Here is a 120,691-nt window from a genome sequence, read left to right on the forward strand (position 1 = left end):
ATGGTGTGCCAAAGCTGTGGTTGCCATTGAGCATGCTTTGTTTTGAAATAAAAATGGTGACAAACGTGCTAATGATCTTATTCTAGACAAATTAAATACTTAAATACAAACATTAGTGAGTTGAAAAGCACTCAGTGATGGTACCTAAAATGTGAAGTAAGGTCTATTTTAAATTTGAAAAATTTCTGCCTGAGCTTGCTTATTCAAGAGAGAAAACAAAATTACACTGACAATAAGTCTACTATTTTACTGAGGATTATAAGGAATCAATTGATATATTCTATAAGAACTTTGCTTTAGGTTTCTTTTTGTTGTGTATGTACTTATTTTAATAACAATTGAGATAGATGAAAAAAGGAAGTCATGTCAGACAGTCTGCAAAGCACGTAAGTATTATTTTATCTTTTAAGATACTTGACAAATTTCTAAATCATGTTCTTTTATTCTTACATCAATTGGCTTGGGTCAGTGTATCAGAAACAGTAAATATTTGCTTTTCTTTGAAGCAATTAATATTTAGTAAAAGGCCTCAAGGTTAAATCTGAAAGAAAAACCTTTGAATTCTTTGAATCTTTTGACCCCAATTCTTGTATCGTTTATGTTAAAGTAAGTTCCTAAGGTTCTTAAAATCTATGGAGTTGCTTCAAGATGTATATAGTAGCTTGCAATTAGGATCCAGATTAACAAGTACCCCATATTCTTTATAGCACGAAAAATGCAGATATAATGGTTAAAAATTGCTTTGTCAGTAAGACCATCTACATTAATCTCATTAAAAATTCAATTCAAAGTCACTTACGTGGAAACAATAGGTTTGTTCACTACTTTTGTTATTTTGCTTTAAGAGATGAAATTTGGGGTTTAAGATCCTCATATTTTTGTGTTTATATTTTTGTGTCAAATTGTCAGGCTTTTTTATCCTACAACTTTCTGTAATGGGTACTATTATGAAACCTGACAGTCAACTAAATAAACCCAATTGATTAAGATAAGTGATTTACCATGATATTAAGTTGTTCATTTTCCTATGTAGTTCTCATTCAAATGCTTGAGAAAGCATTTGTGAGAAAATATGCCCATTCCTAAACTTAACAGTCCTTTGAGGAGCAGAAGAAAAAATAATGAGAAGATGAGAATTATCAATGAGGAAAAAATGGGCAAAATATTTTCAAGAAGTGAAATATGCATATTTATTTTTTTCCTATCTTTTCAGATTTCATAGAAATCTGCATTGTTCCATTATCAAAAGACTTTGCATATTGGTATGTGTTTCCAAGGAAATACCAGTAAAGCAGTAGAATTAAATTTATACTATACTTTGGGCTACCTTTTTTTTTTTTCTGCATAATTCTTTATTCTACTTTTCCTTAATCAGTCTATAAGAAAGAAAGAAAGAAAGAAAGAAAAGCCATACTATTTGAAAGCTGTAAATTTTATGTGACAAGTATTAAGATTTTCCTTCCATCTCTTAATGGAAGAAAATCTTAAGATTTTTCTTCCATATGGAGATTGAGTGCTGCAGTCTATCTAAAAATCTAAATAATTTATCTTAAAAATATTACTTTTTTTTAGTGGAGGTATAGTCTGTTTGTGATACTTTGTATCATGTCCACATTAGGGTTTCCAGCTACCCTTACTTTTCGGGCTGTATTAATACAGTTTTTAGAGATTCTCAAGTAGAATGTGCTAAGTATTACTATTTTTATTCAGAAAGTGAGTAAATACAAAGGTTAACATAAAATCTCCACAGGTAACTACATGAACAATGACAGCTTCAGGCTTCTTGCTTTTCATCCACTGCTTACTAGGTGAGATCAGCAATGAACTTGCAAACTTTCCCCAGGAGAGCCTAGAGCGACTTTTTTTTATCTGTATGAGAGTGCTGCCAAATATTTCAGTGCCCGCTGAATCTTTGTTTAAAAAAAAAAATCTTGCCCAACAGAAGCCCAGAGGGCTTAGATAAACATATATATATTTAAGAACATAGGGAATATCAGCAGCCTGGGAGGTAGAACTGGCAGGCATCCAATTAAAGAAAAGTCCAGACATGAGAAAAAAAAAATCTGTAAAGATACATTTAACAAGTTAAAAGAAAAAGATTGTATGCCTGCACGTTCTTCCTAAAACCAATAATACTATGGCATTAGAAGTAAATGAAAGAATATTACTGGTCTTTCAGATTTTGGTCTGGAAGAGTATAAATCATAACTTTCCTGTTTGGACTTTCTAAGCACTTTTATATATATGTGAGACCTGAGCATCCATATTCTTCTGCAGTTGGTATTGGTGCTGAGTCATCAGGAAAGTTGGCCATCTGGTTTTAGGTTTTTAAATATGGAGGTGAACTTTCAAAGCCCCAGTCTGGGAATGGTGAACACTCATGCAAAATTTTGGTGACCTGAATGATTTCATTCTTAACAGTGCCCCTATCATAACCTTACTTGTGCCTGAAAGTCATCACTTCTCTGACAAACTACTATTATTTAGGTATAACAAAAATGAATAAAGTAAAAACTATAGGATAGTGGCAGGTTTCAATCTCCTACCAAGCATCAAAACCTTGAGGGAGGGATCAGAAGAGTATCTAAGCCAAGGAAGAAGACTTAGATTTAGAAGATTTATTTTCTGAAAAGCTTATAACCCCATAAGGGTTGAATTCTAGCCATATGATTGGGTTACAGCTGTTGTCTTCAGGGGTTGAAAAACCTGAGTTTGTGGCAGGCTGCCTGGAGATTATCAGCTCTCTGAATAAATAATATCAGAGAAAGCTTCTATTAACTTTATATTTGCGGTTGATAAATTATAACAAAATCCAGTACAGTGACTTGTTTCTTGCTTTTTGTTGTTGTTTTTTTTTTAATATATATCTGTAACTTTGTTAAAGTTGGACTTTATTTTCCACTGAAAATGCCATGGCAGGAAATCAGAATTACAAAAAATAAACTTCAGCTTTTTTTGGTATTGAGTGTAGATAAGCTTTTATAAGCCAGTGTTCTTCAGTAGGAGTTTTTTCATAAAAAATGAAATTTCACATTGGTGATTCAGTGCTTTATTATTACAACATTCTGTGCCTCCTCTATGAATCCTAGATCAAGGAATGTTTTCTCAGTACTTCCCCACGTGAAAAGGGGAAACACAGCAAAGAGAGAGATGCTGTTTGGCTGTTAGTTACAGCAGGATGACTAAACATGGTCACTGCAGCGAGTGGGAAGTCACCTCCGTGCCGAGGCAGGCTGCTCCGCCATGTGCGTGGTCTGGCATTCAGGGAAGGCTGTCCAGCAACTGAATAGCAACAAGGATAAAGTTCGCTTTGAAGGAAGGCAGTCTTTTTATAAAAGCGTTCTATCAAGTTTTAATTCTGAAGATGCCTGTTGTGTTTCAAGAGCTAGTTTTTGCAAGGAAAATAGCTGGAGAGAGTTGTTTCAGTGGGGTGCAGGAAGCGTGGCGGTGTGGTAAGCTTTGAAGGACAAGCCATCGCATCACGTGTGTGGTGTTTTTGTACCATGGTCGTTCGCCTGCAGCAGATTGGTTCACCAAAAAAGAAGTCATTTCTCTTATGAGATGTGAGCTTCAAAATGAGACTGTGCCCTCATTTTCCATGAGAACTCACAACATGCAAAGTTTGTGGTTTTAAAAGTTAGTCAGCTATGTGTGAGTTACAAAACCACGACGAGTTAGAAACTTATGTTAAAATTTGAAATGCGTATTTTTTATTTGCTTCAAACTCAAAACCTATCTCATCAGCTTCCTTCCATCTATTGTAAGACTTAAGTAAGAGAGTTTTACCATAAAAGGGGGTTTCTTGTCAATATCACAGCAGGGTGCTAACCAGACCTTTTGATTAGGCCCAGGTTTGCACCTGTCTTAAAATAGAACTAGTCTGCCCGTAGCTATAGACTTCTAGCCTGTTCACTTCTGTGAACACCTGCTAAACTCTCAGAGCATCTTGACAGCCTGGAGACTGAGTCAAGACCCCTGGGCTCTAAAATACAAATGCCCAATCCTTGACCTACAAGTGAAGTTCTGCAGTAGTAGTCATGATTTCTTCCAGTAGGAGAAAACACAGAAATACTATGTTATCCAGCTCTCTATAGTGGGACTTTCTAACATGTCCTTTGGAAAGGACCGAGTCCTACTTTCAATTATGCGTGATATGATCAAGGTATTTATTTGGGACTTCGTTACCACTCTTAATCTTCCCCTATGTTTCAGATGCTGACTTTGCACAAGATCAAAAACAGAGTATGCCTGTTTTTTCCTTTAAATTGAACTTCATACTGTTATTTGTCTGTTTTACAACCACTACTTTTAAAACACTACTTATTTCATGTGTGCTACCATTAATATATTATGGATAAGACCTTTAAAAACACAGAATGCAGTTGAGATGCGATGTAGATATGGAATCTAGCTTAGTGATTACCTAAAATTTAGCCATGACTCAGGCCTAAAATCTGACACTGCATGATCAGTTGCTATGTTTCATCCTTGTATAAAAAGAAACATGGAAAATGCAAAATACTTTCCATATCCATTTAACTGCTAATGTTTCTTTTCTGCAATGAACAGAATGCAATGAAACACCTGTCTTGTGTTTAACATACCTGCAGTCAGGCAGCAGTAAGAATACCCAGTAATTTCATTTGATTTTTGTGGAATTTTCTGCCATTTTATTTTGGTAGTTTTTTTCGGTCGGAAAGCTCCAAGGTCTCAGTCATCTCTGTTAATTTTGAAGATCTTGCTTTGTGAGCTTTGGTGAAAGTAGATTTACATAGCAAGTGCAAACCGTCTATGAGTATGAAATATACTTGTAATTCCTCTAGTGAATGTGCCAATGCCAAAAAAGAGCATTTCACAAAATTGCAAAAAAAAAAAAAAAAAAAAAAAAAAAGGCAAAGAGGACAACAACTTCCTAATCCATGGCTGCTATTATGGCTCATTTAAATTATGCACAAATGTAGTCCTTTCTATAGAACATCTCTAATCTGACATGTTTTAAATAAAATAGCTCTTTCGCATGATTCCTAATAACTTAGCTCAAGATATAACAAATATTACTCAAGAGTGGATGAACCCAATACAATTCTGCCACCAACTTCTCCTAAGGCAAGACTTTGTCATAAAGAAACTTTATACTCGGGTCTGCAGCTATTGTGTCCACCTGCTCGGGTAGATCTACTGGCACTTCGACCAGTTTAATACAGTGTGTTGTTGGGCCACATTTTCTACAAGTTCTTGATATTTGTGATTTTGTGATTTTATTCTTTCAGATAGCAAAATGTGGAATATTTTGGCTACACGAAAAGGAAGGAGACAATCCTACAGTTTGAGTATGCTCAAGCTGCAGCACCACTTTTTAAAATTAAGTTTTCAGTTCTTCTCTAAGGTGCTTTAGTAGAAGATTAATGTTGGTGTTCAGCAATCACAGGACAGAAGCAGCCCAGAGCTTGTATCTGCTCCTTGTAGAAAAGGTGCGTAATAGAAGCAGCAGGATGACTTAATACAAAGAATTCTGAAAAAAAAAAAAAAAAAGAAAGAAAAAAAAAGAAAAAGGAAGCTAAGCTGTTCTATGTTCTCATTTATTAGACAGAGAAAGGGAACTGAAGAGTAACCTTTAAGGAACTCAAATCTCACCTGAATAATTTGCATTTAGAAAGGATGTGTTCCATTCCCATTCAATTGGTTTATTGAGTCTATGTTAGATTCCTGTAAATGCTGTACAGCTTTTGCATCCCCAGTACTTTGCCTAAATGGAAGACTAACCTTTGGAATCGGCTTGTCAATATTACATTTATGTTTAGTGTAATAGGAGTGGTGAAAGTCTTTGAACTACATGACACAAATTCCCTGGTCCTTTAAGAGCAGTTTTAACAACAATTCCATTTGGATATGGGGAGTGCCTGGAGTTAACATTGTTCCTATACACAGCTTGAAACAGCTGTCACAAATAACATGTTTCATTAATCTATAAGAGCAGAGCATGATGCCAAAGGAGGAAAAACTCACATTGCTTTTAATTCCCTTGAGAAATTGAAAAGGGGACAAGTGCATGGGGTAGCTAGCAAGCCTCCCCTCATCTTGATTCTACTGCCTTGTCATAAACAAGCTTGAAACAAAGCTCATGTTACTGAACAAACATGTTTTGAAAATGAGAGCACTGAGGCGCCAGCGTGGTTGGTGTGAATGTGGTCTGTGCTCATTTTTTTCCCTCTGGCCTACAGTATATGTTGACAGTAAATTCTTCATGTAGATAGTGGTCATAAGGAGTTTTGCCCTGCAAGTCACACCGAAAACTATGTATCTATCCAAAGTGTAAGAGAAATCTAGCTGCCTGTGATGTGGGACCAACATATACTATGCCCATTTCAGGCCATAGCATTTCTATGTAGATCTCTCAAGTATCTTATACAAAGTCTTTATGGACAAGATAATATCTCACAAGGCCCTCAAGACCTGTAATGTTTTGGGACTTATTTGTGATTTTTGTCCAAAAGCAAGATCCTGCTGAAATGAGATATGAATCCTGCTTGTGATTATATTTGGGAAATACTTTGGGGGAAAATACCATAATCATTCACAGCATTTAGGGTTTTAATATTCTACTAAATATATCCAGCACTACAGACATCAGATTGTAAGTAGCATTTCTGAGCAATAACTACTTGCTTGTATTAAGGGAACATGACGGTTAAGCTCTGATTCTGAAAAGCAGTAAAAAGCTTATGTTTATGTGAACTCTGCAGTCATTTTATGGGAACTTTGCAATACCAGTGCAATTGGTCTTTTGAGCCAGAGTCCAGCATCTCCTGAGTTATTCTGAACATATGCTACCTCAGTCATGGGCTTCCTGGTCTTCAGATAGACTATTTCTTTCATGACCCTGCAGATAAAGGTCAACAGAAAAGGGCTAGAGTTCAGAATGACAGTACTGAAAGGTGACGGCTACTATAAAAGCCCTCAAGCCCTTGTAGACTTAGCTTTCAAATGGCTGAATCCCACCCCAAGAAGCTATCTAGCAAACAGTATGTCATTCCTGAACATCAGGGCCAACAGTCATGGATAACTACCATCATGAAGGACCACTAAAGCCCTGCATAAATAGAGGATTCTCAAACACTCTGGGCATTATGTACCTGTCACATCAGCAAAAAGGGCACGTCTGTAATCCTGGAGCTCAGTACAGCCACTTAACTGTAATTGGACATGAGTTTGACTAAGAAATTGCCCCATCCTGGTGAATAATAATCTCATCTCAGTCACATTTTTGTCAGCTTGTGCCTGGGTTACGACAATATGATAACTTGCATAGCAATAAATCTGGTACTTAAGCCTTGCAGCTAATGTAGACCAATGCTGCATTTTCTCAGAGGTAGAAGATACTGTCATTTGTCTTGTGTTCTTTGCTGTGGCCTTTGAAAAATTAATAATCACCATCAGCGTCTCAGTCTTATTTTCTAAGTGTCCCATGACTGAAAGTTGGGGTATTTAAGAGATATAACAAAGCTCAGAAATAAAACACGTATCATCTACAGCAATGGATCCTTCCACAGTAAAAGCAAAACCTGATTGTATGAGAGCAGAGTTTCCTTTAGGAATGGTTGGACTCTGTCTTAGAAGCTACAGAAAACAGGCATTTCTTTAATGTTGTCTTGCCACTATTTGTTTTCTTATAGATAAATGAATATGTGAGTATGTTTGCGACCATACATTATCCTTTATCACTAAGGATCTAAAAACTTGATTTGGAAGAAAGTGTGCAGAGGATTTTAAAACTTCTTTGGGATTTTTTCTACTTTATAATTACTTGGTATATGAATTATTAGGCTACTGAGGCACTATCAACAAAAGAAGATCAAAATAGTGACTAGAATAAGGGAAGAACTGGCACAAGTCTGGATGGTACAAATAAGTTTTATTTATTATCCAGAGTGCAATTCCCATTGAAAATTTATGTTATGGAAGTGGGTATCATGCAAATCATGATGGTACATGTCATCTCATGAGAGACCATTATTATAGGAAGCAGGTAGTCTCCTTTAAAAAGGTGGGCACATTACAGTAGTTTTTAGAAAGCTGACAGCCAAAGGAACCCAGTCTGCTGTTAGGCGCTTATCCTTACTACTAGAAGCAGAACTGTTTTGTTGTAAAATTGGGTGGGATTTTTAATGAAAACATTGAAATTATATGCAGAGTTGTCTATGTGGGCTTTATGACTGATTTTAGTAGTTTAAGGTAAAGTTTTGATTGCAGTGAAAAAAATGATCTGGTTGCTCCTGGGGTCTGTGAGCTTCATTAAATACATGAATAACAAATACCTCCACACACTCGGTTTATCTGATAACATGCTATATTCTCCTGGCTTCGCTAGGCTGCTTAAACCTGACTGAATCCTATCAGTTGATAGGCATTTCTTTGACTCTTCTTTCTGTGACAGTTGAATGTGAACAGTGAACCTGTCTTTGGAAGGCAAAAAAATGAGAGGCATTGTCTTTTAGTGGTCAGGACTGATAGATATGCTCTTTTATTTGTCTGCACTGAGTATTATATAAGATTTTGCAAAAGTGAGAATAAGTTTTCCCTAGGGAGACAGAGGAAGAAGAAAGGATTAGTACATCTCTCCATACAATAACTCCTAATGTGAAATTCTAGCCCTATTTATAACAATGAGAGCTTTGCCACTGACTTCAGTAAGATCAGAATTTTACCCCTAAGGTGCAGCTCTGTGCTTTCCTGGGAAAGCTAATGCATAATATACAGCCTCTGCCAGCACATCATCAATGCACTGCACAGAAAGAGGATCACGTTGAATGACATCCATAGCCAATAATAGCTACTTCAAGCATCCTGTAGAGCAGTGTATTAATTTAGTCACCAGCTATTTTCTTCATACCTGGATGAGATAGACTCAGGATGAGTTGGAGTTCTTTGCAGAACACTTTTTTAACCTTTATAAAACTTTGAAAAGAATGTCTGATAGGGTAGACTCTATTTGATTTTTATTAATAAATCATATCATTTACAGCTGAATAATTTTTTAAGGCCCTTCAATCTGATTTTTCAGCTCTCATCGTGCGGCTGTGTCTGGCTCTATCCCCAGGCCTTTTGTAAAGCAGATACTGTTGTGTACACACATCTGTGAGGTAGCTTCCCCCTCAGGAAATAGAGAGCCACGCCTGGGATCCCGCTGCTCAGTAGGTAGTGTGCTCTGGACACACACCATGTTACAGAGTGTCTTTGGGCAGTGTGTTGCCTGCAGGTCATGAATTGAAAACTGTTGCTCAATCTCTTCCAAATAAAACGAGCATACTCTCTTTTTTGATAGGGCTGTTTAGATATCAGCTAAGAAAGCAACTTGACGTGCTTGCATGAGACGGTATCCTGTAGATAAAATTGTAGAGCATAGTAATTTCCTGCAGCTCCCCAGATACTTGTGCAGGGCAGTCCAAAATGTAATTCAGCCTCTCCCTATGAAATTGGATCTCTACTTTATACTTCTGATTGCTTGTCTCAGCTGGATTCAACTGGATTGATGACATGGAAGCACTTGTTCTCTTTCTGAATAGTATCTAGGTCCCTCCTGCCAAAGCAATAGAGATCACCTTCTGCTGAACTTGAACATGCACTTGGCAATAACAGCTGTAGTGGCAGCTTCAGTGCACTGTGTAATCTTTTCTTTTAAGGGCGAGTCTGACACGTCAGTCTTAGTTTTTCCTGCTTTGATTGCATGTTTAAACCAAATGGTACCTAGTTTGTGACTGTTGTCCGTTTTAGCAAATTCTTCCTCACTGTAAATAGTAAAATAAGACTCATACTGAAACTGACCTTGGAATTTCTTTGTTATGATCCACCTTGAGAAACTTAAGCATCCTTGAGTGCAAATAGGAAAACTCTTGAAGGCATGTCTGCACATGGTAGAAAGTACTTAAGAAAGGAAGAGGTGAATGTTGAATAACTTTCCAAAATAATAATAATAAAAAAAAGTATATCAAAACATAAGAAGCAAGACAACTATGTGAGGTGACAAAGTTCTTTAGGAGCCTGAGAGCAAAGGAGAAGTATGATTCAAGAGCAGGCAAAGATCTTCCTTGAGATATTAGAGGTCACCATCCATAGATTTTTAGCTGGGTACATTGACCACTTCATTGCCTCATTTCATGCTAGTGCTTTCCTAACGAGTGTGCCAGTATTTCGCCAATGTCTCCAGTATGTGGCTTATTTTAAGATGTGTAAAAGGTTAAATTTTCCTATCCTTACAGGCATTTTCTTTAACAATATGCTATGCTTTATGGATTCAATCTTCCTTAATCAATCTTGCTGAAGATGCGGTTTCAGTCTTTTTCTCTAATATATAAACTATGATACCAAATACATTCTGGCATACATCTGTCTGATCAGACTGAAAACATTCAGTTATAGACACTTCCTTACCAGAACGGAGACAACAGATTGGAGACAATCTAAAAAAAAGGGGGGGTTGAAATATAACATAGATGGGAGAGTATCTTAAAATAAGGTCATAATGAAGGACTTAAAATGCACATCTACACAAACAGCAACAGGGCATACTCAAGATATGCCACAGTATCTACAAGCTGAGAGTGACTTTTACAAATATGCAAGAAATGTGAATTGTTTGTGAAAAGAACAGCCTTGAGTTAAGACGTAACATAATATTTTTGGTTACATTAATGGAGTAAATCTGCAGGACTTGAAATTATGGAATAAAATTTAAAACTATAAACTAGTTTTAAGGGTGGGCCAAGTCAGCACCTGCTTACCTTATGGAGGTTAGTAGGGACAAGAAAACAACTCTGCAAATACGAATATTTATTATTACTGGACAGTATTTGGAAAAACAGAAGGTTGAAGAGAAAGTTCAGGGAAAAAAAAGACAAAAACTAACACTGCCAAAGCATAAAGAAGAATGCTGTAGGGTACTGAGAACTACTGAGCTGCAGATTCACCTACTAAAACCCACTAATATTTGATACTGAATTTGATACTAATATATATTTGTAAAATATATAACAAAAAATCTTCATGGACTGAAGGATGCACATAATCTTTTTCCATCTCTATTTTTTATGATTGTTAATACTTCTGTGAAACACTGCTGGACAGCCGCTGAGCAGATTACAAGCAAGAGATGAATGGGTCTGGTTTGGTCTTTGTGCCTCTTTCATAAAGTGCTGGTAAAAGTCAATGTCATTTCTGCATACTGTAGCATGTTTTAATATCTGCTGTTATTATCTGGGTGCTTTGCAGTTTGAGTCTTTAACTTATGACCTGATTTTGATTTAGCCTTTGATTATACCGCAGAAGAATGGATTCACTTGAACTACAAAGTTCCTGCTTGTTGCAGTACTCTCAAGCCTTATGCTCACTGAAGGCTGCCATAGAAAAGACAGGAGGAGGCCTAACAGGCTTGACACCGTCTTTTGTTGGTGCTGGAGCACAGGAGAGGGAAAGATGTCAGGGAATTGCCTTACTCTCTTATGCAGATACATGAGCATTGTTATTTGTTTATCTAATCTTTAGGTTCTATATACCCTCTTGGATGCTTTCTAAATGCCTGTCTTGACTCTTTGTTCTTGGGGTAAGCAAGGAAAAGCTATATGACAAGCATTCAATTTTTTTTTCTTTCTCAAGAGCAGCAAGTGTTCTTGTGCTGAGAAGAAAATGGAACCCTGTGGAAAGCTAGATTTCAATTAACACATCAAAGGGCAGTTTGGGGGGCTTTGCCTATAACTAAGGTTTAGCTGGGTTGCCAGCCGGTGGGAATTTGGCATTTTCCTATATGCTCGTGTATTGCATTCTTACCTCTCTTACTTCTCTGCTTCTCCAAAGAGGCAGAGTGAAGCAGTATAATCTTATTGGATATATTCTATGGCTCTTGCTGATCAATTAGATGAACAGCTGCTGGGAACAGTCTGGGAATACAATTTGGTGAAAAAAAAAAAAAAAGAGATGAGATAAAAACAAATTCCATTATGATGCCATTCATTCTATATGCAACATTAGCACAGAGGGGTGGAAAGATGGGAAGACCTAAAATTTGATTTCAATTTGAGCTGGTTTTAAAAGAAGCATTTCTGCATACACCATAGCACAAAAGCATATTCCCATTCCGTCAGTACAGTCTGAAAAGTTTCTTGTGTATGTTTGATTTTTGCATGAGTAAGGACTTGTTTTTACAGGCACGACCATTGTGCTTTCTTCTCAATATTTCCCAAACATTTACACTCATTCTTACATTAGATAGTTTGTAATTTCCATGGACTTTAAAGAGGGTTGGGATAAGAAGGAAAAAAAAAAAAAAAAGGCATACCTTTGGCATGCAGAAAATTGTCGTTGAAGTTGATACTTGTCAGTGTCTCTGAAAAGCCCACATTTCTGCATTGTAAAAATCCTGCCTCCAAATGTGGATGAAGACTGTAAATTACAGCTAATTAATTTCTTGGTTGCCTTACAAATGTCCTCCATCCCCAGCTGAAGCAGTGAGCATGTTGCTTTCTTGTTTTGCTACTTTATTAGGTTACTTCTTAAGTTGTCCTCACCTGGCAGCATCCAGAATTAAATATACTCAGAATTAAACATGCCTATCTACAGAAATGGGAGACCCAAACATAAGAACTGCATTGAACTTGGATAAATTGCAGTTAGTTTGGTTCTAATGATTCACAATATTTTCAAGTACTTGATCCGATTTGTTGCTGGACAATATGGGACATGTTATGTATAGCCCACGGTCACACATCTCATATTTTGAATTAGATGTGCATGTTTAACTAATTTATTTCCTTTTATCCATCTTTGGTCAAGTATATGGAACAGGATTATTTTCTTTGTTTCATTGGTTGCAACACATCAAAAACTATTATGCTGTGGTATATTTTGTAAACTACAAGTTTGGTCTCAAACCACAACCATTACAGAGTTCTAGGAAAGTAATTTTAAATAAATATTTGAAAATGTTACTGAATCAGAATCTTTCTTTTATGGTTGGGTAGTTAGAAGAGGCCCTCTTGGCGTTTCTAAAAAATGGAAAAAGAAACAAGATTTTTTAAAATTAACTCTTAGAAAGCATCTAGAAGTTCAACAGTAGGCATGAAAACTTGAAAGTTATTTTTTCTTTAAAAGAGTTTTCATTAGCTCTCAGGATGAGAGTGTCATCAGCTCAACTGTAACTCAACACTAAAGCTCAACACTTTGTACTTCTGTGCATGTGCATAGCTTGATATTATCTAAGTACTGGTAACAGCGATACCTGAGGCTACCATGGATAAACATTGAAGGTTTCTGATGACAACATTTTAAGCACAGGAGTAAAGCTCTCATGTGGTTTATGGTATCATCACAATCCGAGGGTGCTGACAGAGCTTCATTCACAGTTTCCCTATGAGTTGTTTTTCTGTATTTCATATATCATTTCTATTTGTTATGAAGAAACAGAAACAATTTTTCTGTTTAAAATTCAAATGATTCAAATTAAGAATTAAAAAAATACCTGTTACTACCTTGGTTATTTTAAAGGAATTCAAAATCTCATTTGACATTTTAATGGTTATTAAATGAATGTTTTTGGTCAATAGGTCTGTATTTTAAAAAACAAGTAATTAATAACAGAGTTCATTTAGTTAAATTCAAGACAGCACTGTGATTTTTTGCTGTGCCATTGTTTGTTCTGATTAACATGACAGTTAACTCTGTCACCACTATTAAGAGAGTACAGTGAGTATGGGATGAAGGATTTGCAAAGGTAGCTAAGTGCAAGATGGCTAAAAAAGTATTAATAGTGCTTGTCGTTAAAAGATCTAGTTTATTTCTCTGTTTCTATTTTTTCATGTTTGTGTTTGAAAGTTGCTAAACTCAAGTGTTGTTTTTTTTCATAATTATTTGTTATTTTAAATGCAGATAGTTTTTTTTTTTTTTTTTATGAAGGCCTTGGCTGCACACAACAGTTGTACTGCTTTATCTATAGCAACCAACTTAGAGAAAACAGGTTCTGTAGTCCTGAAATTGTTACAGGGGAAAAAAAAAATAGAGGGGCAGGAAAAGATCTTAAATGATCATCTAGTCTGTCACTGTTTTCAGGCGGGAAATGGGTAACTAGGTCATCCCTGGTTTATGTTTGTATAGGCTACTGTTGAAAACCACAAATGAAGGGGATTCCACAACTTCCATAAAGCCATTCCATCTAATCTAGACTTGAAGTTGAAAGAGTTTTTTGTTTTTTCTTTTTATTCATCCACTCTACTCTTCTGCAAATTAAGCCAACTAGGTATTAAAATTCAGGTGGGTACAAAGAACTATTGATCATTGCCTATTGTGTGATGGCTTTGAAAATATATATTATCCTCTCGGTCTTTTTTCTGTTTCTGAACTAATCAAGCCCCATTCCTTTGCATTTTCAAAACAACTTATCATTCTTGTTGATTTTATTTCAACTCCATCCAATTTTTAAAATTTTTTTCCTGGAATGAGTTGCCCAAAATTTTCCGAATGCTTCAGTTGAGGCTCAGCAGCAGCAGTGAAGATTGCAAAATAATTAGGTCCTGCATCTCATATGCAGGTCCTCTCCTTTACTGCACACTTCTTAATATATTCTGGAATGAGAAATGGCTTTTTGCAACATCATCATGTTGTTGACTCATATTTAGTTTTATATCCACGGTAGCCTTCATATCCTTTTCTGTAATGCTGTAGTCCTGTTAAACTGTCAACGCTATTATGTTGATACATTCTGCTTTATTACTTGTCATGGGTAGTACTTAGTATCTGTAATTTGAGCATGTTAAAGTTAGACTGTTTTTTTAAGTTATCTAGATCTTTTGAATTCTGATCTGTTTTCTAATGTGTCTGCAAACCTTTCCAGATTTTCTGCAAATTTTAACAAGTTTAGTCCCTGTTCTATTAACCAGCTGTTAAATGAAAGATCGAATAGAATAGGACCCAAGAGGAAGCCCTGAAGGATGATAACTGCAGTGCCATCCTGATTTGTCAGGAAACCATGATAAATGTCTCATGGGATAAATATTTAACCACTTGTGTGTCAACTGTTACTTTATTTTACTATAGGCAAAATTAGAGAGACCCAAACCAAAAGCTTTGCTAAGGCATAGATTTTGTATTTACTGCTTCCTTCTTATTCAATAGCTTGTTACTCTCAGAAGGAAATTAGGCTGGTTTGTTGCAATAATGATTACATCCTAATGTCTTATTGCTTAATTTTTTTTTATCATATTATCGCATCATGCTAACTGCCTAATACACTAACTGCCTAATACCCTATGATTGTATCTTTCAGAGATGGATGAATTATATATGAAATGTAGGTCAATCAAATCCTTAACTCCAAAAACATGCAGTATTTTCATCCTTTCCAGTCCTCTAGGATCTTCCTTGTGTACTGTGAATTTGCAAAAAGCATGAATCATTGTGCAGAGTTTTTTCTTTCTTTCTTTCTTTTAAAGCACTCCAGGGTAATTTTTAGCCTGTTTTCTGACAGAAAGACCATTTATGTGATCACAGTGTGTACTTGCCTGCCAGGCTGCACCATAACTTCTGAATTGCTTAGTCGCTTCCCAGCCACATTGGACTGTAGAGATAGTAGAGACTCAAAGGTATTGCATTGCTACAGGTTTTCTGAAAAAAAGAATGTACAGAGAGTCCTCCATGGCAGGAAAGAATTCAGTATGAATGATACCATGATATTTAGCACAGGAAAATTCACACAGATGGACCTTCTTATGGATATCCCATATAAGTCTCAGTGAGAGCTTTCACTATGAGCTAAGCTGAGCAGGAGACGTAAGGCTACAGGGAAGCGGGTTTATCCATGCTTACACTTTATCTCAACTACACTTTCCAGTCAGCAAGATCTGAAGCTGTCTGTCATTTCTTAATATCATTTAACCCATTCCCCTCTTTCCTGGTGTGTGCTTCTTGATCTTTGTTAAAAGTAATAGCTTTGCATATCTGATAATAATTGTTTTTGTAGACACATTAAGCAGAAAAGAGCACTGAATATTCTAGTCTTCTCTGCGACATCTGTTACTTGCAATCTTTTGTACTAGGCAATCGATATGAACCTTCCACTGTCTCTCTCTTATGTGTACTCTGTGTGTGTATGTCTGTATGTATATAACCTTTTATTGACTTTCATGTCTTTTCCAAGTTTAACTCATTTTGTCTCCTGGCCTTCCTGACTTGATCCCCTTGTGACTATTCCTTTAAACTTGCCCTTAGTCATCTGTTCTTGTTTCCACTTTTTCGTATGATTCATTCTTGTTTTTCAGGTAGTTAGAGAGCTCCTGATGAAGCCTATTGCTATCTCTTGGTGCTTCCTTTCCATCAGGATAATCTGCTGTTGGGCCTTTTAATATGCCTCTTTTAGTAACTGTCAGTTCTCCTATGCTTCCTTTTCCTTCTGAATTTCTTCCAGAAGATCTGCCCACCCACTCACTTCCTAAGCCAACTAAAATCTACTTTTTGAAGTCCCATCTTTCTACTATTCCATGTCTTCCTCGGCATCATTAATTTTACTCTTGTGATCAGTTAGACATATAACCTTCCATTTTATCACTTAATACATTCCTGATTAAGCTAGATAATGTCTATTATATCTATATTATTAGATATAATAGAATTTTCCCGTGGTATTGCCAGGACAACTTGTCTCCTGCCCTGTTATTTTCCAGAATCTTGTTGGAAGGGAGGGTAGGGGAAGAAAAGTTGTCCTGAATTTGCCAACTCTGGGGTTGTTATCTTTCTCTTGGAGGGATATGACATCTCTGGACAGAATGAGGGACAGGACACTGGACTAGGTGGCTGTCAGATAAAGCAGTTCCCCTGCTGCCGGCACAGGGGCATCCTGAAAAAAAAGTGGCAGACCAACTGAGCTAGATCTGTAAGGAAACAGAGGCTGAATCTGTAAATGCTGTCATTTTAATATATAAAGTTTTGTTATCTGACAGACCTATCGTTGATTTTATTTGGCCAAAATTTGAAGTCCTTACTCAACACTTTTTTTTGGGGGGGGGAACTAAGTCAATATGACTTTTGTCTGAATAAAGCATCAAAACCTAGCCCATTACCATTAGAAATAACATGGCTCTCAACATTTCATTGTCCGTCTCTAATGGCTTGAAACCAAAGGCAACAAAATAAGCTCCAGGCAAGACAGATATTTCAGGAAAGAAGATACAGGGTGGAAAGAGTGAGGCACAAGTATGAAAGATGTATGGAAAAGTATGAGCCTAAAAAAAACAAGGGAGAGGAAGCCCGACAGATAAGAGGGGACTGTTTACCTGAGAGCAGCATTATAAAACGCATAGTCTGAGTGCAGGAAAAAAAAATGGAGGGAGTAGCAGACAAGTAGCTTGCAAGGGACACAGGAAGAAAAGCAATTGGAGAAAATGAAAACAGACAGATGAGAGAATAAAAAAAAAATGTATGTAGCATCCATCAGGATTAGGTTTCTCATTTCTTCACTAGAGAACATTTAAAGCCAAATTATTTTTTATTAAATGACATACAAGAAAGGATTGTAAAAGAGGCATTCTTTTTCTTGTGGATAAGAGTCGTTAGAGCAGGGAGACTGAAGTTAAGAGGAATATTTCTATGGAGGAAGACGAGGAGTTTAATGTTTGTGTGTGGTTTGAAGGGAAGCTATCGGCAGCCTTCTTAGAGATTTGGTGTAGGAGTAATCCTAGCAGAGCTGGATCAGTAGATCTGACTGCTACTGCTGATATGAAAGGTAGATGATAAATACAGTTTATGACAATTACACAGATAAAAATAGGTCTTTGCTTACATGCTATTTGTGTCTATATCCTCAAAGTAGGCCTAATGTGATACCATTTTTTCATTTTGGCTTCTCTTTGTCTTCATATACTGGTATATTTAAAGAAAATAGTTCTGATGGTATATTATTTATGTATATTTTTGCTACCTTTTAATTCAGAGTTGTCTATCAAGTGCTATATTAAAAAATGCAGGAAGCATGTAGTTCACTATGTGGTTCAGGGAGACAGCTCTGATTCACTGAGCCTCAAAATTAATTTAATCAAGATCTGAATAACATCTCCTCCTTATAAAAATATCATTGTTCTGAATCTGTCTTAGAAAAGTTCAACTAAACCTAAAAATTAAGGTTAGCACTGTATTCTTATTTGCTCCTAAGCAGAAATCCAGTGTGAGAATCGAGTACAAAAGGCATTAACAATCTGGGTGAGTGTTCTATCACAGTAATGTATTTGCTGTCACAAGTCACTTGGCACTCTACTTTGTACTCCTGCCAAATCTGCATTTTTACTTTCCTGAACGCCAGGACACAGCCTGGAAGATTCGAGCTGTGATTTGGCCTTGGCTGGGCAGGAGCACGTCCGTGCGATGAGGGGATGGTCCTTAGGGTGCTTGGCTGCATCAGGAATGGGAAGGACACAGTGTCTGAGATACAAACTTCCAGCATTCCTCAGGACAGGCAACAGTATTTTCTTCTCCCAAACAATGCTTTTCCACAATACTACATTCAATCTAACCTAGAACTGTCAAAAACACATCCTTTTAATGATGATGTGATTTAGGCATTTTCTGTTCAAGTTGTTGTACTGGTATATCTGTTTTAGAAAAATATTTTTTTCTACCATGAAATTAAAGCAGTTTGGCTGCTGGTGTGGGAATAGGAATGGCATGTTTGTATGTCCTTCCATGTATGTGGTATATAGGAGTATATGTATATATGTGTACACAGACATACATTTATACATACATATATGTATAAAATTGGTCTGCATGGCATATATACAGGTGTATCAGCGTAACAACTGAGGAAACCAAATTCTACTTGGTGCTTGAGAGCAGCGAGGGTGAAGGTCTAAGAACAGGGAAAATTATTCCTCTGCAGTTGGTCCCAAGAACATAGACTATTCTTCCCTGAGAACACTGGGAACTCGTAAGTAATGTTTGAAAATATGTGTCTGTTCTGTAAAGAATGTATGTAAAAGTTTTTAAAATTATATTTGGCTTGACTGCACTGTTTCCTCTATAGAATGTTCCTGTTATCTGCCTGGCTACTTTAGTGCAAAATGAGGGCAGGACATTGCCAATGACTCTGAAAAGCATTTTTCACATTTATAATGCCCTGCAATAAGGTAAGTCTTTTAGAATAACATTTCTAAAAGGTGTTAATGAAGCTTTTATTCTCACCTGCCATGATATCATTAAACTGGAGTAATATGATTCTACAAATGAAGAGATTCTGTAACGCAGTGTCAGCTCCAAAACCTTTAAAAAGTAGGTTTCCTATGAAATATGAATATTTCCTATTTGTAAAAGCTATATAGACTGTCTCATCTGGAGTCAGGATATAATTCACACTCTGCTTTCAACATGCATCAACACTTCACACAAGCACGAGATGCGGTTCCGCTGCCATATTATGAAGACTCTCCAGAGCCCCCGAGATCTCGTGCAGATTTTGCAGAGCTGCCCGTTTGTGTCAGCCGGCCGGGGCGGCGCTTTCGGAGCCCTCTAGTGGGGAGCCCTGCAGCGCAGACACGCTCGCTTCCTGGTCCCCCAGTCACCCCTTGTTGTCCTCAAGAGGCGATTATTTTCCCTAGTGCTAGTTGATGGCACTGTGCAGAAACTGCAGAATTCCTGGGATACTTAAACTGTACATTAAATATATATAAGCACAAGTGTGACAAACAAAGCTTGTCTACGTACATTCTGGTGGGGGAGCAGGGGCTTGTCTGAAGCGAATGCAAACGAGCATTCCAGAGGCACTGAATTTAACGTGTTGCTCCTCGCTTGGCGTATTTCAGGAGCAGTGTTGCCGCAGGAGGAGCGACTCATCAGGGAACAAGGAACATGTTCACTCGCACCATCGTATGGATTGTGGGACTGTGAGTTTGTTTTATTTTTAACCTCGCTAGAAGTTTCTGTGCCAGCTGCTAAATATGAATATTGCACATCAATATTCACAGAGTGAACTAGTGCTGTTTCACTTCATGTCTGAATACTAGTAATTTCTGGGTGTTATTTGCATAGGTAAAGCCTGAAAAGTCTTCTCCTTGATAAAGCCCTTAAAAAGCCAAACATGTCTTGGTCAAAATATCAGAATAATTCTCTCTGCTTAAAAAAAAAAAAAAAAAAAAAAAAGTTGATCTGTAACTAAATATATATTCTGTAACAAATCTAGTTAGCAAGTAAACACGCTGCTTTTTATTCAGAAAAAAATGCAGCTATGATGTATACTTGTGGGAGGTGAAGATCTTGGATAATTTGACAGATGTCCCTTAAAAAAGAAGAGAAAGAACTGGTGGTTCCCATGCAGGTCTCCAGCCCAGCCTCAGTAATCTGTTCCTGCTACTGGGAAATTCTGAAATAAATAGGTTAGTGGATGGCCAGGATTTATCCACGCGGCAACTGTAAAATGACTTCCATGGCTGCTGAGGAGGGCACTTGGGTACGCACAATACCACAGACCTGCAAGCCACGATATTTTTAAGTAATCAAAGGTATCACCATCCTTAAGGTGCGTTTCTGAATTAAAAGGCTTTGTTCTGGAACGGGCATTCCCACGTACCCCGGGTTCCCGGGCGAGCCTGCGGCGGCTATGGGGCACACACGAGTGAAAGGGGGTTCAGCTGCGGCTCCGCCTGCGCGCGGCTCCAGCGCCTCGCGCTCACGATGCCGCCCTAGGGCTGGGGGGCTCCGCGGGGCCGCAACCCCGGCCCCTTGAGGCAGCAACGTGCGCAGGGGGGGCCCGGGCCCCCGCTGCGCGCAGGGACCGAGCGCGGGGCCCCGCGGAGGGGCGACCCCGCCCCGCGGCCTGCGCGCGGCCCCGCACGTGGCGTCCGTGCCCCGCGGCCGCGCCGCGAGGGAGCCGCCGCGCGCTCCGCGGCGCGGAAGGTGCGCGCGCCCGCGAGGGGGGCCGGGGCCGGTGCGGGCGGCGCGCGGGGCCGGGCGCGGCGGCGCCCGCGCTGCTCTCGCTCCGCTCGCGATGGTGTCTGCGCATGACCCCTCCCCGCCTGCGCCCTCCCCTCGCCTCCCTCCTCCCCTCCCGGCGGCGGCGGGGGAGCTCTGGCCTCGCCTCGCGCACAGGCGGTGCTCGGCGGCGGCGGCGACGCAGTGCAGAGGTGCGGGCAGGTTGCGCGGCCCCGCGCCCCGTCCCCGCCGCGCGCCGCCCGCCTCCGGAGCCCGCCCGCCGCCCGCGGCCTCCCTCCCGCCGCTGCCGGGCCGGCCGCCGGCCATGAGCGCGGCGCTGGGTGTCCCCCCGCCGCGCCGCCTCCCCCGCCGCCCCCGGCGGCTGCCGGGCTCCAGGAAAGTAGCTTGATGAGTGTCCAAAGTAGCAGTGGAAGTTTGGAGGGGCCGCCATCTTGGTCCCGGCTCTCCACGTCCCCACCGAGCCTGCAGGGCGGCTCGGCGGCGGCGGCGGCCTCCCCGCTCGCGGGCGCGCCGCCCGGCAAGCCGCCCAAGGAAGGTAACGGCCGCGCCGCGGGGCCGCGCGGGGGACCCGGCCCTCGGGGAGGGGCCGGTGCCGGGATGGCGGCGCGGGGGCTGCCCGCGGGCCCGGCCGTGCCGCGGGGGAGGCGGACGGCCGTGGGTGGGTGGATGGGGGGCGCCGCCTCGCCCGGCCCGGCCCGGCCGCTACGGGGGGCGCCCGGTTCTCCTCGCCGCGGAGCCGGGGTGGGGGGCGGCCCGCGTGTTTCCCGCCCCCCGCGGCGGCCGGGCCCAGGCTGCCCGGCGGCCGGGGCTGCCCGGGGAGGCGGCGGGGCGGGGCGGGAGCCGGGGCGGCGGGCGCGCAGCGCGGTAGCGCCGGTGACAGGCGCCGCGCAGCGACCGCAACTTTCCCCTGCCTCCATCGCGGCGGAGGCGATAACGTCCTGCCCTCCCGCGCGCTCCTCCCTCGCGTTGCACCGACCGCGAGAGCGGGGCGTTGTGGGTGCTCGCGGGAAGAGCCCGCTGAAGGTTACCGGCGAGCTGGTGCATTTTGTTTCTTTTTGAATTTATTTTATTTTATTTCCGTCCCAGTTATTGTCCGTTGCTCCCCCGCAGTGCGAGGCGCCGCCGCGCGGTGCAGCCGTTACGGGGCGCGGGGAAGTTTGTGCGCGGAGCGGCGGCGGCTGCGCGGCCCGGCGCGCGGCTCGCCCCGCCCGGGCACCCCGCGGCCTCCCGCAGGCAGGTCCCCAGCTGCCGGCCCTCAGAAAACTTTACAACTTAAAAGGAAAATAACAGCGGAAATAGAGGGTCTGTGTATTTACAGCCTTCTGGCGGCTTCCTTCTTATTTTTATTTTTTCACTTGGTTAGCAATTTAAGGACTTGACCAGGATTCAGTGCCTTCAGAACGTGTAATGAAGTAGCAGCGCCCCTCGTTCTCCGCGCTGGTAGTTGTCACATTCATGTCACTCGTTGTCACTTGTGCACACGCTTCTGTGCGCAGGTTGGCGTGAAATGCTCTAGAAAATACCTGGGAAGGAGTCGCACTGAGCGCTGGAGATGCGGAGCGGCAGGCATTTTGTGCTCAGGCTCCCTTAGAGGCTGAAGCGCAGCAGCATCAAGAAAGCTCAGCTGAATGTGCAGTTTATTTTAAGTTTATTGGGCGTAGGTTTTTTCTCTGCAACGCTTGCTATGAATATGTGTGATATAATGTCCATAGAGAGGGAATGCAAGGTATTTTTGGATGTGTTTTGGATGCCTGGCAGACAAGCCTGAGATGATGACTGCTGCAGCACAACTTCCATAATTTGTTTGTTTTAAAGAGAAACATGCTGCCTGAATGTGCTTGCTTAGGCATGGAAAAGCATTTTTGTAAAATTATTTTTTGATGATACAATTTTTTACATTTTTTTTCCTTACTGTGACTCAAGCTCTTAGATATTCCTGCGTACAGGAATTCACATTGTCTAATGTAGATTCAGAGTTTACAGAGCAGACAAAAAACCCTGATATGTGCTCGGTATTACAATTCACTGTATTTGCATAGTGTTTCTGTGTTGTGATGATTACATGATTTCACAAGGCCGTTCTGTTTGAAAATCAGTGTAAGCTACTGGCACATCTTGTATGCGTATTCTGCATTTATATGTGCAGGGCGGTGGTAGCGCACCTTTGTGTACGTGTGTTCTGTGATGAAGTGTCTTGCGTGAAAGCAGCAGAGCATAAAATACGGCTGATCTGTCCATAGACATTGGCTTCTATATGCAAAAGAATTGAGTTGGGTCGCTGCTAAACTGATTGGTTTGAAATACTTGAAATGCAGTGCCTTTATAGGAGTTTGTGCTCCCGTTGATTTGAAACTTGAAAGACCTTGTCCTGCTTATGGAGGTTAGTGGCGTGTTTGAAGCGGTGCGGGAGGAGAGAGGCCTACATGGGACCAGAGAGGTCCTTGCGTTTTCTGTGTTTGCCTTAATGCCAATACCCTTTTTTTGAGTGATAGCACTGCCAGATACGATGCTTTCGACACAGAGTCGAGTCTGTGGCCTAGATTGGCCTTCTGGTTTGTTGATTCACGTGCCATGCGTTGACCCGCGTGGCGGTCGTGGTGCCTGCATTGCCTCCCCAGGTCCTGCCTCACCCTGCCCTGCGCATGACTTGGTTTGCAGGCTTGGCATATGCCTGCATCTCTCTCTCGAGCTTTTGAAGATTATGGCTTGTTAACATGCCAGCACCCTAACATGCCAGCACCCTGGCTGCGCAGGTCCTGAACATATTCTCTGAATATGGAGAAAACTTAAAGAAAAGCTTTGGTTTATATAATGGCTTATTATTGTTTATTAACAAATAATTGATGATGATGATTATTAATGTGCCAGTATTGAACACTTAGCAGACATGGGGTAAAACAGGGTGGAGAAAATAATTAATCTTTTTTTCAATGCGCTACCACGGGTTGCACTAATATTCTGCATTGCGTTCCTATAGTTTTACTTTTGAGGTGTTGTGGCATACTCTGTGGTTTTGAAATTTTGCTTTAGGGTTTTAAAATAAGGAGTTTGCTGTGGACCTTAGCACAGTTGTGTGTGAACGCTTCTGTTATACCTGAACTATCTTTTGTTTGCATTTCAATATAGCTTCTAAGTTACTCCATCCTGGTTTTGAATAATATGTACTCTGTTGCAATTCTTCTAGCTCCTCAGATATTCTTGCATAATATACTGTGGTCTAGTCAGTTGCTTTATATGAAAGTAGTTTATATGGGGGGTACTTGGTCATTTATTCAAGAGTCCTGCAAAATACGTTATCTAGAGTATGGGGAGAGCTGTTGTTATGTAGCAGGAGATGCTGTATGGGATTGTGCCGCTAAACCTTGTGCTGCAGATCGGATCAGGCGATCATGCAACTTCATGTTCAAGATTTTTTGTCTTTTGACAGATTTATGTGTGTAGCTAATACAACCAAAGGGCATAGTGCTGTTTCGTAAATGTTCAGGTTACTGTAGACGAGGCAAAGAGAAGAGACTTTGGGACACGTACGTATAATATATGTTTTGGATTGTCTTGGAATTGCTTATCTTTTGAGTAGCAAAATTTTTTGGGTAGCAGTGCCACAATGTCTGGTAGCCAAGCATGATGCTTAGCAGGTTATTATTTGTGTGTTCTGCTGGTTTAAAACATTTTATTGAAAGCAACAGTCTGCCACATACAGCTGTGAACTACCCCGAGAGGAATGTGAATTTCAGGTTTGATGATATTCACGTGTCATGCATGCTGCGTGCAGGATGTTAGTGCACAAGCATGAAAGCTGCCTCATTTTATTAGAACCTTCTTTTATTTTCCCCTTTGTTGTTCACTTTTAGTGGAAAAAAATAGGCAGGGAGTGGTTTTTACTTTCTTAACCAATAAGTTCTCAGAAAGTTGCTTCTTATCATTAAACCGTGGTAGAGCTCTGAGGACTGTCTTTTTTTTTTTTTTTCTTTTTTCTTTTTTCTCTTTTCTTTTTTCTTTTCTTTTTTTTTTTTTTTTAACTTGGTCAATTATGTGGGAGCAATATGGGAACACTTCATAGTTGAAGATGACATTGTATTTTTGCTTATAATAAACAGAGCAATCATAAAACTTATTCAGGCCAACTCTAGTATAAGCAGGTGTTGCGTAAAGCTCTAATGGTCCTCTGATGTGCACAGATTCTAGCTTGTGATATTGCTGGTTTTGTGCAGGCGGGTTTCTTAGAGTGAGCTGTTGCTTATGACAAATTCTTATGAGACGTTATAATATGACCAAATGAAAAATTACTTTTTTTTTTCTTTTTTTAAATGTAGGCCCGTCCTTGCTTGAATCCGGTTTTCCAGAAGACACGTGCTGTAGAGAATAGAGCAAATTAGGCTTCGAATTTCCCATTAACCTATTCCATTTTAAATGGAGAGAGAATCAATGTGTTTTAGGACAGGCTGCATTTATTTATTATCATCTCTGTACAAGTAATGTGTATTCTTTCTCTTTTTTTTCCTTTTTGTTCCCTTTTTTTTTCTTTTTTCCCTTTTATTCCTTTTTTTTTTCTCCACATCAAGGGGAAATAAGTTCATTTCATTGTAATAACAGTAGTGCAGTTATTGGCAACATTACTTGGAACTTTCTTAGAGCTTGGTAATACTAACTGCTTGTAAAATACTGCATATTGTAGATCTGCGAGTTGTGATCAGAGGTCTGTAGAATTTTACTACCTGAAGAAATGATTGAATATTATGAAAAATAACTCAGATTTAAATAATCCTTTATACTTTTTATCTTCTTGATGCAATTTAGCGATTTGAAGTAGTGTTCGTTCCCAATCTAGATTACCCCCACGCTATACTTCTTACCCCAGCACCAAAGTTTTCACAAAAGTAAGTGCTGGAATGAAATTTAGTAAGACAATTATGTTTATAAAGTGGAATATTTCTTGACATCTTACTTTCTTAAGACACAGTAGCATATAAGGGGGCAAGAGAAAGTTTTGGCCTTTCTTCGTGAGCTTCCTTTTTTTTTTTGATTTGGTGGGTTTTAGCTGTGAAGGAGGAAAAAGGAGATTGTTTGCTGGATGGCACTAAATGGAAATTAACACGCGCGCACACACAAAAGAAGTTGAGCAGAAGAAGTCATTAACTGCTGCTTAGAACATTAGTGCTGAGGATGGATCCGGGGAGTATAGTGTCAGAGATGCTTAACAGTTAAACAAAACCTAGAAAAGCTCCTTGCAGAAGTCGATCTCCAAAATATGATCTAGTTCCTAGAGTGGGCTCGGGAGTCAGAAAAGTGTCATGTGACATCAAGATTGCAAGGGACGAGTTCCCTGTGTTCAGTATTGAAGAGCAGAGTTGGGTGACAGTGGCGGGATTGAAGGGCAGGAGCAGGGTTTCTGCATGCTGTATCCAGCATCCAGAGCCAAGCCCTTACTCAGGTGCCCTGCTTAGGAGGGAAACTCAGGGTCTGCCTTCTTCTTGGACACCATCTGTCCTGGGGGCTTACTCCAGCCTTAAGCTCCTGAGCAGAGCTTGGGATATGCCAGAGGAAAATCCTGGCATGGCCCCTCCCTGGGGAGGACGCAGTGGGTGGTGGGACCTGCAGTTTTAGCAGGGCCAAGTCGAGCATCATCCCAAGGCAGGAGCTTCAAGGGATGATGGGCAAGCTGGAGATCCTGGAGCAGGGAAAGCTCCTGTAAGGAGTCTTTGGGAGTGGGTCCATGCTGGAAAAATTGACTGAAATCAGAGTGATTATATTACTAATTTTAATCACGACTTAAATCAGCGTGCAGGAAATCCTGATTAAATAATTGTTTTTAAATTTATTTTGCATTTGTGCTTAATTATTTTTCCTAAAGAAAACTTGATTCTAATTGATCTAATTTGATCATACTTTTTGCAAGGCAGGAAGGTACACATCTCTGCATTTAAGTAGTTATGTAGCTTAGATTCGTAATGTTTAAGAAACATAAATTCCTGTCTTAGAGCTTTTAGCTGACTTTATTAGCTAAATAAAATGAACCTTAATTGTGGTAGGTATGTAAGAAGAAATAAATATATCTTTTTTTTTTATTTAGAACAGATTATATACAAATAGACTTGTCTGTAGTTTGGGAACTGAGTCAGTTGTTTCTGGTCACTGTGCCTTTCAAGACTTACCATTAATAGATAAATCCAGTCACCTGTCCTTCTTGTTCATCATTTGGAAAAGAAAATCAGACTTTCCTGCTTTCTAAGTTGTCAGTTCTTTAATAATTGAGTGAACTAATTTTTGAATTGAACTAGTGGTTTGTTTTTTCTTTTGTGAGTAATAGAGAATTAGTTATTGGTCATGGCTGGAAAATATATGCATTACTTAATACATACGTTGTTCAGAAGTTTTCCTTTAACTTGCCCTCCAGGCATATAGGTCAACCTGGTGGAAAGCTATGTTAAGTGTACAAGCGAGTATTTTGGTTGTTCACAGTCCATGGATGTCTGAAAGAACTTCATTTGGATCTTGGTCATGGAATTCACCTTGTTGAATTTTCAGTGCCTTTTAAATCGCCTGGTGGTAACAGCAGAAATCCTTCCTGTTTACTTTCACCTCCGAGCTCTCCTCGAGAAGCACTTGGTCGTGGGGAGGCAGATGCAGAGGATGCTCCAAGTAGGGTTTCCATCGCTTCCTGGTTTCGCTCCTGTGCCTTAGGCTATCAGGCCTGCACACTGTTCAACTGCATTTGATAAATACTGCTTTCTTTTTTCTGCTTCATACTGGTTTGAATGGTTCCACAGTTTTGGCCTAACTCTTGCAGCTATACTTCAACCAGTTCTCTGTGGTTTCTTGTGCCCTAATACCCTCCTTCTAGCTGCTTGGGTCCTCAGGGAGATTACTCTCTTCTTCATTTGTTCATCTCCTAATGAAAGTGCTGAGAGAGAGGATGTCCAATAATAAACTAGTATTTAAAATTAAAATATAGAGCAAATGAAAATAAAACCCCCACACTATTAATAGTACTGTCTTCAATACTGGTAGCTTTACTTTTTTACCTTAATATATAGAAAATTATATCTGAAGGAATGTTTGTTTATTTCGACTGGAGAATGAATATTTCGGTCCACACTGGTAACTTAGAGTCTAAAGTTTTATTAAGTGATATCATTGTGAAGGCACATTTATTTGCACATAAAATATTTTAATGAAACCAGTTCTCTTAATAAATCTGCTGTATGCTTGTCATGAGTGAAAGTTATAGTAACTTAGAAAAAACTTCAAATTTCTATCTTTTGCAATTTTTCTTTTTTGAATAGGAAAACATTTAGTGGATATGACGCTCAAATCTAGGAAGAATCTTTTAGTCTTGATGGGCAATCATCTGTTTTTTGATAGTTCTGTTGAAAGTTTTAATAAAAGGTAAAACTTACCCACTAAAGTTTTTTAACAGTTAATGTACTGGAAATTTTGAGCTTTTTTAAAGTAAAATGTCCTTAATATTATTTTTCTTCACGTTCCCCTCTCTGTCTTTTTGCTTTCCCTGTAAAATAATTGTTCAGACCTGAAAAGGCAAAATATTTGATGAGAAGAAAGCTTTCATTTACTGTCTTTGAAGTTAGAATTTATAGCCCATAGAAAATGATCATACTGTAGTTTAGTTCAAATATGATGTTTAGAAGATACTACATTAAATATTATTTATACACTGCTAAGAAGGAATACATCTTTCAAGCTTCCCTCCTTTACTTTTAGCATTGTGCATGTGCAGTCAGGATATGATGTCCATTCTTCAGGCTACCTATTTATTGGAGTAATTGTATCAAACTATCACATATATTAATGCCCTTCCTTACTTTAACAGTTTGTTTTCTGTATTGATGTGTCTGGTTGTGATCATATCTCGAGATTACTGCATTTTGACTTGGGTCTTCTGTTCATCTGATACCTTCTGTGCATTGGTTACTGAGAAGAAGTAAGAAAACATACCAAATTTCAGTTTATTTATAGTACTTGCATGGACTGGGAAATATAACTTTTAAAGAGAAGGTAAATTTGTTGGAAATGAGTTGGTGTAAAATGTGCTGAAATCAGTTGGAAATATGTTAATGAATTTGAGACATAGCATGATGTCATTACTAGAGCATTCTTTAGACCACCTTTGTAGCCAATATACACTGACCTTCTAGTCATATACAAGTCTTTTTTGTCAGGTTGCTTTTAGAAAAAGAAAACAATTCTGCTGTTTTAAATCTTGCTCTCTTTCTTGCATGTTGATTTTTATTTTTGTATTTTATTGTGGAAACAAACTCCAAACCTTACTCTTTCATAAAAGGTAAATATCAAGTCAGAGTGTTAGAGCTTTTTTTAACGTTGCAAAGTGGCAGTTCAGCTTTCGTTATATGTGTAATTTAAAAAAAAAAGGGGGGGGGGGACGCATTTTTAGAACATCAGAAGAATGCTTCTCAAACTAAGGTTGCCCATTCCGGAATTCTCCTGAACCAAGGAGAACAGTTTAAGTGTGTGTGTGTGTGTGTTTAGTTTAATTCAGCACAAGAATAGTCTGCTCAGTATTTTCAGGGGAGAGAAGTTCTTAGTAATGACAGGTCTGGCAAATACTGAAAAGTTACAATGTATGCTAGAGAAAAAGTAAATGCCATCAAATGTGTCTTTGTCATCATCAAGATTTTATTTAATTATTCTTTCAGGGCAGAATCCCTTCTTCGTGCTTTATTATTTTTTAAGGTAAAATGCTCCATTTCCCTTTCTAAGCCATTTCCCTGCCAGGCTGTTAGGTGAGGCCAGAGCTTATGGTCCTGTAAGAGGGAAGTGTTTCTCTAGCAGTGAAGACCCCTCTTTGTTGAGTAGGGTGTTTGTTTTGTTTTGTTTTGTTTTCCATTTTAGTTTTGTGTGTGATGTTTGTAGGTTAATTTATGAAGAATAAGTATATCTGTATGGAATACTAGGCTTTGTTTTTCCTTCTTTCTTTTTTAAGACAGTTACTGATTGAGCTGGATGTTGTTTGGAGTGTTGATTGTGTTATGTATTTTTAAAACCTTTTGGTTGTTAGTGTTTTATTTTAGTTTCAGTAGATATAGTCACAATACACTGAGTCATATGAAAAAACTCTCTTGCAAGTTTGCTACAAGATTTAACTTGGAATAGAGTAATTCTTACAGTTCCAATTGTGTTTGGTGCTACAAAGGGCTGCTATGAGTAGTGGGATTTTCCTGTTTTGAAGTTAGTATAGGGTACAAGTAAAAACAGTTCTTGGTGCTGCTGCTTTAGGTTTTTTAAATGGACTACAGAGAAGCACTTTTTTTTCCCTCTGGATGTTGTTTCCTCAAAATGTGATTGCGTTTTGTAAAGTTTGTTGTCTATTTAACTTACCTCTACTTACCTAATCAGATTAGTATATCTATCATAGTATATCAATGCTCTTAATGAAGCAAGCTTTTCCTAATCAAATTGCATTATTGAAAAATTTTGATATTAATAATGCCTAAGAGAGGTAACAGCAGTAGTCAAACTATCAAAAAGCAAATATCATCATCTTTGCTAGCTTGTTAGATGGTATTGCTGATTATTCTGAATTTAAGCTTTTTTCAGTCTCTCTTGATTTGTGCAATCATACCCAATGCATCTAAAAGGTTAATTTATATGGTGTGCTTGCATGTGTGCATGTGCTTGCATTATAATATGCATATATTTGTATGTATAATATAAACATACACTTTCTTTATCTATAGTATCTCTTTGTATAAAAAAAAAATTTGTGTGTGAAGCTACTCCCCGAGGGCTATAGTGCCTGCTAGGCAAGCTAAGCTTACTCAGAAACTCCAGTCACTTTTGACTGAAAGCATTTTGGCCACACGCTGTAGCTTGCTGCATCCTTCTTAAAAACACACAATTTCATTTTTTTCAGATATGTCATTTTTGTCATAAACCTGCTGGTGAGTGTTACAGATGATACAAAATCTGGCTGCTCGATTCCTATTGCCATTTTGGGGGTGCATTAGTCGTATCTGGAGCTTTAGCTTTTTCTGTTAGTGTTTGCTTTTAAAGAGAGGACTAGAGACATCTCTAGGTCACAAATCGACATAATCTGGTTTTGTATTACATTAGAATTATATTTCTTGGCTTTTTGTCCACATTCATTATGCTTGCAGCATATATCTTAATTTGGAGATAAAACATTGATGTTAAGGCGACAACAGAGTTTACATCCAGTAAAATGACCTTACTGATGACTTTTTCCTTGTGCCGTGTGTGACTGAGGGTTGACCTGGTTTGTTCTCCTGGCTGGTCGCAGTGTGTGGTTCAAACTTGGCCCTCCACTTGTTTTCTCTGTCCTGGGGAAGTGCAGCAACAACCATGAGACCGACAGGGCCTGACGCCACCATCCTGCTGCTTTCTTTAAATCTTTCTTTCTCTTCAAATTACCTTTTAATGTGAAAAAAGAGAGAACACTATTAAGTTTTACTGTTGTTGCTGCACTTTTGGCACCCTCTTCTGAAACAAACGGGAGGCGACACCACCAATGACTCTTGCTGGAGAATGCAAAATTTAGCTGATCACCACCAGCACTTTTGAGTTTGAGCTTTCTGGGCAGGATGTGTCTGGGCAGGACCCTTTCCTAAACCAAGCCCCTTAGTCTCTGTCTTCCCACCACCAGTTTCCTTTTCTCACCAGAGTTTGGCCACAAGTGTGACCTCAGGCACCAACAAGCTCCTCTGCTTCCTCTGTGCTTCTACAGACATTCATTTTCTGCCTCCAGTTGAGGTGCCTGACCTTGGCTTTCACTCTTGCCCCGCGACTGTGGTGGCCGAGGTGCAGTCTGTGCCGCTGCGGTTGCTGGCAGGGCGGCTACCTCCGCTGCTGGGATGCGGAGCTCCACAGCAGGGCTTCTCCGGGGGTGTCCAGGACTTCCTCCCTTACTCCTGTAGCTTGTTACCAGTGGGAAGCGCGCTCACCCTGTAGTAGTAGCAACAGCGAGTAATTTGTGTAATTAGTAGCTTGCAACCACAGATGTTTGTGACTAGAGACACTGAAGAATGTTATTTTGTCTTGTGTGTCAAAAAAATCTGCCTTATCACCAGTTACGGCTTGAGCAAAGAGAAAATCCAGTTTTAAGATTGTAGTGAATAAAGGTCCAAAATAAGTGCCTGTGGAAATAACAGATTTTTGTGTGTTATTCAGTCTTTTTATTAAGGGGAATTCCTTACTTTTGCTTCAACTTTAAGTTAAGACAGACCATTGCAATTGCTTTTTGCTGCATCCATTGAGTTGTTGAATGCATTGGTTTTATTGTCTAAATGATCCAAAGATACTGAATGGAAGAGATTAATTTTGATAAAATAAAACATTCCTAGTGTGAGTTCTCTAGTTAGATAAATAATCGTGCTACTCTGTACTTCTTTTAGAAAATAGTTTGTTATTTAAAAGCAGTAAATGAAAAAAGTGAATTCACAATTCAAGTAACTAGCAAAATATATACAGCGAATCACCTATTAAGGATTTAAATTTGTTTCATTATAGATTAAGCCAGTTTTTAAAAGGAATTATACCAAAAACTTTGTAGCGTACTTCAGTGTATGTGTCACTTCATGCTTTAAAAATTATCTGTGTGTTGATTTTGTTACGTATGCATGTTAATTTTGGTGAAGTGACATCTGCAACAGCCCTGTTTCTAAGGGACACGTGGCATGTGCCTAAGCTTTGCTGTGGCAATGTCTGTACCATGACAAAAATGTAGTAGTAACCTAGCGGTTCATTAAGCGGGAAACTTAACAAGATTTTTCAGTTATTCTTGTTAATAAAATTTCACGTGCGAAGGATGCAGGTAGATAGATATTGAAGCCTCTGTCTTTTTCCTCTTTCAGTTGGCTACGTGATTCTGCCTGTCTTGGATACAGTACTATGCAAGATAGTGAGGGGCTTGGAAAGCAAGGGGAACCAGGGTGGTTAAGGACAGAGCAGTGAGAGGTACCTTTGACTGCCTTCCTCTTTCCCCAGGAACTCATGTGATGCAGCTTTCTCTTTCCTGCTCTTCCATTTAGTTTTTACTAACTCTTGAATTGCGGTTATATTAAGCTTTTTTTTTTTGTGTGTGTGTGTCTAAAATAGTCTTTGAAACCAGTGGATCTAAATGTGCTAGTCTGCGGGAGCATGTGGCAGGCCCCGGGATCTAGAAACAGTCAGACGGTGTCTTAGGGCTTCACCTGTGCCTGGTTGTATGAGGACTGGCTTATTTTGGACTCTTCCACCTCCATAAATCCAGAAGAGGCAGATCTGAGTCAGTTCTGGATCCTCCTCCTACACCTGTAGCCTTGCATGTCCCACCTTGCCTCCTGCATGAGCCATATAAAAGGAGAATTGGTAGTCCGTCCCTTTTCCATTGGTGAAAAGAGCTCGGATCAAGCTTATTTTGACTGAAATTAAGGCTGTGATGGCCCTCAGTGGTCCCCAAAGCCAATATAATGCCCTTTTGCTAAAAATAAATGGGGTGAGCTTTATAATGCAACAGATGCTATGGACCTGAGTGTTCAGGGTCTGCTGTTGCTGTGCAGGGGTGATGTTAGTTGGACCTTGCTTATTTTTCTGGGAGTATTAAGATATATTTTGAATATATACTTGAAAATATATTGTAAAATATTTTTCATTTGCAATATCAAATACTTACAAATCTGCCCTCCACAAATTTCTGGTTGCTCTCAGGCCCATGACTGGGTGTGTGTTTTGGGACTTCAACCATGTGTTCACAGGCTTTGACCCATGAGGTCTGTCCCTCATGAGGCGCGCAGGGGGTCAGGCCTCAGTAGAGCACTGTGTTGGCTGCTGAAACAGGATCCCTTCTTCCTTAGCTGTGAAATTCAGATGAATGAAAGTGAGATGACAGTGCAGCAGAAAAGCAAGTGGGCTTAAAATTAGAATATGAGAACTGGATAGGAGAAACAGCTGTAATGCATATTCCTTTAATGCGGATGCTGAGCAGCAGTAAAACCAAAATTTTGACAGATGGTTGTGTATGGTATTTCTTTGTGCATGAGCTGGGTGTGCACTGCATTTTTAGAGATGTTGAGCGCTCAAAGTGGCAACCGAATTTAATGTACGCTGTTGTTACCAACAGGTAGCTAGCTGTGGTATAACCTAGAAGAATGAGAGCAAAGTTTAAAACAAATTTTCCCTCAGCTCTGCACTTTTTTTTTTTTTTCAACAATTCATATGTGAATTCAGACCTTTTATTTTTTTTAACCCTGTGTGTAGAATGGGAACAATGCTGCAAGGTCCTGGGGAAATGTAGGTGTAGTCATTAATATTTCACCTGTGTATGTGTAGTTTTTCTGTTTAGAGCTGCATTCTGAGACGCTGCTTGCAGGGGGCTGCAAGAAAATGAGCTTCTTGCCATGCTCGGTGAAGGCTGGATACTGTTAGTTCAGACAAATAGGAAAGTTAAAAAAATTAAATGAAATGAAAAGACAGAAACCAAAACCACCCCACAGTACTTGGTATCTGGGAATTGAACTGAGCGTTGACTATGATGTTGTAGGATAAATAGATTAATATATTTGGTAAGATTTTTGATTTTTTGTTCAGTTGCCCGTTTGTGGCATGTTTCTCCACATGTGATAGAACAATGGAGGTTCGAAGTGCGGGGGGTCACCCGGAGTTACTCGTGTGCCGCGTCGTGCTGGGGAGCAGGGTGGTTACTTTGGCCGCAGGGGTAAGTGGGTTGTCTGCGTGGCACAGAGATCTGGAAGATCAGAAATGGCACTAGGAACTACACAAGTAAGGAGATTAGGAAGTCTGGGGAATTAATAATGGAATCACAGATCTATCACCACAAATTTAGCCTTTAAATGCAAAATGACTAGTATAATTACACAGAAAAATAAGATGCCTCTTTTTTTTTTTGACCATTATTCTACCTTGTAAATAACTTTTGTACTTTTTTTGCGGGGCAGAAGATGTAGAATTTGCATTTCTTCCTTCATGGTTCACTTTTTCTGAGGAACAAATGAGAGAAACAGAAGAATGAAGTGTGTTGGGGGCAAGGCTTTAGGCTTTTCCTGCCTGGTAAGTGACCTCTGCTTTTAACTTCCTTTTCACTCCTTCCTTAGATAGTCGAAACTGCTGTTTATTTTTGATATTACAGAGGGCCTGTGCCATTTTAAATTCTTGCAGAACAGCCATTTCATGCACTTGAGCAGTACATAGTTTGTCTGGTTTGTCTCCTCGTGTACGGATGCAGCAAATGGAATTTGCTACACTTTTAGTAGTCCTTAGGTAGGTGTTTCTTGTGCTGCCAGGATTGCTCCAGGCTTTTAATGGTTTGCAGCGTAGAAGCATGGATAGAGTGGCGGAAAGCCGTGAGTTTCATTGAGGATGTGATGCTGCACTCTTTCAGTATACCACAAAACCAGTGTTATCCCATGGCCTGCTAGTATTGTCAACAAGTGGCCCATAAACTTGCAGTGTGTCCACCGCCTTTCTGCATATTCCCCAAAGGGGATGGGCAGTATCTGTTTTTGCAGCAGATGAGGCTGAGATAGGCAAGTTCTGCTTCCCTCTTTCTGTTCGGACACCTTTTGTAGAGGTGTCTGGAAGCACCAGTAGCTGCGGCAGATTCTGCTACGTGTGGATGAAAAGGAAGCGCGTAGAGATAGGAGGCGGCGCGTCATGTGAGTGGCCCCAGCTGTACTGTTTTTTTTTTTTTTTTTTTTATCTCTTGACATAACGTTGTGATCAAGGCGGATGTGAGCTGCTTGGGAAGACGGCGTCTTTGTTGTGTTCCTGCCACAGACATCTTGTGTAACCCTGGCCACGGCCTTAGCTGCTTTCTATAAAATGCAGATATACTGTTCCTACCTTGAAGGGAGGCTGTAAACATAAACTCCTCGTCTATTTGTTGTATATTCATTCATTTATGTATTTATGTAGCACAGTGCAATATAGAAATTCTGCTTCACTATCCTATGAGACACAGGGATATTTTTACTTTCTGAATTGCTGAGGTTTCCCAGTGGGCTAAAAAAAAAAACCCTCAGGTGTGCTGTCACCTATCGCTAATCCATCCTCTAACCTGATAAACCAATATCAGAAACAATTCATTTGTTACACTTTTGCTAACCAGAATGTTGTTCCTAACTCCAAAGAAAGGAAAGTTAATTGCTTTTGACCTTAAAATTGTGTAATGACTCTTCTGTCCGCAGGAGAAGGCAGCATGAAGCCCAGATCTCATTGCTTAAGGCTTTACAGGAGAGCTCAGCACGCAGTATCACAGTGACGCAGGCACAGATTGCGCTGCCCAGGGATGGCCAGAGACATCAGGAGGACGTATTAGTTGGCTACTGAATTGCTGCCAGAACTCACAGTTGTTTCAAACAAACTTTGATTACAAGCACTTTAAATAAGTGCCTCAAACCTCTGAATATTTTTTCATTGTAGCAGGTGTTGAAATAGGTCATTAAAGGGGAGGAATCTTACAGAAAATGTACCTGTTTTGCAGCAACTGTATACACTTACTTTGAATGCACAGAATTTAGTGCATTAGTTTATCAATCAGTTAACTTGTTTGCAGATATCACTGTCTTTAGCTGTGGAAATGGTCAATGCAGACTGTGTTAATAGTATCTAACACTATATAAACAAAGACTGCTCGTTCAGTTAATACACTTTGGCACTGCTAGTTCATTATTAAAGTAAACAGTAGTAAACCATGGTGGACTAAACCCACCAAAATCCTTTTGGAAATCAGAACCTGCTGTTTGATCACCTGGTCCTGCTCTTTCTTGGCATTTAAAAATAATGCAAGGAACTGTTGTGAGTAGTTTAGATTAAAAGAAATAGCAGGAGAATGACACCTGCGATTAATTAATGACAAGTTTCAAAAGAAAAACAGGTAGATTGTAATGAACGTGCCCAGCGTGCTATCCATCTAGTGTGCAAATGTTCACTGTTAACTTCTTTGTCAGGGTTTCCTAGGAGAGCCAGTTTTTAGCCAAAAATTCAGGAAAAATATTTTTAGCAAATGTTTTATTACTTAAGTTCTTAGCTGTGTGAGTTCAGTATAAGATTTCGAAAAGGAGAATACTCACTGATGTTACTTCATTGTGGAATGTCTTATAGAGGCTTTTCTGTTTGGTGTAGGAGGGCTCTCATGATGTGGAAAGATCTTACAGTTGGGGACTTCAGTACAGGAAGTACACTTAGATCTTACTTAACTCAATATAAAAAGAGTTTTTAAAAAGAGACGGAAGCGTTTATTGGATGTGAAGTGATATCTGGGACATGGGGAATTACTCTTCCCTGTAGACTCTTCTGCTGATTTGGGCACTGTCATACATTTCTTTTGCTGTGTTGGTGAATTGATCGGCTGAGTTTTAATCTAGCTAAGAAGCATGGAGAGCTAAAACAAAGATACCAGTCGTCAAAGTGTAACCTCCTTCATGCTGCTGTGGGGTGACAATTCCAAGACAAAAGCTGACCAGACATTAGCAGTATGTTGTTCTGTTCTTTCCATTGTCTTTTCCCGTGTCGTTCATCAAGCTAAACTTACCCAACAGACTCAGGAAGGACCTTGTCGTGGTTCTGTTGCTCATAACATTATTTGCTATGCTAACTCTTCCTATACACAGTGCAAACGGAGTTACATGCTTGGGAAACAGACAGGTAGCTCCAGTGTTGAATGTTCTGCTCTGTGTCTTATCTTCCCCTTATGGAGTTGACATGGTGATTTCTGAGGCGAAATAAGAAAAAATGGTTCAGTGGAGAGTTGCTGCAGCTAAAAGTTAGTATAAAGAAAAGCCTGGCTAAAAACTGACCTATTATAAGGACATGTGCCAAATAAAACTAAGTGTTGACTCATGTTTTCTGAGTAATGAAAACATCGGAGTGAGACACAACATGTCTTTACTGCAGCGAATGTTGCAGGATGAGTTAGGGAGCTTTCAGGGCCATCAGCACCATTAATTGCTAGTCAGTCCTGAGTTGAGGCTGTCCCAGGCATGCACATGGTCGCTCTGAAATGTGATTTTAAAGGTGCTCAATCAGTTTTTCTTACTCATTTTCAAGTGTCTCTAGTGTTCACATTAGCGCTTATCTTTCATAGGCACCTCGAGCAGCTTGTGCTTAAACTCATGCACTAGCTTTGTTGCCTGTGGCGGTCAAGGCAAGCATGATTGCTGTTACACAGCATGTCAGGAAGATGGTGTCACTCGGACCCAGGAGCTACTGGTTGCTGCGGGAGGGCAGCACGTGTGGCAGCCGTGCCAGCTGCCCTGCAAAGGAGGGGGTCAGCAGAGGGGCCCTGCTGCCGCCTTGCTGGGACCACGTGGCCCCATCGGTGCCTGCACAGCAGCCCAGCCCCTGAGGAGCCGTTGCCCTGGGTGTTGCAGGAATCGTCCCTGAGCCGCCGGCGAGCCCAGCTGGGATGCGCGGACACCTGTGTCCCTGGCTTGTGGCCAAAGGAGGGTGTCCGGAGGTGGCTTGGGTGCTCCTCTCTGCCAGATTATTGAAATCCAAAAACTGGACACAGGAGTGGCATCTAGGCTTTAGTAAGATTTTTTTTAGCATTAAAGATTCAATTTCTGTTCTAGAATAATTTGTAAAAAAGACTTATCTATCCAGCACCTAAAGTTTTCTTTGGTTTAGGTTAAACTGGAGTCATTAAGCTGTAGAGAAAATGAAATAAATCTCCAAACAGCATTTAAAAAAATAATCTTTAGTCACTTGAACAACCTTTAGAAAAAGACTTCCTAAAAGAAACCAGAATGCCCCTCAGAGGAGCATTGCAGGATTTTCCTCCTCTTTCAGCAGCAGAAGTGTTTTTTTTTTTTTTCTCTACTCTTCATAAAAGCATTTCCTTTACTCCTGAATGCAAGCCTGTTAAAATACATCATCATACAGCTGTATTCAGCAGACAAATTTTATCAAAGCGATTTGGAAGTGGATTTTCAAATCACATTTGTCAAAGAAAACTGCTCTCCTCATGTTTCTAGAGAAGATTCTTTGTCGTGATTTATTAATTTTATGCTAGGTATGCTTTTTGAGACCAAAAGTGGGCAATTATATTTTTCCTTTCCTACATTTTTTTCCTGTATATACTTGCTCTATCTGTCTGTTAATTATGCATTTTTTCCCCGAATATATAATATTTAGAGATGTGAAGGACAATAGGGATAATTCAAGAGAGGAAGTTGAGCCTTTTTGGGGGAGAATGTGTCAACTAAAACAGTTTTACTTGGAAGGATCTTGAAATTGCGATATGAGTGGTTGTCTCTTGTGGATGCTCATGCTGGAGTTGCACAGTGCATGGAAGTCTGAGGTAAAAAAAAATTAGATCTCTTTTTTCAAGGCAAGAATCCTTTCTGGTTAGTAAGAGAGTAATTCTTGACACTATTCTTTTGCTTTCATGGGCTTTTAGTGGTGCTTTCGAAGAGCACCTAAGCATCTAGCTTTCAGAGAGAAGTTGTGCTTTTTCCCAGATACAAGAAGGAGGAGTGGTATAAAGCTTGGCCATCTTACTGGTCTAATCTGTAAATTAAAGAGGTTCTGGCAAAATCCCATCTATGCCCCATTCTGTTATTGCAGGGAATACTTTTTGAGGCAGTTGTTTTAACTGGTATTGGACTTTACCTGCAGTGCTCAACCCCTTGCTTTGCTGTAGTCTCGTTTGTGAGAAGCTCAGTTCTTTGTTACATTTGAATTGCTTATAGTGGGTAGGTTATTGATTGTAGTGATTGGTCATTGGTCTGTGAATATTATTTTTATTTTTTGTCTAAATAGTCTGGTTGGTGGTTAAATTGGGGGCATTTATGTCTGATTGGAGTTGTGCTCCCACTCTCCTCTTTTGAGTTCAGGTTTCTTCCTGATGTTCTCGGAATTGCAAATTGGTCCTTGCCCTTTCCTCCCTCTACTAGCCACCTTGCACTTGCTTATGCACCCCTACCCCTTCTTCGGGACACTTTCCCAGCTCTAAAAATACCAATGTAGCTTTAAAATGGTCTGTCTAGGTGAAGAACTAGGCAATAAAGGAAAAGCTGTGAAATTTGTTTTGAAGTTTACTGTAAATACAGAATGGAAACAGAGAAAAACATTGCTTAATTTAAATTTCAGTTGCATATCCAAGCAGTGCTTCTAGGAATACTGTGAAAACAATATGTAAATATTTTTCAGGCAAAATTGTGACTTCATGCTGTTGGATCTAAACAAGAATGCAGTATGATCAAAGTTTATCTAATAAATTAGGTAGCAGTCAGTAGTGTATTAAATGTTATAGAAAGAATATTAAGCAATTTTCATGTCTTAAAGTTATTTCCTTACAGGTTCAGTCCTAAATGACTTTATTATAAAGCATCTGCTCTTCCTAAGTTTCATAAACTTAAAGATGCTTCTTTTTGTTTACCCAGACTTGATGCACAGAATAACACTGCTCATGCAGCAGTTTGCAAAACAGTTTGGTTCTTGATGGGTTCATCCCCTTTAAGGCAGAACCTGTCAGCTTTCTATAACAAAAGCTTGCACACTTCAGTCTGCAGTTGTTGCTAAAGCAGCTACTTCTGTGTATATGGAGTCTTGTCGTAGTGCTGGTGGGAGGAGGAGATGGGCAGAAGGTGCCTGTGGTTCTGTCTAGGCAGGTTTTACTGTTGTGGTAGCACTAGAGATGCGTTGGCAAATGCTACATTTCTTGTTCTGGCATGGCCTGGCTCAGCCTGGTACTTTGTGCCCCTAGGCAACTTGCCTCTGCTTGCGAGCTTAGTGAGGCTGGGGCTGTCGGAAAGCCAGGCAAGATGGTTCTGGAGAAGTGGAAGGCTCATTTGCTTTTGCTTTCTTCAAAGCAAGATGATCTTCTCTTTCAGGCTGTTATTCTTGGATTTCTTCCATGGGGCTTCCAGAGACAATGATGTAAAACAGCTTCAGGTGCGAGACAAGTAGCAATCCTCTTAGGTCATGCCTTACGTAGGGCTCTGGTTGCTCTTCTAAAAGCAGCCTCTCTCTTTTCCTCTTTTTAAGAGGATCGCTTTTTGGAATAAAAGTTCTCCCTAGGATACTAGGGAAGCAATGTAAGCTCACCGGAGCAACCTAGCTGTAGTAGCAAGTGCTGATTAGTAAACAGATGTGCCTAAATCAAGTAACGAACCTGAGTAAGAAGCACTGTTTTTACATAGCTATATATATATTTTTCCCCTCCTGTTGTTTGCTTTAATGTAACAAGCTCAGGGACACTACAGGATGTTTTCACTGTGCAATTAAAATTACTCTTGATTAATGGAATGTATTTTGAATTTTCTTAGATATCTATCTTATTAGGAATTAGGAATCTGGTCAAAGAGCTAGTTTCTCTGGGACATCAGGATAGATTTTTTTGTCCCTTTGTAACTGCATCAATGTGTTTGATTTCAACCACTGTGAAGGCTTTAAGCTGAACTGTAACGCCAATCTGTACTTGTTCCTGTCACCTGCTGCTTGTGTAGCGGCTGTGCAACCCTGCACAGAACAAGATTTTCCCCCTTTTCTTTGGAAAATCAGCAATGATAAGCATTTTGAAGTTTCCAGGCTAAACAAGCCATGGCTAATCAGTAGCCGCTTGTTCTGGCTCTGTCAGGTGTGTGGAAGAGTTGCAACCCTGGGGCTTTGGCTGCCTGGCTATTGGTAGGAGGTGTGTGGAGTTGGAGACTGGGGCGTTGATTCCTGTTGTCTTTGTTTTAAATCTAGATACCTAGATCTAGGTATCTTGCTGCCTCCCCTCTTCACTGCTAATTCAGGTCAAGTGGGATCTTTTTGACACCTGAGGCCGTGGTACTGAATAACTGTGGTCTTGGCTGTGGTGCTGCTCAGCACCTCGGCTAAGGAAGGGCTGTGTCTCTGTGCTCTTATCTTGGAACTGAATTCTTCCTTCTCGGATTTCTGCCACTTGGCCTGGTGCCACCCAGTGAACATCTCCTCTTGTTTGCTCAGCACATGAGGAATTTTCAAGGCTCTTTCCATTTCTCCTTTCTGTGGTTCTCCAAAACATGCTGTAGAAGAAAGGTTCTTCAAGGCTTGATTTAGGAGCATAGGTCAACTTTGGTGTATTAATTCAGTTCTTAATCCTCCTGCCTAAATGTTCTATTTTAAATCAAACAAGTATCATTTTTATCAGTTTAGAAGTTAGGAAAAATAGACGTTCACTCCAGATAGTTTGATGTTTTACAGTATTTTGTTTTGTTAGTTTTCTTGGAGGCAGAAATGACTTACTACCTTGTATTCTGGGAGAGTGAAAAAGTCCTCCCGTGGATGGGTCAGCCATAAGAGAGGTCCATAGTTTTGGAAGGATGAGAGAGAAGGAGGCTGTGTGCATCGTTTTCTTCTTTTTTGAATGAAAGTGAAGCTCACTTTCAAAAGGCAATACATGAAGATGCAGAGATGAGGTGCATCTTCATGTTGGTGAGTTTTCCAAGCAAAGTAGTTTTGTGGGGTTTTGAGGTGATTTAGGAAACTGCTTGAGATTTTAAAGTCTGTATTTTTATTATTTTTCTGTAATCTGATTTGCTTTTAATATTTAAAAAATCTCATTTTATCATCTGCTATGTGTACATTCTAGAATGAGAAGAGCTGCCATACTCAATTTTTATGAACTTAAATTACTGGAGCATCAACGTACATAAGTGTATTTTTAGGATATTAGAGATTGAAATAAACAGTTATGTAAAGGCTTTAAGGGTTGTGTTGCAATGCTCTTAATCAGTGGTTCCTGTACCTAGGATGGTTAGACTCGCCCTTAAGGCTAGTGTTCATTAATTTTAGAGATGGTTTGGTACCTTTAAAGGAGTTTTGGTTGCAAAGGTTTTTGTTGTTGTTGTTTGTTTGTTTGTTTGTTTGTTTTTAAAAAGGGCTGCTTTCCAGACTGCCTTTCTTGCCATTCAAGATGTGTCCTTTTTTTTTTTTTAATCTGCATATTAATTAGATTTATTGACCTAAAGGATGGTACTGTCAGTGAAGAGAGTATCTGGTGGTAACATAATCAATGTTTACATCAGTGTTCCAATAAAATATGTTGCACATAATTCTTACACTGTGTGAATCACCATAATATCAGAGAGCCTCCCAGGAGCATATTAGAAAATCTGATTTACATTTGAGCTACTGTTGAGCTGTTGTGTTCCCTTCAGTAGGTAAGTGTGTGTGGTGAGGTGCTTTGTTTCGGCATTAGAAGTTCATGGCAGATAGGTTTGCTATAGACACCAGACCAAACTAGTGCACCTTTCGCTTAACTGAGCAGTGGTTTGCGCTGACCTTGAGCGCAGCGCGGGAAAGCCCAGTCTCGCCTTGAGGTTTGTTCTGAGAAAAAGACTTGCTTTCCCATAGGGAACTTCACCTGCTTCATAGGAAGGTGACAGTGCCAACCTGTTGAGCTGTCTTCATCTAAAAGCTGTTGCGGATTGCTAGATAGTAAGAGTTTGTTCAGAGCACTGAGAGACATCTAGATAAAAATTGAGGCTTGGGACCTGTTTCTGTACTTAGTGGGGAGAAAAAAGGTCAGTTTGTTCTAACCTTTGTGTTTGGTTCAGCAGCCCTTTCCAGTTTTTCATTGTTTAAGATGGAAATTGCAGCATGTGCATCTCCCAAAACATCTGTTTTTAGGAGATGAAGACACATATTTGCAACTTTCTGCTAGACTTTTTCTCTTAAAATGTCAATTTTAATGAGTTATGAGCATTGGTTAAATAATTGAATCCTTTGCAAGGGTTCTTGTGCTTGGCGAAGCTGGGGCTGGTGGAGCTGTGCCATTGCACTTTATTACTTTCCTGTTACCAGTCCTGAAAAATTCAAACTACTGGGGAGAATGCCTAGATTTTTAGATCTGCCTCCTGACTGGTTTTCCTTTGGTGCAGTTTGTTTCTCCCCTCAGAGGTGATCTCAATGTAGGAATTGGCAGCAGAGGATCTCCAGTGCTCTGTCCCTTGGAAACCGGGGAAATGCTGAGGAAGAGGTTAAAGCAACTTGAATTGGCAAAATGCTGGAGCTACTGCTTTCCCTGACTGGAAAGCCAATGGTGACTCTGTGCTATGATGTGCTCGAGTGGGCCTTGAGTGGCCAGAACATGCGTATGGAAATGTCTGATAGTTCCTGGGTGCTGAAGATTTGTGTGATATCTGAGAGTAATGTAATAAAGTCCCTTTGTGCCACATTAATGGGGACAAAAGCCATGCTAAGGCCCTGGCTGTTGGGATAGTTATCTGCTAGGCAGAACCGTGTTATTAGGAACCCTGAAACTTTGCAAATTCCTATTTCTGTGAAAAGGTAATTCCAAACTTTTTTTTAATAATGCCACCTAAATATAGAAGATATTTCTGTCAGTTCTTTCTCAAGTAGTCTTCTTCTCTTGGATTGAATAAGGTTATATTTTAGTGTAAGAATTGTAGCCGTATCACTTGATGTAGTATTTGAGCGTTTGTCATTAAAAATGCTGTATAAAGTTCTTGGCCATTAAATAGTGTATTTAAAATGACTGAATTGTTTCCAGTTTGAAGATAAACTGAACATTCAAGTAGTCAGAAAATGCAAAATAAGAAACAGGGCTTGTGTAAATACAGAAGACTATTTGTCTAGATCATTCAGACTGATTAAACACTCGTAAGTGATTTAAATACAAATTAGAAAGCTGCACATCATGTTGTAGCCTGCTTATGTAGGCTGAGGTTATTTGAGCTTGTCAGAAACTGCTGTTGTGGCTCCCTTTCCCTCTCAGCTCACTACCCTTCTGTGCTGATGCTGGGGACATTGCTCTTTCCCTAGCAGCCGGGGTCTCTAGGAGGCCCTGTCCCTGCCCAGCATCGCGGTTGCTCTTTGCCCCTCTTGTGCAGGTGGAGCCAGTTCTTGCTCCTCTGCCCTGCAAAAGCCTGCCAGCAACTCGGTATCCCCTTCGTGCAGGTTGGGGACTATGGGGTAGGCCCTGGTTTCCCCTTTTTGCTACAGTTCTATTTGTTTGTCTTAGGTCAATATGTTGATGGGTTAAACCGTGTAAATAATATTGAGAGCAAGGAGATTGCTGAAATAGGAGGTTTCATGCTGAAGAAGTATTTTGCTTCTGTCAGCCCATTTTTTGATCTGTAAAGTATCTCACTGCTATCACACACTACAGGTTCCGGGTCTCTTAAACCCCTTTAGCAGCCTGTAGTTTTCACCAAAATTAAGAAGGCTCTTCTGAGACTCATGACATTTCCAGAAATTTCTGGACTTGAATCCACTCATTATTGGCTGTGATGAAATGTAATTGAGTCGAGTGTAAATTCTTGTTTTGCTTAGGCCGGTGACTGGTTTGATTGTTCCTAAAATACTCCACGGCAAAGAAGCTTTGTGGGGAATTTAATGCCTTTTTTTTTCTTTTCTTTTCTTTTCTTTTCTTTTAGGAGCAATGGATGAACTTCATAGCCTGGATCCAAGAAGACAAGAATTGTTAGAGGCAAGATTTACTGGAGTAGTCAGTGGCAGCACTGGGAGTACTGGAAGTTGCAGTGTTGGAGCTAAAGTAAGTTCTAAGAGTGGTCATTCACACCTTTGAAATGTTAATATATCATATTACATCTCACGTGTATATTACCCATATTACTTAATTATAAAGGTATTGGGCTAGAAGGGATTGTCAGGAAAAATCTTCAGTCCGTTATTTTGCTTATAATAGGATTGGTTATGCTGAACTGATCAATGTCACGTGAGCATTGACTTGTTCTTTAACAGGGAAAAAAAGAAAACATGAAAAATGAAGAATGAGCTTATACATTTTTTTTGTGGTTTTCTTTTATCGGAGATGGAATCTTTTTCCCTATATTTGAGTGAAGTTGTCACTTCTGCAAATAGTCAACTCCTTATTGTTCCACTTGAAATAGACCCAGGCAGTCTAGATGACCCCTGTTTTTATGATTAATTTGTTGGAAGAGTAATACATCTAGATTAACAAAACACAGTTTTTTCAACTTTTCCAGACATGGATATCAATTTTACCTACTCTCATTGTAGACTCTGGAACATGTTCATTAATGTCGAAACCAGGATGCAACACTTCAGGAAGACCTTAAGAACACAGAATAGCATGCCTTAATTACCTCCATATGCTGTATATTGCCATTCGGTTAATACATCTACAAAATATATTTTTTTTTATTGCAAATCCCATTCAAATTATTTGATTCAATTTCGAACACTTTTCTGTGGTATTGTTGTGTAGCTGGAGGTATTCCATTTTGTGTGTGTGCATTTCTATTTCATATTATGTGTTTTTAACATTGCATTATTAATTGGGAACATTTTGGAACATTTTTCGTGATTACCAGAGTTACTTTGAAATCTGCTTTTAAATTGCTTGCAGCAGCCTCATATTTTTTATGATTTAATGCAAGCTTTGTTTGTAATTTCCTCTTTTTATTCAACATTTTCATTAAGAGTCTAGATGGCAGAACAAAATATTGCTTCAGATCAGATCTTGATGAAATTTCTGTAAACCTGTGATGTATTGATCACTGAGTAATTTCCTGTTAATGGACTGTAGTAGAGTGAAATTGGTGGACTAGTGATCTTGCATCATAGCTTCTTCTTATTTTTGTGTGTGTAACACAAAGGTCTCTGGCAAAAGATTTTTAAAAGGTGACATTTTTAAAAGCTGTCAAGAGAAAAGAATTCTTCTTTTCTCTTTTCATTTAATTGTCTTCAATGTATGACTTCAAAGAATGTATACTTTGCCAGTATCTTGTGATGAAAGTTAGATTGAGACATAGCTTCTAGCCCATATTTTTTTTTCTGAGTTCCCTAGTGCCGCTTCCTCTAATTTATTTGCTCATGGTAGGACTGGCTTAGGTAGTTGTTTAAATGACTATTTGTCCTTCTTTAGCAACTAGATTTGTACCTTCTTTTGACTTTATTTAACAACTTGTATTTCTATAAGCTTTTCTGTTGTTTCTGAAGCAGCTGTATTGGTCTCTGGCTGTTTTGCCAGTCTTTTCTCCTCAGGATTATCTTTCTTCTGTGTGCTTACTACATTTTTATTTCCAAAGTAGATGCAAGTAAAAGAGCATGGGGCTCTTTTATTTTAAACTTTGATTTCCTGTGAGTCTATGTTTAACCATTTCATTAACCTGTTCAAGCCTTTTTTCATCTCTGTTCTTTCCCAATTCACCTGATTTTACTTTTATCTAAATTAGGTTCCATTTTCACGTTCTCAGTTTGTCTGTCCAAATAAATCAGGGAGAAAAAGAATTATTAAGAACTCAGTACCACTATGCAAAACATAAAATTATTGGAATGTCCCTGACACATTCCAAGATCTGTTTGAACAGATAATTGTGTCTCATCCAGTTGGTTTCTAAATGGATAGCTGTGTAAAGGTTTCTAATAACTGCCAAATGCTTTGATGATTGCTTGCAAAAGATTCCGCTGCCATCTTATGGACCCTCATGTATTGCACTGTTTTTTTCTTTTCCTTATTTTTAAGCAGAAATATTCCACAAATGATCCTCAGGATACAGTGGAATAGTTTTTTGGGGGTTGTTTTTGTTTTGTTTTTTCTTTTCCTGCTTAACTTTTTTGGGAGGTGGGAGTGAATGAAGAATTCCGATATCTAGATATTGGAATAAATGGGGTAGCTAATCCGTGCCACATTTAGAATGGTCTTTTTTGTTACTATTTTCTCTAGTTTTGGTGAGAGATATCGCGACAGAATTACGTGTGTTTTTGTTTGTTTTATATAAAAGCAATAAACCTTTTTTGGTCTGATATTCAGAGATGTTTGGGAAAAGGGGATGTATAAATATAATCTCCATTGGTCTGGTTTTGCTTGAAGACCAAAATCCACACATGCCAAATTCTTATTTTCTGAACCCAGCAAAACAATACAGAAGTTGTTCGACATATGAATTGGTTATTTTTTGAAACATTCTTTGATATGGTCTCTTAATTATTGGGATTATTACTTCTGAAAGGCTACCTCATCTGCTTTTTGCTCAAGAGCTCCGGAACTACTGAAAAAAAAAAGCCCAGCATCTTATTTATTATTTTTTTTTCAGTAAGCAAAGGTCAAAATGTCAATATAGGTTACTAAATGGTTGTCTTAGCTGACTCTTGTGATCAGATTCTGGTCAAAATCATTATACTGGTCAAAATATCGATATAACCATTATAAAATAGCTAGGTATGAGCATATTTGTAACTCATTACTAGGGAGTAAAAAAGCTAGAAATTCATGTGCATAGTTACATTTCTATAGAAATTCTATATCAGAGATGCTCTGGCTATACAGAAGCTATCACAGGTCAGTATCGCCTTGATAACTGATGTAACATGGGATTTAATGCTGGGCGTTTGCCTTGGAAATAGTTACTGATTTACTTCAAAATATGTTTCTGCTTTCCTATATGGAAGAAGATGGTTATTTAGCAGTGGAAGATTTTTTTTTCTTCTTTTTAATAAAAGAAAAATAATAAATAAAAGCCAAATTGGTTGAAGAGTTTTACTACCTAAGTGTACATCTGAGAGACTTTCAATAAAATGCTCATGTTGCCATTCTGTCAAAGAGATCTCTCCATAAATCAGCCTTAGAAATTTTGTAAATAAGTATTGTAACTTGAGACTGTTTCATAGGCTTTTCTAATTCTTTTTCTAACTAGACTAATCTTTGGGGGAAGTGGTTTTTGTTCTAAGAATGTAGAATAATATTGTCAATATGTGATTTTCTGCAGTTGAATGGAGAAAATGGAGTGGAGTACTGTGTCCAGTTCTGGGCTCCACAGTACAAGAGGGATGTGGAGCTGCTGGAGAGAGTCCAGCGCAGGGCTACAAGGATGATCAGGGGCCTGGAACATCTGCCCTGTGAGGAGAGGCTGAGGGAGCTGGGCCTGTTCAGCCTGGAGAAGAGAAGGCTGAGAGGGGATCTAATCAGTGTATATAAATACCTCAAGGGAGGGAGTGCAGAGGACGGTCATGGTCTCTTTTCAGTGGTGGCCACTGATAGGACTAGAGGAAATGGCCGGAAACTGAAACATCAAAAATTCCATAGGAACTTAAGGAAAAATTTCTTAACAGTGAGGGTGACAGAGCACTGGAACAGGCTGCCCAGAGAGGTTGTGGAGTCTCCTTCTCTGGAGATCTTCAAAACCCGCTTGGATGCAGTCCTGCGCCACGTGCTTTAGGTGTCCCTGCGTATGCAGGGGGGTTGGACTAGATGATCTCTAGAGGTCCCTTCCAACCCTAAGCATTCTATGATTCTATGATTCTATGAAAAAAAAGTCTCTGCAATAGCCAAATGTTTGTCTCAGGGAAAGTTAAGAACTCATTTCTTTTAAAAATGAAATTTGCTAGTAATGTCCAAGTCCTTCAGCAATCTTGTCTGTGTAAGCCCATTCTTTAATGGATTCGTTGCTGGATATTTTGCTACTTCCAAGTAAGAATGAAACTTTTTCGATGTTGTTGGGTTTTACGGTTGCTTTTACAATGTTTCATCAAAATGAAAACTTAATATTTTCCAAAATGTGTTCCTTATTTCTTAATCAGTTATGCAACTTCTTGAGCACTGTATATGCTTTTTTTTATCCCCTCCCCCTTTTCCTAGGGTGTCTCATTCACATCCTATATGTGATTCATTATCAAGTCCTAGAACATGTGTGTAGCATAAAAGTAGTTAAAACAAAATTTCCTGTGCCGTATCCATGTATATACCCATTAAACTCCATACCCCTTCACAAACTGGCAAATCTCTATGGTTGGTCGATTTTTCATAAAGCATGAAATTTGATTCTTGTTACTTGCTGCTACTGTGATTAACAATGACTGAGCAGTTTATAAATCTGTATATAATATTTAGTATTTTATTTGTCTAGGCCTCAACAAATAATGAAAGTTCAAATCACAGTTTTGGAAGCTTGGGATCTTTAAGTGATAAAGAATCAGAGGTATGTATACTGGGCAAAGTCATTTTACCTCATACAAATACTTCATAATTTTAGTAGTCTACTTTGTTTTATTTCATATAGAATAAAATAGAATATGAAATTTCCTTTCTATAGAACAAGACTGGAAAACACATGCGATACTGAAAGATACCATTTCTGGAAGGTGGAGATGTGACTTCATAAATGTTTCTTGGGGTTCTTGGTCTTGAGATGAGTTTTTATTTACCAGGCTGTTCTACTGTTCTAAATCCTTATTGTATATACAGTTTTGCTGTGACAATATAGCTTTTGAAGTTAAAAATGCATGAATAGTTTGTTAAGCTTTTTTTTTTTTTTTTTTTTAAAGCTCTCATAAGGACAGATAGACTAGTATTTACCTTCATTTGTAAAAATACTCTAAAAACTGTTTTCCATATTTTAAAGTATGGATTTATTCCTAGGTCAGGCAATAACTACCATATACATTTCTAAAAATTGCAATTCTTGTCTAATACCACTTTATAATCAGAAAAGGCTCCCTACCCTTAGTGGGTCTCTGTGTGAGTGCAGGCGTCTCTAGACTAGAAGAGTTTCGTATTACCTGCAACGTTGACGTAGTTGCATTAATGTGACTTTTGGGTAAGAGCTAATGCATTTGAAGAAGGCTAAAACTCCAGCAGTTTTGCCTATGTACATCCAAAGTTGTATCAACTTGGTTATAATCATCCAAGCAAAAATACATTTCTAGTGCAAGCTAGACCTGTGTTTGAAATGTTTTATGCTGGAAGGATAGTCTGCTGGAATGTGATTTTAACATTATTTTCACATGGTAAAATTTTTTGACTTAGTACATGGCTGTGAACATACAATTATCTGGTGTTGTTATAGTGTGTTGGCCAGCAAGTGGAATTACTTGCTTCCCATGTCTGTTATCTTAAAAGTAAAGTTCTGTGTGTTTGATTTCATGTTTTCATATTTAAAAAAGACTGGGGTGTCTGTGCGTGTGTGGTTTTCTTTCTTTTTCTTTTGTGTTTTTTCTTTCTTTTTTTTTTCTCTTTCCTTTTTTTTTTCTCTTTGCCTTTTCTGAGTGGGTTTTCCTTTCAATTAAATGTAGAATCTCTGGATTTTGAGTGTCTTGCCTTGCATGTGACTGTCATCAGTTTTTTTAATGGCTTCTTATGACACTGGTACCATTTTCCTTCTCGGTGTACAAAGGAAATCAATTTAAATTTTTCAATTGCCTAAAATGTGTTCTGGGGATGAAGTTAAATAGAATTAGTGTGTCACTGTGGGCTCTCCTGTATCTTTCTTTATAGACTTAAGATGAGCAAAAACTTGTTCTGCTCATTTGGTAATCCAATCCAGAGACGGTCTGAAAAGTGTTTTTTGTTGTTTTTTTTGTTGTTGTTTGTTTTTTGTTTGTTTGTTTTGTTTTTAATAATAGTATGGGGGGACAGGGGGGGATAAACCAGGATAAATCCCAAGCATCTGTCCCTTGAGATAACATTTGTTCAGCCTGCAAATAGAGATTTTTCTTTTCCTTCATAGTAGCGTGTTCAGGTGAAGATGTGACCGGCCACCTGCCTCTCTGGCGCGTGTGCTGCGGCTGCAGAGTCTTTGCGAGGTGTCTGTAATCGAGTAGCGCTGCCTTGATTTAAGGTCCAGCTGTAATGCGGAATTGGAACTTAATTAAAAGCTCTGTTGATTTACTTTCAAGTTAAGGAATTCAGTCTATCTTCCTGTAGCTGTAATGAATAAGAAGTAATAACAAAGTGAGGGGAACAATGATGGAGTGATGCACAAGAAGTGTATTGGCTCATTGGAAAGCTGTTTTAAATAGCTTCCCTGACTTTAGGTGGGCTTTGAAGGTCATTTATCATGAAGTACAAGGATATGATCTATATGGTTACGCTCCCATTTTTCAAATAGCAGTCATCCTTGCATTTTCAATAATTTAATTATTGTATAAAAATTCCCTAAACAAAACTTACTAAATAATATTGCTCAAGGAAGTGCTAGTCGTTAAAGAAATCAGTAGATGATCCTAAAAACACATTTTTTTCCTGGACAGAGCAATTCACTGCTCAGAGTTCCTTCTGTGTTTCCTCAGTCTTGACAACATTGAATAAGGAAATTTGCTTTTCTCACCTATTCTCAGAAGTTGTCAGCTGTATTCACTTAAATGAACTCATAATTATATTGCCACATATTTTTAGTTTTTTAGACTTTTGTTCTTAAAATAACACCCAGTTTCTTATATTCTATAATCCTATAAAGAGGACACTTTAATTTCAAATATTACAAACAGAGTTTTCTAATGATGTGACAATGAAAGTCTGATAACAATAGAGAATTCCTTGTGTGGAATTTAGGGTAGGAATACAAAGACTTATTCATATAAGAAGTAGTGTTATCATTTGGTTTTGAGGAATAGCTGCTGTTTTACAATAGGTTTTGGGAGAAGAAAGTAGTAGAAATGCAAATCTCAGTCATATTGAAGTGAATTTATGTAGCAAGAATGTCAGTTTCTCATCAAATTGTGATGGTGCTTTCATGTCATTTTGTGCTTTAATCATTAAGGAAACATTTTTTTAAAAAAAGACTTTGACACTTCCTTTTCAAAACAAGAGAGGTTTCTCCTGTGTACACCCCTTTTTGTTTCCCTGGCATATAATTTTTCATCTCTGATTTTCTGCACATAGGATTAGAGTTACAATTAGAATTGTAGCATTTTCTCGTGCCTAGTGACTCGTCAAGAAGGCCATCCTATTCAAATCGCAATTTTAACTAGAGGCTTTACAAGGTGAACTTTGATCGACAAAATAGCTTGAAACCAGGATTTACCATGGACTCGGTTCAGCATCATGAGTGATAAAGATTTTTTTTTTTTTTTTGATCTTGACATCCAGGCCTTTATTTCTTTTTTTTTTTTTTTTTTTTTTGGTTACGAACATATTATTTTCATTATAGCTATATTCTGTTCTCCATAGCTGAAGTATTATTCAGCGTAGGAAAGCCTAGAGTGTGGCTCAAATAGTCTAGTTTGATTAGTTAGTTGAATGTTGTGCTCTGCTTGTTTGCAGCCATTTCGTCACTGTAGTTGCCAGGAATACAGACCCCTCTGTATAAACAGAATCTCAAAAGTAACTGAAAGTTTAATCTAATTGGAGTTTAGCAAGTGTTGCCAAGGAAAACGGCGCTTATGCCTTTGAGTTTGCACTAGCTGTTATGCTTTGCTAGGGGAAGAGCAGGAGCTAGAAGAAAATACTTACGTAAGACTATCAATGCATTCAGTAGGCATATGAAAAATATTAACTATTGGAAAAAAATCATAACCACTAAGCATTCTGGAGATTCAAATGTTGAGAGAGGAAAGGAATAAAAACTGTGATTTTGATCACACACAAGCTTTTTCCTGCAAAAATCACTTGCCAAATTATGCTCTTACACTACCAATAGTAACACAAATAAATATTTAACTATATGTTATATACATATATATGTGTGTGTGTGTATATATAAATGCTAATGTAAATATTTTTGAAAAAGAGGTGAAATAGCTGAGAGTTGGCACTTGCAAATGTTTGTTTTATAAAAGGGAATGTTATTAGCCAATGTTAAAAACTGTAAATATGAAAAGGAAGGCCTAGGGGAACCACATTAACTATATGAGGCTAATCCAGAATCCTGACCATGACGTATAAGGCTCTGCTAACTTGCTGAGATGTGGGTAACTCTAGAAGAGCTTTGAAAAGTTTGGATAACTTCAAAAACATTTTGTTTTCTTTGTATAGTAGAATTTTAAGTGTTGGCTATATGTAGATCTTCTGAATTGAGTCTCTGGCAGCAGCTTGGATCTGCCTTTAGGAGGGGGAAAGGATGTGTTCAGGGGGCTCCATTCATTGGGAAGGATTTTGGAGACCATTTAATAGCGATGAACGTGCACTGTGCGTTGCCATGTGAATGCTGTGCTTAGAAAAAGAGCCAGTGACCTTGTTAGATACGCGTAGAAACCTCATTAGTGTGCTAATGCTTCTTGTTTTGGAAGGTTAAATTAGACAGTAAAAGAAGTGAGAAGAGCTTAAGGAAATAGGTGTTCGTTTACAAACTATTTGAGTTCCAGTTTTAAAAATACAACCCTCTTTAAAAGTCTGCTTTTAAAATAGAAAACTCTGTGTTGGAAAATATTTTTTCTTGGGAAATCTTAAATGTTTAGACCTTAATTTGTAAATAAAACTTTTTACTGCCTTAGTCTATATTGAAATGATAACTACAGCATTAGAAGCTGAAAAATAATAAGATGAAAATGGTTGGTTAAATATTTTCAATTTAGTTTTGTGGAAAGATAGTTTAATGTTAGGTATTTAGCCTTACACAGTAATTGCAGATGATTAAAATAATATTTGTAGGCTATGCTTTCTGTTTTTAGAATTATAGAGTTTCATTTTCAGAATGGTGCTGTGTTCGGTTGGCTGATGTGTAATAGCATTGTAAAAGATACAGATTTTTTGTTTGTTTGGAAGCATCTATAATCAAATTTAAAATTAAATACGTATATGCAATATATACTTCATTTGCAGTCTAATAAAACATTTAAAATTGTAAAACCTAAAGGTGCTTTTATATAACTGTTGACAGAGTTAAATCGTATTTAAATATGGTATAAAATAGGAAGTAAGAACTATCTTGTCCTTTTCTTATTTTGTGTAACGTGTTCTTGATTATAGTTTCTAGGCAACTCTATGCTTTGTAAAATAGGTGGTTAACTGACAACTTTTAACTACAGTTAAGTACTAACTTCTAATTGCAGCTGACCACCTTAAGAGAAATTTAACAAGTTGCCTGTATCTTTTTGAGATACAAATTTAACGGGGGAGTGGTTGGGGGGGTCCATCCAGATGGTTAGGTATCAAATTTTAAGCAGGTTTGCTGTTGTTTTTTAAGCAGGTCGTAAAAAATCAATAGTCTACAGGTAACATTAGTTCAGAGATGACTTCTGCAGCTATAAAAATCAGTAACACTGTTGGCTTCCTATTGAAACACCAGAATTCAGTGTTTATATACTGTGGCAATGTATAGAAAACACTATCAGGAATCACTTGTTTATTTCACTAAATGTAATATAATGCACAAGATCTTGGTAAAATGTTGCAGGAATTTAAATAAAATTGGGTTAATAAAATCTGGAATGGATGAAAAGGTATAATGGCTTTGAAATTAATATGCAAAATCACCCTTGGGGAGATTATTTAAGAGCTATCTTTCACTTTCATTAGGATATTATTTAGTTTATGTGTATCTGATTGACCAAGGTTCATATTATCTAATTCAGCTAAGATCTGAAATGACATCTCTGCTAAACTGTGAAATCATGTTTTGTGAATGAGGAGTTCAGCTTATTTCACAATAATAAAACAATGATATAAATAGACTTGTTGTTGGATCTTTTTTTTTTCTTTTGTAGACTCCAGAGAAGAAACAGTCAGAACCTTCCAGAGGACGAAAAAGAAAAGCAGATACCCAAAGTGAAAGCAGCCAAGGTAAACTACAATATACCTAAATTAAATAGTTACTGCATGCATTTAATCAAGTAATACATACACAAAATTTAGACTGTTACTCTTAAGAGATCTGTTTCTGTTTAATAAGACAAGTTGTGTTTTTTGGTTGATAAGCCAAATATCTTTTTCCCTCTTAGCCTTAACAATCACTGGAAGGGACCATCAGCAAAAGCTGAATTTGACTGGTAATTGCCTATAAGAATTGTGTGCTGCTGCATGTATAGCTTGCAGATGTGATAACATTCTGTGTACCTCTTAAGAATTACAGCAGCTTTTCTCATCCAAAGTACCTCTGTGCTCTGTTTCTTTTCAGGAGGCAAGAGGAAAAGAGGATTACTGATTGTCATGTGTAATTGCTTGTTCTTCATGTACATTTAAAAATAACTGAATTTTCTTCTTCCTTCTTTATGGACTGTTTTACAGGGTAGAGAACTAGAAGGACAGGGGGAATCAGGATGAGATAGTTAATTCCAATTCAGTGTTTACAAAATGCAATTTTTGTCATTCCTCTCTTTAATCTTCTTTGGGAGAAATGGTGGAATTAAATCTCTAGATAGATACTCATCAAAAGGGGAAAATGATTTTGATAACATCTGTATTAGCGTTTTTGTTTCTTAACTGAGCTAGGAAATATAACTTAAGTTATGTATCTGTAGGCTGTATATCCAGAAAGCTTGATAATGCAACATGCTATTAGTTGAAGAATTACTTATTCTGACTAAAATTAATTTCTTGGAAACAGTGGTTTCACAGCGACCCGGTTATTTCAAAGAAATTGGGGGAAAAAAAAATCTTCCGTTGTTCTAGTGCCTCATTCTTCCTGCTGTCAGTGGGAATTGAAATCGGAAATGTTAGAAAAATTTTGAATTTATTGACATATATAGCATGATTCTGATATCTTCTGCTTACTGTTTTGCTGTCAGCAGCAGTGTGACCAAATATTTTGCAGTGCAGTAAACTTACAGAACTGGTATAGGACACTGCAACATATTGGAGTGGTGCGGTGTGGTGTAAACACAGCAAGTGCAGCTGTTGCAGCTGCAAGAGATTGAACTCGTGTATGCTGCATACCTAGGATTTTGATTTCCATAATATGGAAAGTAATCAATTAATTTTGAAAATACTGTTTTGAAAATAGGTTTGGTTGTAAAGGAGGATAAAATCAGTGTAAATGTATTCACGATTGACTGTGCTCAGTTAACACAATGTATTCCCTTATTACAGAATTATGTAGCAGCACACAAAATAGATGCTGTAGTCCAAAAAGAAGTAGATTCTACCTGATTTTTCCAGATGAAAGAAAAGCATTTGATAAATGATGTATATATGTATGAGAGTTAAGCATGAGGAAGATGGAAATCATCAGTGCAACAGGAAGTGTGGGAAAAAAAGGGGAGGGGTCTGGGGGAGCAGTAGCTGTGGTATGTACACAAAATGGAATTATTTTATCCAAAAAACTTCTATATAATGTTGTAACAGTGCTTGAGAAGGGAGAGAGACCTAGTTTGATTCCTCAACGAGTGGTGTAAGCAAACCTCTTTGCTGTGGTATGATCCCCTAATTATCTATGTATCCCATATTGGCAAATCAGCAAAAATCAATAAATAAGTAACAATTACTGTAAGGGTAAAAGTCTATAAACAATTTGTTTCATCAGTTTTAATGTATCAACATACTTGTTGCAGGAAAGAATATTGGGGGACGTGGTCACAAGATTAGTGACTATTTTGAGGTAATTATTTTTGTTATTTAAATACTACCATTAAATTTTGAAAGCAATTGTAGAATGTACTTGTGAACTTAGGGATACCAAATTACAGTGGTGGTACAGACTTTGTTCAAGGTACATATGAAAATAGTGTCTGTACTATGGGCTAGCAATTTTGGAGGGGGCAGGGAATGTTACAAAATTCTACTTATAATGACCAAGTTCTGAGAGGGTGCTATGTGGGTTTTGTTTGTTTATTTGTTTTTTTAATAAACATTTACCACTGTTAAATCCTAAAGTAAAAATGTGGTCATCTCTTGGTATATAGCCTGTGCTAAAATACAAAGAACATGTTCTTTCCCCTTCACTTTAGGTAGCCAACATATATAATTGAATACAATACAATGTAAATTATAAAGTTATGTGTAGGTGGGCTGTATCATTCATCAAATGTATAATGTGTTTTGATAAGAAGGTTGACTAATTTGAGGACCATGTCTGCCTTTCAGTACCAAGGTGGGAACGGCTCGAGCCCGGTGCGGGGCGTCCCTCCTGCAATCCGATCTCCTCAGAATTCACATTCCGCCCCTTCTTCTGTAAGTTGCTGAACTTCCGAATGGCTGCGGATGTCTGCACACTCTTAAGTGGCATCAATTGAAAACCAGCTCTTTACAGGGAAAGATTTTCAAAGGAAGGAATTCTAGGAAGGTTGTTTTTTTTTCTTTAAACAGCAAAACAGGATCAATTTAGATAAACTTTGATAAAACTAAAATTTTCTAGATGCGTTTTTATGTGTTTTTTTTTCTAAGACTTTTTTTCCTAAAGCATAATTTTTAAATACAAAGGAAAGCTGAAAATTAGTGCGAATGTAAAGTTTTCTGTAACTGTTAAAAGGGTGTAATGATGCCTATTCACAAATCTTGCACAAAAAGTGTCATTTTGCTCCTATTCTTGTTGCTTATGAGGAAAGTGAACCTGTAGCTCAGGACGTAAAAAGCTATGACCTTATAAACTAGAAATTTTTAGTAATTCAGGCCTAATTTGTCCTTGTTTTCTTTTAAAATTTTCTTCATTAGCCTTAATTTATATTTTCCTCCCTACAATCACAATTTCAGCGTTAGGCCTTCTCATACATGATTTTAAATGACAGGACAGTGTTTGTCAATCATTTTGAAAGAATTTGTTTCCTCTGCCAGTAAACTTCAACTTCATTACATGTGTTTCGTGATTGTCTTTTAGTCTGCATTAACGTCACCTTTCTGGTTCTCATATCAGGAAGCTCTTCAAAAATAATTCAACTTAGTTTATTTTTGAGTTATGAAAGCTTAGGCTTAGAAAAATAAGCCTGTGTAAGGCTGGAATTGCCTTATGTCAGTCTTGTCTAGTCTTAAATCGTTCAGTCTCTTTCTTAATAATGATAGGCCTAGTTTCTCAGATTATATTGCATCATTTCTGGAATACAACTGATATTTAGCAGCATAGTGATAGTTCTTGATGCAGTACTCAAAATGGAGCCTTCTGTTATCTTCTATAATAAAGACATGATCTTTCTCCATGCTCTATTATTTTTCAGCCAGGACTTGTAAACAAAGTTATACTCACAGATGAGTATTAACAGTTTTATCTAAAATCCTTTGGTTTTGTGCTTTCTAGGTTCGACAGAATAGTCCTTCTCCTACTTCGTTAGCTTTCGGGGACCACCCTATCGCACAACCAAAGCAGTTATCTTTTAAAATTACTCAGGTAAGCACTTTTATGTAGAGTTATGCGATATAATTTCAGACAGCAAGAAAAAAATGGTAGATGTTTATGTATGTTTGTCTTTCAGCTATATCGGAACTCTTAAAGGCTTCTGAAAGCTTTGTTTTTTACAGTTTGCCAAAACATTTTGAAGTTCAGCAGCTTATAATTCAAATCCTTCTGATTAGTTTTGTATTCTGCACTTGCTGTGCTTCCAGTGCTGTGTATCACGAGCAGTTAGTTCCTGATGGATGCAGTATGCTGCTGCTCAAGGTTTTAGCTGTCGTGTGATCTTAGGAGAGAAGGCTTCTCTTTCAGGCAGTACTTGAGGTGACAGCCGGCGTTGTCAGCTTACAGTTCAAATATAACCTTGAAGAAGAAAAATTAGATGGTAATTAAAATACTATATAGTTAGATCTGTCATGGCTTTTGAAAGCCAAAAGTTGTATCCTCTCTGCCCTTTTTTGTGATCTATTTTTCTGTATTTCACAATGAATGAGAGCAAGGTTACTTTACCTGTTAAACAGTTACAGAGGACATAAGTAATTAGCTGACGTTTACATTCTTGCCCTGCTATGTATACTTATTTGCAAAGAATTAATTCTGAATTGGTGATGAAATCTTTTAAACTGTTAGCTGTTCATTCCAACTGTAGCCAGTCTCTCGGAAGAGAGAAAACTGTCTTGAGTAAGAACTTCCCTGTCGCTTTTAAAATTCATAAAAATGAGATGTGCTGGTCTTTTTAAATGTTTTAAATAGTTCATTTCTCTCTGTAAAAAAAAAAAAAAAAAAAAAAAAAAAAAAGCTATAATTGTTAAAGAACAAGACTCATTATTTTAAAATATTCTTTTTAGACTGATCTCACAATGCTGAAACTAGCTGCACTAGAAAGTAATAAAAATCAAGACTTGGAAAAGAAAGAAGGTCGTATAGATGACTTACTCAGGGTAAGTGTTAAACATGGGATAAGTATGTTATTTCAGGACACCAGGCGGTGAATCTGCTGCAGATTTTTTTTTTTTAAATGAATGATCCTTGTTTTAGAAAATTATCCTAAAATTACTGCATGAAAAGGTGGAAAATTTTGTAATTACTTTTTTTACTGAGAAGTCTGCAAAATTAAATATAAAAGGCTTATTTTTCTGTTTCTGTACTGTGACTTATTAATGATTAAATATGTTTATAGACTTCCTGAGGGTACAAAGAAAGTTGATATTGTTTTGCAGGCAGTAGATTAATTCCCACAGTTCTTACTATAATTTCACATAATAGATTTTTTGTTTTAATTGTAAATAGCAGTCATCAGTGCAGCAACTGTTGGCAGTTTCAGAATGGAAGTGATTGTGACAGAAATTGTCTTGAGCAGTAAACAGTTACTTTTAATCAGAAACCTATGTTATATGTTATACAAACATAAAGGAGTCTTCAGATAAAGGAGTTCTGTGCTTAATGCTTGTCGTGCCTGTGCTCCTGAAAGTATGATTAGAAATGTGCTACATAGAAATACAAAAAATATAAGCCACACACTACTGAAACAAAAACACTATCCCGAATCACAAAGGTTTTTAATTTAGTCTTTATATATGGACACGTATGTGAGCAGTATGGAATACACTAAGCTATTTTTTTAGTTTGATTTATTTTTACCAAGACAATGCAACTGTTCTTCTAACATAGTAAGACAAATCTAAATAAAACATAGAGGTTTTGTTATTCTTTACTCAGGTAGTGTAAATGTTTATCTTAGTGAATTTTTATTTTAAAAAGATCAAATTGTACATGCCTTAAGCAATCAGAAGTGTAGGATCTGGAGATAAATTCAGTTTAACGCTGAAAGACTCAAAGAGTTACTAATCCAGTGCTTTTGTGTTTTAGGCTTAGTCCCTTGTGATATGAAATACAGCTTAGTGTAAAGGAAATACTGGTCTCAAATGCAGTTTCATTCAAGTTCATTCATTTAATTTTAAAAAAGGAATAAAGGCATCCTTTTACAGGCTGAGTTAGATGTCTGAGATGAGGGGGTTTTTTTGCCTGTCATCAATAGCTGTGCTTATGTTTGTGTATGGATATATAGGCAATCAAGTACACATATATCTATATAATTGCTATATAAACATGTTACTACTTTTAGTCACATAAAAGAAGATGCATGTTGAAATTAGATACCTTTTTTTCTATGGTTGCTGGTAAAAATAGTGAATCACTGATTTGTTAAGTAAGCATTTCTTTTTTGTATTAATAAGGCTAACTGTGATCTTAGAAGACAAATAGATGAACAACAAAAGTTACTTGAAAAATATAAAGAAAGATTAAACAAATGTATTTCAATGAGCAAGAAGCTTCTAATTGAAAAGGTAAGTTTGCTGTTTTTAAAGTGTTTGTGGCTAAAAGAAAATTTTCAAATTCATCTTTGAGACTGAAACTTCTGTTTGATCTCTGTCTGGAAGGAATGTGGGATGTTTTTGTTTCTTTTTGGTTTATGTTGTTTTTCTAAGCTTGAGTAAGCAAAGCAAAATTTTTAATTCAGAATGTGGAAAATGTACCTTCTTTAAATGCAAGGCTTTTGTCTTTTTCCACCCCGATGATGGCTAATTGGATATAGCGGAGCGTAAAAGATAGGAGTTTAGCGTGTGACTAGTATTCTCCACAAACTTTAAAAAATAGTTTATAATTAGATGAAAAAAAAATCCACATAATCCCTTGTGGCACAAAAAAAAAATCTCTTGGTGAGACACCTGAGTGATTAGGGATAATTTTGGATATAAAATTTAAAAAAATGCTATGTTAACACAGAGTTAAAGGAGGTGACAATTTCAAATTTAGTGTCAGTTATATTTAAACAAGCAGCACTTTTTCTTAAAAGGCAAGGATGTCTTGTTTCTCCCCTCCTCCTCTTTCAAATTTTATTTTTTTAAAAGTCAATAGGAAAACATTTTATTATAAATTACACTACAAATAAGTGAACAACCAAATAGTTTTCCTAGTACTAGCTGCTATATGCTGCTGTCACATACAGGGTCTTGAAGTGATTTGTAAGAGGATTAGGGAGAATTTCCTCACTAGCCTGTCATAAATAAGTTAACTGTATTCCTTTTAAGTTCCAGTGTGATGGGAATACTGAGAAAACATGCACCTGGTTTGTTCAACATGAAGCTGGTTAGGCGGCCTTTGGCTGGGTAATATCCACAGGCATTTCTTCCTTCAAAGGCCCTGTAGGTCTCTTGTTCAGTACAGATTTCTGTACTGAAGATCTCCAATTCCATCAGCTTCTCCCTCGTGTCTGCAGTTACAGTCCTAAGCAGTTCCTAAGAAGAAGGCATTTTACGAGGCCTGTGTCCATCAGCAGTGCTGAAGAGTGCTGGCGGGCTCCGCCGTTCCTCGCGTCCCAGGGATGCGGGTGCTCTCAGTGAGACAAGCAGGCGCTTGCCTTGCTGCAAGTGAGTACGTGGTGCCCGCCCTTGTGGAGGTTCCTGAACCCAGTCAGCTTGGCAGGAACAGTAATTTAGTTTGGGACAAGTGAGTTCCCAGGCCAAGTAGACTAGATAAGTTCCTTTTAGTAGCTAGGCAGGCTCATTTAGAACTATATGCCTCTTATCTAATTGACATAATGTTAGTCATATTTTTGTATGATGTTGATGCCCTGTCAGATTTGTTGTGTTTACAAATAAGATGTTTTTATTAACTGTGATGTCTAGTTAGTGTTATATATGGGATCTGAGTTGATCTCAGATATTCTAGTGAATGAACCATCATAATCATCAATATAAATTCTGACAACTGCAGATGTTTGAGTTATGCAGGAATTAGATTAAAAGTAATAAAAAGGTATTTTCATCAACTCTCCTTTTATCATTCATTCCTTTGCAAAGCTGTTGTAGGAAGAAGCCTGAGTATTTTATTGGCTTTCTGAACGCTTTAGTATTACTAATGTGAATATTTTTGGTTTTCTTAGAGCACACAAGAAAAGCTGGCAAGCAGAGAGAAGAGCATGCAAGACAGATTACGCCTGGGGCATTTTACAACAGTTCGTCATGGTGCTTCATTTACTGAACAGTGGACAGATGGCTTTGCATTTCAAAATCTTGTGAAGTTAGTCAATGTTATGTTCTTAAAATTCTCAGTAATTGTTAGTTCCCTCTAGTGGATTTTTTTATTATTATTACAAAGAGATTTTAGGATTGGAGATGCTTTTCATATGTTGTGTTTTGCTTTGCTTTTTGAAGACTTGAGAATACAGTACACAACTCCCTTAATCAGCTGACAGAATAGTAAGGCAGGGTGTCTTTGCTAGATGATTAGGCTTCACTTGATTTTAGCTATCCTTAAAGTGTGTACCAAATGAACAACAGTTATTCAGCTCAGCTGGTAGAAAGAGCAATAAAACTAAATAAGTGATTTTTTTTTTTCCCCAAATGACTATCCATCCATTGGGACATTTGAGGTCTGTGAAGTTCTTGTTGGTTACATAGGTGCTCCCTGAGCATCCTTTGCTGTAGCAGCTTCTCCAGACACACAGCCATTCCTCGCAGTGAAAGAGGAGTGCAGAAGAGGGACAAACCATTGGCTAGGGTCTAGTGCAAGTGGATGGGGTAAAGCAGCCAGCAGCAAAAGAGCTGCTTCAACAAGTGCAAGTGGATGGGGTAAAGCAGCCAGCAGCAAAAGAGCTGCTTCAACAGGTATCTTAGCAGAGATGGGGCCTGTGAGACAGTCAGTGATGGAAGTAAAAGTGTTTGTGCAGTGATTTGAGAGATGTTCTTTTTGGTTTGTTTTTTGTTTGTGTTATAATCTGATTCAGTGTTTGTATATACATACACATTCACCAGCATTTTAGTTTTCTGGAGGAAAATACATGTTCTTAGCATTATGCGCTTGCCTGTGCCGTTAGTTTTTGAAGATATCTTAAAAAAAATAAGTCCACATTACAGGTTTGAGAATTGCTTGCATAGTGAATACCTTGCGATTCTGTTTTTTATAATGATTCCCGTGTATGTGGTTTGCAAAGAAGCTGTAACTGTTTGCCATTTAACCAACCTGATGGTTCATTTAGGAGCTCAAATGCAGTACTTGCATTATAAACGATCAAGTATTCCCTGCTGGCTCTGCTTTTCATTTGATTATGTAGACCAAGGTATCTACCAGGTCGCACACATGTTTTTTTCCACTGTAAAAATACTGTGAAAACTTTTCAAAAAAGCACACACGAAAAGTAAGTTGTGTCAAAATTTTGAAAATTTTTAAACCTCATGAAGAATATTGCTCTTTTTCCAAGGAAACATTTTCACATAAACAGGAAGTTTAAAAGAAAAAATAATTCAATGTGTTATCAGTTCAAAAAATAGTCCTTTTAAAAATACAAAATGGTTGAAATTTTAATAAAGCTTTTTTGGATTTACAGGCAGCAAGAATGGGTGAATCAACAAAGGGAAGACATTGAAAGGCAAAGAAAGCTCCTGGCCAAGCGAAAGCCTCCAACTACAAATAATTCTCAGGCACCATCTGCCAATTCTGAACCCAAGCAGAGGAAAAATAAAGCTGTGAATGGGGCAGAAAATGATCCCTTTGTTAGACCCAATTTACCACAGCTGTAAGTTTAACATTTCAATCAGTCTTTTACATAAATTCTCAGATATTGTTTGTGTGAGTTCTATTCAAATAACAGCATAAAAAGACACTCAGTATATTCAACAACTATCTTCTCGCTGAGGACTTGCTGATGTTAGGGAAATTTTCACCACTGCCTATGAAGATGCTGTACAATTGCCCAATTTATTTTGGGTAAAGTCACCAGCGAAAGGCTGGTTCTGTGTTTGTTCCTTCTGTTCTCCTTATCTAGGAAAGTTTTTATTTTAGTTTCTTACTCTTGTAATATTACAGTAATGTCATGATCTGTTCAACTATTCTTAATGTATTTTGGTTTAGAATCCTCTACTTTAGAACAGCCTTTAGCTGATATGAAAATATATCTTTTTTCGACCTTTAGGATTTGAAGACATTGTCTAAAGACACAGGGAAGTTTTTGTTTGTTTGTTTTTTGTTTTTTGTTTTTTTTTTCTTTTCTCTGAATGCAGATCCTGACAGCAACTGTCAGGAGTTGCTGATCCCATTTTGCATATTGAGAATGTCAAAATGTTCTGTCATATAAACATAATAACTGAGAGCCATCAAAGAGTTTTCTATTTTCCATGTGGCGTTTTTTCTTGCAGACAGAAACGGTACCATTCAGGGCACAAACAGATGTTTCTTGATAGTTGAATTTGAGTATGATAAGAAATTGCTACTCCCATTCACTGCCCTTGATGCTAAGAGGCTGCAGCTGATGGTGTATCTGTGCTTAGTCAGTTTAAATAAAAGCTAAGCAGGTAGGTTTAAAAAGTCAATTTGTTCTCTTTGCAGAAGTAGGCTGAGTATGTCCCGCATGGTCAACTATCGCTTTCCCCTTCTGTATGTAGTAATTTATACCTGGGTACGTGTGGGAATCACTTCATAAATGACTGGTTTGATCTACAAAATGTGTCTTATTTGTACCATCATTTTGAAGACAGTTGCATACGTTTTGCACAAAACATTATTCTTCAGGTTCCCATTGTGAATTTGTTTGGCTGGGACAAAAATGGGGGGGTGGAGGGGAAGGAGTAAGGTTGGTATTGTAGGCAAGTCTTGAATAGTGTTACAGGTAGGCTTTGGTAGAGAGCAGTGGAGTCATCACTCTGATTCTTCAGTGATACTTAGTGTCAATGTTTCTTCATCTTAAAACATAATTAGTATTTCTGAATAGCACAGTAAAAGACACTTCCATATTAAAAATACCTTTTTCTTGCAAGGTTATTAAAACCTCGTGCTATTAAAAATAACACTTAAGTAATGGAAAGATTTGGAAAAGTGTATTTGCTTAAGCACTCTGTGCTTTTCACCTGAGTCTGTCTATTCCATAGTAACAAAGAGGTTTTTTTCCTTTTTTTGTTGTTGTTACTAAGATTCTAAATTATTAGCATGAGATCTAATCAATATTTGCATAATGCTTGAGTTAATATCACTGTAGCCAATTCTTAGTTTGAAAATAATCAGAAAAAAATCTTCACCGTGAGCATTTACCTTATCCATGATATAATGGTATTTTTATGGTTACTGCTGTGGTTATGGTTGAGCTGCTGTTATTGTTCCTTATTATTTGTGGGGCTTTTTTTTTTTTTCTGGTTTAGAGCCTACCATAAGCTTCCGTATTAATAGGGAGAAGTAATGTAGTGTTGCTTTTAAGTCACTGAGTTTATTTTTAAAATCTCTTTGAAATATGCAAACCAGAATGGTTCTTTTTGAGACTGTGTTCCCTAGGTGATGGCTGGTGATATTTTTCTTCCATGATTTGAGAATTCATAACTTCCTATTCACTGTGAAATAGGAATACAAATAAATATTGAAGTGATGGTAGGAAGTTTAAAATTCTCATTTCTTTTATTTGTCCAGAGGAACTCTTACTGTTTTTACTACTGATCATCAGCATGCAAACTGTTTTTCAAAAGATAGAATTTTGAAAACCCAACAATTATTGCTACTTAATATTATTTATTGGTGTACCTGCCTGGTGCATTTGGCCATGTGTCTATTTATCTTAAATTTCCATAATTTTATTGCTATTTTGGGAGAGGATAAAGTATACACTTCGAAAACAATATAGAAGATACGGTCTAATTAGTATGTAGGACAAGGTGACTTCCCGAGATAGTTTTTTTTTATTTCTGGTGTTAGGCAATTTCATATAATTTTCAAACATCTAAAAAAAATCAAATTCACATTTTTTTTAAAAAAAAATAAATTTACTTAACCAGTTACATGTTAAATGGCATGTGAAAATACATACTGGTTGCATAATCGCCAGAGAACAATAATAATTGCACTTTTATATTTAATGCTGGCACACATGTAAACTTCTACTGAATCTAAACTGGTCTGCCTTAAAGTATCCAAACTTGATTCTAATATAACTTGGGTGCTCAATTGCTTGCATATACTGTAAGGTTATAAATACATTTCAGACCTCTGAAGAGGTCTGTGTTGTGTCCTGGGATCACAAAGTCTTTAAGCTCCATTATGCCCTTGTGCTTTTAATTGAAAAAGTTATTTTACAATACTGTATTTATGATTTGCTGCAGTTCTGTTCATGTGGTGTATTTATTATGTGTTCTCTTCTTCCTAGTACAAAATTAAGTAAGCTTTGTATGTACCTTATTAAAGCAACTATTAATTGTGTTTTTCCTTTTAAGAGTTCATTGGTCATCTGCTGTATGCAATTTTCTGCTAATAACATTGGCTTATCGCTGTTACTCTGTTACTTTGAGAGTAGCAGTCTTAATTAGTAAAGCAAAATAGAAAAGGTTTTATTTGAATGTGGCTAGAGAGGGATCAGAGCTGCTGAGATTAACAAGCTAAACCACGGGTCAGTCAATGCTACGGGCCTGGCTGTTCTTAAACCAAAAAACTTGCTAACAGGTGTTATCAAGGAGTGTCTTCACCACTGCATTGTTTAGTTCTAGAAAATGGCTTCAACTGCATGTATTGATGAAACAAAATAATCTGTAGCTTTGTAACAAGCAGGGTTATGGCCAGTTCTGAAAAATAGTGTTTAATTGTTTTGAAACCAAGTGAAAATTTTGCCAGAGGCATCTGTAATGAGTGTGGTTTTAGTTTAGTGTAGTTGAGTATACTACATCCACTTTTATGAGTTCAAAAGTGATTTTTTTAGCTAAAGTTAACAGCACAAAAATGACCATCAGTCAATATTCTGTGAGTAAACAGTGATGCTGGTGTTTAAACAATAGCTATTAGATGAGTCTCAAGACACTCCTGGCATGGACAATTGCAAAAGCTTGCTTTTCTACTAAACAAAGTCTTACTTGAAATGTATTTTAAGAAAAAAATATGTACTTAGAATAGATGTAGACTTCTTAGCCCTGTAAAAATATTTCAAAAATCTCTTCCATATTCTTTGGTGACTTATTGTGTGTGCAATGCTAGGCCCCACTTTTTCAAAGTAGCTCTTATTTCATTAGGCAACAATAATTTCTAGAAACAGTATTTTATTCAGTTTAGGTAGTGTAGCCCTTCCTCTCCAGCTTCAACTATTTTGGTTGTATTAAATTCCCAAACATTTCTTCCTCTGCTTCCCCAGGCACTCCAGGAGACGCTGCATGCACCCTTGTGCCTGAATATAATTTGAAATAGGAGGGTAGAGAGAGCTGGCAGAGTTTGCTAATGTAGCAGAACAAATGCATCATTTAGAGGGAGCATTCCGTTCTGTATGGAACAAATAAAAATATTTTGAGAAACTTTTTTTCAGGCCTAAGTGCCAACAATGTGTCGGGGCTTTACAGGACAAGTAAAGACAGCTCCTTTCCCCAGGCCTTCTCTTTCTAAGGCAAACTTGGAAACAATGGCTGGGAGACAAGGGGAAGGAGCTCATGGAAAACCTGAATCAGACCATTCAAGGCTGGTCAGTGTTTGTCCCTCTCTGCAGAAATTCTTGGAACTTGCAGACAGATTTGTTAATTTCCATAACATAAGGCCCCATAAGGTATCGCACATGCATATTGCTGTCCTTGGGTGTCCCCACGCAGTGCAGAAGGACGGTGGTCTGTCACCAGAGACAAACCGTTATATGTTTGCATACAGCTGCTTTAACAAGCGTAAACTGCAGTATATTTATAAGGGAAAAGTAATAACCCCCTGCTTTTTAAGGAAGTAAATGCTTCCAAATAGGGAATATTTTTTTTTTGTAAGTAAATTAAGAAAAATGAAGTATGTTTTTGTACAGTTCAGTGCCTTGTGTGCCTGTCCCCACATGCAGTGGTCAGTAATGATAGCGTCAGGCTGCTGTGGAGCTTGGTCGTCTCTAAGAATGTTAGATCTTTAAGGAAAGAGAATAAAGGAAAACAGCCTTTTACTGTATATATCATGGAAAGAAGGACTTTGAACCTTAACGTTTTCAAAGTGACATTTAACTGGTCTCATGCTCTGTGCCCATCAGGGCTGTGTAAGAGCTTTTTGAAAGACAGTGCTGCTTAGGGTCTCCTAGGCATTTTGTCATAATTCTGTGCATAGGTAGCTGAGATTATTTTAAAAGAAAAAAAAAGGGGGGGAAAAAGGGCTTCTTGTATTATGTTAATTTTCCAGGAGCTTTATGGATTTAGGGCTGTCAGTGTTCAGTGGAAATCCTGGAAGGTCTCATGTTGTAAGCTTTGTATTTTCTTTTTCCGCTTTTTACATGTGGTTCGGCTTTGCTAAGTCCTCTAGAGATTCTTATTCCTGGCAGGCCGAGAAAGGCCAAGTTTATTATCTGTGTTTCTGCAAATAGATGCACAAACCTATGATTTATACTGCAAACAATAATCTGGGAAAAATATTAAACCATACCCACATTGGCATGGATTCCTTACCTTTCTAATTGAGAATTTAATCCATGTTAGAGTATTTTGCTCCTTGAGTAGAATTATTGGATATTCTTTTTTTTTTTTTTTTTTTTTTTTTTCTTCAAGGAAACAGCATAAATCAATTATACTCAGAATAGGTTCGGTCCCAGATCTGGTATTTAGGACCTTTTGGCTTCTTTTGAAGTTTTTTATGTCTCTTGCCTTTAGAACACTTGTGGATTTTGTGATTGGAGTACAGGGTTGCTTTTCATTCCAGTATGGAAAAAAGTGCAAAGTAATTTTACATAATTTTCCTTAAAAAGGATTGCTTCCTTCTCAAATTTCAACAAGGAATTTTCCCTATGTGATAGACGAGAAAGTTATGAAATAACAACCGTTTTATGAAGCTGTAACAGATTTTTGGAAATTTAGATGCTGGGGTCAACAAACAATCCAGCGATGGCATTAATATTCATGGTAGGTATCTAGTTGACTCAATCTTCAGACCAAGTCAGAGAAAAGGCAGTGAAATTCACGATTTCTGCAATCAGGAATAGGAAGGGGGCTTGGGAAAGCTTCAGAACCATTAAGTTTTATCCTGAAAGGTGCACTCTTACTAGTAACTTTTGGGAGGCAATACACAGATGCAGGGGATGCAGGAATTCTGAAAACTAAGATGATGTTAAACTAAATTTAAAAGAGAGATTAGAAGTCTTGCAGATGATTCAGTTCCTGCAAGCTTTATGGAAGTTGGAATCTGGTGCAAGAGACATCTGTCCCTCTTCTTTGGGGAAACGACTGATGATTTTCAGGACTCAAGCTCCTTAGATTTGCAATCAAAAGGGCATGAAGTACCTTTGAAGCACCCTGTATAGCTTACCTTCCCAGGATAGTTGAAACCAGTAAAATATGGACTTTGTAAAAATACACCCTGCTATTAGTTTTAGCTTTGCATCATTCAAGAAATAATGGTTCTAGGCAAAACCCTAAAACGTGTGTGCCATTTTAATATGTTTTTTTAGGGATGTGTGTGAGTGCTTTCAAGACCATAACTCTTTTTTCTTTCCCACCCACTAGCCCTTCACACCCACCCACTCTCCCATCTCTGGAACATGAAGTCTTCTTGGTATCTCTTATATTTTCTTTGGTGTAAGAGATTCATTTCTGTGTTTTCGGCTTGTGTGTCAAATTCCTATTGTCCCCAGTCAGTTCGTGCATTTTTTAGTTCCTAGTCCATATAAACAGTATGGATCCTTGGGATGATAAATGACTTTCTGTCCTGGGAGGTTTCCAGACAGTAGAGGACTATGGAATTAATTATAACTGGGAGTCTTATTTCAAAGGAAGATTTAAAAAAGACAAAAGAAAGAAAAAGAAAAACAGTTGTGTGTCCATTCAAAACTGCATTTTATGGTCTGATGCAAAACACAGTGTGTTAGTGAACTCAAAATGTGTGGGTTTGCGCTATTCGTGCAGATCAAGAATTTGTAGTTATTGATTTTGTTCAAGTAATCTCTCAGTTTTCATACATAAATGCACCGAGTGTTACTGACAAGAAAAAAAAAGTGTGGCGTACCATCAGCTAAAATCCTGGAATGATGAGGTGATTTAGGAAACAACCAGATAATCCAACAGGCTATTGCAAAGGACAGAAGCAGTCCAGTGGCAGAGGCACTTACTACTCCAGAATATCAGACTGAGGTTTTCTGTCAATACATTTTGACCCTGAAATTAAAATGCAGAATGTTCAAATGGTTTTTGTGGTTGTAAATCATAAATAGAAGATGCAGCATTTACTGTAATTTTTAAATATGAACATTTTGTTTACCATCATATATAAGCAATAATTATAGGGTTTTTTTTGTTTGTTTGTTTTGTAGCTTGACTCTAGCAGAATATCATGAACAAGAAGAAATATTCAAACTTCGATTAGGACATCTCAAAAAGGTACGTAGATGATCCTTTATTGTAAGGTGCCCCTTTTTTGTGCAAAAATAGGTAAGTCTTCATTGTTAATGCTTTAGAAATAGCAGCAGCTTCATATGAAATTCTTTAATGAAAGTTTGTGGCTTATTCTATGCTTTAACTTGTTTGAGGTCTAATGGAAATTTCAAGGGACATGTGAATAAAGCTGTTCAAAAAGCTCTTTAATACTCAAGTTTGTTTTTCATCTTGAACGTCAGTGCTGTGGTACTCTGTGGTACTCTGAAGGAACTCACTTGACTAAATGCTAGAGGGGAAGTCAAGTGTTATTTCTTAAGAAATCATGTCTGAATAGATGGAGAAGTAGTAATAAAAATATATGCTTGTGTTTTAATTCTTATATGTGGTACAGATTTTGTCCTTCACTAGAAAAGCAATTTTGCTACCTTCTTTTTACATTTCTGTGTTTCTCCACTAATGCTTCTCTGCTGGCTATATTTATTTCTCTTTCCTTCTGCGTATGCTGTTTTGCTATCTACTTTTCCTTTTCACTGTCCAAATGCTTTCCTGGTGCTCTGTTATTTTTGTGCCCTGTACATGCTGCCACCACCAGTTCTCTTTTCCTTCTACTCCCCAGGAAATTCTTTTCCAGCTAGCAGCTTTGGTCCTGGAGAGAGGCTCTTGTTTTCTCACTTCCTTTTATATAGCAGTGACCTGAGGCAGCAAAGCTGGTTCATTCTTGCTTAAAGGTATTCACTGCCTAAGTGTCCTAAATAACAGCTGGAAACAATGCAACCAGCCAGTTCTCTTTGGTCTAACATTGGCCTATGAACCACATTTTGAGAACCACTGAATTGCATAATATATGAACAAAAAAGCCCCAAAGAAGCATAACTGATTTTTTTTTTCTTTCCCCTCTCTCATCAGCCTTTGGGAAGAACAGAGATGATTGTGTGTGTATAAGTGTGTGGCCTTTTTTGCATGGGGGAAAAGGCTAGGAATTGTTACAGAGAATTAATGGGTTACAAGGAATTGCATATCATTTCAGAGTATTTAACTGTGAGCTGCAAGGATGAATCTATATAGGAAAAATAACATTGTGTAAATAGAACCAAAAAAATGACATGTATTAGGAAGCAAAAATGATCCACACTTGCTAGATTTGCTAGCAATTTAGTGTTTAGTAGTCCAGTTTACAGATTATTAGATATTTTTTGTGTGTTTTCTGAATGAAGGTTCATCTAATTCCTTGAGTTGTGTGTGAGGTTTGTTTGTTTGTTTGTTTGTTTTTGTTTTTTTTTTTTCCTTTTTTTCCCTATTTTTTCATAGATTGTCATAGGAAGGGATTCAGGTCAGGATATTCACAGAAATCCTCGTGTTTGAGTTCTTAAACTTGTTGGAAATGTACTGTTAGATGCGTGATATAAATGATGTAAATATATTTTGTTTCAGGATGTGGTTTTATGATATACAATACTCAGAAATATCCGCTTAAGGCTTTTTTTCTGTCCATCTTCTGACTTCTGCCTCCATCCCCTTATTCCATGACTTATTGCCCTCCATTTTACCAGTTGTACCGGACTGTACAGTCATAATATAAATTGGATCAGAGAACTAGGTTTGAACTGATTTCAGTGTTCATTAATATGTAGCATAAAGATGAGATAATTTTAAGTGCTTAAATTAGTTAAGGAGTTCATACCTGACCTGCTGCTTCTGAAATTGTACTTGAAATCTCAAGTAGAACACCTTCTGCATTTGTAATTCTGATAAGATATAAATAGAAAAAATCTTTTGAAGTTAGCTTGTTTTGGACATTTTATATCAACATCTGAAGAACATTTCTGTTACAATGATTATTCTTTTTTTTTTTCCACTTCAGTTTCAAAATATTTTAAGCATTTTTCCTTAATTTGTTGGTTTATACAAAATCTATAACTGCACATATCTCAGTCTCTTCTTCATTGTACATCAATTTCAGAGACTGTTTCCCAGATAATCTCTCTCCTTGGATGAGGTACAAAACCCAGCTGCTTCTCATTTCAAATAGCATCCCTATGGTGCAGAACAAAACTGTGAGCATCCCATTACCTGTGGCTTCATGGGCGGAAAGGTTCCTTGAAACAGGCTTTTGCCTTATCTCTTGAGTTTTTCAGGCTTTTAGAAAAAAGCACCGCTTTTCTCTAGTTCGGCAGGGTTTTGTAATGTAATGTTCCTCCATTCCCACTAGTATTGATGCAAGGATAAAAATACCCTTTTCAAACAGGGAGTAAATGAGCTTTTTATAGTTCATTCTTTTCATTTGCAGGAGGAAGCTGAAATACAAGCAGAACTTGAACGTTTGGAAAGAGTTAGGAATCTTCACATAAGAGAACTAAAAAGAATAAATAATGAAGACAATTCACAGTAAGAGACTTACTGTCTTAATTTTGCATGTCTGTGTTTAAAACAGTGCTTTAAAATTACATTTTATCTACAAGAGATAGACTAGTTAGTAAATTTTTCTTTGGGTTTTCTTTGGTATAATATATATATATATATATATATATATATTAAACTTGTCCTTTTTTAAGTGCAGACTTTTTTTAAAAAAAGAGAATTAACTTAGTAAACTAAATATTTGTATTGAGTATGCCAGAAAGAAGCTAGATATGTAGATACATGCACAGATGCACACAGAGAGAACTGATAATGCAGGAGAGCTGAAACTTGTTAGGTCATGTTACTAGGTTAAAAATATTTGTAAGGGAGCCTAATTCAAGCACTTACCTGACAATAATACAAGAAAACCATGGGGAAGTTTGCAGAAGGAGAAATTTTATGGTGCTGTAAAATTAGTTTTGGCTTTATTGCACTGTAATTTACATATACCATAGGTACCTAACAGGAAAAATGCAAATGCTAAGTATTTTGTGTTATGTTAAATCTTACACTCTACCTGAACTTGCATGATAATATATCATAAAGTTATAGTTAAAAGTAAAGTTAAAATTAGCTATCGGTGTATAGACTTCCAAAGTAAAAATTAAATAACTAGTAAAACTGATCTGTTATCTATGATGGGGAACATAGGCTTTAATTTCACCGTTTCACCAGCACCTTAAGCTGGTTCTGTTGCTTAAGAGAGACCAGCTCGGTCTGTGCCTGGCTGCTTGATTCTGCCTGTGCCCTGTTCGCCTGCATGTGCCAGCCACGACTTTTCTCTAGTAAACAGATGCTGGAAATCGATCCAAGTTCAATTTCACCAGTTCATCTCCTTTTGTTGTTGTTTGTCTCCTGGGTTAATTTTATCCCCAGGTTAGTTTCTTGGTTTCCTTTGCCTCAACTGCAAAAACACACTGCCTTTAGGGAAGAAGCAGCCTGGGGCTGGGCATGGGGAGAGTGGTGCTGTTTTTCAGCACTAATAAATGTTTATGAAACTTGTCATCTTAGCATCTTAGGATTTAATTTTATTTTTTACTCTTTGGACACAATAGAATCATATATGCATATATATTATAAACGTTAAAGCCACAAGAAATGAAATTTTATATAACTGTTTTAATGGTTGCCATGTTCTAGAGGAGGATGGAAAATTAGTTGCCTTTGGCTAATAGTGCTAAATTGATATGGTGTCATTGTTTTGGATATGGAAAATGCTGGATGCTGATGCTTACAGTTTAGTGGCAGGATATTTTCTTTTAATCAGACAAATGAGCATACAGCAAATAAGCATTTTTTTTCCACGTTAAGTGATAACTTTTTAATCTTAATTGTTTGCATTAAGAAAAAATGAATGGGATTTTTCAACAAGAAGTAATGCCACACTAAAAAATGACAGGCTTTGATGGGATGGGAATGCTGTGTATATGGGGAAGGAATGTCCAACTTACAGTCCTTGTTGAAAACAGGCACACATTATAGGGATAATCACAGTTCTGCAGCTTCACTTTTTTTTTTTTTTTTTTTCCCCTCCTCCAGGAGGTGCGCATATATTTTATGGTAGAAAATCGAGAGCTTTGTCTTGCATGTTCATATTCTTGTGTTGGTTTAGACTTTGGTATTTCCCAAGTGGTGAAGCTGCAGTTTACAAAGCTGATACAAAAGAGACAAGCAATTGAACATTGTTTTAGGTCTGTGGCCCCCACAGTGTTTGCTAAAATATGTTGGTGACTCCGTTGTTTGATAAGGGAGAAGTCTCATTCTGAAGCAGCACAACCGCTGGTTCCAGTGAATCCTGCTGGGTGTTCAGCTGCTGAGCCTGGAGCAGAGCTGAGCCCTCTTCTTTAGGCAACCTTCCTCACTGCATCTTTCTGCCTGTGCACTCCCCTCACCTGCTCCCCATATGTGTAAAGCAGTGGTGAAGCTTTAAAGCAGACTGCAAACTGGCATGTTTGGTGTTCCATGCCTAGCAGTGAGAAGTAGGAAAGTGTTAGAGCGGGATAAACTTGCACGTCTGCATTTGTTCTTTGTAACTGCAGTTATTCCAGTAAAAAGAGTCACATTTAAGAAATAATGTTAAGAATTCTAAATATTAAGCTTTACTTGCGTGTTTTGAACAGAATTAGCTGAAATTGTCTTTTCTTTTGAGGTTTAAAGATCACCCCACGTTGAATGAACGGTATTTGTTGCTCCATTTACTTGGCCGAGGGGGCTTCAGTGAAGTGTACAAGGTAGTGTGTGTTGGGTCTGTTAAATTTAATGTTTCAGAGCCATGTATGTTCGTGTATAAGTTGGGGGTTTGAGGGGTGCTAAATAGACACATGACTTTTAAGTTAGTATACTCCTTAAACACTGGTTGAGCAGACTCCTTGATAAAGTGCTCATGGATGGATTTAGCATTGCAAGGGTTTAGAGCTGTATAACTAGAAGTCATGTTATTGAGAGGGAGGAAGCCACGCTGTGGCTTCATGATCACTTGTATGAATTTCAGGAAGATTGAAAACCAGTAGGGTAGATGTTGCAGCAGTAGGAAACTATCTTAAAAAAAATTCGTTCTTCTGAGACATGAATCTGCAGCTGTAGAAAAGAGCACTTGCTTTTAGGACCTCAGGTAACTTGACCTCAAGCACCTTGCCCTATTAACAAATTTATGACTTCAGAATTTTATGTTTGGGGGCTCTTCCAAATTAGGGAAAATATTCCGGATAGGAAAAGCGTAGAGGGAGTTGAAAAAAACATCTGATAATAACTTATCAAATGAAACACTCTGGTTCGTTAAACTGGAAGTGGCTTTTTAAAGTAAAACTGAAAGATATTTGTAAAACAGAAAATAATGTATTTCTAATCAACCTGCTGTTCATGTCTGCAAGGCGTTGTTTTACAGAAAATGAGTGTTTGAATTCCTCTATAGATTTTTTTTTTTTCCCCCCACAAAAATATTAATAGTCGATAGGCTGTGAATTTTGTGCTTTTTTTTCTCCCTTCTGTTAGGTGTTATTTTTATCATGTTTGATTATAACTTTCCATTTGTGGGGACTTTTGTTTTTAGGCTTTTGATCTCTATGAGCAAAGATATGCTGCTGTGAAGATTCATCAGCTTAACAAAAGCTGGAGAGATGAAAAGAAAGAAAACTACCACAAGTAAATATTAATGACTTTACACTTCATATGTTAGATTGAATGCTATTTTATTGATTATAGAAAGTTAACATATTCATCTTCTTTTAGACATGCCTGTAGAGAGTATAGAATACACAAAGAACTGGATCACCCTAGGATAGTTAAACTATATGACTACTTCTCCCTGGATACAGATACGTAAGTACATAAAATGATGAACTCACTAATGATTTTAGTGTTGTAAATTAAATTAAAAAAATAATAAAAAAAGCTTAAAGAATACTTGCATATAAAAAAGATGCTCTTATCTTCAGCTAAAAGGTTGAGTGTTTCCTTAAGGAAACTATAAGAGAAACTGTAGTTGCAGAATAATATTGCAGGCATTACATAAAGTGATTGAGAACACTTACTTACAACAGCTGACTAGCGAGTCCTGTGAGATATCCTGAGGGCAAAACAGGCAAGTGTCGCTGTAATGTTTTTGGGCAGAGCAAGGCCTGCTGTACAGCAGCTTGAGAAGGCTGCTGTGGCATAAACGCATTTCCAAGGCTAAATTTTGTCAGCTGCACCTCTAGCCTAATTGTATCCCATGGCTGCTGGGCTGCACCTTTTTGTTTGAAATGGTGACACATCTCTAGGGGATAGCAAGTGTATTTTCTCATCAAGAAACTTAAAATGTTTTTTTTGTTGTTGCTTTTACTCAATATCTCTGCAGCATGTATGTGGTTTCCTTTTTGGTAAATACATGTGCTCTGACTGATGTCAGATTTTCTATAAGTTAATTGCTATGCCATGTGTTTTATTAACAAACTTATTTCACGTAGTTCAATCTTCAGGCAGCTGGTGTTAAACTTGTCCGTAGCAAACTAGGTTTTATCTGCCTTTGTGCGGTTTGATACATTATTTGATGTTGTGTTTCTGAATTCGGCCCTAGGTTTTGCACGGTGTTAGAATACTGTGAAGGCAATGACTTGGATTTCTATCTCAAGCAACATAAATTAATGTCGGAGAAAGAAGCTAGGTCCATTGTAATGCAAATAGTAAATGCACTACGGTATCTCAATGAGATCAAGCCCCCTATTATACACTATGATCTTAAACCAGGTAAACAAGAAATATTACAATTTAAAATGTCAGCATAATGTTTTCTCCTTTATTTTATTTGTAATTCATGCCTGAAAATACCAGAATTATCTTCTGTATGTCAGGTTTATTTGAAACATCTAAAAAAAAAATGCATACTTCTCTTTCTAGTTTTATTGCCAAAACATTTTGTCTGTCTTTTGAAATGTCTCGTGTAACTTTTCAACTTTGAATTATTTTGATTTAAGTATATAAGAGAAATTTCTGAGGCACATAGATAAATATGTTAATACTTAACAATGTAAACAGATAAGATCATTAATAATTGTCTCATTCCTGCCTAAATATGGTGTACTTCTGATTTGTAAATATTTTCCCTTTTCTATTGTTACTGATAAAAGATCGAAATAGGTCTCTCACTCTCTGCATCCCAGTTTAACAACTTCAAATCAAACCTTTCAGAACTTTTCTATACAGTAAATCTTTTTCCTAGCTAATGCATCTTTTTGTGATGATTATCTTTTTGTGCTGCTCTTTATCTGGAACAGTTCTGCTTTTCTCAGGAAACTAAGTACTGTCCTTATTCAGTTCTCCTTAAATCTTGATCAAGGTTTTGAGTAATAAAAATAATAAGCATTGTCATAAGTTATTTATGCTGTTTTAAATTTGTACCCTTCCTTAACATCTTGTATATATGATATTTGTATTTATGTACTTTAATACTTCGAAGTATGTGCAGGGAAGTTTTGGTGCCTCTCTAAGTACTTAGCTGCTTTCTTGTTCCTGTGCAGTATTTGTTTGTACAGATTTTTATCATGTTTCAGAATTGTACAGAATGTATTCTTATGGTCTTATTATACCTTTTTAAAGGAGCTCAATCAAATGTTTTTGTATCAAGAAATTATTTTTTAACTTTAATACATGGGGTTAGATTCCTTATCATCAGCCAATTCTTGACACACTTTTGTGGCACATGCAAGCACTGGAGCCTGTAGTGTAAGACTCATTCTAGGCAGAAAGGTAGGAAATTTCACTGAGATTATATATAGCTGTAATTTGGTGTTTCCTCACTGTCCAGCAGCTCCAGAAGGAAGTGTTTGTGACTGGAGTCTCGGGTTGAGACTGCACTAAAATTTGGCATAGTCAAATTGCTCTAGAGTTGAGCTGATAAAGGTGGTATAAAGTCATCACTGAACCTTCATTAGATGTTCCTGAAGATTGAAAGATTGAAGCTGTTTTTGAACAGTTCAAGTGTTCTGTTTTGTTTTTTGGAGGTAAAAAATACTTTTTTTTTCCCCCCTTCCTTCTGGTTAGGTAATATACTTCTCGTTGATGGAACAGCATGTGGAGAAATAAAAATCACTGATTTTGGTCTGTCCAAAATAATGGATGACGATAGCTACGGTGTTGATGGAATGGACTTAACTTCACAGGGAGCAGGAACTTATTGGTAATGCCTGATTTGAATTTGTTGCTTAAGCTCTGGGTCTTTGGTTTTCAAAAATGCTCTTGTAAAATCATTTTTGGAAGGAAAGCTCAGATTGAAAATATTGAAAAGGATGACGAAGACTTTTATGCAACACTCTGGATCTATTGCCAAATGTTACAGCATAACACATAACTGAAGCAAGATAACTGTACATATATGGCGGAGATGATGGTTATGCTGTGTTTCACAATATTTAGAAACAGCTTCCAGAAGAAGCAGGTGTTTAATCTTTGGCTGCAGGTGGCTGAAGACATTTGACAGAGCTGTGATGATTAAGTGTGGGTGCTTAGTCCTTGGAAATCCTAGAGCAGGGATTACCAGAAGGTAATGTCCTTAGGACGAAAGAGTATTTACTCCTCCATCCTAAAGGTTAATGACAGCTCAGCAGCTGTGACTTATTTTCTGCGTGCACTTGCATGCTTGTCCCAAACCTGAAATTTTACAGTTGTCTGCAGAAAAAAAGTGACAAGAAGCTTTTCAATATTGATACAAATGATATTTCTACAATTTATTTTTTTTTAGTAATGGAGCTTATTCTTGGCATAGTCGCTGTTTGAGCCTATGTCTGGGTGGCTAGAGTAGTAGAACACTGTATTCACCAGGTTGTTATTTGTTATCCTTTGCTCTTTTCTCCATCTCTTGTTCTGCATCTAGCAAGATCAAAGCCAGGAGCTCACACCTAACTCCAAACAGACAAGTCAGTATGATTCCCACGTATTCTTCAACATTTTCCTATAGTCAAGAGTTGCACATAATACAAATTTGCCATGTCCTTGGAGAGTTTTTAAGAAAGCAAGAAAACATACTCTTGTACAAACACCCATGTGTGCATGCCATGAAAGACAATTACTCAAGTAGAAGCATTTTAGAAGTCTTGTTGAAACTTAGAAGTGTTAGGCTCCCGCTCCTTATTAGTGCTTTATGTATTTAAACCTGAATTTAAATATATGTTTTTAGGAATGCACATCAAAAATTTCAACCTTTCATCTAAAATGTCATATGCACTAGCAGTGCTGTAAACTAAAAGACGATCTTTGACCTTATTAGGTTCGTGGTGAAGCTTTATGTTTCTAATTAACACTTTCTCTAATACTAAAATCCTCCTGAGGAAAGAAAATATTTTGAATGAGTTTGAGGTGGGATAAATCCATGTAAGGCAAATCACACAGATTCCCAGGAACATAGTACTGAAAAGGATTTCCTCAGTCATTGAGTCCGCTTACCTGCTTTTCTGGGTGTTTAGGTTATATAATCTCTTTTGTAGACTTACCAACACTTTTATTAAATTTAGGTAGTGTTTTGTGCCCAGTAATCTGATTTGAAATCTGTTCTATAACCTTACTGCTCTGATCATTAGAAACCTAATCTTCTAATTTAGAGACTGTGTGTGTTAGTGGCCAGTTTTTACTTGCTTGTTCCTGTGCCTGTTCTCTGAAATAGGTTGTTTCCCTTCCTGGTGCTTGCTCCCTTGTGTATTTATACCCTTCGTAATTTTTCTAAATGGTAGGCTCTCCATTCTTCCGACCATCTTAGTACCGTTTCTTTGCCCTTGCATAAGTTTATATTCATCTTTATGCAAATGGTAATTATAATTGTGCACCACCACTTCTGGAAAGACTACAAGAGATTGCTGTGCAAAATTCATGCCAATGTTGTGTTCTTAGCTCATTTTGCACTTCCATTTCTATAAGTATTTCTTCATATTTTTTTCTAAAACCTTTTATATTGTTGATGAAAGACTGTCCAGTCTGTAGCTGCTGATAATCTTTATCACTTTTTTAATTTTAGGTATTACAGCTGATAATAAACTACCCTCATATTGATAGTGATTGGGTTTTTTTTTTCTTCCATTTCATCAGTTCTTTCATAATTTATAATAAAATCACTCCCAACTTTATGATTTCTATGCAGCTTATGGGAATATTAAATAGCCATCACCTTTGTCTATACTCTGTCTATACACCCTGGTTAATGTCAGTATTCATATTGGAAAAAAAAAAGGTGCAAGTTTTTTGAGCTTTATCTGCATTATCCTTGATTGGTAACCAAGTGTTGCTGTAAAAAACCCTGTGTGGCTTTTATCTTTTCTTCTTCTGTTAGAGACAGAAGATAATATTTAACCTAGGATCCTGGTACTTGAAAAAAAATGATAATTAGTGCTTCTGGTAAAGAGTTTTTAGTATTTGGCCTTGTATGATATATATCGTCTATTTGAGTGTCTCACTACTGAAAGAATTATAGTATGAGTTTTGATGGGTGTGCAGGCTATTGGAGTCATAATGTGACTGTACAGCTGTCAGAAAATCAGAAATCTGCTTATAAAGTGTTTGAATAATTTGATGTTGAGCATACTGTAGTGATTTGATATATCCAGTACTTGCAGAGGCTGATGGGTGCTTTGTTTTCCAGGTATTTGCCTCCAGAGTGCTTTGTAGTTGGCAAAGAACCACCAAAGATTTCTAATAAGGTTGATGTATGGTCAGTTGGAGTCATCTTTTTCCAGTGTCTTTATGGTAGAAAGGTATGGAATACTCCATTTGAAAATCTTAAAGCTGTAGTGTAAATGTCTCTTTTCCAGTAGGCATTGAACTATAGTCAGAGAGAGCTGAATCTATGTGGAAAATAACATTTTTTTTGCTGTTGATTATGTGCATTTGTTTTGCAAACAACATAGAAATTCTTGACTAAAACTATTGTCTTTGAGGAATTGCTAGAAACTTGTATTAGCATTGAAACAACTTACTGCAGTATACATCAAAGTCTGTACTTTGGAAATCAGAAATGGGATAAGTCTTTTTAATGGTGTTCTTCCTTTTCAGCCATTTGGCCACAATCAGTCACAGCAAGATATCTTACAGGAGAATACCATATTAAAAGCCACAGAAGTTCAGTTCCCTGTTAAACCTGTTGTAAGCAATGAAGCCAAGGTAACTTTTCATTCAATACCTGAATAACAATTAAATTGAGCATCATTTATTTTTACATATTCCTCAATAAAATTGCTGTTAACTTAATGATGCTGTACTATATAGTAACTTAATATCTCTAAGAAAACATAATGGAGGAGTAATATTTGGATATTTTTATTTCTATAGTGGATTTATTTTGGGACATTTCAAAATCGTGTGTTTGAAAACAACACTGCATATTCCAAACTTTGCAAGGGGCTTCGAAGTAGGCCTTCTCAAAAATACTGCTCTCCTTTTTCTAAGAAGATCTCAACTGACCTATCTAGGCTGTCTCACTGCATGTTCTTATGAAACACTTCTGCAAACATTAACAAGGCCTTTCTGAAAACAGGGGCATTTATTCTGTCCAGGCTTTTTGCTCTAGAGAACTGTTTAACTACAGAATACCTTGAAAATGTGCCTGTTACTGCTCTTCTTTGAAAGATCTTGTTGTGCAATAACACTGTGTGCAGTTATTCAAAGCAAATTTAAAAATGCATATTCTTAAAATCAAGATTAAAATATACTGACGCTGGTTCAGGAAACAACACTGACAATGGTTGAGCTACCAGGAAGGTGCGCATGGCAATGTTTCCTGCATTTGAAATTCTATTTTTAAACAGTAGCATCAAAACTCATCTGTACAGACCAGCTGTTCAAAGAATAGATTGAGGTAGTTTCCAAAAATGACTGCTTCTATGAGCATCTATAACATTTATTCCAATTGTGTGAAAAAGGAGGAAAATATTACGTATGCGTTACTTGTTTGTAAAACTGTCACAATAGCTGAAATAGATTTTAATGGCAAGATGCAAGAGGAGTCCTTGTTGAAAGCAATGCCAAAACAGTAAAATGCTGCTTTTGATGTCAACAAGTAAAAATACTTAGTTTGGGGACACAAGCTGCAGAAACTCTTGCATAATAGGAAAAGAGTCAGCTTCTGAAGGTTAAAAGGAAAGGAAGCATAATTCTAGAAGTTGTAGCTTCCTGGGAACATAGGTGTCTTTCTGATACATAAATACGTTTCTGCAATTTGTGGTATGCTTAGTTACATTTATAGACATAACTTTAATGAATGAGTTGCAGTTGGGTTTACGAAAATTTGGTAGCTGGTTCAAGAATTATGATGTCCTATATCTTTTATCCCAATTTGGAAAAATTGAGTCCTTAAAATGCAGTTGGTAAATACATGGCCTGTAACTGGTAACATTCATTTTTGTAGTTTACGTCCTTATCCTTTAACTTCACATTTTTCTTGGTGATTAACAGTGTTTATGCAGAAAGTATCAGAAGACAATAGACAATTCAACATGGTTTTGATGTAGAATTGGCAACTTATTTAACGGCAGTTTTATGTTCTCCATGTATTTCTCATTCTGTTTATTCGAAAGACTAAAATAAACCTTTATTATTCTCTACTCTTTCTAACATTGTCAACTGAGAGAGAGAGAAATTATTCATTGGAGGAAGCACCGTATAAAACAATTGCAAGCTAGCTTGTAAATTCAGACTGTTTCTGATGACTACATGGAAGCCAAATTGTCTTTCAGATTTATAGACTTGGCATTTGGAAAAAAACTGCTTGTAAGCTGAAATTCTTATTTGGAAAACATGGAAATAAAATAAATATGGAACCTGAAATGACATTGCTAGTTAGCTTTCAGAATGGAACTGTGCTTTGATCCTCTCACTTTTTTCCTGTTTTGTGCAATATTCTGCTTTGCATTATAGTAATGTGTCTACAATGTCACAGAAGCATGAAGTATTTTACTAAGATTTTTAGAAACAAATAGTTATTCTCAGGAACTTGAGAAAAAAAATCTTAGCAGCTCATTTGCTCTGAAGGATTTATTTAATTAAAATCCAGCATGTCAAAGAACATGTGGGTCATATATTAACAGATGTGCAAGATTTTTATTTTGTATTTTCTCCATGCTGTATATGTAAGCAATTTAAGTAAATTGTAGGAAGGGCCTTTGGAACTTGTATCAGATTTTTCCATTTTTTAATTAGAGCATAGAATAGACATCAGCTTTATCAAAGAAAAGATATGTAATTTTAAAAAATTAAATTATAAATTATTAAGTAATGATGTGCTAATCAGTTCTGCAGCAGTAATAGGGATTTTCTATCATTAAATGTTGGAGTCCAGACTCCCAGGAGACTGAGTGTTCTATGTTGCCGGTCATGAGACTTGGCAGGAGCTTGTAGCACAAAGTGATGGGCACAGATCTCATCGACTTAACTGTGTGACAGCAGTGTCTTGAGTTTAACAGACCTGAAGTTAGATAGAGATTTTTTTTTTCAATTGATCAGATATTTTTAAACAAATGGGGTTGGTCTAGGAAAGGCGTTCCAGGTAGGCTTTTATTACATAGCCTGATAGTTATTTAATGCCTAATGAACGTGGAAACCACCTTTGTCAAAATTCCCTCTGTGGTACGTGTGGTAACACTTGTTTTCAAAGGCCAACTAAGATGCTGGAATTCTGTTGCTATGTCTTGTGTTTCCTCTTCATCTTCACAACTGAATGCTTTTATAGGCTCTTTGGAGCTCCTCTATCCTTTTTCAATCTTCTGACATTTGCTTCTAGTTCTTGCCAAGCTGATCAGAGATAATACATGCGGAGAGCTGATTGCATGAGGTGCTAATGTTTCTGCTTGCAAATGTAGTTTCCACTTTGTTGTCTGTGCATGGGTGTTCATTTCCAATATGATCATTTCAGGCCATGATAGATTTGCTGTTAAACATGATTTTTTCTACTACAACACATGTTGCATCTTTCTTCGGACTCCAGTAAAAATTGCAGCACTTTTGAATTGAGTTTTACAAAAATAAAGTCTTTAAAAACAATTCTGCCTGGGAGGAAGTGTTTATTTGCTTGCAAGCAGACTTACTTGGTCTGCTTACAACAAGGAAGTTTGGAAAGCTGTTTTAACTTTTGTACTTTTCTTTTTCCTGTAGGCCTTTATCAGACGCTGTTTAGCATACCGAAAAGAGGACAGATTTGATGTCCACCAGCTGGCTAATGATCCTTATCTTCTGCCTCATATGAGGAGATCAAATTCTTCAGGAAACTTGCACATGACTGGGCTAGCAGCATCACCTACACCACCTACTTCAAGTATTATTTCATACTGAAATTTCTCTGACTGAGGAATGGCATGATACCTTTGTGTAGTTTTCAGATGCAGACTTTAGTTTGAAAGCATTTGAGTGTTTTTACACAGGACAAGTTTGATAACTGTGTTTTCAGACTGAAGTCCTCCTACATAGTGTCATTTGTATGAATGGAATGGATCATGGACTGTGAATAAATGTGCCCTTCGAGATAACCTTTAAACGTTGAAGGATGACACTGCCTGTTGCACTCTAACAGGTATGCTGTGTTTAGAACTGAAGAAGAGGTTTTTAGTTTTTTTCTGGGGAACATTGTAAATAATCTTTTTAATACTTTAAGTACATTTGGTTGATACTGGAAAGTTCTAACATGAAGGGTAGTTTTTCATTATTTATAAAAGAAAGGTAGTCAGCAAATCTGAAAACACAGGAAAAATTCAGTGCCTGGTAATACAAACTAAACTGCCATCTTTCCAGTGGTTGATCTTTTGAAAACATAGTAAGAAACGAGAGTTGTTCATCAGATTTCTCAGATGAAATTATACTACTTTATGTGGCTGTTCAGGCTTGTATCTCCAAGAAGCATTTTTTCACCAATTTTAAATCCAAAGGGTGATATAGAATTTCTGGTACTTACTTCTCAAATAGATTGCAAATTTTAAATTGGCTCAGTTTTCTAAAAATAATATATTTGCTGTGGTGGTTAAACTTGTGAAACTTTCCAGGCTTCTGGTAAAAACAAGCAGCGGTTTGAAACCAAATGCAAACAGGTCATGTATAATGTTCTATGCAGGAATAATGATAAATTCCCTTCTAGCTCTATTGTAAATTGTTGTACAGATGTCATATTTTCAGTTAAATTTCAGCAACTTATTCCTGTACAAATGTTTAAAGTATGGCTTTTCTAATTGGATATTGTATTTTTTTTAAGCCTCCCTCAAAGCGCTTTTAATTGCTGCTAAATGATGTTGCTTTTACTTTTGCAGAAGAATCAAATGACCTCCTTAAGGTGCAAGTCAACTGTACGTTATAGAGAGATTAAAGTAGGTAATTCATTAACAATCAAGGCATGTAAAACAGATCTGTGTTGGCAATATACAGTACAGTTCTTTAAGTCAGTTATTGCGCTCTCAACCTGTAGAGCGCATTGATAACTAGTTGTAGAAGTTGCTCATGGCTATTCTCTATTTCTGGAAGTTCCTATCAACAAGGAAATGTTTCTTGTGGCTTGTACAGATATTTTAAAATGTGAAACATTTTCTAATTGCCTTGTATGGTAGAAACTTATTTTTCAGAACGATGTATCTCTCTCTCATTATTCTTTTTACTGTCCCTTTTATGATGCTGAATACCTGTATGTAATTTTGTCCATGTTGCAGAAAAAAGGAGGCTGTATTACTACAGGTTTTCATTTAGTATTGTACAGTTAAACTGTTGCTCTTGTTTCTGATGTTGCAAGCCATTTTGTTTTCATTGTATATAAAGAAACATAACTGTCTCTTTAAGATGCTGCTGAAATTGTAGAGAATGTAGCCAAAACAGTAATAAACAATGACAGTTGAAATTTCAATGTTTTAATTACATTCTTGCCCTTAAACAAAGGGGAAACCAGCCTGGTCATATCACCAAGCTACATGTTGCTATTTAAAGCAAACTCTCTTCAGTTGCAAACAAAGGACCAATTATAAAGTTATTAATGTAAGTAACCTGAGGGGTAAAAGGATATGGTTCCATAAAACCTACCTGTGGTGAGCAGAGCTCTCAGAAAGAATAAAATCAGCTTATAGAATAAAAATGTTGAATAGCGAGACTATGATTAAAAAGTTTTAGAAAGAACTATTGAAACAAATGAAAATTCTGTCTGCCTTATATGTACCCTAGGTATGGGGACTGCATCCTTTTCACTGCACCACCTGAAATAACGAAACCAAGAAGTCCCATATTGCATTGTTAAAGTGCAAAGTTCAAGGAGAACGTGCTGTAGCTGAGTATTCACATTAGATGTTATTACTTTTCCTTAGTTTCCATGTGTCAATTCATAAGATTTTGTTCACAGAAAAGAATCGGAATTGTCTTAACTATACATTTTTTTTTCTTAATCTGAACTGTTTTTTGCCTGTAGTACATTAAAAATGGTAGTATAATAGATGGGTGGAGAAACCTGGGTTACTGCAGCTGGTCAACGCTGTTTATCCGAATCTAGGTAGCTTGTGCATCTACTTTTCAGTCTGCAAATCTTTCTTGCACATTTTACTATTTTCATCGTGCATCATCCATCATGAAATTGTCTAAGCTCCTAATGCCCTCTGCTTTAGCAGCAGGTAGATGCAAGGAAAGAAGCATCAGAGGTTTTTTTTAATAAAGCTTGGAAACAAAGGCTAACTTTAGTAAAATTTCTGCATTAGCTAGAGGATGGTAAAGTGTTGCAGTGTTATTTTAAAACCTATGCATGTAACAAAAGTGACTAAGAGTTGTGCATGTTTAACCGTGCTACAGGTTTTTAGTGCTTTTACACACCTCAGTGTGTTCACACAGTGCATTTGTAGTACTACGGGTTTTAAGCCACAGCTAACAACGTGTTTCTTGTTCAGTGCATTTCTAAAAACCAGCCCCTTTTCATTCTGGGGTTTATGTTGTTTTTCGAGCTTGCTCCTGGCGTTGCTGGGATTCTGGAGCGCAGCACTGTTCACCTTGCACACTCCGCAAAGGCGGCGAGGCGCCCATGGCGAAGGGCTGCGAGAGGGGAGGAGAGGAGAGGCTGGCATGGCCACATGGGCACAGGCCCGGCTGGCGCAGGGCTGCGTGGGCGGCTGCCTAGCGAGGCGGCGGGGAAGACAACACCTGGAAAGAGCAAGGTGCCCTGTTGTCTGGGCCTTCTCGAGGGTTCGGCTGTTGCTCGCTGAGTGTGCAAGTCCTGGCAGGTCGGAGCCTGCCTGAGGAGAAGCGGCACTGTGTGCTGAGGCAGGTGGGCCTCGTTACCTCGTTACCTCAGGGCCTCGGCAGTGCGAGGGCAGGTGTGTCGGCTGCCTGTTTCATGTCCACCCCCTTCCCCACAACTTGTCCATCTGTCTGTGCCCTTGCGCTGCCCTTGCCAAGGCCTGCTGGGCCGTGAGGTGCACATGGATGGGGCAGGAGGAGCGCGATGGGGCCCCACGGGGCTGCAGTCCCCGCTGCGCCGAGGCGCCATCGCCACAGAGCCCGGGCGGCTGCCGGCCCGGCACGGACCAGCTGCTTCCTCGGAGAGGTAGGATGTGCGTAATGGCGGGGCCGCCGGCCATCCCACGGAACATGGGGGTTTGGTGTCCCTGCGGCTGCGGTGAGCGGAGCACGGCGGGAGGAGCCCAGCCTGCCCTGCCATGCTGCTCGTGCAGCAGCAGCGGGGCAGCTTTCTGTCTCGGTTTTGTTGCGTGGTGCTTGATCCAGCAGAACTTCATGCCAAAAGCAGTTAACTGAAAGTGTGCTAGAAGCACCAGGTAAATCATCTCCTGCAGCTTAACAAAGCAAAGTTCAGATAATGTAGGCAAAAAGGGAGGAGAGAGGGGGGGTTAAAACAAAACCTGTTATCTTGTAACATGCAATATCATATAATATGTGCCTCTAAATGACCTCGGAAGATCTGAAAACAGAATTACTCCATAACTGTGTTCAGCCTTTAACAAATTCATGGCCTGCTGTTTGCCCAGCACTCGGCGAAGTGGCCGTAGTGCACCAAGAGGAAGATGTGCTGTAAAGCTGCATTTCCAGCTAGATTTTGCCAGCCCAGAGCTACTCCATTTATGAGAAAAGTTGTTTTGTGTCACTAGTTACGGCTAAGCATCAGAAATAGCCCCAAATGAAACTTTTTTTTTTGTGGGGTAATCATAAAAGTTGTAATCAAATGTTGATTTTGAGGTCAGTCTTGCTTACCAAAGAGTGGTTTAAAACTTACCAATTTTAATATCTGGAGTCCTCTAAGTAACTTCTGGAGGTGCAGTTTTTCTGTCTGCACAAATCGATCTGTGTGAGTAAATCATCTCATTCTGCTTTTCTGTGGAGTTAAATGACCTGGTGTCTGTGGGGTCATGAACTTTGTTTTCTGCTCGCACTCCATGTTTCAGTTTAACTTTCTGAAGATTTCTGGAGTGTCCTTTTGAGTTAGGATTATTAGCTGATGAACAAGCGAAGTTCTTGGTTATTTGTTTCAGACATCCAGCTCCTAAAAGAGTGTCAGGGAAACTCTTGCTGCTGAACAAGTTGATTTTCGCTGTTAGGCTCTCCTTGCAAGTAATACAAGGAGCCATCCTGTGAGCCCTTTGCTGCACGAGGCTTCCTGAACCGGGAAAACTGAGGAGGAACATAATTCCATGAAACCCCATTTTGCATCTAGCGTCTCTAGAGCTAATTGGGTATCATTAGGAAGTTATGTGAGGTTTAAATTTCAGCGTTCACTTGCTCAAATTTGTGAGTATCTGCACGAGGCCTTGTGGTTTTCAAAGCATGGCAGAGATCAGCTCTGCGTTTGCTGATTCCTCCGAGGATCCGCTACCAGGATCCTCGAGCAGGTCCTTGGAAAAGTAGGGCACACTCATCCTGGTGCTGAAGCGGTGCTGAGGTATCCAGCAGCGCTTCCGCAGCCTGAGAAATGAGCCTTTCCCAGGATCAGGATCCCCCAGGACCCAAGGCTCACTGTGCCTCGGCAGGCCTGTGTAAAACATGTAAGAGCCCCTGGACATCACCCTCGTGTTGGCTGTTAGTCATGGGAAGCCCCCTGCATTGGGCTTTGATGAGCTTTGCATTGGGCTTTGATGAGCTTTGCACGTGGCCTGGGCTTGGGGCTTCCTGCCATTTTCCGGACTGGTAGTCGGAGCGGTTACGTGATTGCTCCTTCCCCAGCGCTGGAAGCCCTTAGCAGCGCTCCTAACTGCGGGGAGATCGGCGAGCGCCGGCACCCCAACAGGCGTGTGGGCAGTGCCAGACCCCAGCGCGCAGGGGCTCGGGCACGTCAAGGGCTCCAGTAGCCCCTGCCAGCTCCCAGGCACCAGCCTGGTGGCTTACAGGGCAGCTGGTACAGGGCTGCATCCAGGAGTGCTCCACCACATGCATTGCTGAGCTGTATGGACGTAGATGCCATAATGTATCAATGATACCTTGGCTGAAATGTGCAATGATTAAAAACTGAATGGATAGCAAAGACATTTTTTCCACTATTTCCCCTCTCCCTCCCCGCCTCTCCCCCACCCAATAAATCAACACAGTGGAGGGAAGAGGCATGCAAGGCCTGGAGAAATGCTATTTGAGTACGCAGGACTCCTTTTGCACCAGGATTCTTCTCTATTCAGATCTCAGTAGTGTTTCCAGAAAAGAGCTCTCAGGGGCATGGGCATAGGGCAAAGGCAGCAGAGATGCTCTCTGGTGTCTAAACCTGCTAGGAAATGGCTTGACTTCCAAGTGGCTTCCAAGCCATTTGGCATGGAAGGAAATCTGGAAGAGGGTGAGCAGCAAGGAGAGCAGGTAGGGCCCAGCACTGAGAACTGCACTGCTCTGCACATGTGTGAGAAGATCAGTTAATCTGTGTTTGCTGTCACTGGTAGAATAGCAGTTAGCTGCTAAAATCAGTGGGACTAGAGAGGGCTTAAAGGAGTTGGAGAAACAGTGTAGACAGCCAACACATGTTCCCCATGCTGCCAAATCTACTGCCTCTGCCTTGGGCTGAGCGTGAGCAGAGCCTGGGCCTGCTGGGCAGAGGGGTCCCTGGGGCTGGCAGGGGGAGCCGGGGCCGCCACCTTCGTTCTCATTCACCCACGCGTTCGTCCTCTTGGGCAGCCCACACCTGCGCAGGGGGAGGCCTCTGTCCTGACCCAAACGGGCTCCGCAAGAAGCAACTGCATGAGTGGCTCTTCCTAGCTAGCAAGCGTGGAGCTTTCAGCCCTGGTGCGAGGCTGATGGGCCTCCCCTTTCACCAAAACCAGCTAGGTGACTTTGTACCCACGGGCTAAACTGCACACGGGCGCTTGGCCACAGCGAGCTCAGAGCATCTTCTGCCATTGGGTAAGTGTTGGCTCACACACACTGACATCGCAGCAGTGTTAAATCGTCACGTTGTGTATCCAGTGACAGGAGGATATGAGACTCATCTCAAAGTTGTCATCTTAGAGCTGTTGGATGTCAGAACAGTTTTATTAGCGAGCCTAACCACACCCCGATCTAAGGCATTGGCATGCCGTAAACATCACTGCACCATCTCCCAGTTAACAAAGTCCTGCCAGGTTAAACAGAAGAATTATTCCCCTCCCCTTATTCCCCTTCTTTTACTATCTATTAAAATTCCCGTTTCATGAAGCACATCTTTTTCTGCTTATAGTCATGCGATTCCTAGAGCCTTCTTCTATAGGCAGCACGTTAGACAAAACCTGAGTGATCCTAATGGTGCTAGCTGTAAAGACAGGGTTTTATCTCTTTATGTGGGACCACTGTGAGGAATTTGGGTCAATTATGTTGTTACGGCTTTTCTATTTTGGGGTGCTTTGATGTGCTCTGTTAGCACTAGGCAGCAACTTGAAGGCTTCTGGTTTTTATACAGCAAGTCAGGTCATAACATTCTTCTCCCCTTTGGGTTTTGCAAATGGTTACTCGGGTTGCCAGGGATTTTGTGAGTTCTGTACTAGGGAGCACCACGGAGTGGGCACAGAGATCACAGAGAGAAGTCAGTATGAGCAGTTCTTGCTTGAAGCTGGAGAAAAGCAAGGAGCAGGCAGCGAGGGGAGGCTGCAGGGCACCGTGTGGCTCTGCGCCGTGCGCTGCGAGGGGGCCAGGTGAACGGCTACTGCAGCCAACGGCACCGTCCTGCGCTGCGGTTCACACGGACGGGCGCAGAGCAAGCTCAGCCGCGGCACCTGAGCCGTTCCCAGCCTCCTGGCCGTGCTTCCCGCTCTCGGGATCAGCGAGGGGGTGACATGGAGGGGAGATGGAAGCAGAGGATTGTGTGGCCAGGCAGGACCTCGGGGCTGCTGGAGCGCAGTGTCCTCGTCCTCCGCAGCAGAGGCTGCAGCTCCCACTGCACCCTCTCTGGGGGTGCTCCGGGAAGTTGCCTTGGGGGATCAGTACCCAGCTGTGCTGCCTACCTACTGATTCAGCAGACACTACAGGAAACTTGTACAGCTTATGTGAAGCAAGGAGGAAAATTGTATAAGAAAACATGAGGAAAATCTTAGCTTTTATAATCCTCTGGTTTAATAAGAGTTAAAGCTTCACACTGAAGGCAAACTTTTGCTCGGTGTTCAGAGCAGTACTGAGTTACAGAGTTTGGTAAAAAGACATTTAGAAGAACTTTACACTTAATTATTTACTCAAAACTCAATAGTTTCTGTCTCCCTAATTTTTTGTTGAGCCTTAGCTTCTTATGAAGATTAGATGCCGGATACCAGAGCTGAGTCTCTAGCATACATAATGCAAAAAAATATGCGGATGCTTCACATAAGTTAATTCCCTTGCTCTGTGCCTGTACGGCGGTAGTTCCATCTCACTCGTTACAAACACCACTCTGCACCGCTGTGCGTTCGAAGGCCAAACGCTCCCTCAGAGCTGCACGACGGAGGTGGGAGCCCCGTGCTCCGGGGCTGGCCGAGCCGCAGCGAGGCCGGCTCGGCGTCCAGCTCCCGGCCGGCTCCGCGTCCAGCTCCCGGCCGGCTCCGTGTCCAGCTCCTGGCCGGCGCAGGCGCCCGGTGCCTCCCAGGCAGGTCCTGGGGCCCCGGGACGGGCCTGGCTGTGCGAGAAGGCGACTCCTCTGTGTGCAGCCCCGCGGCCGGTGCTCGCGCACGTCTTTGGTGCGCGGACACCTGGGCAGCATCATCCCCTTTGGCCCCTTCCACTTGCCGTTGCACAAATAACTTCCCATTCCAGCCGTGATCCAGCGATGTTGCATCCAGCTGAAACTGCAGGGGGAATTTCAGGCGCAATGTGTTAAAGCAGCTCCGTTTCTGCCCCTCGCGCCAAGGGCGCGTTCTCATGCAGGACACGGTGGTGCTGGTCGGTGCCCGCGTTGCCTCCTTGCAGCCGGCCGGGGCTGGCACCGGCTCTGGGCGCCGCTCCACAGGGCCGGGCGGCTCCGCGAGCTCCTCCGTGCTGCAGCTCTCGCTCCTGCACCCCGCAGCTCCCAGCCCCGCAGCCCAGCAGCATTTTGCAGACGAAAAATGTTTCCCTAAGTGCAAGAAACTTGCAGTTTTGAGGGCTGAAGTAAAATTCTCAATCAATAATTGCCATGTGTGGTGACACTGATTAATAGTACTGGTGGCTCATGTGAAAGTACTGGCTGATGAAGAGCTAGCAAGGGCTGATGCCACACTAGAGCTGGCGTGTTTGCCGGGAATGCTTAGCCTGGGGAGCCTGGGGCTCCCTGGAGCTGGGAAGCTTCAAGCAGCAGGCATGAAGGGGGAAAAGAGCTTTAGCTTCTCCGCTCCTCGCTGCCCTGCCTCGCTTCTCTTCCATCCCTCCTCCTCAAGGGGCAGTTACTTCTCCAGTGCCTTGAGCGGGTGCAACGCACCTGGGCCAAGAGTGATCTCACCAAGGAGAGCGGGGAGCTGCCTCTTCTTCTCCAAAGTCTGAAGGCCTGAGTGTCCTCAGCTCCTCAGCTGAGGCCCCTTGGTGGACAATTCAGGCCTTTTAGAAATCCTGAAGCAATCTGCTAGTAACCAGACAGCAGCAAATAATAGTTAGAAAAAATACTTCTTGCCAAGTTTGTAGGGGTAAACTGGTAAAGAGGTTAAAGTTAATCCCAAAGAAGGATGGATTTGATCAAGTGCTGGACTGAGACTGGGGAGATGTGACTCAAATTCCTGAGGCAAAGCTCACTGTCTCTTGGAGCTTTGTATTTAGGCTATCTGTCTCTATATATGTGTGCATGTACTCACACGCGTGCAGACACGCACACGTGTATTGCAGATATTCTGTCTGTGCCCTGCAAGGGGCACAGGGGCTGCTCCCCACGTGTCCTTGTGGACCCAGCGCAGATTTCTTGGGCCGCTCATCGCAATGCAAGTATCACACACAAGCTCCAGCCTCATCGCTGCTTTTCACATGTAGGCGGGGGGGCAGTGTCAGCATCTTATTTATGTATTTATTTATGATTCTAGCAGATAGGTCCTTAAAGCTGTTGACCTTAGAAGAGAAGCATTGGATAAGGAGAGGATTACAACAGTGGGAGCAAACACTTGTCCTTGTGAATTCTTATGAACTATATTTAGGCTCTAAATCCAAGCATAATTAAATAGAGCTAATGAAACAGAGGGGCTTATCTTCATTTGGTAGATAATTGGTGCCACTGATTTCCTTATTCATTTTTCCTGGTCTTAAAGCCGTCTTGTTCCAGTTAGATTTGACAATCAAAGTTACCTTGCAGAGAGAAAGTGCCTGCCTGGAAGCTTAAATGCCACTGGAAGCCTTTTAGGAGATGTAGCTTTCCTGATAGCGTGGGCAACAGGCAGCAAAGCCAGTGGCGAGTGTGTAGCCAACACCCTAGCAGTGTATTTCCCCCCGAAAGTGCATTACATCATTACAGAGCATTGCAGAGGCCATTGGGGAGGGGAGGATCCCTGGAGGAGTTTCAGAAGTGGTAGGTAACCACCTGCCGCCCAGCACATGCTCCAGCTCCCAGCAGACGTGGGTTTGGGCGGACAAATGGGGGGCCAACAGGCAAAGTCTAGTTTATTACAGCCCGGCTTTGCTTTTCTACTGTATTTTTGATCAGCTTTAGGCTCCTTTCCGTGATGTCTGACCCCCTTCAAATGGGTGCGAATTTTGGGAGGGTTTAACCCACATCTGTTGCTACAAACTGCAATAAACTGAGGCGTGGGAAAGCCCATTCACGGAGCCATGCGACTCACAGCAGACGGCTGCTCTCTCAGCTGTGATCTGGCCCTGGTCTGAACCATTGCTCAGCTTTTAGCAGATCATGCTTATGAAATCAGGTTGAAGACTACAGGAGACAGTTGTAAGAGACTTTTCAGCTACTGCTCTGCGCGCTCGTGCTGTGCGGTGGGAGCCTGGAGATACTTTTGTAATGTCAGTGAGTGCAGGTCAGAGGCGTTGGTTTGAGATGCGCGGTTACCTGCGCCCAAGGGCTTAGGTAGGGGCAAGACCACTGCAACGAGCCACTTGTGAGAGGTGTCAGCAGAGGCCCTAGGCCGCTAAAAGACAAGGATTCAGCGGCGACGGCGACATCCTCAGGGAGCGGGACCAGGGCTGCACAGGGGGCTCCACCATGGCCAGGGGGGTCACGACGCGTCACGGACCCGGCAGTGGCAGCACCCCGGCTGGGTCGGCATTGCTCTTGCCAATGACCCTAACAGGGGTTAGGGGCCCTCCATGTGAAATGCTCTTTAATGGTGTCCCCCTGTAGGAGTTTTTTTACAGAACTGGTACAGCTGTGTCAACTGCAGCCTTTGCAGCTTGAGTTTATCACTCAGATTTTCTTCCGCTGCTTCTCAAGGGAGTTTAGTAGCTCATCGAAGCTGCAAGCTCCATGAGCAGAGCACTTGCAGAGGCAGCCACGTGCCTGCAAAGGGTCAACAGCTCCCTGACAAGCAGCTGGCTCTGAAACCGCGCGGTTTTACTGGCAGTGGCCGGTGTTGTTCCCATGGGGGGGGCCACGGTGAGCCCAACCTCAGCGGTCTGGCCCAAGGCCTCTCTTGTGGGTGAGCTGAGCACCGCTGGGACGCAGCGTTAAGCAGGACTAACTGTGAAACCAGCAAACACAGGACCCTGCGAAGAAAGTAGGAACATTACACTGCAAACCAACGAAGAAAAAACAGAACAACAACAACAAAGAGCTTCTGAGCCTGTAGGACAGGTGAGCTGAAGCTGAGGCACATTATTTGGTCGTGCTGCACTCAGTCACGTTTGTAGTCCCTCTTTGGGTACACGTCAGCCCATACAGATGCAAGAAGTGCCACCGTGAGGCCTGCAACCTTGCAGTTCAGCATCTCCCCAAACCAGAATGTGCAAATGAACCAATGCACAAAAGTAGCTCCTGAGCAGCAACCTCCATCCCCAAAGCGAAAGGCTGATTTCCTGGCTGCACCCTGGCGGGGTGGGGAGACGTAGCTTTTCCACAAGGACAAAGCGTGTCAAGAAGGGAGGATTCAGGCAAAAGGAGGCAGGTCAGCCTCGCCACATTTACTAGCGCCCTAGCCAGTGTCTGCCAACATCTTCTTTATAGCCTGCAACATCAGATTGCAATGCTTTAGTATTGAGAGCTCTGTAAGGCATTAAGGTTGGGGGGGGGGACGGGGACGGACCCACACTGTTAGAGACTCAGCTGAGCTAAATATTTTTTTTGTTGTTGTTTTTTCCTAAGACCAATTCTTCCGCCTTTGTTTTATATATAATAAATATATATGTGCGTGCACACACACACACACATGTGCATACATGTGCATATATATGTGTGCATAGGCGCATATATGTGATATACATCTATGCAGATACTCATATTTTATATGTTATGTATATATGTATGCATGTAGGTATAAACAAATGGGCAGATACCTGTATACAGCGCACACAGATATACACCTGTTAGAAATCCTGGGGGAGTGGGTGTGTGTAGCACCCATGCGGCTCCCCACACGCTGGGGCCGGGTCCATCCCGGTTAGGAGGCACCATGAGGCCGGGGCCCGGTGCCCTTTGGCAGCCTCTCGTGCTGCAGCTGCCTTGGGTGTTGCAGCCAAAACACGGGTGGTGCTGGGAGAGGTCGGGGGGGGGGCGGGGGGGGGGGGGCAGCATCAGGTCAGTAAGTGCCCCAGCTTGCTGGGGCGGGGGGGATCTGGCTACGCAATGGATTTGCCATCGGCCATGTCGCCGCCGGGCTCCTGGCCCCGCGTGCACGGGGCAGCCCGGGGACATTTTGGGCACAGCCTACATCTGTCCTTCCCTTCCTTTCATCCCTCCTGCCCTTCCTTCCTTTTCCTTCTTTTCTTCCTCCCACCAGCCCTCCCTTCCTTCCTCCCGCCCTTCTTTCCTCCTTCCCCTCTTCCTTGCTTCCCTTCCTCCTGTTCCCTTCCCTTCCTTCGTCTCTTCCTTCCCTCCCTCCTTCTCTAGCTCTATCTAAACCTAAAAGTGTGGATGTGGGTGGCCGATGGCGGCAGCGCCTGCAGGGCAGGTGGTGACCCTGAACACGTTTCTTTGCCTCGCACAGCCCCATCCTGCTGTGTGGCAGAGGGACACAAACCCTGCCGCACTGGAGCCTGGCTGAGCCCTACCCTGCCCCTTCCACGTAATTCCACAAGTATCGGTTACATCCCGGGCAGCCAGGCCCCTCAGCCGGCGCTGGGTCAGGCTTCGCGCTGACACACTGGCCCTGCCGCACGGTCAGCAAAACCCCGCAGTTCGGGGCCAGCCCGGGCTCAGCTCAACCTGCCGCACACGGCGCGGGTCCCAGAGCCACCCGCGAGCCCTCCCCGCGCGCCGGGCGCCCTCCCGCCGCTCCAGGGCGCTTTGGGCCGGCGCGGGCACCACCCTGCGCGCGGCGCTGCAGGGCGCCATCTTGTGGCACCGGGCAGCGCCCGCTGGGGCCGGCACAGGCCCTGAGGCGGCCGCGCCGGTGTCTGACGGGAGGGACGGGAAACGAGGCTGGAAAACGGCCCGGGCTGCAGCAGCCGGCGGCGCTGTAGAGCTCTTTAGAGCTCTGCCACGGCGCTCGCCGGCGGCCCCGGCAGCCACGGGCTCTGCTCAGCCCCGCTCCCGCTCACCGGGGAGGCGGCCGAGCTGCCCCTGCTGAGCCGGCAGCTGAGCCGCTCGTGTGTAACGTAACTGCGGCTGGGTGAAAACACAGCACGGACGCAGGGCTACAAGGCCCGCGTGGCGCTCAGGCTCCTGGTGCATCTGGCACCCTCGTCCCTCCTCACGCTCTTTTGAGGGGGGAAGGCATTGAGAGACTTCTACGGCTGTTTGAGTGTAAATGTGTTAAAGTCGAGAAATCAGATGAGACAGAGACACGGAGCAGGCAAGTAAGGTAAGGCATGAGAGCAAGCAGGACTTTGCTTTTTTTTTTTTTTTTTTTTTTTCCTTTTTTCTGGAGCAGGAGGGAACTTCCGTTTTTATGTTTTAGCTAGAAGATTATAGCTTAGCTTGCGCATGTGATTCAGCTCCAAGCCTGAAGTCATGCAGGTCAGCTGAGGGCTGCATCTAAGCACTGCCTTGCTTCCACCACTTTCCTGTTCCCCCAAAGGCTGGACACCTAAAGCTGCCTTATGGCCCATTCTTGCCTGCTACCAATCTTACAGGATTCCCTACTACTACAAACGAGAGCAGAGGAGCTGCAAGAGCCTGGGCCTTTTCAGTAGAAAGCCTAAAACCGGCGCGGGAGCTCCAGCCATGGCAGGGCGACACGACAGCCCTTGCTGCCTGGGCCAGGGAGCTGCCAGCGCTGCTGCCTCAGGGCCCCCGGTTCGCGCAGCACCCAGCAAGGGTTGCTCTAAACCCCCATGACAGGACATCAGCGATACCCTCTGAGGCTGGAGGAGGGCTCCAGGCAGGGACACGTGTATAGAAGTTGGTGAAGGGCTGTGAAGGTGTGAGCATATGTAGAGCACGGGTCCAAAGGCTGCCCTTGCACACAGCAACGAGGAACCACCTTAATTCTCATTCCAAGGTTTAATTGGGAAGTATGCAACACTTGCAATACAGAGCTGTCTCAAAAATCCTTTCTGAGAATAGCAAGTTCCTTAATACCGAGGGCAGAGGGACTGTAGCCTCCAAGCAGTTGAGAAAAACAGCACCATGTGGAACAGAAAAACTTTCAGGCTCTGTCTTTGCTACAGGCCTTAGAAGAAAGGCCTAGAAGTGGGAAGGAAACGTGTGTTAAGGGGCTAGAGGAATGACAAATAGCCAAGCATTAGAGATGAGTCAGGACAGCAGGCATGGAAGGTCTGACCTGTACTAACTCTCTGAGGAGTAACAGCAACAAGGAGATGCAGCCCCTCTTGCCAACGCTCCTCAGGGCACACCAGGATATCGACAGAAATGATGCAGGGGGGCGAGACTGACCACAGCATCAACACAAGCATTACATGAAACCCAGCAGGGGGGAAGGCCTGGAGTAGCAGGGACTTCCTCCCCCTGCACTGCAAGGTAAGAAAGCAGCACCTGGCATGAGGCACAAAGCAGCTCCTAGGAGGTAGCTCTGCTTTAGGAAGGGGACAGCTGGACATCAGCAAGGGGAAGAACAATTTAATCTAGAATTTTCATCCTGAACATCAGCTAAAAAAGGGGCAGAAAAATAATAATAAAAAAAGCATGCACCAGATTCAGGCACCTTTCATGACCCATTGCTGCACTGAGCCTTAACTGCTAATAGTGGCCTGCCTGCCACTGCTCTATGTAGAAGCCCCGTTGCTGCTCTGTGCCCAAGAAGGCTGAATTAAATATAGTTAAATGAGGGTTTATGCACTAAAGAAATGTGCTATTTTGTCACACAAAGGGTAAAATTCCAGGAATTTATTGCTGTATGTATGCTTTATCCATTAGTTTGCCTTACATTAGTCATGAAGTGCCAAATCGTGTGCTACATTTAACATTTCCTCTATTCTCTTCCAAATGCCAGTGGGTGAGTGAAGCAGCACAGCAGCAGTCACAAAACATGGCTTGAGCATCTCTCAGGAGCTTAAAAAATAAAGATTTGTGTACAAGCCAAAGAAAGATGTCAGTTAACAGGTGACTCAGCATCTTTAATATCTTTAGGTGGAAGTTTTGCAAAGTTAAAATTTACAACTCAGACTGAACATTTTCATCCCCACTGTAGTAACAAGGTACTTGCGAAGAACAAGAACTATGGGATGTCAATGTCACACGCAAGAACTGCTTCATTTCCATCAGAAGCAAAGGTTGGTAATTTTAAGCAAGTGAAGGCCTAGCAGACTAAAGCTGTCAGCCTATATTAAAAACACATACCTCCAAGTTTGGCAGTGGAACTCTATTTACCACTTCAACTTTTTTTTTTTTTTTCTTTTTTTTTTGGTTAAGTACAAGTACTCTTCCTCCCATCCCACCAAGTACTTTATAAATCCCCTTTATTTTTATTATACCTCCATATTATTTACAGGACTCCTAGAGATTAAGTACAAACTAGTATGAAATTAATGATAGTTTGCTCTTCAAATATGTATCCCATGGCTAAATAAATACCAAGCCAATCCAATAGAGGCATCTGGAGTTATGATTCAGAAGCTTGTGTATCTGTGATTCCAGACGCTTTCTCATTAGCTGCAGAGGATTCACTTGATCTGTCAACAGCAGCTGCCGTGGACGCCAGGGCAGCGCTATCCAAGGTGAGCGCGGGGGTCTGTTCTACATTTACAGTAGTGCCAGGGTCAACGGAAAAGCTTCCTGCTTGGGTGACGGTGGGAAGCAAATCTGCAGGCACTGTGGATACCTCTGTGACCAAAGGGAGCAGAGGAACACACTTGGGTGGCATGGAAAGAGGTGTTATTCCCATCAGATTCAGAGGTGGCAAAGAAGGAAGGGAAGGCAAACCTAGAAAAGAAAAAATAATTTAAAAAACCGTTGAGACACTACAGGCCACAGACAGGTACAGAGAGATTCTGTGTTTAATTTTTTCTTTCTCTAATCCCCCATTCACTGGGAAGGAAAGTGCCTTTTAAACTCAGAGTGAGCATGATATACCTGCTGATTCAGCATGTTAGTTTCAAAGCCTGTTCAAATTTGAAATCCAAAAAGTATCAATCTGAATAGAGTGAAGCTTGCTTCCTTGTACATACTGATGTTCCCCTCTCCAGATGACTGTCTAACATGTCATCGGGATTGACTAGTGTTTCTGGCGTTCATTTAAATTGCCAGAGACAAGAAGTTAACAAGAATTTTATTCCACATAAGCTTCCAATTTTATATTTTGTTTGCTCCGAGTGCACCTTCAGCAGTTTTGTTTTATTTGCTACCATAAATCTAGTATTAGTTGGTACATTTTGGCATTCAATCAGGGTGTTTCGACCTCCTTGGCCAGTAAACACCTCATTTTCTTCTTCCCATAAAACTATCAGCTTTCATTTTTAGCACTGGACAATCTCTTCTTAGATCGTAAATCAGGTAATGTAAGATGAACCGACTAAACACAGGCATAGACTTAGTATTAGATTATCCTGAAAAATATTCCTTGTCTAGCCAGTCTGGGCGCTACTGCCAACTTGTGTCTCGGGCAAACATTCCATCATCTCTCGCAGGAGTCCCCCACATGAAGCTGAGAGCTGGCACTAAGGCAGGGATCAGCGCGGGGAGCTCAGCGTTCCCGCGGCAGCAGCCCCTACCCGGCTGGATCATCTCGGGCAGTTCTGCCCCAGGGACGATGTGCGGGGCAGGTAAGTTGAGCTTGGACAGATCAGTGAGGTTGGGAAGCCCTGCTGGCAACGGCATCAGACCTAAGAGGAGAGCAGAAAAGTTACAGATGAAGGCTTGTCAGATTTGCTCTTTCAAATGTTTGAGTCGTAATGCAATATAAAATCTAAATGGTCAATAACATCTTCATTAGCAGATTTACAGATGCAAATGCAAATTCAACCTTCGAGTTATACAAGGAAAACAGTTGTCTATTGCTGGAAGTCAGGATTAGAAAATACCTAATCCCAATCTTTTATATTTTCCTCTGAGGGAAGTAAAATTGTACTTCAAGGAATGAAGCTTTGAATTCAAAGCTTGGCTTTTGACAAAGGCAGTTATTTCACTGCAGCGCAGTACCAGAAGCCTCCTGATCTGAATAGCAGCAGAGCTTAACAGGATGAAACAGAGAGGAAGACAGACATACTAAAGATCAGAAGTATTACTATTAGTCTTTTCTACTAGATTTATAAAAATATATGAAAAAGACAAGACAAAGTAATTTTCCTGGTTAGGAAAGACTGAATATACAACAAAGGCATAAAACAATAACAACACACTCCTATCAATGTGTTTACTGTGGAACATTTTTCCTCCCCTGGTTTTCCTCTTTTAGGAGAGCTACATTTCTGTGACAGCAGCTTTCTTCTTACTTTGTGTTTAGTTCAGGGAAAACTAAGTCTGAAATAAGTCTTAATGCTACAGCAATGAGAAGGAGACAGAGAAAGTCTTATGCCTGGCCACTGTACGAAGATTTTTTTTTTTTTAATACAAAAGCTTTTACTTTCCTGTGAATTAGCCAAAATATATGTTCATTCTTAAAGTTGTAAAGGTTGTGCAAAATTTTGAACATGAAATGCTTGAGATGCTATTAAAGTAATTTTTAAAAAAGGTCACAACAGAAGAGGCAGACCTCTTCCATTTTTCCCTGAAGTGTTTTTCTTTTGTCTTGTTTTAGAGAAGTTGTAAGAAATGTTACCTACTCACCTGGTAATGTCGTTGCTGGGTTAACTGGTGGCACAGAAGCCAGGGATGGACTGACTTGTGGTGGTAGCAAGGGAACTGTTGGAACCCCTGGAGGGGCAGAGAGAAAAACAACCACCAGTCATGTCACGTTTGTAACACTTGAGTTCCCTTCCTCAGGGGAATGAAAATAAATAAATATTAGCTTATAGGACAATTAATACTTGCCTTAAACAATTAACTATAAAATGATGACCGAGAGAAGGAGTAGTTGCTTGGAATTATTTTGTGTGCAAGCAGGGCACAGTATATTACTTTTAGTGTTTCTTTAGTGTAATCTTAGTGTTTGGGAAAAGTTTTGGGAAGAAGTTTACTTTACAACCACCACTTCCTATTCAGTTGACAGGAACATTTGTGAATCCAGAAGAGTCAAAATGCCCACGCGTTTCTGAAGTTAGTGACTTCCACACTAACCTGTACTGAGAACGTTACTGACAGCAGTTGAGGGTGAACTAATGGAAAGTCCTGAAAGACTCTGCTCAAGTCCTGCTGAACCAGGGGGTAATGTGGGTGAGGGACTGACTGATGACAGCTGAACCTTAATTAAGGGGAGAAAAAAAAATTACACCATTAGGGATTTTGCTCCCACAGAACTAATAAAAACAGAAAAACCACAAAACAATCCATTTTACCAAGGCAAAGAACAGATTACAAGGTACCTCTGTAAAGCCATCTTTGAGGGGACTGAGTGATGCACTAGGCAACTGTCCTGGGAGAGAAATTTTCTTTCCTTCTTCAAATGGCCGTGTAGGTATCCTATGCAAATAGCCATAGCCAATGCCACAGCCTAGGCTTTAAAATATAAGCATTTAAAAGTCAGTGAAACTGCTCAAGCAGTGTGGATACCATAGCAAGCCATGCATAAATGACTCAAGATGTTCTGTTCAACTGCATTGAAAAAGATAAATATTGCTTCATTTTCTATAAATAAATAGTAGTAGATAACTGGAAGGAAATTCTGTAGTTGTTAGCAATAATCATGTAGCCAAACCAAACCCAACTTTAGTGTTATGCGGGACAAGCAGCTAGATAGCTTACAATTCAACCTGGCCTGTAATTTGCAGGCCTCTCTTCTGGCTACGGCACAGTACTTCCCGGATACATCACAGTAACAGTTACCTGAAGTCTAATGCACTTTGTGCATTTTTGAACTAATTTACTTAAGAAATATCCCCACACACCTCCACTCCATTAGTAACTAAACCTGAATTTCAAGTATATAATTTGCCATATAACTACCTTTTTTGTCTTCACAGAGAACTTAACCCAGCAGCTTCTCGGCTAGCACTATAAGCAGCCACATTTTCCTCACCCTAGATAATACATTGTTTCCTTACCTGCCTTCTCCACCCCAGGCAGAGTTTGGAGTGATCACCACTTCTCGACAGTTATCTGTGTCTGTGTTGTACACATAAAGTTTTAATGGCTTCGCTTCATGTGTTTCAATAAGGGAGAAGAGATCTTCAGACTGTAAGAGAACAACAGTGCGTGAGGGCTCTTCCTCCTAACTGCAGCATGTGACACACGAGGGCTCATGTTCTTAGCACCAACCTCCTGTGCCAAAGGCAGGGAACTGCTGAGTATTTGTTGCACCGCTGCCACGTTATCGTAAGGACAACTTTAGCACTGTGTTGTGCTAACAACGCAGAAGACACATGGCAAACCTAGATTTTAAATCTCTTATTCAAAATTCTAATGTTAAGTACAAAAATAAAACTTCATATATGACTACATCAAGATATTTACAGGAGTTTTATTTCTAGAACTTCATTTAAGCACAATGAAGAGGCAGCATGCCCAAACTCCTTCTCTTCTGCACTAAGTTGCTTCCATTAGCACCAAACAGAAGCAGAATTTGGGATCTTTCCAGCTGCCCAGGTACTGCTTTTTAGTTTAAATATTTGAAAATCTTATTTATATTACCTCATTCATGACAGTATCTGCTCCAATGATATAGTCACTGTGAGGTCTAAGTCCAGCTAACGCAGCAGGAGAGTTTGGTTCCACTTCCTAGTTTGAAGACAGAAAGTTTCAGAACGTTACACAACTGCCCGAGTGAGCAAAGCAGCCGCACAGGTGCCTCAGATGCCGATTCAGACATACAAGACGGTGAGGTTCTTCATGAAATTAGTGCAACAGTCACTGAGCTAGTAAAACAGTGGCTAAAGGACAGTCTCTCCAGCTACTGTTGCAGCAATTCTGAATGTTGTGTAACACCACTAACTTCAAAGCAAGATTTGAAAACTTATGTGCATACAGTTCTATTTTAAAATTATTTCTGAAAACAAAGTGAGAAAACAGACCAACTTGACCTCAAGTTACTCTTCAGTAAATAGACCTTAAGAGTAAGCAGCACATTGTGCAGCAAGAAAATTATCTGAAAGTTTATACGCACCAAGACATGCCAGACATTCTCGTTGGCCCCGTCAAAGCTGCAGAAACGAATGCTGACGCCCAGCAGGCCCTGCCCACCCCACATGTTGCTGGGGGTCACCGACGTTTCTCTCAGTTCCAGGGTTTTGCTGCTGTACACCAGCATTTTTACAGGTTTTTCAACATTCGCTTTCAGCAGGTCCTTGAGCGTGTCATTGTCTTTATTCTGCAAGCATTCAAACAAAAGCTTGGTTTAGTGCTGAAACGCAGTAAGCGCCCAGTTTTCGAGCACCACTTGTGCATTTCAGCGATCCCATAAGCATTGCGCATTATCAGGATACATCCCCACAGCTATTTCATAGCAAGCTTGAAGTCCTTACCAATTCTGTGATACAATTTCAGAGGACCTTGAATTGCACAGCAACAAGTCTTCCTCTCCAAATATAAACATATATGTGTGTGTGTGTGTGTGTGTAAATAGGTATAAAAAATACAGTTAAACCTGCAACACGATGTGCAGGAACCTGACATTAAATATGGAGGTATTTGCCATTCATAGACTCAGTACCTGTAACAAAGCTCATATCCATAGCAGTAAACTTTCCTTATAGCCAAGTAGTTAATGACAGGGTTAATGTACTGACACACAAACTAACCAGAGGAACTTGCTTTTTTGGTACTCAGAATGCAGAGTGACACCACCTTGTGGAACTACAAAAAAACAGTGAAAGCAGGAGCAGCCAAGCACACGGCATGAAGCTGCGTTTGCCAGCAGATACTGGGGACGCCTGCGCTGCAAGGGGAGCAGAGGACAGGGATGGAGCTACCTCCACAACTGGAGGCAGCACATGGTCCCCATCTGGGACCACAGGGAAGCTGCACGGCCCAGAGACATCTGGTCCAGACTCAGCTGCACCCCACGTCATGTCTGGGTTATGTTTTATCAGAATGCCACATTTCACACATGTTGCCCTGATTTAGCTTAACAATTCTAATGCAGTGTTGCCTTGTGTGATTTAGATACAGCCTGTTCCAAAGGTAATCCAAATCTTTATTTTTTTTTAAGTAATTCTTTGTTTAATTTAAAATGCTAGCAAACTGACTCGGAAGAGCAGTTTTAAAATATATATACATATCTGCTGTAGAGTAACAGAGTTTGGAAAGAGGACTTCAGTCAAACCCTAGCACTTTCAGCTCCAGAGAACCAAAAGATGAATTAGACTGCGGTACATCTTTTGCAGGCTACAAAACGCTGACAATTACTTTCAAAACTTATCTCTTAAAATGAGTTTCTGATGCTGTTGACTTTAAGTGCTTGTACTTTAGCTGGACACACAAAAAGAAAGGAATGCCAACACAAACATAGCACTCACATAGTCTCCAATGCTTGCAAATCTGGGTTGAAAGCTTGGGTAAATATTAACTCACCATCACATATTACAAACACTGGGCAACAAGATAAACACTGTAAACAGACACTTTCCTTTCAGAAGCTTCATCTCCTGTAGCAACAACTGCAGGTCATGAACAGCAGGAGCAAAAAAAAAAAAAAAAAAAAAAGGGCAGGGCAGGGTGCAGGGGGCAGAACTTCCAGGCTAACCTGACTTTCAGTGACAAACTCTCTGCTTTGTCCTGAAGCAAAATTCCAAATCCTTGAGAACTGTGTAAGATAAAATATTTCTATTTCCTACCTAGCTCTTTCTTTGGCAGGGCAGAAGAAAGTACGAACAAGCTCAGGAGAGTATGACTAGCCCTTGTTCTTCCATTTTGACCAACTCCGGTGCCAAATGGTTTTTTAAAGCAACTGCAGGGCCTACTTCATACACCTCATAAGGACCAAACCTCGTCGGGGATAGCGGGTGTCCCCTCAGCAGAGATGAGCACAAGCCGGCACAGCCCCAGCTCCTCACGCTCCGACAGCTCCCTACCGCTCTGCGCAACAGCCTCCTCGCAGGACTGCTCTGCAGCTAACAGCCTCGGCGACAGCTCTTTGAGGCAGCCTGTTCCAACTGAAACAAGCTCACGAGCGTCCGCACGGCTCTGCAGACAGACCCGAGGGGTCTAGCACAAGCAGCTAGAGGTGGGTCAGCAGGCAGCATCTTCTCCTGGTGCAGATGCGTGCACACAGCACAGCTCTCCGCACCCTTATTCTTCACCTTTTGATAGAAGTGTAACTAGGGGGTGTAAAACATTGGTTTCTGATGCAGTTAGGCATTCCCCTTTAAGGATAAATATTTTATATACATTTTAATAAAACAAATGCATTAGTTCACCTTTAAAATCAGTTTCTCAATACACTGCTTGTATGCAGTCAGCACTTACCAATCTGGAACCGTTAATAGAGACGATAAAATCAAAGAAGGGCTCCAATCCCGCTCTATGTCCTGGTGAGTTCTCTTGTACCTATCAAAAAGTTAAAAAGAATTTAGTAAAAGGGACCAGTGCCAATTTCTACATTAGAATTACATTCCCACCTGTGCAAAACTGTAGTTCTAGAAACTACTGCTGTTTGCAGATATGATTTCTAACATTCAAACTAATACTTTGGACCAAACCCTTTTGGACCAAGCCCAAAAATAGGCTGAGGGGGATTTTATTTTTTTTTTAAACAACCATTCATTTAGTGAGTAATGAAACAACAGTTGCTACTCAGACAAGTGAGTAGCTTCAACAGCTGCAACAGATAATTGAAATAAATATCTAGTTTAAGGAGATTACAGTCAAACCACAAGCTTAATGAATTCTGAAAAAGCAGGTCAAAAAGCAAAATCTTTCCATAAGGTGCCAACACTGGACCTTGCTTTTCACCTTACTCTTATGAGAGGCAGCACAGACACATCTATGTAAGCGCTGGCTGTCATGTCACCAACAGTCTCCTGTTGACACTCGGAGAAAAAGAGGGCCCTATACAAGTTCTGATTCATCAACACTCCAAAAGCTGCAGGGAACAGACACATGCAATTTTGCAGCCAAAGCAGCTCAAATAACCCAATCACACCATTAGGACAGAGCCTAAGCAGTGGATATCCACTGCCCCCAGAAACTTTGGGTCTACATATAATTACCAAGAGAGGAACTCAGAAGTATTTTGCCAGTATTGTTTTTTCACTGTTATATGTAATGCCAACAGTAACTGCAATATGAAGTTCTATCAATCTTTCCCTATAGCCTCTAGAGTAAAGGGGAGAGCTTCCTTTACTTTTCAGATGTTACTGAAGACACTTACTTTACCCAGTTACCCACTGCCTTTTTCATGTTATATTCACCTTTCAAAAGATTTACAACTTAAGCCTTTTCACTGTAGATTATTTTAGTCTGTCATACCTGGTACAAAACAGGCAGTTTATTCAATGCCTGTCCAATTCTGCAGAAATCAACTTCATATGACTTGTCTAGAACAAAATACTCTAATATGCAAAATAGTAGACTTGACATCTACAAAACCTTCCTCTTAGAATCTGTTTACCTGCTTAACATATTCACAAAATCAGAACCTAGAAAAAAATCCAGATTACATGAGGGAAGTTTTCTGTAAGGAATGCCAGAACCTTAGAATATTAGTGCCACATAAGCCAAAGATTCATTAGAGGATAACCTGGAATCATTAGTTCTGCAGTCACATACACTGACTGTTAGCAAACTTCTGTAAAGTAGCAAAAAGCTACAACATCAGTCCCAGTCAATAGCCACCAATGCAGGCAGCAATAGCAGCACAGAATCCCTCATTTGTCACTTCTAACTGGAACCTGAGGCGGGTCTGTAGAAGCAGCCTTTAAGATGCTTTCATGCTCTGTGGAAATAATTTTCTGTAGAAATAAGGATGTAAATATTCTCCCCACATATCAAGCATTAACTGCTCTCAGTCTACCCACAGCTCTCAGTCACTCAAAGCAACCTGCAGCCTGGCTGACTAAACCCAAAGTAATTGCCTCCATGCTACTAATTCAACATGCTGGTACAGGACATCTCTAGCCAAGAGCAACAAGAGACAGGAGAGCCAGCTGGGTAACAGGCAAAAGCAGGAGCTGAGCCTCCCCTCTGACGCTGGCTGTGTGCGAACACTGTGCACGTGGCTTTCACTTTAGTGGGCTCTACCCAGGGCCAATTAAGCACCACATATTAAACTACCAAGAGTGTAGAGCTACCCTCAAAGCAGTCGCTGCAGGCAGAAGCTTTAGCTTATGAAGAGAGTCACAAAGAGCCCAAGAGATCCTGGATGGGATAACTTTAGTCAAATGTAGACAGCACTTGCTTACTATCTACGCTGAGCTTTCCTGCCCTTAAATAAATGGTTTCACAAGAGCGGAATTAAGGAACTCTGTTTTTCTGGGTCATGCTCCCTAACTGCTTCCTCAGGCTTGCAGCTTCTCTTGCAGTCAGTGACTCAGACATGTCCTACAAGGGGGCTTCTCTAGGACCTGGCAGAGGAGGAGCTCAAGCTGTTTGCTGCCTTTCCCTCCGTTCAGGGAGGTAACGTGAAAGCACCTAAGGGAGTCTCTCCCATAACACCAGTCACTTCAGGTTGAACTTCTTGTTTCTCATGAACATGGCAAAGTGAAGCTGCCAGGCAGTTTCAGAAGTTATCGCAAGAGCAAGAATTATAAACACAAAGCATCTCCTGGCAAACCTTATTTCATTAAGAATTTATTCAGACAGCACACCGGACTGCTAAACACGGATACACCCCACAGCCTTGAAATTTTGAGAGGACAGACTTGAGCTGCAGAAGCACCAGTAAGTACCCAGAGACTTCCCTCCAGTTCTAGGTGAACCACCACGAAAGCAAACCACCCCCACCCTCCCTGCCACAACACCCACCCCTCACATGGGAGAGATCACATCCTGAACACCAGAAGCCGACAGCGACCGGTGTTCGATAAGGTAACCTTCTAAAACTAAAAGGAGCACTTACGGTATGAGTTGCATATGCTCAGCATCCATAGCATCACACCCACTGACTCCTGAGGTGCACAGACCTGGTACTCTACATACAATTCTCACAGTGTCCAAAAGTACCTAAGTGACTGTAAGAACTTCCAAGTTCTAAACAATTAGTTGGAAAGAAATTTCTTGCATTGCTCAACAGCCTCCCCAGTCCACCAGAAACGTGTACACCTGCCCCGTGCTATCTGAACGTGGGCAGGTCAGGAAGGCCAGCAAGTTGCACCTGAAAATAACGAAGCTCCTGGGGGGTGCATGGATTTGTAAGAGTTTTGCAAATATAAGCACAGAGCTGCATGCCTGTTGCCACAGTTCCTCATGCTGTGGTGCACAGGTTCAGTCACAAAAAGTTTATGTTTCCCTAGTTTGCCCAGGCCCAGCTTCACTGATTAAAAAAAGATGTTTTTGTGTTTGCCAGTCCCAGAAGTGGCAAGTTCATTCAACATGAAATTTCTCCTCCTTAAAGAAATGACATGCTCACCCTTCATGCTAATGACACCGACACTACGCAGTTTTTGTGATACCATCCTACTTTGAGCCAGCTGACTGCACAGCTCTCTATCTTCATGCAGTGCCAAGCACAATACAGCTCTCCCAAGAGCATGGCAATAAAAGGAAACTGGGAAGCTTTGGAAACACAAGGGCACATAAATCTTTCTATTAATGACAGAAATAAAACTCCATTTATCCATATTTAAATTCTAGGTGTCACAAGCAATCTGGCTTTGTGCAGTTTTTCTATATTTCCCACCCAAAAAAAGTGGTCTGTACCTTGCCTTTGTAATTGAGTAAGGGTCAAGAAATAACCAAGTAATCCAATTACTCACTTGTAGTGAGGGAGGTCACATGTGGCCAGACAGCTCCCCTGAGAAGGCCAGATGCGGCACCGGGGGAATCGGCGGTTGGCATCTAAATGTACTCCTGCTCTGGCTACAGTAGCATAAACGCTATGGGGGGACAGGCTGAGCTGACCCCTAGCAAAGGGACAGTGCTGCCCCATGCAGGTACCTGCTCACGGCGGCTGGAACACAAGTTGGAGAAGCGGCTTCCAAGCTCACAAGACAGCTCTAATTCGGTGCACAAAAACCTTTGGCAAGCTTTCTGCCAAACACAGTTGCTCCATGGTAAAACACTGCAGCACTTTTACACTGAAGACTGGTAAACAGACTCTCAAGAATAAGGTTTGGGGAAATCTCTAGCTTTGAGTATGATGCACTAAGGTAAAACAACACACACACACACACACACACAGAGGGAGTTAGAGAGAGTATATTTTAATACACTGGGCTCAAAACTGCAGTGGTTCAGAAGAACCTCTGCAAACTAAAGTTTGTTTGAAATGTCAGGCAGATGGCCAGAATAGAGCAACAACATCAGCTCTCTAGTCTCGTCTTCTATCATAAACATATCACATCCTTAAGAACCTTTCTAACCACCCAAAAACTGCAAATCATGCAGCACCTGCATTGCTTCAGAATTCCTGATACAAAATGTTTCAAGTCCATTAATTTCAATTGTTCTTCTAAGATGATAACAATAAGGCAATTGCATTTTTAAAGATATAATCTTCAGCTAAATATTTTACAAACCCATGAATCACAACATCATCACTACCTTAACTGGCTGTCCACATACAATCTAACTATTGAATAAAATTGCATTTTTATTTAAATATCCTCTTGGAAAGTATTTACTTGTTGTTAATCGTCACTTACTGAATGCAATTACAATCTTTGGGGATAAAATACAGGAAAGTTCTACATACCATTACTCACATTTTTTTTCTATAGTTTGCCAAGGCAGAGTTACCAGCCTGAGCACAAGCTCATTCAGCCTGACCACAGATAGGTGAACTCCTGCCTCCACCGGTACTTACTTAAAGCCCAGCCCTCATCCCAGCCAGGTTACACAAGCCCTGAGAATACTCAGGCTCCCATCTCCACCCTTTGTATGCAGAGGAAAAAACAAACAAACAAACGACCCTTCAGTATTTTGCCTCACATTACCAGCTGGCATCTCTATACCACATTAATTCAATATAAACTTTGCTGGCAGCCCAATATACCAAAATAACTTGGCTGGTCTAAAACAAGCCCCTGGTCTAAAACAAGCCAAATATTTCAGTATTTTGAATGCTGTGCTCACACAGCATAAACATCTTATTTGTTTATCACTTACACTCTACAGAGCCCACAGATGACCTTCTCTCTTGAGAAGGGATCGATTCTAATCAGGTGACACCTACTCATCACAAACTTGTTTCTTAAAGTGCATAAAAGGGACCTCATATTTGAGAGCTACCCAACCGAAGGGTGACAAGCTGCCAAGAAACACAATACGTTTAGGTGTTTGATCTTCCTTAATAGCGTCTTTGAGGAGATTTCCTATCTCTCCGGGCCCGCCTCGCCCGCAGCGCCGCTCGGTTGGAGCTCGGGCGGGCGCCCGGCCCGACCAACGCGGCACGGCTGGAAGCGCCGCGGGCCCGGAGTGCTCCCAGCCCAGTCCCCGCCGGGTGCCGCAGCCCGGGGCTGGCTCGGGTCGCCCGCGGCCCCGGGAAGCAGCGCCGCCTCCCCGGCCCATCCCGCCACGGCCGCACCCGCCGGGCTCCCGTCTCCCGGCAAGGGCAGGACGGGGCGGGCGCGGCGACTCGGGGCTGCGGCCGGCAGCCGCCCTGCCGCGCGGCGCTGCGGCCGAGCGGGACCGCGAGAAACGGGCAGAGGAAGCGCCCGGCGCAACGGCCGCGCCGGCCCAACGGCTGCCCAGATTCAACGGCCACCCGGGTTCAACGGCCGCTCACCCGCAGCACGTGGTAGCCCTCGGTGCCGCCGCCGGGGATGGGCAGGCTCTGCGAGGCGCCCATGGCCGCGCCGCGGACGTGGCACTGCCGCCCGCCGCCTCGGCACGGGCGGGGGCCGCGCGCCGCGCATGCCGGGAGCGCGCCGCAGCGCCCCCTGTCGCCGGAAGTCGCGTCACCACCGTGCGGCGGGCAGGAGGGGCAGCCGTACGGTGGCCGCCGTAGGACACGGGCCGCCCTCCGGGCTCCGGAGAAAGCGAGGCCTTACGGCGGCCGCGAGGGGTCAGGCCGCGCGCGGCGGGACGTCCTCGTGCAGCGGCGTGGGCAGGGCCGGGGCAGGGCCGAGGTGCCGCGCGGGGCCCCGGGCAGCCCGCGCGCTGCGGCGGCTCCCGGCCCCTGGGCCCATCCCTGCAGGGAGGGGAGACCTCTCACCGGGGCGCCGAGGTCACCAGCCGACTTTAGCAATGCGGCAACAGCATTTGTTAGCGCAGTGCAACACGCTGCTTAAACGTGTCCAGTTTAGCCCAGAAAGGGACTTGAGATTGACATGATTAGAAGCCTTTACCCCATTTTATTTATTTATTTGCACTAACTTCCCACCGTGTCCCCGTGGTGTTCCCTGGCCAATGTGGGAAGCCTTGTGGCTCTCTTCAGGAGTCACCCAGTGGTGCCCGGGGCCGTGGGTCTCCCTGTGCGTGGGGAGCTGTGCTGTACCCCCTGCTCCCGGCGGGACACGTGGACGGTGTTACTGCACTGCCCGACTGCTGCACACACGGGTGCGTGAAAGAAGAGCCACCCAGAGAAGGCTAAACTGTACCAGATTAATCGAATCTTACATCTCCATGCATACGCTGCTTCGATTTTGGAGAAAGTTCAAGACCATATTAATTTTGTTTGTTTTTAAAGCTTCATCATGGACAGCAGCATATCATGGAGGAATGGGGACAGCCGCTGTGCTGCACTGCCCTTGGTCTAAAGCCCCTACAGGACCCATGTCTGGAGACAGACTGCTCCCCGCTGTCGTTCCTCGCAGCCTGTCGGAGAGGTTCCTGCAGGACATCTCTCCCTGCGCTGCTGGGAGGGTGCTGCCAATTTTGTACATTGCTTGTAGGTTTTCTGTGGCCAAGGCACACTTACACCTCAGCAGAGGTTACTGTAACTTCAGCACTATGTTACAGTGCAACACACTGTAAAGCACCTCTTAGAAGTCCTTTGCCATTTGATTAAAGCTGCTAAAGAAAAGCTCTGAACTTTCCGTCTTTCTCTGTGAAAATAGATAGATATCTATTATTCCAAGTTTAATATTTCTGTCCTTGAAAAGTTGCTATTCTGGTGAAAATATGAGTTTTCATACTTGCTATTGCCTGCCTGCAGGTGGTGAACCTAGAAAGACTCAGCCATATATTGTCCTTGTTAATCATTCAGGACAATCCTTCCAGAGAAATGTTAACCAGGCACCTCTCTGGAGTCATTGGCTGCATGCATGCAGATCTGAGACGCTTTTTCTCAGTAAAATTAGCTTTACCACAGCATATTAGCTTCCAGACAAAGTGCAGTCTTCACATTAACTCCTTTTGGGTTGTTCCACTTAGGTGATGAAGGATGTTCACTGTACATGTCCATTGATTTCCATTAAGGGCTGAACTAAAACTCCAGATTTATGTGAGGGATTGTTTTTGAACTTGGTCCAAAGTTGTACAGACGATAGCTAGTCTATAAGGAAAGAGCAACATTTAAAATCCTCTTAAGTAAAAAGTGCACAAAACTTACATAAGAATTTTGTTCCATACAATAAAATTGCCTGAAAGTGTCAGTTAGGAACTAATAACAACAAGCTGTGTTTGTAGAAATTAACAAACAAATATAAACTACCTGTTCCTTTCTGTGTGTATCTCAGAAGCTGCATTTCAAAAGTAATTAAAGTTAATGAGCTGTGCTTTGTGGTAGAATCACGAAAACTTAATTGGGATAATTAGTTGTGAAATGGCAAGTGCATCCTCTTGGATAACAACATGTTGTCATTTGACAAGAGTAATAATGAATTTCCTAAATAAATCAGGGCCCTTCTAAGATGTTATTAAAATAATGAAATAGAAGCCACACATATGTGCAAGTGATAAATTATTAGTTTGAAGCCTGCATACAACTGTGAGCAAGATGGATGTGGAAGTGGCCTTCTTGAAACTGTCAGTGAAGGTCTTGGCTAGGAGCCAGTTCACAACAGTTGAAGCAGCCACATCTGACCTTTGAACACAAAATGCTGCAGACACTTCTAGTGCAGGCCTGAGCAAAGAGCAGAAAATACAGAGCTGAAAATGGTTGAAGAAAAATAGCAAGAAGTCCCTTCTTCATCCTATCTACTGTATTATTGGTGCTAAGCAGATAGAAATAAGGATGGACGGAGAGAGCAAATGATGGGTAGCAAGAATGGAGCTATCGAAACATGGTGTACAAACCGACCTGTTTGACCCAAAGCATTTAGAAGCTAAGACAGGCAGAAAATGACGATTTATTATAGAAATGACCCTAGAATCTAACACAGGGAAACATGACAGAATAAAACCTTTTTACGAATTATTAAGAATCAGTGAATAGAACAATTTTGTTTAATGGTTAATGGTGTCTTTAAAATTAAATTAAATGAATACTGCTATAGATATGTGATGGCCCCAATGGTTAAGGGTGTAAAAGGAATTGTCCCAGCGAATGAGTACTAAGGCAATATTTTTAGGCAGAATGGAGCAGCAGTGTCCAGTGATTGGGAAGAGGATGGGTCATGAGGTAGGTCTTGGTCTTAACATCTCTTTTTTTAATCAATGTATCATCTCGTTCATTCCTGCTGTGTGGATTGACTTGCGTGAGGAACTGCAGGTTGGAAGCTCTCCTCTTTGTGTCTTGTCTGATGCGTGTCTTAAGAACAGCTCATTGGTAAGTGGTGTCCAAGGGAGTTTAATCTCTCTTGCAAGCACACAAGGAGCAAACTGTGGCTACTTGGAAGGCATCCACTAGTCTGTGAACCCTAAATACTTCAAGTTTCACCCTAGCAGAGGACAGAAAGCACAGAACCTCCTGCTCTACCCCGTAAGTGTCTCTACCTTATGCAAATGCTGGGTAGAAGCCTGCAGACACATAGAAATCTTACACCCATCCACTGGTAGGGCTCACATTCACTGTCTCCAATCCTAGTGTAGGAACACAAGGTGTTTCAGGGCTGAGGTTGTCTATCTAATAAGTCAGGGATGATCAGCATGTGTGAGAGGTGAGAGGCTCAAGAACCTGTTCTTTATCTGCTGCTGGTGACAGCTGCAAAAAGGCCGGGCTGTTCTGGGCCTCAGATCATGTGTGAAATGTAAAGAGAAGTAACAGGGAATTGTTTTGAATTGAAGCCAAGCATTAGTGAGCCTCAAACCAAATAACCCCCTGAAACTAGGCAGGCTGTGATGAGCTACTATGGTCGGATGCTCTGAAAGTTAATTAAATACAGGAATAATGTGGGGCTTTTAAAAGCTGTTTTTATGGCCATTAGTTGCTATGCAGCTAAAAAGGGGATAAAATGAAAGCAAGGAAGGTACTAGGTGGACTGCTTGCTCTCAGGCATGCGTAGTCTTTCCAGTGAGACTGCTGCAGGGCCAGCTCTGCCCTTGTGCTCAGCAGAACACCGGGGACCACTCAAATTATTAACATATTTCAACTGCTACAAAATGCCATCAGCTTCCATTGCATTATCACTGTTTTTCACCACTGTACAAGAGAGGAGAAGCAGGTCTTGTTTATTAATTAAAAATTTCCAGCAGAGAAACAGCTGGAGCCAATAGGTCTCCACCAGCACCTCTCAGCTGGGGACACTGGGGCAGGCGGCAGCTCGTGACGGCAGCACGAGGAAGGGCCGCGGCGCGCGCAGGACACACGTGGCCGAGCCCAGCTCCGTCAGGGAGTCGCGGGTGGGCTCGCTGTCAGAACTGGGAGGACGCGTTCGAGATGCACTCGGGGTTGTCACACTCCGGTATCACTAGGGACAGTTCCTCCAGAGGGACCTCCAGAGGGCTGCAGGTGGCACAGCTCTCTTCCCCAAGTGGGCTGAGAGCAGAATCAGGATTCTTATCTCAAAAAACAGAACCTCAGCAAAAATAATTTGTGGAGGTGCCATAAATTGAATACATATGCATTTAACTAAAGGTTTTGTAAATTTTCAGCTTTACCAACTCATAGCATAAGTGATCAACTTGGCTGTAACATGGGTGATCTCTGCCTGGCTGACGGCCAATAGCTCTCATAGAGTTAGATACTCACTAGCCATCTTCAAACAAGGGGGAGAGGCTTGACGGATTATTTAGTGATAGGTTCTTGACAGAATACCCTTTTATATCCCGAGACTCTTTAACTCGTTCTTGTGACCACAGTGCTTTTACCTGACCTAAAAGACCATAGATGAAACTCCAAAATAGACATCATCTACTCCTGTAAAGCTTTAAAAACGTGGGCCTGAATTTCTGAATGAGCTTAGTGAAATGAATGGCCTCCCCTCTCTGCATCCAGAGTTATTCTCAACCTGCAAAACGATTGTCCCATTTCCTCCCAGTTTCTGGCCTAAAGGACAGGGTTAATCATTTTACAGAATGTACCATGAGGAGCAATCGTAAGAGAGGAATAAATAAATTTACATACTCACAATAAAAGATGCCTTGATGGATGGTTAAGAAAGGACTGAGAGTTAATGACAAATGTCAGAATGTTTCAAAGATTTCCTTGATTTTTAACTAGGAAATAGCACAATGTACTCAAAAGCACAGACAATAGGTTTGCTTCACTGTTAAAAATAAATCTCCTTAAACTGCGCTGGGCTGAAAACAGAGTTCATAATAGAAACACCGATAGAATCTTAATTATAAAAGTGCTTGCACGGAGTAAGGTCTGGCCGAGCCACTTAGGAATTAGAATGCAAATACTTAAGAGGCTTAATAGGCCTGCTATGAGTTGGCTGTAGATAGCAGCTGGCTTTGAAAGTACTGTAGCTAGAGATGTTCCAGGAAAAGGGTTTATAATGCAGGATAAATTAAGCAATTTTCAACCACTTCATTACAAAACACTCACACGTGTTGTCAGTCATTTTTAACCCATGTGGTAAGCCAAAAACTTGAGTTCTTTAGAAACCGTTTAGAATAAGAAACTAGGGTGATAGTCAGAGGGTTGCTACTGCAGTCCTTTTTATTTAATAAGGCCATGTTAAATCTTGTTTTCCTGAGCATAATAAATCAAACAAGAAAATTGTTTTGGAGCAGAGAATCCCTTCTGTAGTGTGTCCTGTGTGTCCAATGTTTTGTATAGTGATATGTATTACTTTGTTATGATTCTATAAAAGGCTTTAAATACCTTTTTCTTAGATGAAGAAGCCATCTACAGTTTGCTTACAACAGTCCTTTATCTAGAAGTGAGTCTGAGGCAAAAACTCCGGGTTTCAGTTTGTTAACAAAACAAATCAACAAAAAAAAATCTTCCTCTGAATTTCCTGACTCAGCATTTACAATCCAAGATAAAACAGCAATGGGGCAGAAAAGCAAATCTAGACCTTGACTGAATTATTAAATTGCTGGGAGAGAAATGTAGAACAAATGTAGGTATGTAGAACTCTTGGCTCTACAGGCTTGATAAGACAGAACTAAAAAAAACCCTATTATTCTTATCAGGGACAGCCCTGTGATGATATTCCTGATATTTCCTTTGCTAGAGTGCCTCAATGCCCTACCAAAGCACAGAGGCAGCCCCACAGTTTTTAAAAGGGGACCCTGCATGTGCATCACGGCAGAGTTACGGGAGAGCTGTCCATGCTGCAAACCCTGGCGTTGCCCTCTGCTTCCTTGAGCACAGGACAGTGGCTCCCCAAAACCAGCCTTGTCCACAACAGCCGCTATATAACTGCTCAGGTATGCTGCCGATTTCCTGCCTTTGGGCTTCTGCTGCCATGTCTTGCCTGGAACAGATGTACAGGGTGAGAGAAGAGGAAATACAAAGGTCAGAGAAGTTCCTTCTTTATGGAGAGAAGGAATAAAAGAAACATTATCATTGGGAGCTGGAGATAGGCAGGATAAATACAACACTTAGGGCTCTGGCACAGGGATGAATTGAAGCTGTAGGCTGCACGTGTTACTCACAAAACTGCCTTTCCTCACCCGTGGAGCTGCAGCTCTCCGACAGCCCGGCGAAGGGGGCTCATTAGTCACAGAAGGGCACATGCCTTCGTCTTTTGGACAGCTACAAACTAAACACCATTAGCCTCCTTCCAGCCATGCTTGAAACAATGCATTGCTAGCTCAAAGAAGGCAATCTGCTTTAGCCTTAGGAAAGGATCTTTTTAGTTTTGTTATATTTTGAGTTATTTTCATCCCTGACGTGTGCTATGAAAGCTTCCACACTGTGTATTTCTTAAGCTATTTCTAATCTCCCTTCAGGAAAAAAAAAAACTCTTAACTCGTCTCTTTTATCTTTTTTTATTTTCCCTGAGAAGTCTTTCATGATTTATTCTCTTCTGCCCCACTGGCTGATAACTTCTTTCCCTTCAGGCCTCAAGAAGAAGGATTATTTTATCTTCCACAACAAGGAAGTATATATATATATATATGTATATATATTAAGAGAAAGGAGGATCGTCTTAGTTTTCACTGTTATTTGTCACATCACTGGGACAGGATGATGGCCCTGCTGGGACCTTGTGAACACACTTTATTTATTTTGTGATTAGATTCAGAGATTTGAATGCAATCAAACATAGTGGTAACATAACATAATATATGCAGGGGAGAGGCAATCCCCTATTCCAAAACTCCTCAGATAGCCACCTATCAGGAATGCCATTTGAAAGAATTACTCTACAGATAGAGTTCACTATGGTCAGAGGGCTTTTCTCTTACAGAGCACTTACCGGGAGAAATAAATTTGTTAAATAGAGAGAGAAAGCTTGGGGTTTAACCTAATCTTGTGAACCTGGCCTTAAAACAGGTGCTGTCATTTTCCTCAGAAAGTTGGCTCTCAGGTACTCATTAGAGCGGCTAGAGGCTGGAGCTGGGGTTAACCCTTCCCTGAGTATCCAAGTGCTCTTGACACCACTGACAACAAGGAAATGTTGCAGTGTTTCCTGAGTGATTTAGCAAAACAGGGAGTTTCAGTAAAGGTAAGCATGCCAGAAGTTACTTCCACAGCTATCTGGATGCAAAGATGCTCAACTGAATTAATACAGAATTCGCTACAAGATGCAGCGTCCCTGAATGGCCATTTATTTAAACTGCTTTTCCATCTCACTGCAGGTGGATGAAACACTCTCCGCCTCCTGCTATGTACTAAGGACAGCAGCAAAGAATGTCACCCATGTGTGGCGCTTAAGAATCAAAATGAGCAGTTTGTCATCTGAAGTGCCTGCGGGGAAAGCTCAGTGATACAGGGCAATAGCGCTTTTCCGTGCTGCTGACAAGACCCATTCAGTGGGCCTCACTAACACAACCTGCTGCAATGCTAGCGTTTACTTTCCACAGTGAGCACGAACCTGGGCAGAAATGAGCTGGCAAGCCCAGTTGGGTCCCACCGGGCTGTGCTGCATATGTTTTATTTATTCTGAGATTAGATCTGTAGGTTTCGATGCAATCAACAGGTCTGAGGACTCACTGTGCTGGCTGGGAAGAGGCAGGCGGTTGCTGAAGCTTCTCTTTCCTGCCCGCTGACACTGGCTCCCCTCTTGCCAGCTTCTCCAGCGCGGGATTGACTCTGCCAGGACAGGAGTCGCTCCCCAAGTGCCCGGGCTGGCTGCTGGGGGAGAGCACACTGCCAAGAGCGGGGTGTTATCCGTAACAGTAAGGAGTGAATCTTAGTCATTGCAAGGCTTCTT

The 120,691-nt window shown here is 40.3% G+C and overlaps 2 protein-coding genes across 3 annotated transcripts; one reads left to right on the top strand and one right to left on the bottom strand.

Annotated features, from left to right (window-relative positions):
• The first annotated feature begins 21,124 nt into the window (after positions 1-21,124).
• Positions 21,125-85,733, top strand: TLK1 (tousled like kinase 1). Of its 2 annotated transcripts, none has more exons than XM_088519434.1 (21): positions 21,125-21,143; positions 45,309-45,427; positions 49,764-49,835; positions 55,279-55,354; positions 57,061-57,107; positions 57,593-57,679; positions 58,737-58,826; positions 59,678-59,770; positions 61,067-61,177; positions 62,776-62,912; positions 64,219-64,407; positions 71,104-71,170; positions 73,455-73,552; positions 75,717-75,798; positions 76,617-76,708; positions 76,796-76,885; positions 77,622-77,791; positions 79,085-79,220; positions 81,669-81,780; positions 82,079-82,186; positions 85,172-85,733. In XM_088519434.1, exons 2-21 carry the CDS (start codon positions 45,314-45,316, stop codon positions 85,346-85,348), a joined length of 2,148 nt encoding a protein of 715 aa, XP_088375560.1. In that variant the 5' UTR covers positions 21,125-21,143; positions 45,309-45,313; the 3' UTR covers positions 85,349-85,733. The 2 variants fall into 2 exon arrangements, with proteins under 2 accessions (XP_088375560.1, XP_088375558.1); XM_088519432.1 differs by lacking the exon at positions 21,125-21,143 and adding an exon at positions 21,269-21,487.
• A 14,273-nt stretch (positions 85,734-100,006) lies between these two features.
• GORASP2 (golgi reassembly stacking protein 2) lies at positions 100,007-112,951 on the bottom strand. Its single transcript, XM_088519428.1, has 10 exons — positions 112,822-112,951; positions 107,406-107,486; positions 105,106-105,309; positions 104,634-104,720; positions 104,048-104,178; positions 103,370-103,502; positions 103,125-103,248; positions 102,675-102,761; positions 101,621-101,731; positions 100,007-100,832 (listed from the first exon to the last, which is right to left on the bottom strand). Exons 1-10 carry the CDS (start codon positions 112,882-112,884, stop codon positions 100,513-100,515), a joined length of 1,341 nt encoding a protein of 446 aa, XP_088375554.1. The 5' UTR covers positions 112,885-112,951; the 3' UTR covers positions 100,007-100,512.
• Between the last annotated feature and the right edge of the window lie 7,740 nt (positions 112,952-120,691).

Source organism: Tinamus guttatus, unplaced genomic scaffold (genome assembly GCF_059628265.1).
Source record: "Tinamus guttatus ecotype Peru unplaced genomic scaffold, ASM5962826v1 Tinamus_guttatus_pri_ptg000060l, whole genome shotgun sequence".
Lineage (NCBI taxonomy): Eukaryota > Metazoa > Chordata > Aves > Tinamiformes > Tinamidae > Tinamus > Tinamus guttatus.

Coding starts and splice junctions, on each gene's coding strand:
- TLK1 (XM_088519432.1), top strand. CDS start 21,340: ATGAGTGTCCAAAGTAGCAGTGGAAGTTTGGAGGGGCCGCCATCTTGG. Junction 75,799..76,616: donor GCTTCAGTGAAGTGTACAAG/GTAGTGTGTGTT, acceptor TTTTGTTTTTAG/GCTTTTGATCTCTATGAGCA. Junction 76,709..76,795: donor AAGAAAGAAAACTACCACAA/GTAAATATTAAT, acceptor ATCTTCTTTTAG/ACATGCCTGTAGAGAGTATA.
- GORASP2 (XM_088519428.1), bottom strand. CDS start 112,884: ATGGGCGCCTCGCAGAGCCTGCCCATCCCCGGCGGCGGCACCGAGGGC. Junction 107,487..112,821: donor AGGGCTACCACGTGCTGCGG/GTGAGCGGCCGT, acceptor ACTTTTTGATAG/GTACAAGAGAACTCACCAGG. Junction 103,249..103,369: donor TCAAAGATGGCTTTACAGAG/GTACCTTGTAAT, acceptor CCCTTAATTAAG/GTTCAGCTGTCATCAGTCAG.